The 136,452-nt window shown below is 44.3% G+C and overlaps 2 protein-coding genes across 2 annotated transcripts; one reads left to right on the top strand and one right to left on the bottom strand.

Moving 5' to 3' along the window:
- Nucleotides 1–15,574: 15,574 nt before the first annotated feature.
- DMGDH (dimethylglycine dehydrogenase) lies at nt 15,575–76,207 on the bottom strand. Its single transcript, XM_075270108.1, has 17 exons — nt 76,162–76,207; nt 75,549–75,760; nt 72,847–73,021; nt 71,828–71,926; nt 71,051–71,215; nt 66,635–66,839; nt 44,861–45,109; nt 34,260–34,458; nt 33,063–33,232; nt 32,719–32,872; nt 30,878–31,043; nt 30,177–30,307; nt 28,338–28,555; nt 27,660–27,817; nt 25,062–25,121; nt 23,009–23,143; nt 15,575–16,019 (listed from the first exon to the last, which is right to left on the bottom strand). Exons 2-17 carry the CDS (start codon nt 75,680–75,682, stop codon nt 15,804–15,806), a joined length of 2,634 nt encoding a protein of 877 aa, XP_075126209.1. The 5' UTR covers nt 75,683–75,760; nt 76,162–76,207; the 3' UTR covers nt 15,575–15,803.
- Nucleotides 76,208–76,432: 225 nt separating this feature from the next.
- On the top strand, nt 76,433–83,109 carry LOC142200022 (betaine--homocysteine S-methyltransferase 1). Its single transcript, XM_075270024.1, has 8 exons — nt 76,433–76,490; nt 78,262–78,394; nt 78,827–78,945; nt 79,315–79,506; nt 79,716–79,863; nt 80,519–80,701; nt 81,268–81,496; nt 82,252–83,109. Exons 1-8 carry the CDS (start codon nt 76,452–76,454, stop codon nt 82,433–82,435), a joined length of 1,227 nt encoding a protein of 408 aa, XP_075126125.1. The 5' UTR covers nt 76,433–76,451; the 3' UTR covers nt 82,436–83,109.
- The last annotated feature ends 53,343 nt before the right edge of the window (nt 83,110–136,452 follow it).

Raw genomic sequence — 136,452 nt, 5'->3', positions numbered from 1 at the left:
TCTTTGTCCCTCCAAACCATTCGGTGTACGAATTATGGCCAACATATGGCCTGTATATTACAGACTGAACACAACCTCTGAAGCTGACCTAAGTGTTGTAGATATAGGGCATTATGACCACACAACTCTATGACCTGGGAAAGGAGAAGTCCTCATTATGTGTTGTGATATGTAGCTAATTAACAAAGCGCGGCCATTGTGACTTCATCATCATCATCCTCACCGGTCAGAGGGACCTTGATAAGAACAAGCTGCGCAGGAAACCTCAGATAATATCAAGCGGCACAAGCAGGGTTTCATTTTCTCAACCATGAATTTTTGTTTTGTACCAAAGTAACCTTGCAAGATAAAGTTAACCCCTTCTGGACCAGAATCTATTTTTGACTGTCATAACTTTTTCAAATTTACACTAGCATTGTGATTTATTTTTTCGACAAATGACAATTTTAGGAATAAGATGTTATGAATGTTTTATTTTTACGAATTTATCACATACAGGAAATGCAACCCCAGCAGGTAACGGGTCCTATTTACTTACCGATTCCCGCTCTTGCTCACGGCCGCCTGTGCTTCCCCTTCTGTGGAAGTAGAGGCGGGTATGAGCAGAAGCAGGAAACGGTAAGTAAGGCCGCAGGCCCGCGAACCCCGCATACACTGCTATCATTATACTCTGGGGTCTTTTCAGACCCCCTCCCCCGAGTATAATGCTCAGAGGACTAGGAGAGGTGAGGGAACATAAAAAACACTATTACTTACCTATCCTGCGCTTCAGCAGTCTGCGGGCCTGTTTGGTGACATCCAGACGTCACATGAGTCAGGCTGGTGTCATTATCCATTGCGACACAGGCATGACTCACGTGACGTCTGGTCCAACATTGAAGAGGGCCGAAAGTAGCGGGGATTGCGCCAGAGCCAGGGAGAGGTAAGTAGCATTGTTTTTCAAGTTTGTATCCTCCCTTGGGTCTCCGATCATTATACTCTGAGTATAATAATTGTTCATGGGTTGTCCACAATGTGGCATAATACTGTGTTCAGGGGCTACTATGGGGCATAATAGTGAGTGCAGGGGCCACTATGGCGCAAATAGTGTGTGTAGGTGTTTATGCAGGGGGAGAGTCGGGGCTCATGTTAAATGTTCGCCTTCGTGCCCAGAGTTATGTTTTCGATGAGTGTTATACATTCATTTGGTCAAACATTCTAGAACTCCTAGAGATCTGATGAAGGGGTGGTACGTGTGAGGTACCAGAGAACCCCGAAACGCGTCATCTTAAATAAATCCTTTTTATTTTGATACATCAGCGTACCAGAACTTATCTTTACTGAAGGGAGCGCGCTTTTGGTGTTTTTTTGGGGTATATCCCTCAATCACTGTCCTGTGATTTCTTTCGACCGTTGAGTCATAAGCCATAGACGCAGCCCCACGTTTTTCGGCATACATAGCTTGATTATGTACCAAAAAGGCGTGAGACAAGTTGACCTATTTCTGGAGTCCACAAGAACTTATATGTGAATTCTCATATGTACCTAATTTTTAATTAGCTCAGCCATGCTTGCTAATTCTATATATTTCAGTTTAACTAAATTCCTATGACAGGTTGCTATTACGGTATTTACAAGGTTCTGTGGCTGAACTAGGAGAGATGAAGAAGTTAATACACTGTCATTTAATAGGATTGCGTTCCTCTTGGGTCACCTAAACTTTCAGATGACTATTCTGGATATACCGTTGTGTGTGTTAAAGGGTGGATACCAGAAATGTCATTTGGACAATGTCCTTAGAAGTAGCTCTAAGCCACGCTGGTTTGATGACACCAGATGGTTGTTATACCTTAGATGTTCCAGAAACATGTGAAGGGGACAATGAATGATTTGTGGAGCCTGATTTTACAGCCCCATAATTTTACCAAACGTTATGATCTCCCAATGATGATTGCAGAGCATTATAGGAGACCATGTAAAGATGTACAGTACATTATCTGTGTGGTTTTACATGTTCCCTTTTCTGCATAAAATACCATGCTATGTTGATTTAAGCAATCCCCTCTACCAGAAATGTGGCCCAGTCAGATAGCGCAGGACAGAGCTGGTGTAAGAAACGCTGTAACCCTTCATGACCACTTGGAATAGAAGTCTATACAGTAACTTAGAATATTATGCGCAATTTTTGGGCCCCAATACACAAGAAAGACATAAGTGAAGTTGAAAAAGTGCAAAGATGGGATACCAAAATGATTAGGGGAATGGGTGGATTGGAGTATAACGATAGATTAACAAACTTGGGGTTATTCAGTTTAGAGAAGAGAAGTCTACGGAGAGCTCTAATAACAATGTACAAATACATGAAGGGACAATACAAAGAACTTTCTAAGGATCTTTTTACTCCTAGGCCAGTGACAGTGACAAGGAGACACCCTCTACATCTGGAGGAAAGAAAGTGTCACCAGCAACGTAGAAGGGGATACTTCACAGTAAGAACAGCGAGGCCATGGAACTCTCTGCCCCAGGAAGTGGTGATGGTGGATTCATTAAACAAGTTCAAAGAGGGCCTGGATGGCTTTCTTGAAAAGAACAATATTACAGGTTATGGGTTCTAGATTTTAAGGACATGTTGATCCAGGGTTTTTATACTGACTGCCAGATTGGAGTCAGGAAGGAATTTTTTCCCTGAAATAGGGCAACTGGCATGAGCCTCATGTGTTTTGTTTTTTTCTTGCCTTCCCCTGGATCACTGTAGGGATTGTAGGGTTATAGGTTGAACTTGATGGACTGATGTCTTCATCCAACCTCATCTACTATGTAACTTCTCTTGTATGTAAGATTGTCTCACTGCTTACAATAGATATGTTCTTGTCAACTACAAAGATAAGAAAGTGAGCTTGATGCAATAAAGAAGGTGAAGATTTACACAAGAGACTTCCTTGTCAGCATCTTCTAATATTACACATCTGCAAACTTTGCTTTAAGCTGGCTGCTATCTGAGCCCTAACATTATAGGGATTGTATAAGACTATTTTGGTTATTTTTGATTATTTTCTCCCAAAGTCAGTGCCGTACCTGTCCTCAGGTTGTGTGTGGTACATGTATTGCAGCTTAGCTCCATTGGAGTGAGTGACATTGAACAGCAACTAGCACAGAGAAGCTGTAGACTGGTTTTTCTATTCCTTAAAGCCCCTTTAATATTTGGATAGAAATCAAATTCTAATGATTCTGAATATGCTTGTGTATATGAATATTGAAATCTTTGCAGTGACTTTTTTCATTTTTCTTAGGCCAGGAACACAAAAACGGTGATTTTGTTGGGTTAACCCCCAGAAAACTCTGTCTTGGAGATGACAGTGGTGTAACTAAAGTTCTGTGGGTCCTTTTTGCAAACTTTGAATTAGGCCCCTTACCCAATCCCTAAGGCAGTTGCATTGGTTATGGGTGCTGCAGCAATGCCCCATAGACTGATGGGACTCAGCTGCAGTACTCATAACTATATGGTGAGTAAGTAGCAGCCGGCATGTAAAAAATGCCAGCGTACCATAGGCATAATTAACATGCTGCATTTTCCAAAACCGCAACGGTTTTGGAAATTGCAGTGTAACTGCTGCGCGTAATTTTCTGCAAGGTGGGGATGGGATTTGCTAGACCTTGCAGTGACTGTAAAATACCATGTTTTTCTGTGGTGGTTAAACCGCAGCATTTACGCCACACAGGGCCCCAGCCCAAAGGACTATTCCAGTTACTTGTTAATGAGGACCTATCCTCGATGTGTTGCCCTGCGACTCCTTCACTACTATAAATTGAACAGATTTGCAGTGTGACCCCCCCTAGGATGTTGCAGCTATGACTTCAATCCTCTCAGCGGTTGGGGAATGACTAATAATCCGACCGCTGTCTTACTTGAAAACACAATATACAACTGGCAACAGAGGTCAGCACTCCCCTCTGGCACCTATAGAGTTCAATATAGTAACCTCTACAGAGAAGAGTGCAAAACTCTGCTACTAGTGGTGTATTGTCTTTGCAAGAGGATATTATTAGGGTGCGTTCACACGTAGTAAAGTGGAGCGCAATCTGGCACGTATACGGCGTGTCAGAGTTTGTGCGCTCAAAAAGATCCCATTGATTTCAATGGGAGTTACGAGCGTATACGCCGCGTTATTTTGTGCCCGTAATTTTGTGCAATTACAAGCGCAAAATAACGCGGCGTATATGCTCGTAACTCCCATTGAAATCAATGGGATCTTTTTGAGCGTGCAAACTTTGACACGCCATATACGTGCCCGATTGCGCTCCACTTTACTACGTGTGAACGCACCCTTGTTTATTATGTGGTATGTGGTCAGTCTTTCCCCACATGATACTGCAGCACCCTAGTTCTCTCCAGCAGGTCCCCTACCTTTCTGGGCTTGGTTTATGGTTATATCCCTTGCTATTGTGATCGACAGCACAGCAGTACCATAGTGTCATCTATTGGTATCAGTATTGGTGTCACCAATGGCCTTTTAGCCAGCATGGTGTACTACACGTAAGGCTACATGCCCATTTAAGAGTAATAAAAATACTGTAGCAAAAATAATAAGTTACAAATAAAGAAATAAAATTCTATTACTTGAGTTTTTGTATTTATTAGGTGTAAGCAGTATTTATAGTGCACATTACTCTCCTTATATGTCATATAATAGGGAATATGCCACCAGAACTCGGCATATGAACATAGCCACATTGGTACTGTAGCTAGAGTATAGTCACCTGAAATAAATGGAGTTGTCCCTTGTGAATCACTGCCTCCATTACCGAGATATTGCTGTTTTTGTCAACATGTAAACGAGCTCCTTGGAGCAATAAGGGTGTGGCCGCTTAGTTCTTTGGAGCAATAGCAACAGCCACATTTTTATAATGGCAGTGGATACACCGATTCACAAGGGGGAAACACCATTTGTTTCAATGGGGCTGGGTTGATATCCTGGGTTCTGGTGTTAGTCTAGGTTCACATCTGCGCCAGTCTCTCCGTCGTTTGGGTCCACCAATGGACCCAAACAATGGAGAGATGGACCCCTGTTTTAGCGGTTACACACGGACACCTGAGGACCTCATTTGACTATAATGGAGACCGCAAGGTGTCCGTCAGCTTTCCGCCATTTCAAATCTGAAACCAGTGGAGATAAAAGTCCCCTGTGCAAAACTTTTCTCTCTGCCAATTTTTGGTGGTTTCTGCAGCGGAATATCCAACTTTAAAGGGTGTCTGTGATGTCCAAAATACCTGGCAGACCAAAAACATACGTATGTGGCTACAAACCGATGAATCCATAGAGATATTCATCATGATATGAATATGCAAATAAGTCTACATGTGCACCAGGGTTGGGACCAAGTTGCCATATTTGCCTACAGACAATGATACAGTCACTGCCTGGAAATGTCAATCACAGCTAATGGGAGTCATTGGGAATTGATTCACAAGAGATCTGGAGCACTTGCAGCGGTCTGAAGAAATTCTGTCAAATGAAGCCCCACCCACGGTGCACATGCAGGCTGATTTGCATATCCATAAAAAGAGACTCTCACATTGCTTCATTGGTTTGTGACAAGGTATGATTCTGCTCCTATTAAAGGCCCCTACATGGCCCAATTATTGGTTTGGGCCTTAGTAGTCTTCCTTTAAAGGTTCTACTGGAAAAATGGAAAGCATATCTTAGTTCTCTTAGTAGCGGGCCTGAAGGTGGTGGTGCAGGACATCTCTTTGGTGTTCTTTTCTCCTCAGTTTCCCCATCTCTGGCACTTCCCTGTTTAGTGCATCTATTTTCCCTAGAGGGTTCCTTTACTTATTAACATTTCTTCTTAGGCATTTATGTCTAAGGCGGAGTTCACACGTAGTTTTTTGGTCACGATCGTGAGGCCGAATTCGCCTCAAAATCCTGACCAAAAAGATGGCTCCCATTGAAATCAATGGGAACTGGTCAGTTCTTTATTCCAGAAGCCGTTTGTTCAGACTCCTGGAAAAAAAGAAGCGACATGCTCATTCTTCAGGCCGTCTTGCCTCACGAATCCTACTGAAGACACTCCCTCCTCCTGACTAGGCCCATTCATTGGGCCTAATCTGGAGCGGAGTGCGCGACTGGATGCCAATGCACTGCACCGGCATCAAGTCGCAGCTACCTTTTTTTAATCTGGAAACTGAGGCGGTCCAAAAAACCCTGTGTGAGCCTGGCCTAAAGGTTCATGAATAGAGATGAGCGAACACTAAAATGTTCGAGGTTCGAAATTCGATTCGAACAGCCGCTCAATGTTCGTGTGTTCGAACGGGTTTCGAACCCCATTATAGTCTATGGGGAACAGATACTCGTTAAGGGGGAAACCCAAATCCGTGTCTGGAGGGTCACCAAGTCCACTATGACACCCCAGGAAATGATACCAACACCCTGGAATGACACTGGGACAGCAGGGGAAGCATGTCTGGGGGCATCTAACACACCAAAGACCCTCTATTACCCCAACATCACAGCCTAACAACTACACACTTTACACACTCAATACCACCTCTCTGACAGTAGGAAAACACCTTGAAACATGTGTATTTGGCACTTGCAGTGAGGAGAGCTTGTCACCAGCAGTGAATTTGGCCCTTGTAGTAAGTTGAGGTTGGCACCAACATTTGTTTTGAAAATCAGGGTGGATTGAGCCTCTAACCAGCAGAGTTTGGGCAAATTCATGGTGGAGGGAGCCTCTAAAAACCCCAGTTTGGACCAATTCATGGTGGAGGGAGCCTCTAACCAGCCCAGTTTGGGCAAATTCATGGTGGAGGGAGCCTCTAAAAAACCCAGTTTGGACCAATTCATGGTGGAGGGAGCCTCTAACCAGCCCAGTTTGGGCAAATTCATGGTGGAGGGAGCCTCTAACCAGCCCAGTTTGGACCAATTAATGGTGGAGGGAGCCTCTAACCAGCCCAGTTTGGACCAATTAATGGTGGAGGGAGCCTCTAACCACCCCAGTTTGGACCAATTCATGGTGGAGGGAGCCTCTAAACAGCCCAGTTTGGGCAAATTCATGGTGGAGGGAGCCTCTAAAAAACCCAGTTTGGACCAATTCATGGTGGAGGGAGCCTCTAACCAGCCCAGTTTGGACCAATTAATGGTGGAGGGAGCCTCTAAACAGCCAAGTTTGGACCAATTCATGGTGGAGGGAGCCTCTAAAAACCCCAGTTTGGACCAATTCATGGTGGAGGGAGCCTCTAACCAGCCCAGTTTGGGCAAATTCATGGTGGAGGGAGCCTCTAAACAGCCCAGTTTGGGCAAATTCATGGTGGAGGGAGCCTCTAACCAGCCCAGTTTGGACCAATTAATGGTGGAGGGAGCCTCTAACCAGCCCAGTTTGGACCAATTAATGGTGGAGGGAGCCTCTAACCACCCCAGTTTGGACCAATTCATGGTGGAGGGAGCCTCTAACCAGCCCAGTTTGGACCAATTCATGGTGGAGGGAGCCTCTAAAAAACCCAGTTTGGACCAATTCATGGTGGAGGGAGCCTCTAAACAGCCCAGTTTGGGCAAATTCATGGTGGAGGGAGCCTCTAAAAACCCCAGTTTGGACCAATTCATGGTGGAGGGAGCCTCTAACCAGCCCAGTTTGGGCAAATTCATGGTGGAGGGAGCCTCTAAAAAACCCAGTTTGGACCAATTCATGGTGGAGGGAGCCTCTAACCAGCCCAGTTTGGGCAAATTCATGGTGGAGGGAGCCTCTAACCAGCCCAGTTTGGACCAATTAATGGTGGAGGGAGCCTCTAACCAGCCCAGTTTGGACCAATTAATGGTGGAGGGAGCCTCTAACCACCCCAGTTTGGACCAATTCATGGTGGAGGGAGCCTCTAAACAGCCCAGTTTGGGCAAATTCATGGTGGAGGGAGCCTCTAAAAAACCCAGTTTGGACCAATTCATGGTGGAGGGAGCCTCTAACCAGCCCAGTTTGGACCAATTAATGGTGGAGGGAGCCTCTAAACAGCCAAGTTTGGACCAATTCATGGTGGAGGGAGCCTCTAAAAACCCCAGTTTGGACCAATTCATGGTGGAGGGAGCCTCTAACCAGCCCAGTTTGGGCAAATTCATGGTGGAGGGAGCCTCTAAACAGCCCAGTTTGGGCAAATTCATGGTGGAGGGAGCCTCTAACCAGCCCAGTTTGGACCAATTAATGGTGGAGGGAGCCTCTAACCAGCCCAGTTTGGACCAATTAATGGTGGAGGGAGCCTCTAACCAGCCCAGTTTGGACCAATTAATGGTGGAGGGAGCCTCTAACCACCCCAGTTTGGACCAATTCATGGTGGAGGGAGCCTCTAACCAGCCCAGTTTGGACCAATTCATGGTGGAGGGAGCCTCTAAAAAACCCAGTTTGGACCAATTCATGGTGGAGGGAGCCTCTAAACAGCCCAGTTTGGGCAAATTCATGGTGGAGGGAGCCTCTAAAAAACCCAGTTTGGACCAATTCATGGTGGAGGGAGCCTCTAACCAGCCCAGTTTGGACCAATTAATGGTGGAGGGAGCCTCTAAACAGCCCAGTTTGGACCAATTAATGGTGGAGGGAGCCTCTAACCAGCCCAGTTTGGACCAATTAATGGTGGAGGGAGCCTCTAACCAGCCCAGTTTGGACCAATTAATGGTGGAGGGAGCCTCTAACCAGCCCAGTTTGGACCAATTAATGGTGGAGGGAGCCTCTAACCACCCCAGTTTGGACCAATTCATGGTGGAGGGAGCCTCTAAACAGCCCAGTTTGGGCAAATTCATGGTGGAGGGAGCCTCTAAAAAACCCAGTTTGGACCAATTCATGGTGGAGGGAGCCTCTAACCAGCCCAGTTTGGACCAATTAATGGTGGAGGGAGCCTCTAAACAGCCAAGTTTGGACCAATTCATGGTGGAGGGAGCCTCTAAAAACCCCAGTTTGGACCAATTCATGGTGGAGGGAGCCTCTAACCAGCCCAGTTTGGACCAATTAATGGTGGAGGGAGCCTCTAACCAGCCCAGTTTGGACCAATTAATGGTGGAGGGAGCCTCTAACCACCCCAGTTTGGACCAATTCATGGTGGAGGGAGCCTCTAAACAGCCCAGTTTGGGCAAATTCATGGTGGATGGAGCCTCTAAAAAACCCAGTTTGGACCAATTCATGGTGGAGGGAGCCTCTAACCAGCCCAGTTTGGACCAATTAATGGTGGAGGGAGCCTCTAAACAGCCAAGTTTGGACCAATTCATGGTGGAGGGAGCCTCTAAAAACCCCAGTTTGGACCAATTCATGGTGGAGGGAGCCTCTAACCAGCCCAGTTTGGGCAAATTCATGGTGGAGGGAGCCTCTAAACAGCCCAGTTTGGGCAAATTCATGGTGGAGGGAGCCTCTAACCAGCCCAGTTTGGACCAATTAATGGTGGAGGGAGCCTCTAACCAGCCCAGTTTGGACCAATTCATGGTGGAGGGAGCCTCTAACCAGCCCAGTTTGGACCAATTAATGGTGGAGGGAGCCTCTAACCACCCCAGTTTGGACCAATTCATGGTGGAGGGAGCCTCTAACCAGCCCAGTTTGGACCAATTCATGGTGGAGGGAGCCTCTAAAAAACCCAGTTTGGACCAATTCATGGTGGAGGGAGCCTCTAAACAGCCCAGTTTGGGCAAATTCATGGTGGAGGGAGCCTCTAAAAAACCCAGTTTGGACCAATTCATGGTGGAGGGAGCCTCTAACCAGCCCAGTTTGGACCAATTAATGGTGGAGGGAGCCTCTAAACAGCCCAGTTTGGACCAATTAATGGTGGAGGGAGCCTCTAACCAGCCCAGTTTGGACCAATTAATGGTGGAGGGAGCCTCTAACCACCCCAGTTTGGACCAATTCATGGTGGAGGGAGCCTCTAAACAGCCAAGTTTGGACCAATTCATGGTGGAGGGAGCCTCTAAACAGCCCAGTTTTGGCAAATTCATGGTGGAAGGAGCCTCTAACCAGCAGAGTTGTGGGAAAGCAGGGTGGAGGGAGCCTCTAACCAGCAGAGTTGGTGGAAATCAGGGTGGAGGGAGCCTCTAACCAGCAGAGTTGGGGGAAATCATGTTGGAGGGAGCCTAGTATTAGCAGAATTGTGCAACGCTTATGGTGGATGAGTATGAGGATGCGGAGGAATTGGAGAGGTTGAGTACAGACATGGAGTTTCATGTTGGGGTGCTTTACACAGGTGGGCACAAAAATGAAGGCTCTATCCAGTGGTGGTTCATTTTTATCAAAGTGAGCCGGTCGGCACTCTCAGCTGACAGACGGGTGCGCTTGTCAGTGATGATGCCACCGGCTGCACTGAACACCCTCTCAGATAGGACGCTGGCGGCAGGACAGGACAGCACCTCCAAGGCATATAGGGCAAGTTCAAGCCACAGGTCCAACTTCGACACCCAATACGTGTAGGGCGCAGAGGGGTCGGAGAGGACAGGGCTGTGGTCGGAAAGGTATTCCCGCAACATGCGCCTATACTTCTCACGCCTGGTGACACTAGGACCCTCCGTGGCGGCACTTTGGCGAGGGGGTGCCATCAAGGTGTCCCAGACCTTAGACAGTGTGCCCCTCGTTTGTGTGGACCGGTGAGAACTTGGTTGCCTACTGGAGGAACTGCCCTCCCTGCCGCCAACGTCACATGCTGGAAACATCTCCATCATATTCTGCACCAATTGCCTGTGGCAAGCATTGATGCGATTGGCCCTCCCCTCTACCGGAATAAAAGACGAGATGTTGTTTTTATACCGGGGGTCAAGGATAGCAAAGATCCAGTACTGGTTGTCCTCCATGATTTTGACAATACGCTTGTCGGTTGTAAAGCACCCCAACATGAACTCAGCCATGTCTGCCACAGTGTTAGTTGGCATGACTCCTCTGGCCCCACCGGAAAGTTCAATCTCCATTTCCTCCTCATCCTCCATGTCTACCCATCCGCGCTGCAACAATGGGACGATTCGAAGTTGCCCGGAAGCCTCCTGTATCACCATCACATCATCGGACAACTCTTCTTCCTCCTCCTCCTCCTCCATTAAACGCAGTGAAGCGGACAGATGTGTGGACCTACTCTCCAGCTGTGACGGATCGGATGCTATCCCTAACTCCTCTGTGTGATCTGAGTTATCCCTGATGTCAATCAGGGATTCTCTCAGAACACACAAGAGCGGGATTGTAAGGCTCACCATCGCATCCTCAGAGCTCACCCTCCTTGTGGACTCCTCAAAGACCCGTAGGATGTCACAAAGGTCTCTCATCCATGGCCACTCATGGATGTGAAACTGAGGCAGCTGACTTTGTGGCACCCTAGGGTTTTGTAGCTGGTATTCCATCAAAGGTCTCTGCTGCTCAACCACTCTATTCAACATCTGAAACGTTGAGTTCCAGCGTGTGGGGACGTCGCACAAAAGCCGGTGTTGTGGCACATGCAGGCGTTGCTGGAGAGATTTTAAGCTAGCAGCGGCTACTGTCGACTTGCGAAAGTGGGCGCACATGCGCCGCACTTTCACCAGTAGCTCTGGAACATTGGGGTAGCTCTTTAGGAAACGTTGCACCACTAGGTTGAAGACGTGGGCCAGGCATGGAACATGTTGGAGTCCGGCAAGCTCCAGAGCTGCTACCAGGTTCCGGCCGTTATCACAAACGACCATGCCTGGGCCCAGGTGCAGCGGCTCAAACCATATTGCCGTCTCATCGAGGAGGGCATCCCTCACCTCGGAGGCAGTGTGCTGTCTGTCCCCCAAGCTGATCAGCTTCAGCACAGCCTGCTGACGTCTACCAACGCCAGTGCTGCAACGTTTCCAACTCGTAGCTGGGGTCAATCTAACAGCGGAGGAGGAGGCGGTGGCGGAGGAGGAGGCGGTGGCGGAGGAGGAGGCGGTAGAGGAGGAGGAGGAGGGGGGTGTTCTTCTCGTGTCCCTGCCAGGAATGTTAGGCGGGGAGACGAGGTACACCGGGCCAGTTTGGGAAGCAGTCCCAGCCTCAACTACATTCACCCAGTGTGCCGTCAGTGAAATGTAGCGTCCCTGTCCGCATGCACTTGTCCACGCGTCGGTGGTCAAGTGGACCTTTGTGCAAAGCGCGGAACTAAGGGCCCGCCTGATGTTGAGTGACACGTGCTGGTGCAAGGCGGGGACGGCACACCGGGAGAAGTAGTGACGGCTAGGGACGGCATAGCGAGGTGCCGCAGTTGCCATCAGGTCCAGGAAGGCGGGAGTTTCAACAAGCCGGAACGCCAACATCTCCTGGGCCAGCAGTTTAGCGATGTTGGCGTTCAAGGCTTGCGCGTGTGGGTGGTTAGCAGTGTATTTCTGCCGCCGCTCCAATGTCTGAGAGATGGTGGGTTGTTGTAAAGAAACGCCTGATGGTGCCTTTGATGGTGCAGGAGAAGGAGATAAGACAGGACCAGGGGAGGATGAGGTAGAAGTCAACAAAGTGGCGGAGGCAGATGAAGTGGTGTCCTGGCTCGTCCTCTGGAGTGCATCGCCAGCACAGTCAGCAGTGGCAGTGGCAGAGGCAGAGGCAGTGGCAGAGGCAGTGGCGTGAACGGCAGGCGGCCTTTGTCCTGCCGTTGCTGCCTGCCACTGATTCCAGTGCTTGGATTCCAAATGACGGCGCATTGAAGTGGTGGACAGGTTGCTCTTCTCAGAGCCCCTAATCAATTTCGAGAGGCAAATTGTGCAGACAACACTATATCTGTCCTCGGCGCATTCCTTGAAAAAACTCCACACCTTCGAGAAACGTGCCCTCGAGGTGGGAGTTTTTCGGGGCTGGGTACGAACTGGAACATCTTGGGAGATTCCGGGTGTGGCCTGGCTTCGCCTAAGCTGCTGACCTCTGCCTCTGCCTCTAGCTACCCTTTTTGGTGCTGCACCTGCCTCAACATCCACACTACTTTCCCCGCTTGACATCCCCCCTGTCCAGGTCGGGTCAGTGTCCTCATCATCCACCACTTCCTCTTCCAACTCCTGTCTCATCTCCTCCTCCCGCACAATGCGCCGGTCAACTGGATGCCCTGACGGCAACTGCGTCACATCATCGTCGATGAGGGTGGGTTGCTGGTCATCCACCACCAAATCGAACGGAGATGGAGGAGACTCTAGTGTTTGAGCATCTGGACACAGATGCTCCTCTGTTAGGTTCGTGGAATCGTGACGTGGAGAGGCAGGTTGAGGGACAATGAAAGGAGCGGAGAACAGCTCTGGGGAGCAGGGACAGTTTGGATTATTGTTCTGTAAAGCTTCGGAATTTTGGGAGGAAGGAAGACAAGACTGTTGGGTAATAGGAGGAGAGGAGGCAGAGTCTGACTGGCTGCTGGACAATGTGCTGTAAGCGTTCTCTGACAGCCATTGCAAGACCTGTTCCTGGTTCTCGGGCCTACTAAGGTTTGTTCCCTGCAGTTTAGTTAATGTGGCAAGCAACCCTGGCACTGTGGAGTGGCGCAATGCTTGCTGCCCCACAGGAGTAGGCACGGGACGCCCTGTGGCTTCACTGCTACCTTGCTCCCCAGAACCATTCCCCCGACCTCGCCCACGGCCTCGTCCACGTCCCTTTCCGGGAGCCTTGCGCATTTTGAATTCCTAGTTAGAAATTGGCACTGTATACCAGTAGTAAAAATTGTGGGTGCACGTAACCCCAATATATTCTTTGAATTCCCAGTCAGACACTGGCACTATATGGCAGTAGCAAGAAATGAGGGTATTTGTATTCCCAATATACTCTTTAAATTCCCAGTCAGACAATGGCACTGTATACCAGTAGTAAAAATTGTGGGTGCACGTAACCCCAATATATTCTTTGAATTCCCAGTCAGAAACTGGCACTATATGGCAGTAGCAAGAAATGAGGGTATTTGTATTCCCAATATACTCTTTGAATTCCCAGTCAGACAATGGCACTGTATACCAGTAGTAAAAATTGTGGGTGCACGTAACCCCAATATATTCTTTGAATTACCAGTCAGAAACTGGCACTATATGGCAGTAGCAAGAAATGAGGGTATTTATAACCCCAATATATTCTTTGAATTCCCAGTCAGACAATGGCACTGTATACCAGTAGTAAAAATTGTGGGTGCACGTAACCCCAATATATTCTTTGAATTACCAGTCAGAAACTGGCACTATATGGCAGTAGCAAGAAATGAGGGTATTTGTATTCCCAATATACTCTTTGAATTCCCAGTCAAACAATGGCACTGTATACCAGTAGTAAAAATTGTGGGTGCACGTAACCCCAATATATTCTTTGAATTACCAGTCAGAAACTGGCACTATATGGCAGTAGCAAGAAATGAGGGTATTTATAACCCCAATATATTCTTTGAATTCCCAGTCAGACAATGGCACTGTATACCAGTAGTAAAAATTGTGGGTGCACGTAACCCCAATATATTCTTTGAATTACCAGTCAGAAACTGGCACTATATGGCAGTAGCAAGAAATGAGGGTATTTGTATTCCCAATATACTCTTTGAATTCCCAGTCAGACAATGGCACTGTATACCAGTAGTAAAAATTGTGGGTGCACGTAACCCCAATATATTCTTTGAATTACCAGTCAGAAACTGGCACTATATGGCAGTAGCAAGAAATGAGGGTATTTATAACCCCAATATATTCTTTGAATTCCCAGTCAGACAATGGCACTGTATACCAGTAGTAAAAATTGTGGGTGCACGTAACCCCAATATATTCTTTGAATTCCCAGTCAGACACTGGCACTATATGGCAGTAGCAAGAAATGAGGGTATTTGTATTCCCAATATATTCTTTGAATTCCCAGTCAGACAATGGCACTGTATACCAGTAGTAAAAATTGTGGGTGCACGTAACCCCAATATATTCTTTGAATTCCCAGTCAGACACTGGCACTATATGGCAGTAGCAAGAAATGAGGGTATTTGTATTCCCAATATATTCTTTGAATTCCCAGTCAGACAATGGCACTGTATACCAGTAGTAAAAATTGTGGGTGTATATAGCCCCAATTCTATTGCTAGGGGACTTGCAGGGTATTTCTGGGGTGAAGGTGGGGGGGCACACCGTTGGAACGGGTATCGGGGTATATATCGGGTATACGGGAATACACTGACAGTGTATTCCATTCAGGATCCTGGGAAAGCTGGGTTGCGGCGATTGAGCCCGTCAGTGCCACGTTACACTGACAAGCTTCTCCCTGGAATTTAGCTCTTATAAGAGCTGTTGGTTGTCTTCTCCTTCCTATCCTAGCCTGTCCCTGCCTACCCAGAATCTAAGCCCTAGCTAGCTGGACGGAAACCTCTGTCCTCGGTGAATTGCAAGCTCAGAATGACGCGAACCTGGGCGGCGCTGTTCTTTTAAATTAGAGGTCACATGTTTTCGGCAGCCAATGGGTTTTGCCTACTTTTTTCAACGTCACCGGTGTCGTAGTTCCTGTCCCACCTACCCTGCGCTGTTATTGGAGCAAAAAAGGCGCCAGGGAAGGTGGGAGGGGAATCGAGTAATGGCGCACTTTACCACGCGGTGTTCGATTCGATTCGAACATGCCGAACAGCCTAATATCCGATCGAACATGAGTTCGATAGAACACTGTTCGCTCATCTCTATTCATGAATAATCCTAAAAGCTAATACAGAACAGTCCATAGCAGACATAGCTATACAATCTATATTCTTATGACCAGGGTGGCCAAAGCCTGTTGTCCCTGATCCCTTGTATCACTTCTGCATCTGTAAGGCAGACGTCCATTGTATCAGTGTGAGGTCTTCATTAAAGAAACATGGCAGGTTCAGTAGAAGCCACTTCACAGTGAGGTCTCCTCGATGGCAGAGTCACTTGTAGTTACAGTTTGGTTCCTTCCCCTTTCTTCTGCATGCGGTTCCTGGTTGGTTCAGTCAGTACCAGTGGTTCTTGTATTACTGTGGCCGGGTAGTGTTTGCCAAGAAGTTCCACCTCCAGTTTTTGTCCGGCTGCACTAAGTTGTATAGGGACGTAGGCAAAGGCCAGGCTCTTGTTGGTGGAGTAGCTGAAAGTTCCAGATGTGGTGTTACCGACAACCTAGGAGACAACATTTCAGAGGTTTCATTGCATAATCTGCATAAGAAATTGTCTTTTTAGTTCATATTTTAGGTCAGATTTACTAACATTTAGACAACGTAAACTTAGACCAGGCAGTGGTTTATGACAGTAGCTTACATACAATTTGGAGCAATTTGATAGAGCTATTAGACATGTTTGTCGAATTGTATATTGCCTGTTGGTTACGGTAGCTTGTTATATGCCAACATTTTGTCCCATTTTATTCCTTTAGTTACAGGCCTCTTTTAAGCTTTAATGACCAAACCATTTTTTTTCTATTTTTTTATCATCACATTGTCAGCCCTATAGCTTTTTTAAAAAAATATTTTTCTCACTTTTCTAATTTTTGTCAATGTAATTACCGTATATAAGTGCATGATTTTTTTGCTAGTTTTTTTTTTTCTACTGGTTAATCCCACAATTTTGGCATTGATTAACTCTTATTAGTTCTTTCTAGAAAGAGATTTAAAAAAAAAACAGCAATTTTGGCATTGTTATTCACTGTGCAGCTTAATGTGTAACTAAACTGTTGGACATGTGTCATTAATTAATTTTGTAATCTACTTTGTTAACAAACTGTGTCTCCTTTCTGTGAAATCCTGCATTTCTTTATTCTTTCCCTTGCTTCTGTATTGAGAGCTGTTCCTGCCTTTCACTGGACATTACTGTGTATGGAGTACCGGCTTGGAGTACATTTACAGAAAGGGGTAGGGGAGGGTCAATAGTTAATTCTCCGGTGTTATATAATCTAGAAATTTACTTTTGGTGTCATATAAAAGAGGAGATTCTCTTATTTTATTTGACACTATTATTTCCAGAAAGATGGAAAACACATCCGGTATTTTTGCTGCGGTCTAGCCGCGACAGGATGCCGATGCATCAGCCTTCCATCATAGCATCCCACTCCTGATTAGACTTGGATGAATGAGCCTAATCAGAAGGGAGTCTCGAGCCGCCGACCCACGGCAAGATAGAGCAGGATGCTTCTTTTTCTGCGACCTGCTGCGATCTCTGTCTCCCATTGAAAACAATGGGAGGCAGATTCTGGGAGGAATCTGCTCTGGATTTGGGGGTGGAATCCGCCCCCAATTCCATGGCAAATTCCTTCATGTGAACAGACCTTAAAGGGGTATTCCCATAACTCTTGTTCTGCAGCCTGAAGGCTATGTACTCTCTTCACTTCCTGGATTTCTCGCACATTGGTGGGCGGGGTTTCACTTGAATTTGAGTCAGCTTGCATTACATACAGAGGTAACAGACTCCTTATCTCAGCCCTTATCAGCCAAATTCAATTAAACCGGCTGATAAGTGGAAAAGCTGAAGATTGACAGCACAGTAATCCCGGAGTTCTCACCCCCCCCCCCCCTCCCCTATATGCTTGTCAGTCTCTCCCCCCCTGAGAGCAGGCAGCTACATCACTTGACAAATGAGCAGATAATCCCAAGGGCCAGTGTCAACAATGAAGTGAATAAATTAAGAAAACAGCCAAACATAGCAGTTTTGATAAAGTAATGTATTTAGGAAAAGTGTTATATCCACATAAACTAGCAGTATAGATAGGATCCTTGTTATGGGACAACCCCTTTAAAGTGATTCTTTTATGTATTATTTATTTAAATGAATACTCAATTCGTATATTCAGGCTCTGTGAACTGCAGATTCAGAATATCCAGTATGCCACAAGTCCAAGGCCTCCTTATGGCCATATCAAGGCTACAAATATTCACATGCCCTCTACAATATTAGACACGTAGGTGGAATCACCGCTGGCCTTTCTGTTTCCCTTCTATACTAAGGAATAATATGTTGCACACTCAGACTTGTTCTTTTCATCCACCACTAGTTATGTCCACAGGATCCCATGTCACTGGATGTTTTTCTCAATCAAAATTTTTTTTTTTCAAAATACTCTCAAAATAGTTGAATAAAAAAAACCACGAGGTTGAAAATTTGTGAATTTGTTGCCGCAATTTGTCTAGCACCAATGACCAGGCTTTGTTCGATATAGCTAAGACTGCTTGATTTTCCCATTCTAAAATGGGTTCACATTGAAACTGATCCATAGAAAACTTGCTCACTTGATTTTATGCTGCTCCCCGGGTGATATGTCTGATTTCCATGTAAGTAAATTGCAATCCTGACATGGCAGGTATCTGTAATAAAGTGGTTATTCAGTGTATTTGTACACTTTAATCCCTTGCCGAGTGCCGACATCCTCCATAGTATTATTACAGATGTCAGCAGTTTAAGTATGGTACCTGCTCAGAAGCAAAGATGGCACCATAACAGTGGGGTCTTCACCATTTTAATGTCCATGATCACAGCCCTCTTCAATTGGCTTTCATTTATTCTGTGCCCCAATCCCCACTACGGTGACCTCCAGTGATGGTTCTCACTTTTACAGTACCTTTATTGGTCATGGATGACTCCCAAGTGGTGAGATCGGAGGGCTGTCCACATCCAGCTGGGATGAAGGCTCTTTGGCCTGTCATAGGTACAGTATTTAGTTATGGAGGTTTACCTGCGATTCCACCACAGATAGCAATACAATTGTAATGCAGTCTATGGCACAAGTAATCTTATGAGTGCAGGTTCAAGCCCCCTGTACTGAGGTATTGTTATTTTGGCTGCACAGTGAATGCCGTAAAAGTGAAACCCAAATAAAATTGGTGCAAATGCAGTTTTTCTCTAATTCTACCCCATTCTGATTTTTTTCTAGATTCCCTGCACATAATATGGAATATTAAATGGCACCATTACGAAGTACAATTTGTCCCATGCTAAATAAGCTCTCATGCCGGTCTGTGAACAGAGAAATAAAAGTTATGGCTTTTTGGAAGTTGGGGAGTAAAATTTTTGGAAGCATTCAAACATAAAAAAAAAAAAAAAATTAAAAATGGCAGTGGGAAGGGGTTAAAGATGTGGTGAAACATTAAAAAAAAAAAAAATCTAGATTCTGCTTTACATAAAACTGGAGGTGACTTTGGAAACTTTAAACTTATTCCTTGGTCCTTGAGTGAAGAACATCACGTTGCCAGCCGGCTCTCACTTCTACATCACAAGTCAGAAAATCAGGTTTAATTACCTTATCAATGAATCCCACTATACTCGCCGCTTCGACAAAATGAAGCGCGCTAACTGAGCTAAGTAGATGTGTCACATTGATCTTAGGCTGTCTCACTATTGCATTTACTGCTACAAAGCCCTCCATCTCGTGTATAGAGGCAGGGTATAATCTCGACTTTAACCTTTATCTTGTACGCTGCTGCGCGTTCAGGTAGGTTAAATATGTTATCTAGTTACAACATGAAAATGAAGAGAAGATCAGATGGTGCTAAAAAGTGGAATGCTACACGTCTCATATAAATGTCTTCAAACATAACACATAACTGGACCACACCGAAGGAACCCAATAAAGGTACCGTATATACTCGAGTATAAGGGCTCGTTCACATCAGCGTTCATCTGTCCTTATTGCAGGTTTCCGTTTCCTGCATAAAACAGATGCAGGAGACGGAAGCCTGCAGGAGACTTTCTCACCCATTCATTTAAATGGGTGAGAAAGCTGTCCGGCCGTGAGCGTTTTGCGCTCTCCGCCGCGAAACCGGGTTTTATAATCCGGACACAGAGTTGGACATGCAGTACTCTGTGTCCGGATTAAAAAATCCGGTTTTGCAGCGGAGAGCCTAAAACACTCACCGCCGCTCACGGCCGGACCCGGTCTATGGTATGCATGGCAGAAGACGGAAACCATAGAACGGAGACATGAACGCAGGTGTGAACCTAGCGTAAGCCGACCCGAATATAAGCCGACCCCCCTAATTTTACCACAAAAAACTGGGAAAACTTATTGACTCGAGTATAAGCCTAGGGGGGAAATGCAGCAGCTACTGGAAAATTTCAAAAATTAAAATGGTCTGAGTTTTTGGGTGCAGTAGATGCTGGGGAAGGGGAGGGGCTGTTTTGGTTGTCTGTCTGCCCCTTCCCTGAGCTTGAGGACTGGGTTTTTTCTTCCCCCCCACTTGGAATTCAGTCTGGCTGAATATAGGGTATCTGCTGAGCTCCTATTAACCCCTTCCCGACAGAACAGGAGCACTGCAGATCCCCTATATTCAGTAGACCGGGCACTTTCAGACACAGGATACCTAATGTGTATGTGTTTCACAGTCATTTTCTACTTTTGTATGTATTCTAGGAAAAGGAGTGTTTTAGAACTTTTATGTTTTTAAAATCTTTTTTTTTTCTTTTGCACTATTTTATGGGAGATTCTATACATTAATATTGTGGCTGGTCATAGACCCCCCCCCCTCCTAAAAAAAAATAAATAAATTCTGACTCGAGTATAAGCCGAGGGGGGCTTTTTCAGCACAAAAAATGGGCTGAAAAATTCGGCTTATACTTGAGTATATATGGTAAGTAATAAAAATAACTAATACAATAGTAAAATATACTAAAAAGTATCTGTAAAGATCTCCATCTGTTACATAAATAAAGACATTTCCTGAACCTTTTGTCCTTTTTATTAGCTCTAGCTTACATGTAATAAAGCCATACTACCTGGCGCTATTATAACAGTAGGGGTAGGATTTGTTTGCTGGCTGGATTTCACCCCGGTTACCCTTGCTGACTCCAACACACATCATTTATTGCATATCTCTGGTCTCGTGAGCATGAGAACATTAGCAATGGTTACTACAACTGAGGACCTGCATGGCAGCATTTTTGTCGCTATTGTCGGCATGACAATATTCCTTCAGGTATTACCTATGAATACCTTACAGTGGGCACATATATATATATATATATATATATATATATATATATATATTTATATATATTACACTTACCCCCTGCTCAAAAAAATAAAGGGAACACTTAAGCAATACAATGCTGTTGAGCAAATGGAATAGACAACAGATGGAAATTATTGGCAATTATCGAGACACAATAAAGGAGGGTTCTGCAGGTGGGGACCACAGACCACATCTCAGTACCAATGGCACATTATTGCGAGCTGTGGCAAGAAGGTTTGCTGTGTCTGTCAGCGTAGTGTCCAGAGGCTGGAGGCGCTACCAGGAGTCAGGGCAGTACACCAGGAGACGTGGAGGGGGCTGTAGGAGGGCAACAACCCAGCAGCAGGACCGTTACTTCCGCCTTTGTGCAAGGAGGAACAGGAGGAGCACTGGCAGAGCCCTGCAAAATCACCTCCAGAATGCCACAAATGTGCATGTGTCTGCACAAACGGTTAGAAACAGACTCCTTGAGGATGGTATGAGGGCCCAATGTTCACAGATGGTTGTTGTGCTCACAGACCAACACCGTGCAGGACGCTTGACATATGCCACAGAACACCAGGATTGGCAACTTCGCCACTGGCACTCTGTGCTCTTCACAGATGAAAGCAAGTTCACACTGAGCACATGTGACAGAGTCTGGAGACGCCGTGGAGTGCGATCTGATGCCTGCAACATCCTTCAGCATGACTTTTTTGACAGTGTGTCAGTAATGGTGAGGGGTGGCATTTCTTTGGAGGGCTGCACAGCCCTCCATGTGCTCACCAGAGGTAGCCTGACTGCCATTAGGTACTGAGATGAGATCCTCAGACCCCTTGTGAGACCATGTGCTGGTGTGGTTGGCCCTGGGTTGCTCCTAATGTAGGACATTGCCAGACCTTATGTGGCTGGAGTGTGTCAGCAGTTCCTGCAAGATGAAGGCTTTGAAGCTATGGACTGGCCCGCCCGCCCGTTCCCCAGACCTGAACCCGATTGAGCACATCTGGGACATCATGTCTCGTTCCATCCACCAACGTCACACGTTGCACCACAGACTGTCCAGGAGTTGGCAGATGCTTTAGTCCAGGTCTGGGAGGAGATCCCTCAGGAGACCATCCGCAACCTCATCAGGAGCATGCCCAGGCGTTGTAGGGAGGTCATACAGGCACATGGAGGCCACACACACTACTGAGCCTCATTCTGACATGTATTAAGGAGATTACATCAACGTTGGATCAGCCTATAGTGTTTTTCTACTTAAATTTTTGGGGAGGACTCGAAATCCAGGCCTCCATTGGTTAATACATTTGATTTCCATTGATGATTTTTGTGCGATTTTGTTGTCATCACATTCAACTTTGAACAGAACAAAGTATTCAATGAGAATATTTCATTCATTCAGATCTAGGATGTGTTATATGAGTGTTCCCTTTATTTTTTGTGCAGTGTGTATATATATATATATATATATATATATATATATATATATATATATATATATATATATACACACACACATACATACATACACACACATATAGGCTTTTAGATCTAGCCTATAGTTATAAGGGAAGGCATTGTTGAGGCCGACAATATGCACATTTTCCCTTATAGAGCCAAATAGTGGCCTAGACATACTGTAGGAGGGCAATTACACAAAAAAGGTAACCAGTTAACCTGTGTGAGGTAATGCAGAAGAGGTCATTATATACTGAAAGGTGAATTCGGATTAACCTATTATATACTAGTAGGTTATGTGTATAAGGTATTGACATAGTATGGATGAGGGGTAAGGTCAGTTTGGTATGGCCATATATCATATATTGTAGATGAAGCATGATACCAGGCAACACATCCAGGGTGGAAAAACTGTAGTCACATAGATCGCGAGCTGCCAACATAGACGTCTATATCTACAACAAGAATCTACAAGGGGAAAACATTGATTCACTATATGTTACTCATTTCTATACTCTGAGATAGCGACATTTTCCTTTTTCCATTCAGTATCCTCTAGCTATCTGGCCCCGGTCTGAGTTCCCATGGCCTACTCTCTATAATGGGTTATGGTATAATTACTTAATGTTTTTGTCATGTGATATTACCAGATGTAATGCCCAAATCCTGTGCACAGCTCAGGTTTCTATGGGGTTGGAGAAGATTTCCAATTCACTTTCTATGATTAATTCTTCTCACCTTCCCACCGTGCCAGATGCTTTCATTTCCCTCAGGATCAACATTATCCGTTTCCAAGGTGAGATACACGAGTTTCCTCTGAAGCCCCTTTTCCTTTATTTGCCTCACGGCCTGCTTGCCAATAAAGTCAGCTTGCTGAAATCACAAGAAATTAATGATGATAAATGAGTGTTGTGGTAATGGCGGCAGGCGCATGCACTCAGATATTTACATACATGCATAGCTTCACCTTCACACGCGTATCATACACTGGCCATGTCAATACAGAGTCACCTATAGGGAGGAAGCCACAGTCACCTCCAGCGGTTTTCATTATATTGTTGCAGATTTTCTGGCCTTATTATAGCTATACGGATAGCGCCAGGTATACTTGATATGCTACGACGTTCAATAATATTAATTATACCTATGGAAATTCTGAAAGTCTGCAGGAATATCTCAAAAGCTTTTATTAATACCCGCTAAAACATTTAATATAAAATTGCTCCCCCACAAGTGAACTACCATCACCTATCACAATGTAGGATAGCTAGACTACAGATAGTCACATAGGTCTGATTGGGGGTATAGTAGCCAACACAGGTATTCCAGCTACTAGGATGTCAAGAGGAAAAAAATAAATAAACATGGATCCTCCCCCTCCTTTCCTCAGATCCCTTCAACACCCCATATCAGATACAATGTGTAAGTTGCTTTTGGGAGATACACAGGACACTCTTATATAATATTGTTATCTCACTCCTGTGTCAGTATAAATAGCAACTAAACTAGCTGTTTACAATGTTTCTAACTATTTAAAACAGCAATGTAAGATAGCAGAGTGCTTCCTCATATTCCACTAGCTCCACTCAGTTTGCCTTTAGCTGCCTGGACTCTCACACTAATGGCTCCATGGGAAGAATATGCAAATCTGCCTTCCATGATGTAATTAGGAAGACAGTTGCTGCCTCATTGTTGCAAACCAATAGAGGGCGCTCACTGGAATGTGCAAGCCTGTCTTAAGACAGTCTTCATTCCAGTGAGCGCCCTCTATTGGTTTGCAACAATGAGGCAGCAACTGTCTTCCTAATTACTTCATGGAAGGGAGATTTGCATATTCTTCCCATAGTTCCTTGCAAAGTGGAGTGCTAAAGGCTTAACAAGTCTCCACACACCTATATGGTGGTCTCTCCCTAAGGAGTGACAATATCCCCCGAACTAATGGCTCCAGGCACTGATAACTGCCTAAATTCACAGCACTATTAGCCCTGAGTTCCTGGCCCTCAGCTCTTGGCAATGCTAACTGCTTAACTTTTCAGCAATCTTAGCTTCACTGGTAACAGATTTTTTGGGAATTTTTGTAAAATTCTATTGATACAAAATATTCCTACAGAGGTTTCTGTAGAATTCACATGATAAATCTGTCTGGTCTATGTCTGTACTGTCCAAATATTACACAGTGTTATAAAATCTGCACCCCATTGTATGAAACCAACATAAAATAAGCACAGTCTTGTTAAATTATTATCAGCCACTAGGGAGCAGTGTTGTACACGACTTCTGACCAATACTGGGAAATAGGTCAGTATAGGACAGTATAAGGGCTCCTTCACATGGCGTAAGCACACCGCTCATTTAGACACGTATACACGTGTCCGAGCGCGGCACTTCAAAACAGAGCCCATTGATTTCAATGGGAAGCGCACGTATATGCCGATATGAGCTCTGTTTTGAAGTGCTGCGCTCGGACACGTGTAAAAGTGTGTAAATGAACGGCGCGCTTACACCGTGTGAAGGGGCCCTCAGACAGTATGGAATTATTAAAACATTTTTTTTCATATATATATATATATATATATATATATATATATATATGTGTGTGTGTATATATATATATATATATATATATATATATATATATATATGTGTGTGTATACATATATATATATATATATATATATATATATATATATATTTATATATATTCAATTTTCCATGAAGACATCAGTGAAAAAATCTACTGATCAATTCTACAACACTACTTGGAATATACACGATTAGATTTTCTACCGACCTTGTTCAGCTTGATAAAGTACTGTAGTCCGGCCTCCAGGGGGTTTGTATCACAATTCATCTTAAAGTAATAGAAAAAAATTTGAAATTATTTAACTGATGATAAATTACTATAAATTCACAGAGAGAACAATCACACACAGTGGCGTAACTAAAGTCTTGTGGGTCCCGATGCAATCTTTTGTCCAGGGCCCCCTACCTCATCCCTACAGCGAATTCTTGATAGTGATGGTTACGGGAGCTAAGGAGTTTAATCCACCTTAGTGTGGTTCTGGTAGTCTGTGGGTCTCCTTGGTTTATGGGCCAGATGGAAGCTGCAATCTCAATACTGATGCCAGTGCTTATAGGCCCCTTAAGGCTTCTGGGCCTCAATGTGACTGCACCCTCTGCACCCCTTCAAGTTACGCCCCTGATCACACATTGAATCCAAGTGGCAAAAAATATAGAAGGGCCCCCAACATGTCCCTTAATATAATAAATCTCCATTCAATGTATTGTATGGTATGGAATTTGCAATGAAAGTCTGTAACAAAACCCCTTGTGAACATGCTCTAATGTCAGTCATGTTAGCTGTCAGGCATTTTACCCAGAAACTTAAATATCTCTGACATACATCAGAAGAGGACAATTCAGGGGTGTAACTAAAGGCTCATCACCCTACTGCAAAAGCTCAACTTGCGGCTCCTGCAACACTTCTCCCCATGTCCATTCATTGTGCCCCATCTGTAGATTTTAGAAGCATTTACACTCACCGGCCACTTTATTAGGTACACCTGTCCAACTGCTCGTTAACACTTAATTTCTAATCAGCCAATCACATGGCGGCAACTCAGTGCATTTAGGCATGTAGACATGGTCAAGACAATCTCCTGCAGTTCAAACCGAGCATCAGTATGGGGAAGAAAGGTGATTTGAGTGCCTTTGAACGTGGCATGGTTGTTGGTGCCAGAAGGGCTGGTCTGAGTATTTCAGAAACTGCTGATCTACTGGGATTTTCACGCACAACCATCTCTAGGGTTTACAGAGAATGGTCCGAAAAAGAAAAAACATCCAGTGAGCGGCAGTTCTGTGGGCGGAAATGCGTTGTTGATGCCAGAGGTCAGAGGAGAATGGCCAGACTGGTTCAAGCTGATAGAAAGGCAACAGTGACTCGAATAGCCACCCGTTACAACCAAGGTAGCCAGAAGAGCATCTCTGAACGCACAGTACGTCCAACTTTGAGGCAGATGGGCTACAGCAGCAGAAGACCACACCGGGTGCCACTCCTTTCAGCTAAGAACAGGAAACTGAGGCTACAATTTGCACAAGCTCATCGAAATTGGACAATTGAAGATTGGAAAAACGTTGCCTGGTCTGATGAGTCTCGATTTCTGCTGCGGCATTCGGATGGTAGGGTCAGAATTTGGCATCAACAACATGAAAGCATGGATCCATCCTGCCTTGTATCAACGGTTCAGGCTGATGGTGGTGGTGTCATGGTGTGGGGAATATTTTCTTGGCACTCTTTGGGCCCCTTGGTACCAATTGAGCATCGTTGCAACGCCAAAGCCTACCTGAGTATTGTTGCTGACCATGTCCATCCCTTTATGACCACAATGTACCCAACATCTGATGGCTACTTTCAGCAGGATAATGCAATGCCATGTCATAAAGCTGGAATCATCTCAGACTGGTTTCTTGAACATGACAATGAGTTCACTGTACTCCAATGGCCTCCACAGTCACCAGATCTCAATCCAATAGAGCATCTTTGGGATGTGGTGGAACGGGAGATTCGCATCATGGATGTGCAGCCGACAAATCTGCGGCAACTGTGTGATGCCATCATGTCAATATGGACCAAAATCTCTGAGGAATGCTTCCAGCACCTTGTTGAATCTATGCCACGAAGAATTGAGGCAGTTCTGAAGGCAAAAGGGGGTCCAACCCGTTACTAGCATGGTGTACCTAATAAAGTGGCCGGTGAGTGTATATGCAGTAGCAGTAGCTACTGGAAAACTTCAAAAATTAAAATGGTCAGAGTTTTTGCGTGCAGTAGTTGCTGGGTGATGGGGAAGGGGAGGGTGTATTTTAGTTGTCTGTCTGCCCCTTCCCTGAGCTTGAGGATGGAGTTTCCCCCCCCCCCCCACTTGGAATTCAGCCTGGCTGACTATAGGGGATCTGCAGTGCTCCTATTAACCCCTTCCCGACGGAACAGGAGCACTGCAGATCCCCTATATTCAGTAGACCGGGCACTGTCAGACACAGGGATACCTAATGTGTATGGGTTTCACAGTAATTTTCTACTTTTATATGTATTCTAGGGAAAGGAGGGATTTACAGCTTTTATTTACTTTATTTTTTATTATATATTTTTTAAAGCTTCTTTTTTTTCCCCACTATTTTATGGCAGATTCTATACATTACTATTGCAGCTGGTCATAGACCCCCCCTCCCCCTCCCCCCCAAAAAAAAAATATATTTTTTTTTTTGCTTGACTCGAGTATAAGCCGAGGGGGGGCTTTTTCAGCACAAAAATTGTGCTGAAAAATTTGGTTTATACTCGAGGTCTTGATCTCAGACCTGGATATATGTAATGTATGTGCACTGTATATGTTACCTCTGCTCCCCAGCCTCGGAAGGCTTTCTCCAGTCGTAGCACATTCATGGCGTATGTACCAAAGTTATCAATTCCGTCTTCCTCCCCTGCCTGCATGATCTTGTTGTACAGCTCCGATGTGTCCTGTCTCCTGTGGTACAACTCCCAGCCCAGCTCACCTAGGGCACAAACCAATACCATTCATCCAATGAAAATGGCAAAAGATAAAACATGATAAACATTGAAATAATTCCTGCCATATTTATGTAAGAAATGTCAGAATACCTCTGTAGCTCCAAGAGAGATGGCTTGGCTTTCTAGCGGTATATAAAACCACACTTATGAGGACATAAAAGGTCCTCTTAAACAATAAATACATTTGCCCTAGTAGTTAAAGTAATTTAAGCCATCCGAATAACTATCATATAATTAACCCTCTATATACGCAATACGTTAGGCTGACATATGTTGGGGACTTTTACCTTGGTGGCCCAGGAGACAAAACCGCGATCTGAAGAAGGGGTGGAATAACCTGTTTGATTCCTATACCCCGAAACGCATCATTCAATTAAATAAATACTTACCTTTGTTGAAGCTACCAGTGTTGGCCCTGAGTGAGCGCAATCAACTTACATCGTTTTAGTATATCCAAAATCCATTCTTTGCTATACTCAATATATCTTTATATTGCTTTCTTACCTGTATAGGATATCCGTATGGCTGTTACTTGGATACCAGCAATGTTCATTCTTCTACCATGGAGAAATTTGAAAGCAGCATCGCTCAAGTCCTCAGAAGTTAATTTCTGAAGAACTTTTCTGGAGAGTGGTCCTGCTACACCAAGAACGCCCACCTCATCTGTCACATTCACTATTTCCACATTGTACTTGCCCTGTATTGAGAATTCTTCTATCCACCTGTACATACAGAACATACAAGAAAACCAAACTAAAGCACATGCCCATTCCATTGTACAGTTTACATAGGGAATTAATACACACATAAAGAGGCCAATACTGCATAGTGTGGTTACGGGACTTAACTCATATATACAAAGAAAACAACCATATCCACAAATAAATATAAAAGTATATTTTATTACTATCCAATTAAAAAGTTTTTCACATGGACATACAATAATACATTACATAAATAACATAAAGTAAACGGGCTAAACCGTAAGGTTTATAGGTGCCAGCAAGCCAAAGTGATGTGGGTGAGACAAAGACATAGGTATTTGAAGTCAGTATTTAGCCATGGGCAGGGCAACTAACGGGTTAATTGAATAGTATACATGCATACATATATACCATGATAGAAAAAAGGACAACTAGTCCATTAATATGTAAAGTTACACATGGCATAACAATCAAAGATCACAGAATTCAATTATAACCCCAATTCATTGCTTGTCTTGAAATGATCATGAGTTGCAAACTGGAGTATAGTCCAGAGCTGAAATCACAATTCTGCAGGCAGCAGAGCTGATTTCTCCCAGTAGTCCTTGTCTGCACACAACTTGTTCTGGTGATTCACATTACTATACTTATGGGGTGAGATAAGTTGTTAGGGATGTGTCTGATAACTAGTATGCTGACCAGCAAAATTGTGAATGCAGCTCTGTACTAGAACACCTGCTGTAAATCAGAACAAAACTCAATATAAATTGTATATTGCAGTTCAGACGCTGAAATATCCATTTACGGCTATGTACTTCATGTCTGGTTTTGACATGTGCACACTCCACGCTCTCTGCCCGCTCCACTGATATTCGAGAGAGGCATAGATGACGAAAGAAAGGGCCTTGCACCATATGAGATCCAAAATATTACCTATCTGATAAACACACTTATTCTACAACTAGGTCATTTTCTGTGTAAAATACTCCCACACACAGACAGGAGATGGCGCTATTATCCAGGTCTTCCAGTCACAGCAATTAAAGCTTATTCATTGTACAATATAAAGTTTCGCCTTTGCCTGCTTTGTACTGTGTGTTAAAGAGTCTTGCAAGCACAAAATCCCTCCTAATAATAGTGTGGTTGTGGTTTTCTCTAGAAGTAGAAACATACATGTGACCACAAAGTAATGAAGCAATGCAGAGATAATTATTTTCTTATGGATATGTAAATCAGCCAACAGTGCACCATTGGCAGACGACAAACCCGTGATACCGCAAGTCTGGAAGTGTCAATCACAGCTAAAGGGGAGTTAAACACTTGTATCACCATCCAAAGCCGCCCCTTTAACTGTACCGTGGTTGTATAACATCGATCTGTAGGCAAATGAATATCTGTATGGATCATATTATTCATGCTCACACAGGTGCACTGTGCATTGTGCTAGGACTGAGTTTTACCCTATAAATTATGATTACCAATGTATCACATCTGTACTAGCAGCACACGTGTGCAAATCATGGATAGATGTGGTGGTAGTACTGGAAGGAGGCAGCCATAGTTGTTACAGTTCAATCCGTCGACATAGACCGAGTACATAATGTTTCTGATACCAATAAAGTAATAATGTCGGACTAACCTGAGGTCATGCAGTTCTGATCCAGACCCAGTAATGAGTAGAAACTCTCCAGAAGATAAGTGTGAAACTGTGAGCTCAGCATAGACGCGGCCTCTTGGAGTCAGCATGTGACTTATATTCGTGAAACCCTCCTGTGTATAAAAAAGAAAAAAAAAAAGAAAATAGCATTAAAATATTCTATTACTCTAAAAGTAATGTAGAAATTGGTAATTTAATTCTAGGTTGTCTGCTCTCATATTTGGTTAAATGTCTGCCTTAGCAACTCATTTTATTACTCTAGTACATCTAAAATAATAATAATAATAATAGTAATAATAATAATAATAATAATAATAATAATAGTAATAATAATAGTAGTAGTAGTAGTAGTAGTAGTAATAATAATAATAATAATAATAATAATATAGTATTACATATATTTCTCCATGGCAACAGACAACAAACAAACCTTGTAGTCTGATTGCTTAGTTATAGACCTTCTGTCCCTTACCTCTAGATAACCTACAATATGTAGCATGACTACTTAGGATACTGTATGATATGACTACAGGAATACAGGTATAAAGGAGAACTTAATAATAGGCAAAATAATATATCAATTGCGTTACAGACTGGTAAATTGGGTGTATTATTTTGCATTTTCTTTCTTTATACCATGCCTATATAATAATATGACTATAATATCTTATTCCCCCACAAACCTTTGGAACTGTGTTGGCAAAGAGATGGTCCAATAACTTGACTGCATCCTTCCCTTTCACAGTGAACTTGCCGAATGGTGTCAGGTCGATAACTCCCACCTTTTCCATCACCTGGTTATATTCCCGCCTCACTGGCTCAAACCAGTTTGTCCTCCGAAAACTAGGTCTATAAAAAGAAAACAAAATATACAGAACACAACAATCCCCGAGGCAAACACAATATAGATACAGTATCGATTTTATTAGCACAATTCCAACATTTTGCTTAGAGTTGGAATATTTCTGGGATTGGAATAATTTAAAGGGTTTGGCCACTTTCAGACCAATATTGAGAGACAATTGTTATTGTTTGTATAATAAAAAGTTGTACAATCTTCCAATATACTTTCTGTATTAATTCTTCACGGTATCCTAGATCTCTGCTTGTTATTCATTCTGCTTACACCCAGTGGATACAAATCAGTTCATGGTCATGTGATATACAGTCATGTGATGTGATATACAGCCCATAGTTATGTGATATACAGCCCACAGTTATGTGATATACAGCCCACAGTTATGTGATATACAGCCCACAGTTATGTGATATACAGCCCACAGTTATGTAATATACAGCCCATAGTCTTGTGATGGACACACAGTTGCATTATAAGCAATATTGGTACATTGGTTCTTAGAACACTGGGACAGATTTGATTTATATGCATCAGAAATTTTGACTTAATTTGCAGAAAAAAAACCCAAACTGTCCTACAGGTTGAGCAACCCATTTATTATGTTTTTTATATACTTTTTGCCTTGTCCAGGAAAGAAGGACCTCATGTATAAAGGGATGTGGCTTGTCAGAAAGGGGCAGGCCTTAGGATGTAACAATGTGCACCGAAATTGCTCCCAAATTTTGGTGAAAATTTCTGTTTCAAACTAAACCAGCCAATATATGGTATGAGCATATACTAGACAGTCTAAAGATGCCCTGGATGTACCACCCAGCATCAGCCACTGTGATAAATCTGGGGTAGTTCAAACCAATGGCTGAATTCACATGGTTTCATTTGCAGAAGAATTTGAGGCATTTTTCTATCAGAGATTCTTCTACGAATTTTAGACTTTGTCTCACTGTTTAGCTGCAGAATCCAGGGCAAGATCGAGCCGGACGCATCTTGAAAAAACTACCATCTGCTAACTCCTCCCAATGAGAACAACGGGAAGGAGATTCCAACCAGAATTTGGAGCCAATTTTGAGGCAGAATCTGCTTCATATTAATCGACACGAACCTAGTCTATCTGATCCGAGTTTGCATTCTTCCCCACTATGATATGCTGTCCCTCTGTTATTCAATTCACAGAGGGGGTATCTACCACTAATTGGCAAAGAACTTCACAGATTGGCTGATCTTGTTGATATCTTAATATCTTAAGGGTGGTTATTGTGTATCAATCCACCTCTTTATGTGTAGTGTACATTCTGGAAATACTTACCTTTTAGCTTCTATCAGTTGGCGTATGTACACACACGTTGTTTATTGTTTTGGGGGTTGGGATGTTTTTAGCCTCATGGGCCATTAATAAAAGTTATGTTTTATTTTTCTATCGTTCTGATATCAACATGATCAGTCAATCTGTGAAATTCCTTCTGACATATAAGAATAAATTGAAACCAACGTACCCGGATGAAACCCACGCAAACGTGTGGAGAACCTATAAACTCCTTGCAGATGTTTTATTTGGCAGGATTTGTACCCAGGACTCCAGCACTTCACATGTAAATGTAATTGCACCCTCATTTCTCACTACTATCCAGATAAATGAGAAATTGTATCAGTAAAAGTAAAAGTACTTACTTGTACTGAGCATCATCTCCTGGCTTGTAGAACCAGTGAGGTTGTTCCCATCCAGCATGGAAGCCCATGGAGCATTTAGTCTTAAGTTCTTCATAAACTCCACTCACCCTTTCTGTCGGTCTTCCTGCAAACCTTTCCTCCTTAGGATAACCAACTATGTAACGAAATAAGATGTCCATGTTTTATATTTTTAGGGCTTCTGTGTACATTAGGAATGTCTTTATATTCTAGAGACCTGCCCTATTATGATTTTTTATGACCAAAAAAAAGAGGATCACATCTCAGCATCAGGGAGACACCCCCTAAGGATTAAGCGTTTCATCAAAAGAACATATGGGGCATACCAATGTTGTTGAATCCATAGGACTCTCTTGCTTTTAGTGCTGTGTATTTTGCAGTGGTCCATTTTCCGTATCGATTTGGGTCCAATTCAATGAGGTCAAAAGGAGGTTCTCCGCCAATAATCCAGTCACTCAAGAATTTGCCGATGCCACCAGCATGAATGATACCATATCTGCAAAGATACAGTTGTTACAATAGAAATGCATTTTAACTACTAATGGCAAAGTGCATGAACTACAATTTCAAAGTATACTGTATCTATTGTTTAAGGTAACTTTTCAGGTTAAGGTAGCATGTTAGTATATGAGGAATCGTACTAATTCTTGCCATTATAAAAAGTGTTTTTCACTTTGCAGTCTCTATCTGTAGTTTGCATTTCTCTCTGAGCTGGTGGTGGAGACTAGCTGTTGTACATGGTGCACAGTAAGTAGAGGAGAATCTGCTCTTAACTTACTCTCACTCAGATGTGGCCCCAGGAACATGCTGGACACATATAAAGAAGTACTGACTTTTCACAGTAGAAGTCTGTAGACTGTGTACTGTCAGGGGGTGCATTCCTAACCGCCCAGCGATGACACTGAGCCGTGAGGGCGGCCACCATCACAGTACAGTAATATTGGTAGCCGTAGCTGAAACTTATGGCATCCATATCTCTGACACTGGACACATACCTACAAAACTACCAGTGCAGTATGTATATTATATATATTTCACATCATAGAAGACATCAAAGGGCCACTTTAACATTCAGCTCTGAAGACAGGCTCAAGGAACCCCATTAACCTTTATAGTCACGGAGAGCCTGCACTGAAATGTCCTTTGTTTTGACCTTGGTGACTTTGTATGTGAGGTTTATATTATAGTTTAGTATTACATTACTTGCTTTCGCAAGTCTTTCCTTCCAACTGCGATCAGGCTGTATAATCTACATCAGACCAAGCGAAGATCACTCCGTACAGAAAACTAATGATTATGAAGTCTTCTTTCTTCTTCTGTTCCTTAGCTGCTATGGACACCTAGTATATCTTCTCTTCTCAGCATATGTGTCTACGTCTGTAATACATTACTGTCTTTCCTTCTGTATTACTATGCTGCTGTAACATGCTGAAATTTCCCCACTGTGGGACTATTAAAGGATTATCTTATCTTATCTTACATAACCATTTTTGTTGAAACCAGCATTTTTAAAACTCACTTACCCAAAACCGATGGCCACCCAGTAATTTTGGACACCTTGATGCGGTCCAACCATTGGAAGAATATCAGGAGAATATGTTATAGGTCCAGAAACAATATTGATGATATCTGCATTTTTCAGCACAGGGACCATGTCCATAGCCGCCTCCACATGCTGCATAATCCTGTCTAGATCAGACTCAAATAATTCTTTTCCAAAACCTAGAGGAATATGGTAGTTTCAGAACAGTGAGTGACAACACTTTGCGCTGACCTGGGTCAGTCAGAGCAATTACATGGGTAGAAAAAATGTTCAAGCAAACAAAAAACAAAACAGACAACTTAAAAAAAAAAAATGTCATAAAACAATAAATGATCAGTGATTGGCTCCTGTGGTCACATGTCGATCACCGCCACAGCCCGGTAAACAAACACTGGCAGGGAGTTACAGAGCGGCAACACCAGATCTGATGGGCATGTACTTAGTTTAATGTATTCTTTCATTTTTTAATGTTGTCTGTTTTTTGTTGTTTTTGGAACTCCCACAGCCCCTTTTATAGTTAAATTCTAAAACATTTCACAACACTAGTGACATCTTCTGTACCTACCAATAAGGATGTTTATCTCCAGAAAATTTTATGGGGTGGATTCATCAAGATTGATGCAGTGTTAGGAGCCAGGCCAGAACCTCCGCGACAATGCACAGAGGTTGCCGGCCCTCTCCTCTGTCGGTGCCTGGTCCAGTACTTCCGGGTCTGTCTGTGGTAGCCTGTGGGGGTTTCCGGCCTCTTCCTGGTAACAAAGCATGGACTTCTGGGGTTAGGGGGTGAGTCGGTGAGCTGGAGTCTATTTACGTTTGACTCTGGCTCCGTCTTGCCACTGGTTATTGAGTTCTTCTGGTATCAGCTCCACTCTGCGTTTGTCCTGATGTTCTGCTATCTGACTGTTTGCCTTCTGACCTTAATTCTTGCCTGTCGATTGTGTACCTCTGTTTGCCTTCTGTTATAACTCTGCTTGCCTTCCAGACCACCTTTCCGTGACCTGCGTATTTGTACTGCGCGACCTCCTATGTTTGACCAGACTTGTCTTTTGCTATCCTATCCTTTTACTCCATCCTTTTGTATCACGTGACCTCCTGTGTGTGACTCGGCTTGTCTGACTATGTCTTATCTCATCCCTGGATACGGTGAGACCTCTTGGTGCCGACCCGGCTAGTACAACAATTCTACAGTGCTTCCGCCATCTTCTGGTGAACCCCTGATACTGTGCTCACCTCTGCTGATCAGTTTCATCTGCTTCCACACCCACGCGAGGTTAGTGGTTTTTGGATTTCTGGGTCCTGCTGTGACTTGTGGTGCGCTATGCGTGAGATACCATCTGGACAGCTGTGGTTCCGGGTCCCAGAATTAACCGGTCCATCTCCATCATCAGGAGCTCTGGCGAAGACCTCTGGGGCCTGGTTCTGCTCCGGTTTGGAGGACATTGGATGCTCAGTGCTGTTTTACCTCAGTGTGCAGGGGAGTCTGGTTGTCCGGGACTATCTGATCTATACTGCTTTTGGTTCATAACACGTGGTTTAGATGATCCCACGATGGCAGAGGATTTACCAGGTTCATGATGAGATGAAGGTTTCGTCATGAATCAGGTGCATTCTCCATCTGACTATGCGACTTGGCAGAAGTCTATGCCAGCTCCACTTTGAGAGCAACAACAAACATTTCTAATGTGTTTTTCTCACAATGGACTCTAGCCGAGAAAATTGCCCATGGTGACGTAAAAACACAGTTATGATAAACATTAACAAAGTGATTTGTAACACCCCATTATTTTCCTTCTTGGAGGAAGAGCAGAACATGGAGCTCTAAGAAGACGTGCTCCAGTATTTATTACAATAGTCATATCACTAGGGCTAACAGACCCTCTTTAGGTCTTGAGTGACCAAATAACTAATTCCCACTACAGCAAACTAATGGTTAAACAGTAGAGATGAGCGAACAGTGTTCTATCGAACTCATGTTCGATCGGATATTAGGCTGTTCGGCATGTTCGAATCGAATCGAACACCGCGTGGTAAAGTGCGCCATTACTCGATTCCCCTCCCACCTTCCCTGGCGCCTTTTTTGCTCCAATAACAGCGCAGGGTAGGTGGGACAGGAACTACGACACCGGTGACGTTGAAAAAAGTAGGCAAAACCCATTGGCTGCCGAAAACATGTGACCTCTAATTTAAAAGAACAGCGACGCCCAGCTTCGCGTCATTCTGAGCTTGCAATTCACCGAGGACGGAGGTTTCCGTCCAGCTAGCTAGGGCTTAGATTCTGGGTAGGCAGGGACAGGCTAGGATAGGAAGGAGAAGACAACCAACAGCTCTTATAAGAGCTAAATTCCAGGGAGAAGCTTGTCAGTGTAACGTGGCACTGACGGGCTCAATCGCCGCAACCCAGCTTTCCCAGGATCCTGAATGGAATACACTGTCAGTGTATTCCCGTATACCCGATATATACCCCGATACCCGTTCCAACGGTGTGCCCCCCCACCTTCACCCCAGAAATACCCTGCAAGTCCCCTAGCAATAGAATTGGGGCTATATACACCCACAATTTTTACTACTGGTATACAGTGCCATTGTCTGACTGGGAATTCAAAGAATATATTGGGAATACAAATACCCTCATTTCTTGCTACTGCCATATAGTGCCAGTGTCTGACTGGGAATTCAAAGAATATATTGGGGTTACGTGCACCCACAATTTTTACTACTGGTATACAGTGCCATTGTCTGACTGGGAATTCAAAGAGTATATTGGGAATACAAATACCCTCATTTCTTGCTACTGCCATATAGTGCCAGTTTCTGACTGGGAATTCAAAGAATATATTGGGGTTACGTGCACCCACAATTTTTACTACTGGTATACAGTGCCATTGTCTGACTGGGAATTCAAAGAGTATATTGGGAATACAAATACCCTCATTTCTTGCTACTGCCATATAGTGCCAGTTTCTGACTGGGAATTCAAAGAATATATTGGGGTTACGTGCACCCACAATTTTTACTACTGGTATACAGTGCCATTGTCTGACTGGGAATTCAAAGAGTATATTGGGAATACAAATACCCTCATTTCTTGCTACTGCCATATAGTGCCAGTTTCTGACTGGGAATTCAAAGAATATATTGGGGTTACGTGCACCCACAATTTTTACTACTGGTATACAGTGCCATTGTCTGACTGGGAATTCAAAGAGTATATTGGGAATACAAATACCCTCATTTCTTGCTACTGCCATATAGTGCCAGTTTCTGACTGGGAATTCAAAGAATATATTGGGGTTACGTGCACCCACAATTTTTACTACTGGTATACAGTGCCATTGTCTGACTGGGAATTCAAAGAATATATTGGGGTTATAAATACCCTCATTTCTTGCTACTGCCATATAGTGCCAGTTTCTGACTGGTAATTCAAAGAATATATTGGGGTTACGTGCACCCACAATTTTTACTACTGGTATACAGTGCCATTGTCTGACTGGGAATTCAAAGAGTATATTGGGAATACAAATACCCTCATTTCTTGCTACTGCCATATAGTGCCAGTTTCTGACTGGGAATTCAAAGAATATATTGGGGTTACGTGCACCCACAATTTTTACTACTGGTATACAGTGCCATTGTCTGACTGGGAATTCAAAGAGTATATTGGGAATACAAATACCCTCATTTCTTGCTACTGCCATATAGTGCCAGTTTCTGACTGGGAATTCAAAGAATATATTGGGGTTACGTGCACCCACAATTTTTACTACTGGTATACAGTGCCATTGTCTGACTGGGAATTCAAAGAGTATATTGGGAATACAAATACCCTCATTTCTTGCTACTGCCATATAGTGCCAGTTTCTGACTGGGAATTCAAAGAATATATTGGGGTTACGTGCACCCACAATTTTTACTACTGGTATACAGTGCCATTGTCTGACTGGGAATTCAAAGAGTATATTGGGAATACAAATACCCTCATTTCTTGCTACTGCCATATAGTGCCAGTTTCTGACTGGGAATTCAAAGAATATATTGGGGTTACGTGCACCCACAATTTTTACTACTGGTATACAGTGCCATTGTCTGACTGGGAATTCAAAGAGTATATTGGGAATACAAATACCCTCATTTCTTGCTACTGCCATATAGTGCCAGTTTCTGACTGGGAATTCAAAGAATATATTGGGGTTACGTGCACCCACAATTTTTACTACTGGTATACAGTGCCATTGTCTGACTGGGAATTCAAAGAGTATATTGGGAATACAAATACCCTCATTTCTTGCTACTGCCATATAGTGCCAGTTTCTGACTGGGAATTCAAAGAATATATTGGGGTTACGTGCACCCACAATTTTTACTACTGGTATACAGTGCCATTGTCTGACTGGGAATTCAAAGAGTATATTGGGAATACAAATACCCTCATTTCTTGCTACTGCCATATAGTGCCAGTTTCTGACTGGGAATTCAAAGAATATATTGGGGTTACGTGCACCCACAATTTTTACTACTGGTATACAGTGCCATTGTCTGACTGGGAATTCAAAGAGTATATTGGGAATACAAATACCCTCATTTCTTGCTACTGCCATATAGTGCCAGTTTCTGACTGGGAATTCAAAGAATATATTGGGGTTACGTGCACCCACAATTTTTACTACTGGTATACAGTGCCATTGTCTGACTGGGAATTCAAAGAATATATTGGGGTTACGTGCACCCACAATTTTTACTACTGGTATACAGTGCCAATTTCTAACTAGGAATTCAAAATGCGCAAGGCTCCCGGAAAGGGACGTGGACGAGGCCGTGGGCGAGGTCGGGGGAATGGTTCTGGGGAGCAAGGTAGCAGTGAAGCCACAGGGCGTCCCGTGCCTACTCCTGTGGGGCAGCAAGCATTGCGCCACTCCACAGTGCCAGGGTTGCTTGCCACATTAACTAAACTGCAGGGTACAAACCTTAGTAGGCCCGAGAACCAGGAACAGGTCTTGCAATGGCTGTCAGAGAACGCTTACAGCACATTGTCCAGCAGCCAGTCAGACTCTGCCTCCTCTCCTCCTATTACCCAACAGTCTTGTCTTCCTTCCTCCCAAAATTCCGAAGCTTTACAGAACAATAACCCAAACTGTCCCTGCTCCCCAGAGCTGTTCTCCGCTCCTTTCATTGTCCCTCAACCTGCCTCTCCACGTCACGATTCCACGAACCTAACAGAGGAGCATCTGTGTCCAGATGCTCAAACACTAGAGTCTCCTCCATCTCCGTTCGATTTGGTGGTGGATGACCAGCAACCCACCCTCATCGACGATGATGTGACGCAGTTGCCGTCAGGGCATCCAGTTGACCGGCGCATTGTGCGGGAGGAGGAGATGAGACAGGAGTTGGAAGAGGAAGTGGTGGATGATGAGGACACTGACCCGACCTGGACAGGGGGGATGTCAAGCGGGGAAAGTAGTGTGGATGTTGAGGCAGGTGCAGCACCAAAAAGGGTAGCTAGAGGCAGAGGCAGAGGTCAGCAGCTTAGGCGAAGCCAGGCCACACCCGGAATCTCCCAAGATGTTCCAGTTCGTACCCAGCCCCGAAAAACTCCCACCTCGAGGGCACGTTTCTCGAAGGTGTGGAGTTTTTTCAAGGAATGCGCCGAGGACAGATATAGTGTTGTCTGCACAATTTGCCTCTCGAAATTGATTAGGGGCTCTGAGAAGAGCAACCTGTCCACCACTTCAATGCGCCGTCATTTGGAATCCAAGCACTGGAATCAGTGGCAGGCAGCAACGGCAGGACAAAGGCCGCCTGCCGTTCACGCCACTGCCACTGCCTCTGCCACTGCCTCTGCCTCTGCCACTGCCACTGCTGACTGTGCTGGCGATGCACTCCAGAGGACGAGCCAGGACACCACTTCATCTGCCTCCGCCACTTTGTTGACTTCTACCTCATCCTCCCCTGGTCCTGTCTTATCTCCTTCTCCTGCACCATCAAAGGCACCATCAGGCGTTTCTTTACAACAACCCACCATCTCTCAGACATTGGAGCGGCGGCAGAAATACACTGCTAACCACCCACACGCGCAAGCCTTGAACGCCAACATCGCTAAACTGCTGGCCCAGGAGATGTTGGCGTTCCGGCTTGTTGAAACTCCCGCCTTCCTGGACCTGATGGCAACTGCGGCACCTCGCTATGCCGTCCCTAGCCGTCACTACTTCTCCCGGTGTGCCGTCCCCGCCTTGCACCAGCACGTGTCACTCAACATCAGGCGGGCCCTTAGTTCCGCGCTTTGCACAAAGGTCCACTTGACCACCGACGCGTGGACAAGTGCATGCGGACAGGGACGCTACATTTCACTGACGGCACACTGGGTGAATGTAGTTGAGGCTGGGACTGCTTCCCAAACTGGCCCGGTGTACCTCGTCTCCCCGCCTAACATTCCTGGCAGGGACACGAGAAGAACACCCCCCTCCTCCTCCTCCTCTACCGCCTCCTCCTCCGCCACCGCCTCCTCCTCCGCTGTTAGATTGACCCCAGCTACGAGTTGGAAACGTTGCAGCACTGGCGTTGGTAGACGTCAGCAGGCTGTGCTGAAGCTGATCAGCTTGGGGGACAGACAGCACACTGCCTCCGAGGTGAGGGATGCCCTCCTCGATGAGACGGCAATATGGTTTGAGCCGCTGCACCTGGGCCCAGGCATGGTCGTTTGTGATAACGGCCGGAACCTGGTAGCAGCTCTGGAGCTTGCCGGACTCCAACATGTTCCATGCCTGGCCCACGTCTTCAACCTAGTGGTGCAACGTTTCCTAAAGAGCTACCCCAATGTTCCAGAGCTACTGGTGAAAGTGCGGCGCATGTGCGCCCACTTTCGCAAGTCGACAGTAGCCGCTGCTAGCTTAAAATCTCTCCAGCAACGCCTGCATGTGCCACAACACCGGCTTTTGTGCGACGTCCCCACACGCTGGAACTCAACGTTTCAGATGTTGAATAGAGTGGTTGAGCAGCAGAGACCTTTGATGGAATACCAGCTACAAAACCCTAGGGTGCCACAAAGTCAGCTGCCTCAGTTTCACATCCATGAGTGGCCATGGATGAGAGACCTTTGTGACATCCTACGGGTCTTTGAGGAGTCCACAAGGAGGGTGAGCTCTGAGGATGCGATGGTGAGCCTTACAATCCCGCTCTTGTGTGTTCTGAGAGAATCCCTGATTGACATCAGGGATAACTCAGATCACACAGAGGAGTTAGGGATAGCATCCGATCCGTCACAGCTGGAGAGTAGGTCCACACATCTGTCCGCTTCACTGCGTTTAATGGAGGAGGAGGAGGAGGAGGAGGAGGAAGAAGAGTTGTCCGATGATGTGATGGTGATACAGGAGGCTTCCGGGCAACTTCGAATCGTCCCATTGTTGCAGCGCGGATGGGTAGACATGGAGGATGAGGAGGAAATGGAGATTGAACTTTCCGGTGGGGCCAGAGGAGTCATGCCAACTAACACTGTGGCAGACATGGCTGAGTTCATGTTGGGGTGCTTTACAACCGACAAGCGTATTGTCAAAATCATGGAGGACAACCAGTACTGGATCTTTGCTATCCTTGACCCCCGGTATAAAAACAACATCTCGTCTTTTATTCCGGTAGAGGGGAGGGCCAATCGCATCAATGCTTGCCACAGGCAATTGGTGCAGAATATGATGGAGATGTTTCCAGCATGTGACGTTGGCGGCAGGGAGGGCAGTTCCTCCAGTAGGCAACCAAGTTCTCACCGGTCCACACAAACGAGGGGCACACTGTCTAAGGTCTGGGACACCTTGATGGCACCCCCTCGCCAAAGTGCCGCCACGGAGGGTCCTAGTGTCACCAGGCGTGAGAAGTATAGGCGCATGTTGCGGGAATACCTTTCCGACCACAGCCCTGTCCTCTCCGACCCCTCTGCGCCCTACACGTATTGGGTGTCGAAGTTGGACCTGTGGCTTGAACTTGCCCTATATGCCTTGGAGGTGCTGTCCTGTCCTGCCGCCAGCGTCCTATCTGAGAGGGTGTTCAGTGCAGCCGGTGGCATCATCACTGACAAGCGCACCCGTCTGTCAGCTGAGAGTGCCGACCGGCTCACTTTGATAAAAATGAACCACCACTGGATAGAGCCTTCATTTTTGTGCCCACCTGTGTAAAGCACCCCAACATGAAACTCCATGTCTGTACTCAACCTCTCCAATTCCTCCGCATCCTCATACTCATCCACCATAAGCGTTGCACAATTCTGCTAATACTAGGCTCCCTCCAACATGATTTCCCCCAACTCTGCTGGTTAGAGGCTCCCTCCACCCTGATTTCCACCAACTCTGCTGGTTAGAGGCTCCCTCCACCCTGCTTTCCCACAACTCTGCTGGTTAGAGGCTCCTTCCACCATGAATTTGCCCAAACTGGGCTGTTTAGAGGCTCCCTCCACCATGAATTGGTCCAAACTGGGTTTTTTAGAGGCTCCCTCCACCATGAATTGGTCCAAACTGGGCTGGTTAGAGGCTCCCTCCACCATGAATTTCCCAAAACTTGGCTGTTTAGAGGCTCCCTCCACCATTAATTGGTCCAAACTGGGCTGGTTAGAGGCTCCCTCCACCATGAATTTGCCCAAACTGGGGTGGTTAGAGGCTCCCTCCACCATTAATTGGTCCAAACTGGGCTGGTTAGAGGCTCCCTCCACAATTAATTGGTCCAAACTGGGCTAATTAGAGGCTCCCTCCACCATGAATTGGTCCAAACTGGGTTTTTTAGAGGCTCCCTCCACCATGAATTTGCCCAAACTGGGCTGTTTAGAGGCTCCCTCCACCATGAATTGGTCCAAACTGGGCTGGTTAGAGGCTCCCTCCACCATGAATTGGTCCAAACTGGGCTGGTTAGAGGCTCCCTCCACCATGAATTTCCCAAAACTTGGCTGTTTAGAGGCTCCCTCCACCATTAATTGGTCCAAACTGGGCTGGTTAGAGGCTCCCTCCACCATGAATTTGCCCAAACTGGGCTGTTTAGAGGCTCCCTCCACCATGAATTTGCCCAAACTGGGCTGGTTAGAGGCTCCCTCCACCATGAATTGGTCCAAACTGGGATGGTTAGAGGCTCCCTCCACCATGAATTTGCCCAAACTGGGCTGTTTAGAGGCTCCCTCCACCATGAATTTGCCCAAACTGGGCTGGTTAGAGGCTCCCTCCACCATGAATTGGTCCAAACGGGTTTTTAGAGGCTCCCTTCACCATGAATTGGTCCAAACTTGGCTGTTTAGAGGCTCCCTCCACCATGAATTTGCCCAAACTGGGCTGTTTAGAGGCTCCCTCCACCATGAATTTGCCCAAACTGGGCTGGTTAGAGGCTCCCTCCACCATGAATTGGTCCAAACTGGGCTGGTTAGAGGCTCCCTCCACCATGAATTTGCCCAAACTGGGCTGTTTAGAGGCTCCCTCCACCATGAATTTGCCCAAACTGGGCTGGTTAGAGGCTCCCTCCACCATGAATTGGTCCAAACGGGTTTTTAGAGGCTCCCTTCACCATGAATTGGTCCAAACTTGGCTGTTTAGAGGCTCCCTCCACCATGAATTGGTCCAAACTGGGGGTTTTAGAGGCTCCCTCCACCATGAATTTGCCCAAACTGGGCTGTTTAGAGGCTCCCTCCACCATGAATTGGTCCAAACTGGGTTTTTTAGAGGCTCCCTCCACCATGAATTGGTCCAAACTGGGCTGGTTAGAGGCTCCCTCCACCATGAATTGGTCCAAACTGGGGTGGTTAGAGGCTCCCTCCACCATTAATTGGTCCAAACTGGGCTGGTTAGAGGCTCCCTCCACCATTAATTGGTCCAAACTGGGCTGGTTAGAGGCTCCCTCCACCATGAATTTGCCCAAACTGGGCTGGTTAGAGGCTCCCTCCACCATGAATTGGTCCAAACTGGGGTTTTTAGAGGCTCCCTCCACCATGAATTGGTCCAAACTGGGGTTTTTAGAGTCTCCCTCCACCATGAATTGGTCCAAACTGGGGTTTTTAGAGGCTCCCTCCACCATGAATTTGCCCAAACTCTGCTGGTTAGAGGCTCAATCCACCCTGATTTTCAAAACAAATGTTGGTGCCAACCTCAACTTACTACAAGGGCCAAATTCACTGCTGGTGACAAGCTCTCCTCACTGCAAGTGCCAAATACACATGTTTCAAGGTGTTTTCCTACTGTCAGAGAGGTGGTATTGAGTGTGTAAAGTGTGTAGTTGTTAGGCTGTGATGTTGGGGTAATAGAGGGTCTTTGGTGTGTTAGATGCCCCCAGACATGCTTCCCCTGCTGTCCCAGTGTCATTCCAGAGGTGTTGGCATCATTTCCTGGGGTGTCATAGTGGACTTGGTGACCCTCCAGACACGGATTTGGGTTTCCCCCTTAACGAGTATCTGTTCCCCATAGACTATAATGGGGTTCGAAACCCGTTCGAACACACGAACATTGAGCGGCTGTTCGAATCGAATTTCGAACCTCGAACATTTTAGTGTTCGCTCATCTCTATTAAACAGCATAATAATAATAATAATAATAATAATAATAATAAAGGTTTAATATGTTTAGACACCTGGTGGGACTCCGTGTGTTACCCAGGATTCCTGTAGTTTCATCTTCTCTTGACTTTCATAAGGACCAAATAAAAGCCCATCACGTTCTTGGCGTAAGTAGTATGATCCTTCCAGGTCTCTGATAACTGGGAGCTCCTTCTTTAAGGCTTTCACTTCAGGGACTGTTCCAGTAACCACATACTGATGGTGAACAGGAATAAGAGGATGGTCAAGTCCTATCAACTTCCCAACTTCCCGAGCCCAAAATCCTAGGAGATAAAAAGCCGGTCAGATACATGGTAATAGACAGCAGAACAGTATGGTAGAAAGGAATCCAATAAGAACTGACAGACGTTGTGTTTTGTCCATTGATCCCTGGAGCAAAAATTTGAGGCACGTAGAAGTTCTATCAGAATTTTTGCTGCAAAAACAACGATACATCTGTTTTGTGGAGTGATCCTACACATGTAAATTGTCTTTACTAGGAGAGAAAGGGGCCGCTAACTATACACACAATGTGGCAGGGCGGCATTTCGTATAGATGGGAGTCCCACGTTTTGGAACAACCCTGGAACTATTTTCTGCTCAAAAGTGTTTTTCAGAACGTTTCATGACCTATCCTTAGAAATGGTCATTAACATCAGATCAGTGGGGGTCCAATGCTTAGCACCTCCACCATGATCTTATGTTGTAACTGGCAGATTTGCTGCAATACCAAGCACAGCCACATTAGAATGTACCACACTCAATAAGCAGTCTGAATGCTGCAACCGAATGTTGCTTCGAAGATCAGATACTAATGATCTAACATAATCCTGGAAATGTCTTGGCATCTACCACTGGCTGTGACATTTCATCTAGGAATGGAGATCTCCCAGCTTTCACATGTCACACGTTCTCCTCTGTATTCATTGGCTACACACTCTGCTTCACAAGCCCATTTGAGCCTGATAGGGTATATGTCATACGTAGCATGTACTAGCTCTTTGTGTGCAAAAAAACTTCAAAAGTCATAAAGTATTATCGAATACTGTCAATGGATGAACCATTTTCTTATTAAACAAGACATGCAATTTTTGATGCAAAGTCAGTAGTAGATTCAGAAGAAATGGCCAAATCTACCTTTAAAGTGAGTCCAAAACTGCATGTAAGATTTCAGCCCTGAGGCCTTGTTCACATCTGCGTCAGTAATCCGTTTGGGGAGTTCGCATGGGGACCTCCCCGAATGGAATACCGAACGTATTGGCAAGCGGTGTGCAGTGAAAGCACATGGACCCCATAGACTAAAAGCACGGTCTCCGCACGACTGATGCGGACAGGAAAGTAGATCGTGAAGTACTTTTCTGTCCGGATGTTCCGTGTGGAGACCATGTGGAAAGCACACAAACCCCATTATAGTCTATGGGGTCCGTGTGCTTTCACTGCACAACGATTGCCAATGCGTTCAGTAGTCCGTTTGGGGGTGTCCCCATGCGAACTCCCCCGGACGGATTACCGAGACAGATGTGAACGAGGCTTAAGGCTGAGGCCACTCATTGGAGAAAAGCTGTGGTTTTTGAGGCAGATTTCACTGTGTTTTTTTCTGAGCAAAAGCCAGGAGTAGATTTAGCAGAAGGGAGATGTATGAGAGCTTCCTTTATATTTTCCATTCCTTTTGAAGCCACGCAGCTTATTGCAACATGTGGCATCAGCCTAAAGGAGTTTACTCAGCAACAGTACACTATAGGATACAGAATATGTGTTGCTAACTGATCACTGGGGGACCAATCCCTGAAACACCAAGCAGTCGGGATAAGGCTGGTCTTACACAACCGTATTGATTTTACGGTCCGCAAGTTGCTGATCAGCAACATAGACACTGCAGACACCAGTGTCCTGCCGCACTCGTCCATAGAGTTCTATGGGCGAGTCCGTGCAGAGCTGTGAATTCACGGCCTTTGCAGACCTGCTCTATTCAGTGCGGAGGCCCGGCACACCACGGATAAAATATCTGGTGGTGTAAGAGGCTGCACTGAATATACTGTGTCTGCAATTGAAAACCCTCAATTGCGGAATTACATTACAGTCATGTAAGACCAGCCTAAGGGAGCATTCACACGGAGTAAAGTGGCACGCTATTTGGCACGTTTGCGCCACGTGTTTGACGGCGCGTTTGCGGTCGCGTTAACGCGACCACAAACACGCGCCGTCAAACACGCGGCGCAAACGCGGCGCAAACGCGCCAAATAGCGTGCCACTTTACTCCGTGTGAATGCTCCCTAACAGGGCCCCTGGTTCCTCTGTGTTGATGGAGTGACCATCACTCCAGTGGATAGGAAACTAGTTTTGTTAGGCTGACGCTAGATTACACTTGTCCGTCAGGGGAACCAAACAACAGAGAGGTGGACTACTATAACAGAGGTAACACTGAAAGGGCGTCAGACCCCATTGACTTTAATGGTGTCTTTTGTGTGTCCATTGTTATAAAACTGAAACTGGTGGATTAAAAAGTCCTCTGTGCAGGATTTTTTTCCTCTGCCAATTTTTAGGTGGACACTGCAGATGCAGATGTGAACCTAGCCCAAGTTTGCATGCATACATTTTACATTGCAGTATCACATGTTGCTCTGCATTTCACCTGTTTGGTAATGGTCTCTATAATGAAAGCCTGTTTTGCATTTCTTCAGCAAAAAAAATCACTATGTGAACCTATCCTGAATGGGAAATCCACCTTCAATCCTCTGCAGGTCCTGGATACCTTATTGCAGGTGTCTGATAAGAACAGGTGCCCATATGCCCTGCTAAGGAATAATATAATTCTGTTGTACTTTGGCAAGCTCAAGACTTTCATATATTACTAAGATGGACATTTATCTGAATTGTCACCCATGGAAACCGTATAGCAATCCCAAACATCCCCCTGCTTACTGCGGGTCTCCCGCTCTGATATTGAGGGGTTGTCTCTGATGATACTGCCCTATTAAGAAATTCTATTAAATATCTTGTATAACACAGAAAACTTTTTTCTGTCTAATTTCACCGTATATGATGTTGTAGCATTCATATTGTATTAGTTGTGAGACAATGCCATAATATGAATAGTGCTGGGTCTGCAAGTAATTGTACATTGGATTTTCCTAAAAAGTTGAGGAGCAGCCAGGAGGCGGCCTGAGCTAGTTCATTCTGGTTCTGCTCTTCGGACTTGGCACGGATCAGACTCTACTGAACAGTTTCGCTGTTCCAAGTGAGGAAACATGAAGCCAGCTCTACTTGGCACGGATATGACATGAACTAGAATCTGTGATGTGGAGGGAGGGGGTGTCAAGGGGTTATAGGACCATAGTTAAAGCGTTAGTAAAGCTCAGAGTCAACTAGTCCTGATACAAAACCAGGAGATTGTATACGATATTCAGCACACAGGCATTAATACTCTCTATTGCCTTTCCCAATAATGTTAAATGGGTATTAAACCTATTAATCCCGACCCACAGGACAGGGGCAAATTTGCTGATCCAACAGCTGGGCTCCGCATCAATCGCGATAACTGCGGCTTTTGCACCCCAGATTGAATAGAGCCGCAGGATGGAAATGAGCGCCACCACTTCATTGCTCTTCCATGGGTCAGACAGCTACTTACAGGCTTCCTAGTTTTCTGGAGGAGAGCTAACTTGCATGCTTTTCCTCAAGGAACATTGGGTGAGATTTATTAAGACTGCCGTTTCCTATGCCAACCTTAATTGATTCCCCCTCTGGCGCTACATGTATTACAATTATTAGGAGACTCTGGCCCCTTAATAATTCTGGCACATGCCGGAAGGTCATCAAATCTAGGCCGGTCAGTCGTCATGTAACGCACACCAGTCAGTTTTCTGGAGTAGCAGCATTAGTAAATTCCCCTATAGTTTTTTTTTCCTACTTCCCATAGGAGAACAGAATCTCCAAAAACCATTTATATATGATGTGTCCAGTTATACAACACACCTGCACATATACAGAATACCATCCTAGGTGTTTGCAGTCTACTAAAAGGTGTATTTTGTGCAAAACTCTGCTGTATATGAAACTACACCATTGATCCATACGTTCTACAATATGCTTGAAGCAACGGTCACATAGAGTCCAAATAGTCATGCCATACTGTGCTCATAAATAGTTCCATCCATACAATAAAACTTATTTCTTGAAGTCATGAACAAGAAAAAATAATGCACGGCTAGAGCTGGAAGGTAACATAGGACAACTGTAATATAGAGGAATCTCACTGGTTATTTAGTCATGGGGGTGGTCCTATGGTTAAAAGTTATCTCCATATACACTCTGTTCAGCTACTCCTGCTCTATAATATTCTGTCTGAAGATTGGACAGAATTCTCATAGTGACACATTCAAACTGAGGCCCCACAGCTTTTTTTGATGCAGATTGTGATGAATTTTTTTGAGCCAAAGTCAGGAGTGGATTAAGTAAAAAAGAGAGACATATACAGTCCTATGAAAAAGTTTGGGCACCCCTATTAATCTTAATCATTTTTAGTTCTAAATATTTTGGTGTTTGCAGCAGCCATTTCAGTTTGATATATCTAATAACTGATGGACACAGTAATATTTCAGGATTGAAATGAGATTTATTGTACTAACAGAAAATGTGCAATATGCATTAAACCAAAATTTGACCAGTGCAAAAGTCTGGGCACCTCAACAGAGAAGTGACATTAATATTTAGTAGATCCTCCTTTGGCAAAGATAACAGCCTCTAGTCGCTTCCTGTAGCTTTTAATCAGTTCCTGGATCCTGGATGAAGATATTTTGGACCATTCCTCTTTACAAAACAATTCAGGTTCAGTTAAATTTGATGGTCGCCGTGCATGGACAACCCGCTCTCAAATGATCCGAAAACAAAGATTGTTCAACATAGTTGTTCAGGGGAAGGATACAAAAAGTTGTCTGTGAGATTTAACCTGTCAGTTTCCACTGTGAGGAACATAGTAAGGAAATTGAAGACCACAGGGACAGTTCTTGTTAAGCCCAAAAGTGGCAGGCCAAGAAAATATCAGAAAGGCAGAGAAGAAGAATGGTGAGAACAGTCAAGGACAATCCACAGACCACCTCCAAAGAGCTGCAGCATCATCTTGCTGCAGATGGTGTCACTGTGCATCGGTCAACAATACAGCGCACTTTGCACAAGGAGAAGCTGTATGAGAGAGTGATGAGAAAGAAGCCGTTTCTGCAAGCATGCCACAAACAGAGTCGCCTGAGGTATGAAAAAGCACATTTGGACAAGCCAGCTTCATTTTGGAAGAAGGTCCTGTGGACTGATGAAGCAAAGATTGAGTTGTTTGGTCATGCAAAAAGGCGTTATGCATGGCGTCCAAAAAAACCAGCATTCCAAGAAAAACACTTGCTACCCACTGTAAAATTTGGTGGGGGTTCCATCATGCTTTGGGGCTGTGTGGCCAATGCCGACACCGGGAATCTTGTTAAAGTTGAGGGTCGAATGGATTCCACTCAGTATCAGCAGATTCTTGAGAATAATGTTCAAGAATCAGTGACGAAGTTGAAGTTACGCCGGGGATGGATATTTCAGCAAGACAATGATCCAAAACACTGCTCCAAATCAACTCAGGCATTCATGCAGAGGAACAATTACAATGTTCTGGAATGACCATCCCATTCCCCAGACCTGAATATCATTGAACATCTGTGGGATGATTTGAAGCGGGCTGTCCATGCTCAGCCATCATCAAACTTAACTGAACTTGAATTGTTTTGTATAGAGGAATGGTCCAAAATACCTTCATCCAGGATCCAGGAACTGATTAAAAGCTACAGGAAGCGACTAGAGGCTGTTATCTTTGCAAAAGGAGGATGTACTAAATATTAATGTCACTTTTCTGTTGAGGTGCCCATACTTTTGCACCGGTCAAATTTTGGTTTAATGCATATTGCACATTTTCTGTTAGTACAATAAACCTCATTTCAATCCTGAAATATTACTGTGTCCATCAGTTATTAGATATATCAAATTGAAATGGCTGCTGCAAATACCAAAATATTTAGAACTAAAAATGATTAAGATTAATAGGGGTGCCCAAACTTTTTCATAGGACTGTAAGTAATCCTACTAATAAAAACGGCTGAACGAATTGGATGAAATTTGGCACATAGATAGTTTGTAACCTCGATTAACGCATAGGCTACTTTTTATCCCGGTAAATGACATGCCTACATGATTGTTATGAATTTATGTTCATACTAGCATCTGCCCGCAACTTTGTGTGCGGGTTGGAGTTGGCCCTGAGCCGCTGATATTTAGGCATTCGCCGTTGGTTATAATCCGCCGTGTGCCGCCATGTCCACTCCTGCGCACCCCTGTCCCCTTTGCTCCTTACCTGTCCCCGCAGGCTCTTTACCTACCGGCTGCTCCTGGCTCCCTGCAGCCACCCACGTTCTCCACGCTCATGCCCCTTCCCGCCCCGGTGCCCTCAGCCGCCCTCTCTCTTCCATGGCCCCGGCCACACCCCCACTGCACCCTCATCCTCTCCACGGTCCCCTCCCGTGGCGCCCCTGACCCCCTCTCCCTCCCGCATCACCCTGGGTCAACCTCCCCACCCCCCTTTTCCTGCAGACCCCCCTCCTATGGCCCCCACCTGTCGGGCACCCCCTGCACACCCCCCTTCCTTTAGCAGGGCCCCCTCCGCAAAATCCCCTAACTCCCCTGCCGTCACATGCACTGTCCCGCTGACACGGCGTACTCAGCAGAGCTAAGCTGGAGGGTCGGGAAGGCACAAGACCAGTAAGTTGAGTGCGGCGTTGGGGACTGTCGCTGGTTGCCGAGGACTTCCGGCACTGCGGCCTAGGCTATAGCCGCCAAGTGGTGGCGTCCCGGAAGATGCTGTGTAAGTCGGCAATGTGTGCATGCTCCTGCAAATACAGTGTAGTTGCTGTGGCTGGCCGGGCGGTGTCGCGGATCTCGATTGCGCTGGTGTTCGGCAAAGATTCCGGGTCCGGAGCGTGGAAGAGGTAGGTCGCTAGAGTAACCTTAACGTGAGCGGGGAAGTGTGAAAGTATATGTAAATGTTATTGCCTGGGGTTAGGGGCTTGCTATGCTAAGAAGTGTGCGGGATTACAGACCTGCTGCTATGAGTTCTGGTTTTCTGCAGCTCCTGGCAAGAACGTATATCCGTGATTGTCACGAAAAGTAGCCTATCTTTCAAACCTGCCTATGAACTATGAGAAAATTTCACACAAATCGGTTGAGCGGTTTTTGGGTGATTTCCAAACACACAAACTTTCACCTTTATAATATTAGTAGGATAGGATACTATATTACACTGCTCTTCCTACCAGGAGAATCAGCTACTCTGCAGTATGCTGATAAAGTCTGGTCTGTTATCCCTCTATGTAAACACACAGATAACCCTGATTCCATTGTGTACAAGCAAACATAAGACTCTGCATAAGTAAGTCTTCTGTGTACTGTTGAGCCAGAGGGAGGAGGGGAGCCACAAATACAGAAAGTCAGAAGCAGACTCTGGAGGCAGCGTGTTCGGACACTGACTTGGGAAAACAAAGACAAACTGGCAGTTTCCCACTTTTAAACATGGCGAGGAAACGAAAATTGAATTTGTCGCAAATTTAAAAAAAAACAAAAAACAGAGCTATGAAGTTATCCAGAAGTCAACAGACTTCTGCTTAAATGGAGCTAAGGAGTATTGAGCAAGCTAGGCATCAAGTAGCTCTTAGAGCAGCCGAAACGCTGGAACAGATGGATCATCAACGCCAGCAACACACTCATTATATGGCATCCCAGCGAGCTGCTTAGATGCTGCAATAATCACAGGCACAGCACAAGGAACAAGTTCAGTAGCTGGCCAGCTTGAGAGCTGCCGAAATGCCGGAGCAGGCGGATCATCGGCAACAGCAATTTGCTGAGTATAGGCGGATCATCAACACCAACAACACACAGATGAAGTCGAGGGCTGAGGCTAGTTCCTATATATTGTGACAATTGGGGGTAAATTAGCATCAAAGGTAGCAGTTTTCCTGGACTAAAACAGAGGTGTTGGTGGCGCTGGGTGCCAAATAAACAGCAGATCAGGTGATACAATCCAAAATAAGTGGCTTTATTCAGCTTATAAACAGGAACAAAAACAACAAACAACCCACCGACACACAGGGCACTACCTCACTTTTTGAACCCTGACTAAGCTACTGAGGGCAAGATACTTTTGTGAGGTTTCAGCTCACCAGTCCGGCTCACACTGAGCTTAACCAAGTCCTTTATAGAATCCAGTCCTCTGGGACAGACCTCCTGTCTGTCTCTAACTGGTCCACCTGCTCCTGCAGGTCACTAGCAACACTCCCTCTCTGGAGTTGGACTCCTTTTGGATTCCAGTCCTCTTGGGACAGAGCTCCTGTCTGTCTCCAACTGGTCCAGACCAGCAGCACACTCCTGCTGTGTGCACTCCCCCTGGCATACAGCCCCTTTCTCTTTCGTATGGGTGTGGTCAGAGTCCTTTTCAACCCTGTTTTTGGTTGCTCTACAGCGCCCTCTAGGTTCACACCCTCACAATATTTTTTTTTTAAAAAGACTGCATTGGGGGTCCTTAGCCTTAGAAGTAGATTTAGTAGCAGGGAGAAGTATCAATACTTCCTTATATTTCCCATTCCTCTTTTAGGCTAAGGCCCGACGTTGCGGAAACGCAACTTTTTTTGTTGCATATTTTGTTGTGTTTTTTTTTAAAGTCAAAGCCAAGAATGGCTACAAAAGGAATGTTAATATATAGGAAGTTCTTATACTTCTCCCTTCTGCTCAATACACTCCTGGCTTTGGCTCCAAAAACCTCAACAAAATCTGCAACAAAAAAAGCTGTGTTTCCGCAACGTGAGGATTTAGCGGTAGACACTTCTGACTTTAGTTTTTAAAAAAATGCAGCAAAATCTGCAACACAATACGCAGTTTTTCTGCAATGTTTGGCCTTACCCTTGAGCAGACTATTCAGCTTCCAGTTACAGCAGTATATCACTAGATCCTGGAGGGATGAATTACTGTGAGCAACAGCTGTAGTAACTGTATACAGGGAGTTACTGAAACGTAAGTGTAGTTATATAGTATATGTAAGGTCAATTATACTGTCCACATAATACCAGTGATCGAGTATGGCTAGACACAGTGCCTATATATCTGCCATAGTCTATACATAGTATATGGACGCTACGGCTGGTACTATGAACCATAGCACCCACATAATACATGTATATTTTATTAATATATATATATATATATATATATATATATATATATATATATATATATATACACACACCTTAGGTTTCCACTTAATAAGTCATTACCCTGACCTAGTTTGGTGCTCTTAGTATTTGGAGGATACAAGTTTAGCATTCTTATTCCATTTTGGTTTATTATACATTTATTAGTAATAAATTTTATTTTGTTGTAGTCAGAGATAAATATCAAGTAAAAGCAGCAAGAACCTCCAAAAAAAATTGGTATAATTCGGCATAATAATGTCCCTGGCATGTTGGTTTAATAAGTAATATAAGTCAATGTCCTGCCAGGGACTGCGGTTACTTAATACTGCGCCGTGCACTTGGGGTCAATTTAGTACAAACATCATGAGAGGATCTCTGTGTCTTTCTCAGAATTGTGATCTCATAACATAAGCACTTTTCTGGAGCCCACCCACTCATAGAGCAGCTTCCAGAATAGAATAGTTCTTGGGATTTCAAATGAAATTCCTCTCACTTCTGAAAAACAGATGTTGTCTTCAGTCCAAATAAAGCGAGACTCGGTTTTAGGCCCCATTCACACCACCGAGTGTGCTGTTTGAGAGGGGCTCTGATTAGGGTTGAGCGATCATGTTCGGAAAAGATCGGATTCCGATCGGCGATCGAGAAAATTTCACGATCGCCATCGGAATTCCGAACACGATCTTTTTATGTGGGATCGAGATCGGTGATTTTTCCCACAATGCATTGCTTAGCCTTCACACTGAGTATACGATGTATATTCAGTGTGAAGGCTCCGCTGCAGTTCCATAGGAATGAATGGAAGCAGCCAGCACACAGCCTTAACCCCCTGCGCGCCGGCTGCCTTCATTCATTCGAATGGAAGGCTAAACTAAATCTCTAGCAGCTACTTACCTCTAGAGATGGCTGCTCCAGTGCCCTCCTTCTTCTTGCCTTGCTGCCCCGCCTCCCAGGTTAGTGTTTAAAGCGCTAGGTAGGCGGGGCTTGTGGCTTAGTGTGGGCGGGTACAGGGCGGGGAGACATGACGTCTCCCCTCCCAGTACCCGCCCACACTCTCCTAACCCGCCCACACTCTCCTAACCTGGCAGGGAGGGGGCAGCGAAGAGAGAAGAGCAGCGTGGAGCAGCAGCGAGGCGAAGAATGAAGGCACGGGGCACAGGACCAGCCATCTCTGGAGGTAAGTGGACACCAGGGGGTAGGATTGCTTTTAAAATCCGATCTATGATTAATAAAAAAATCCCATTGACTTACATTGGGATCGGAATTGGGATCGAGATCGGGTTCGAATGAAAAATGATCGGAAATCGGATTTTAAAATCGATCCTGAAAAGTCAAGATCGGCTCAACCCTAGCTCCGATACTCAATTCCAATCCCCTAATAATTATAGAGCAGGTCCTGTCCTGCTTCATAATACTGAATCAGTATGAGATGGGACCCCCTTAGAAATAAACGACTTATGGAAGGCACTTGGATGATACTTGGTGACCTACGTGTGATCCAAGTGTGATTGGCACCCACTCAACTCAAGCACAGAACTGTGTATTTATACATTTATACCAGTGGTTTACATAGAGCACAGAGGGCCCTATTGCCAAGATGAAACCTGGGCCCCTATTACATGGTTGCCAACTTTCTCCAATATGGCAGGACTAGAAAAAAAACACAAAGAGCACTGCGCCGTACCTAGCGCAATATCCCTCGTATACCGGAATTTTATCCATTACTAAGGTAGTAAATAATCACCTTTGTGATATATGTTTTAGATGCCAAACCAATATCACCTATACGGGTCTTAAGCAGCAAGGATCCCCACAATAGATCAATACAAATAGGACCAGTCATCCAAATGTGTATGCATAGGAAAGACAAAGAAAATCAATGGATCCGCGCTTACCCTCCCAACGACTTTTATTCAGCATATGATAGACAACACACAACGCATTTCTGTCCAAAGGACAGAAACGGACACTTGAAAAAGGGACGAGCTGCGTCCCGAAACGCGTTGTGTGTTGTCTATCATATGCTGAATAAAAGTCGTTGGGAGGGTAAGCGCGGATCCATTGATTTTCTTTGTCTTTCCTATGCATACACATTTGGATGACTGGTCCTATTTGTATTGATCCAATATGGCAGGACTGTCCTGCATCTTCAGAAACTATCCCAGAAAATGTCCTGACCCAAAAGTGGCAAAAATTAGAATAACTCTTCCCAAAAGCGTGTGGTTCTTCTCAGTTTCATGGCATCCCTTGGGTGAAGTTATAACGCCTCGCTCTATTTTACCAACCTAAATTTTGGTAAGTACTGGGTTGTAAGTGCAGTAGAGCTTGGTATTTGTCTCCCACTCTCTATTTATAACCCTTACGACAAATGCTTATCCCCTTGTTTGCTAAACATACAATTTCTCTGTAAAGCGAAATCCTAAAATAGGTTTTTCCACCCAATAGAGGAGCAGATGGGATCGACCAAGTTTGGGGTCCTTTTTTCATGGATCCCATAGTAGCCTCATGATCTGCCTCCATTGACTGTATATCATTGGCGTTTGGTCTCTCTACTGTGTACATGGAATGTATACTTCCCATTCTGACATCCACATTCAATGGTTATTCCCATCATGTATAGTTAGGTCATGTCACCGTATAATCAGTGGGGATCTGACCTCGAGGACCCTTACCAGTACTGATAATTAGAGATGAGCGAACACTAAAATGTTCGAGGTTCGAAATTCGATTCGAACAGCCGCTCAATGTTCGTGTGTTCGAACGGGTTTCGAACCCCATTATAGTCTATGGGGAACAGATACTCGTTAAGGGGGAAACCCAAATCCGTGTCTGGAGGGTCACCAAGTCCACTATGACACCCCAGGAAATGATGCCAACACCTCTGGAATGACACTGGGACAGCAGGGGAAGCATGTCTGGGGGCATCTAACACACCAAAGACCCTCTATTACCCCAACATCACTGCCTAACAACTACACACTTTCCACATTCAAAAAAACCTCTATCAAAGTGGGAAAATACCTGGAAACCTTCTTTACTCCCCAAATGGATGGACACAAACCCCAATTTAAGCTCAACAAACAGTAACAACCACCCCTTTAAATCACGTTCCCCATGACAACCACAAATGGAATAGGCAATGGGAATTCCAAAAGCCCTCACCCTTAACTGTCATTTTGAGTGTGTGTGTGTGTGTGTGATGTGGTAAGACCTTCCAAAATTCACTTTTCTAGCCCTTAACATGAGCCCTTCCAAACAAAGTTACAGGACCTTAAGCTGAGCTACCAGCAGAGATTGAGGCCCTTGGCATGAGTAGAGCCTTGCACCAGCAGTGTTTTTGGCACTTAGGGTGAGTTGAGCCTTGTACCAGTGTGTGTCCCTTAACATCAGGCGGGCCCTAAGTTCTGCGCTTTGCACAAAAGTTCCACATTAACTAGGCTGAATGGTACAAAGATTAGTAGGCCCGAGAACCAGGAACAGGTCTTGCAATGGCTGTCGGATAACGCTTAAAGTACATTGTCCACCAGCCAGGCAGCCTCTACCTCCTCTTACCCAACAGTCTTGTCCTCCTTCCACCCAAAATTCCCAATCTTCCCAGAACAATAACCCCAACTGTCCCTGCTCCCCAGAGCTGTTCTCCCTTCCTTTGACTGTACCGCAACCTGCCCCTCCATTTCGCGATTCCACGGACCTAACAGACGAGTATCTGTGTCCAGATGCTCAAACACTAGAGTCTCCTCCATTCCATCTCCGGTCGATTTGGTGGCGGATGACCAGCAACCCACCCTCATCGACGACGATGAGACGCAGTTGCTGTCAGGGCAGCCAGTTGACATGCGCATTGTGCAGGAGGAGGAGGCGAGACAGGAGTTGGAAGAGGAGGTGGTGGACGACGAGGACACCGACCCCACCTGGACAAGGCAGATGTCAAGCTGGGAAAGTAGTGTGGATGTTGAGGCAGGTGCAGCACCAAAAAGGGTAGCTAGAGGCAGAGACATGTCCAGAGGCAGAGGTCAGCTGCTTTGCCGAAGCCAGGCCAGACCCGGAATGTCCGAAGATGTTCCCTTTTGTACCCAGCCCAGAAAAACTCCCCCATCGAGGGCACGTTTCTTGAAGGTGTAGAGTTTTTTCAAGGAATGCGCCGAGGACAGATATAGTGTCGTCTACACAATTTGCCTCTCGAAATCGAGTAGGGGCCCTGAGAAGAGCAACCTGTCCACCACTTCAATGCACCGTCATTTGGAATCCAAGCAATGGAATCAGTGGCAGGCAGCAACGGCAGGACAAACGTCGCCCGCCGTTCATGCCACTGCCTCTGCTCACAGTGCTGGCGATGCACTCCAGAGGACAAGCCAGGACATCACTTCATCTGCCTCTGCCACTTTGTTGACTTCTCCCTCATCCTCCACTGTTTCTGTCTTATCTCCTTCTCCTGCACCATCAAAGGCACCATCAGGCGCTTCTTTACAACAACCCACCATCTCTCAGACATTGGAGCACCGGCAGAAATACACCGCTAACCACCCACCCACGCAAGCCTAGAACGCCAACATCGCTAAACTGCTGGCCCAGGAGAGGTTGGCGTTCCGGCTTGTTGAAACTCCCGCCTTCCCGGACCTGATGGCAACTGTGGCACCTCACTATGCCGTCCCTAGCCGTCTCAACTTCTCCCGGTGTGGCGTCCCCGCCTTGCACCAGCACGTGTCACTCAACATCAGGTGGGCCCTTAGTTCCGCGCTTTGCTGCAAGGTCCACTTGACCACCGACACTTGGACAAGCGCCTGTGGTCAGGGATGCTGCAGTGCTTATCTTTAATGACAGGCAGGGTGAATGTGGTGGAGTCTGTTCCCCGGGTGCAAACTGGGGTGGCCTATCTCCTCTCCCAGGCCAAAATTCATGGCAGGAGTAGACTGAAACCCTACGACGCTGCAACCTCCACCCCAGCTACTAGCGGCAAACGCTAAAACACTGGTGTGGGGAGACGTCAGCAGGCGGTGCTGAAGCTCATCAGCTTGGGGGACAGACAGCACAGTGCCTCCGAGGTCAGGGATGCCATCCTGGCTGAGATGGCATTTTTTTTTCCCTGCTACACCTGGGGCCTGGCATTTTTACGCCTGTGATAATGGCTGGAACCTGGTAGCGGCTCTGGAGCTTGCCAGCCTCCAACACGTTCCATGTTTGGCCCACGTCTAACCTAGTGGTGCAAAGTTTTTTAAAAACATACCCAAATGTACCGAAGCTACTGTTGAAAATGCGGCGCTTGTGCGCCCACTTTTGCAAGTGCACAGGAGTCGCTGCTAGCCTAAAAACACTCTAGCAAGGCCTACATCTGTCCAAACACAGGCTGTTGTCCGTCATTCACACACGCTGAAACCCTACAATACCATATCTTGAGCAGGGTGTGTGAGCTGCACAGACCTTTGATGGAGTTCCATCTACAAAACCCAAGGGTTCCTCAAAGTCAGCAACCAAAGTTTCTGCACCATGAGTTTCCAGGGGTGGCAGAGTTATGGCTAGGGGCAGAGGCATGGATAGGGATGATGTCTAGGGGCAAAAGCAGTGTGGATGTGGAGGCAAGCTAAGCAGGAAAAACTGGGGGTACAAGCTAAGGCATGGACTGGGGTGATGTCTAGGGGCAAAAGCAGTGTGGATGTGGAGGCAAGCTAAGCAGGGAAAAACTGGGGGTACAAGCTAAGGCATGGACTGGGGTGATGTCTAGGGGCAAAAGCAGTGTGGATGTGGAGGCAAGCTAAGCAGGAAAAACTGGGGGTACAAGCTAAGGCATGGACTGGGGTGATGTCTAGGGGCAAAAGCAGTGTGGATGTGGAGGCAAGCAAAGCAGGGAAAATGGTGGCTAGAGGCAAAGGGATGTCCATAGGCAGCAAGGGCAAAGATGCAAAACTCTCCCGTTTCAAGAATTTTCCTGACTTGTCTCCCCACAAAACATTCCTGGGAGGAGGGCTGAAACACCACCCTCCTCCTCCTCCGCTGTTAGATTGACCCCAGCTACGAGCTGAAAACGCTGCAACACTGGTGTGGGGAGACGTCAGCAGGCTGGGCTGAAGCTCATCAGCTTGGGAGACGGACAGCACACTGCCTCTGAGGTCAGGGATGCCATCCTGGATGAGATGGCAATTTGTTTATCCCCGCTGCCCCTGGGGCCAGGCTTTTTTGTCTTGTTGGAGGGCTCTGGAGCTTGCCAGCCTCCAACACGTTCCATGCCTGGCCCACGTGTTCAATGTAGTGGTGCAATGATTTTTAAAAACATACCCCAAATTAGCTGAGCTAAGGGTGAAAGTGCGGCACTTGGACACCCACTTTCCCAAGTCTACAGTACCTGGAGCTAGCCGCAATACACTCCAGCAAGGCCTACATCTGCCTGAAGCACCTACTGTTGTGCGAGGTCACCACACGCTCTAACCCTAGATACCGTATGTTCAGCAGGGTGTGTGAGCAGCAGAGACCTTTGATGGAGTACCAGCTACAAAACCCAAGGGTTCCTCAGAGTCAGCTCCCTCACTTTCTGCACATTGAGTTTCCATGGGTGGCAGACTTATGGCTAGAGGCACAGGCATGGATAGGGGTGATGTGTAGGGGCAAAAGCAGTGTGGATGTGGAGGCAAGCTAAGCAGCAAAAACTGGGGGTACAAGCAGCCGGTGGCATCATCACTGACAAGCACAGCTGTCTGTCAGCTGACAGGCTGACTTTCACCAAAATGAACAGACAATGGATAGACTCATCATATACATGTCAGTTACATGACAAATTTAGTGCAATTTGCAAGTCCAAGATAGTTTGGAGATCTGCGGAGAGGAATCTCACCACCTCTTGCGGGTGCCATCATTTGGAAGGCAAGCCCTGGGCTCAGTGGGTGAGAGCAAGCGCAGGATAATCGTCGTTTGGCCTGGCGGCCACTGCCTCTCCCACTGTTGACAGGGCTGGCGCTGCAGTCCAGACCAGCAGCCAGGACACCTCCACATCTGCCTCTGACACTTTGGGGAGTTCACCCTTATCCTCACCTTTTCCTGCCATTTCTCCTTTTGTCCGCACCATCATGCTCCTCTTCCCAGCAACTCCCCATCTCCCAAGCCTTTCATTTCATGCTAAAGTACAGCGCAACCCATCCACATGCCCAAGGCTTCAACGGCCTCATCTCAAGAAATCTGGCCCAGGAGATGTTGGAATCCCGGCTGGGGGACACTCTGCCCTTTTTGGGCAGAGTGTCTACTGCGCCACCGCACTGTGCCGTCCACACCAGCACTTTCCCCCAAACATGAGGCGGTCCCTAAATTCAGCACTTAGCCCTAAAGTTCCATGTGACCAGTTACGAATGGACAAGTGCATGCGGACAGGGACGCTACCTTTCAATTTGGGCACAGTGGTTGAATGTAGTTGAGGCGTGGACCGGGTCGCAAAATGTGGTGGCCTGACTTGTCTCCCCACACAACATTCCTGGGAGGAGGGCTGAAACACCACCCTCCTCCGCTGTTAAATTGACCCCAGCTACGAGCTGGAAACGCTGCAACACTGGTGTGGGGAGACGTCAGCGGGCCGTGCTGAAGCTCATCAGCTTGGGGGCCAGACAGCACACTGCCTACAAAGTAAGTCATGCGATCCTCGATGAGACGGCAATGTGGTTTTTGCCACTGCACCTGGGCCCAGGCATGTTGTCATGTGTGATAATGGCCGTAACCTGGGATTGGCTCTGTAGCTTGGCAGCCTGCAACATATTCCATGCCTGGGCCACGTTTTTAACTCATTGCTGCTAATCTTTTGAAAAAGGTACCCCAATGTTCCTGAGCTACTGGTGAAAGTGTGGCGCTTGTGTGGATAGTTTTTAAAGTCTATAGTTGCCGCTGCTAGCCTCTATGCACTCCTACAACGCCTGTACCTGCTGGAACAACGGCTGTTGTGCGACGTCTCCACACTGCTGGCACTAAACATATCATGTGTTGAGCAGAGTGTGTGAGCAGCACAGACCTTTGATGTAGTTCCAACTCCAAAACCCTCGGGTTCGTCAAAGTCAACTCCCTCAGTTGCTCAACCATGAGTGGCCATGGGTGGCAGACTTATGTGAAATCCCATCCCATCCATTGCACTGGACACGAAACATTAGCATGCGCTCAGCACAACTTCGGATATGGCAGCTGCGTTAAGCAGGGTGCAGGGTACAACACAGACCAGGCCCGAGCACCAGGAACAGGTGTTAGAAATACTGCAGCATCTGCCATTTCCTTCCAATTTTGGGGTTTTGGACCCGCCACCGACTTGTCTGGACCTAAGTGGGGATCATGAGACACAGTTGCCATCAAGGCAAGCTGTGGTCATGTGCGGTTTGCAGTAAGGGGGCAGTGCGCAATTGGAAGAGGAGTTGGTGGATGACGAGGCCACCGACCCCACATGGACAGGGGTGATGTCTAGGGGCTAAAGCAGTGTAGATGTAGAGGGAAGCTAAATCAACAAAAAACCTGGGTAGAAGCAAAGGCATAAACTGGGGTGATGTTTAGGGGTGAAAGCAGTGTAGATGTGGAGGGAAGCTAAGCAGCAAAAACAGTGGGTAGAAGCAAAGGCATGCAAAACTCTACCCTGTTGGAAGACTTATTCCTAGGTCTGGAACACGTTAATGGCCCCCCTGGACAAATTACTGCCACTCAGGGGCCTAGTGTCACCAGGAGGGACAAGTATAGGCGCATGTTGTGGGAATACCTGGCCGACACCAGCTCTGTCCTCTCCGATCCCTCTGTGCTCTACAGCCTACACTTATTTTCTCATCTTTTTTTCTGAACTGCACATCTCTTGCCTGCTTCCTTTGGGATCTTAGAAATGGTGGTCCACTTCCACAGATGGTAACTTCAATAGACAGTGTAACAGGAGTAGCTGAGGGATCGCTGTCTTAACCACTTTTTGGCACAAAATTAACTTCCAAAGCCAAATATGGTGCAAGTATATGATGCAAGGACACCTACACACCTATCTCTGACACATTGGGGAGTTCACCCTCATGCGCCCTTTTGGCCTGCACCATCATGCGCCTCTTCCCAGCCACTCCACATTTCCCAAGCTTTTCATTGCAGGCAGAAGTACAACACAACCCACCCCCATGCCCAAACCTTTAACAGCCTCATCGATAAACTGCTGGCCCTGGAGATGTTGGTGTTTGTTTATGCTTCTGGAGACCCAGGCCTTCCGTCAGCAGATGGCAGCTGGGGCACCTCCCTATGCTGGGCCTAGCCGTTACTACTTCTCTTGGTGTGCTGTCCCTGCCTTGCGCCTGCATGTGTCCCATAACATCAGTCGGGCCCAGAGCTCTGCGCTTTGCTGCAAGGTCCACTTGACCACCGACACATGGACAAGCGCCTGTGGTCAGGGATGCTGCAGTGCTTATCTTTAATGACAGGCAGGGTGAATGTGGTGGAGTCTGTTCCCCGGGTGCAAACTGGGGTGGCCTATCTCCTCTCCCAGGCCAAAATTCATGGCAGGAGTAGACTGAAACCCTACGAAGCTGCAACCTCCACCCCAGCTACTAGCGGAAAACATTGTAACACTGGCATGGGGAGATGTCAGCAGGCCGTGCTGAAACTGATCAGCTTGGGGGACAGACAGCACAGTGCCTCCGAGGTCAGGGATGCCATCCTGGCTGAGATGGCATTTTTTTTTCCCTGCTACACCTGGGGCCTGGCATTTTTGCGCCTGTGATAATGGCTGGAACCTGGTAGCAGATCTGGAGCTTGCCAGACTCAAACACGGTCCACGCATGGCCCACGTTTTCCAACTTGTTGGTGCCATGTTTCTTTGAAACCTACACCATTGTGCCTGATATACAGGTCAAAGTGGGGCCATTTTCTTAAGTGAGAACTAGCCTCTGCTAGGCAGAAAACATTCAGAGCACACTCCTCTCATCTTCGCACCGTTGGCTGGCGGAGGAAGACGAGGGGGTTGGAGTGGCATCTGATGTCCCTATCCCACACGAGGCTAGAGGGTGCACTTCAGTGCATCCCATTGCTTCACCACAAATGGTGTGAAGGGGAGTGGAAAATGGAGGAAATGGAGAGTGACCCTTACAGTTGGGGCCAGCAAAGGCATGCCAAGTAACACACTGGCACACATGGCTGACTTCATCTTGGGTTGCTTTTCAACACATATTTCACATCATGAAGAACAAATAATACTGGATTTTTACAAGCCTCGAACCCCGGTCTAGGTCTAATGTCTGTTCCTTTCTTATATTAGGGGAGAGGGAAAAAAAATTACTTCAGTGATACGTTTAGCGTACATAGACTGACTATTAATGTGTATCCCACTTAGTGTTGTTAGGGTTACACACCGCCACAACCTGGCTAAAGCTTCTATAGCTGTTAATAAAGTCAACATAACTTTACGGTATCCAAAAAGACAGCTGGTACCGACAGAGAGCAAGACAAATGTCAACCAAAGCTGTGAGCTCTGAACACCCACAGTGACTTTGGCGTCATCATCATTATAAGGGAGCGGGTGGTAATAAATAACTTGGCAGTGCCTAAAACCCAAAAAGCTTATACAACTATATTTACATTAAGATACACAAATGACACTTTTCAGTAGCATGTCATGAGACAAGCTGATAAGCTCTTCCTTTGTGCAGTGCTATTTGAAAGTTAAACGCTGCCTTTATTTTAATTCTGGAGAAGGTGCAGACATTAGATTTAGAACATGTTGTCTTCAATGTCCAAATCCTCTATATAGGTAACGTGTTTTTCGGGCCGAGCTGTCTGGGAACGAGCTGGTGCAGCACTGACAACCTGGGTGAATATGGCAAGAGCCTGAGATGTAGGGTGAATGAATCCCCAAATTATTTGTGGAATTCCCAGTGAGACAATGGCACTATCTACCAGTAGCAAAAATTGTGGGTGCACGTAACCCCAATATATTCTTTGAATTACCAGTCAGAAACTGGCACTATATGGCAGTAGCAAGAAATGAGGGTATTTGTAACCCCAATATATTCTTTGAATTCCCAGTGAGACAATGGCACTATATAGCAGTAGCAAAAATTGTGGGAGCACATAACCCCAATATAATCTTTGAATTCCCAGTGAGACAATGGCACTGTATAGCAGTAGCAAAAAATGGGGGTGCACGTAACCCCCATATATTCTTTGAATTCCCAGTCAGACAATGGCACTATATACCAGTAGTAAAAATTGTGGGTGCACATAACCCCAATATATTCTTTGAATTCCCAGTGAGACAATGGCACTGTATAGCAGTAGCAAAAATTGTGGGTGCACGTAACCCCCATATATTCTTTGAATTCCCAGTCAGACAATGGCACTATATACCAGTAGCAAAAATTGTGGGTGCACGTAACCCCAATATATTCTTTGAATTACCAGTCAGAAACTGGCACTATATAGCAGTAGCAAAAATTGTGGGTGCACATAACCCCAATATAATCTTTGAATTCCCAGTGAGACAATGGCACTGTATAGCAGTAGCAAAAATTGTGGGTGCACGTAACCCCCATATATTCTTTGAATTCCCAGTCAGACAATGGCACTATATACCAGTAGCAAAAATTGTGGGTGTATATAGCCCCAATTCTATTGCTAGGGGACTTGCAGGTATTTCTGAGGTGAAGGTGGGGGGGCACACCGTTGGAACGGGGATTTGGGGTGTATATATGGGGTATACGGGAATACACTGTCAGTGTGTTCCATTCAGGATCCTGGGAAAGCTGGGTTGCGGCGATTGAGCCCGTCAGTGCCACGTTACACTGACAAGCTTCTCCCTGGAATTGAAGTTATATGTAAGCCCAATATATTCTTTGAATTCCCAGTGAGACAATGGCACTATATGGCAGTAGCAAAAATAGTGGGTGTATATAGCCCCAATTCTATTGCTAGGGGACTTGCAGGGTATTTCTGGGGTGAAGGTGGGGGGGCACACCGTTGGAACGGGTATCGGGGGTATATATCGGGTATACGGGAATACACTGACAGTGTATTCCATTCAGGATCCTGGGAAAGCTGGGTTGCGGCGATTGAGCCCGTCAGTGCCACGTTACACTGACAAGCTTCTCCCTGGAATTTAGCTCTTATAAGAGCTGTTGGTTGTCTTCTCCTTCCTATCCTAGCCTGTCCCTGCCTACCCAGAATCTAAGCCCTAGCTAACTGGACGGAAACCTCCGTCCCCGGTGAATTGCAAGCTCAGAATGACGCGAAGCTGGGCGTCGCTGTTCTTTTAAATTAGAGGTCACATGTTTTCGGCAGCCAATGGGTTTTGCCTACTTTTTTCAACGTCACCGGTGTCGTAGTTCCTGTCCTACCTACCCTGCGCTGTTATTGGAGCAAAAAAGGCGCCAGGGAAGGTGGGAGGGGAATCGAGTAATGGCGCACTTTACCACGCGGTGTTCGATTCGATTCGAACATGCCGAACAGCCTAATATCCGATCGAACATGAGTTCGATAGAACACTGTTCGCTCATCTCTACTGATAATGTAAGCTGGTTGTCAAATATACATACATAGCAACCTAATAATCTAACAGATAAGGAAGATGGGAATATTTACCTGTAGCATTTATAATCCTTTTTGCATGAATGGTCCCATGAGGGGTCCCCACGTTCCAAGTCCCATCAGGTCGAGGTGTTAGGTTAGTGACTTGTGCAGGAAAGTATAACTGTGCGCCATATTTCCTGGCTCCTGATGCAAGGGCCATAGTCAGGGAATAAGGGTCAATATGACCATCTCCAGGATTGTATAATCCAGCTAGAACCTATAGTAAAAAAAAAATATATGGTGCATTTAGAATACTATATGTGAAATGTATACAATATGTAGCTACACACACAAAGTGTATACAGTAGTCAAAATTGATAATTGTAACAAAGAAGGAAAATCTTGGAATTATGGACATCACAGGATTGATAGATAAGTTATTGATACGCAGATGATAAAAAGGAAAGAAAATATTCAAAACATCTCGATTTAGTCTGTAAATGCCAAGAACTCACTTACACACCTTGGCATGATATCAGTGAGCTTATTAATGGCTGTCTGAGGAATGTTATGCCATGGTGTACGCACTTGGGCATGCAAATCATCCAGACTGGCAATGATGTTCCAGATGTGCCCGATGGGAGACAAGTCCGGAGTCGCTACAGGCCATGGTAGCACGTTTCGGTGCCACAGACAGCTCACAATAGCACAGGTGCTCCTTAGACACCTTGGAAAAATGGCCATACCAATGGTTCCGTGACCAAACCAATGTGACAATGAGCTATTAATGTACCTGAGGTGAAGACTAGAGGGGTCAGGCTAGCATACATTACGCCACCCCACCATAATTCCTGGAGTATGGTTGGTGTGACATCTCAATGTAAAAGCCTCTTAATGGGGTTGGTAATGTGTCCTCAAAACCAATATCCAGCTACCCTTGTGTCCAAGACAAAGACCAAAAGAAAAGCAGGACTCATTGCTGAAGAGGAAAGTCCTTCATTCCAGCCTTAGGGTAGAGGTTGAGGCCCAGACCTCACAACATCTACACTAGCATCACAGATACTATGACATTATCTCCTTATATTTGGCAGAGTCCTGGTACAAGACCCAATAAAACCAGGTCATTTAATAAGATTCAGATCCATCATGTAATTGAGCTGTCAAGTCTTACATCAGATTGATTTTCTCAACTCTGCGGATCCACAGCCAGAGAGCTGGAAGCACCATGTGCCGCCACAATGCTGCTATGTCTTAGCGGCATTTACCAAGCGACTTACAATTGACCGCTCAGATGGAGGAGTAAGAAAGCTGGAGGGAAGGGGAGAGTGACATCTGTAAATGAAGAAGAAAGCTTCTAAACATCCTTCCAGTGTAGACAAAGAACAGGGCAACTCCAGAAGATATGAAGTACATCGCTATCCAGATAATTGTATCACTAACAAGTCGCTGGGATTGAGGGCATTATTGCATGAAGTTTGGTGGAGACGTTATACCATCGAGACAGGACTTACGGAGGTACTGCAGATGGAAGGGCCTTCCACCATCTGATATAGGCTTGAATCTGGGAATCTGAGAGGATAATCTGTAAATCCTATTCCCAGTGCCCTGTATCATGGAGGGGGAGCTATCCAAAGGAGACCCCAGCATGGCATATATGATGGATAGATTATGTCTATGTGTAATTGTCCCTTGCCTCATACACCTACATCAACTTGAAGCTCGTAAGGGGGTGGGTAAAGGATGATGGGGGAGGAAGAGCTACCATAAAGTGTTAGAGCTGAGTGGCTTGACAAGTAGCCCAAATGACAGGGTACTGTGGCATCTGGTAATTGCTCCACTGACATCTATTCCCTCCATTACAATATGGGAAGCCCTTCTGCAAACACAAGAGAAACACCAAATCATCAATACTAGGTGGGAAAGAGGGGCGCCATAAGATCCAAAAGAGTGGTGTGATGTCCAATTTTACTTGCAGTACAGAATGGATCACCATGTATCATTCTGCCATCCATACAGAGGATCATCTCTGAACACCTTTGCTGTCATTCCATTTTGCCATTGTTCCCCAAACCACTGCGACAGACAACTTTGAACAGTCCTGACATCTCAGCCTATGTGAGTAACGCTCTGCTGGAACGGTGAACCAAAGTCCCTCAGTTCAAGGACTCTGTCTTCTAGGTTGCGAAAATTGGCACATTGTTGAACAGGAGACATTGCACAATCCTCCCGTAATATCTGATCTTATTTTTGAGGTTTTGATTTCAATCTGGCTTTTATGACTCTCACACATATTACAGATTGGATATTTGGTCATTTCCAGATCTCATCAACATGCAAAATCAGATTTGGAGAATCAAATGAGTGACAGTATATAAAAAAAAAAATTAAAAACAAAAATCAATAAAAAAAAAACTGATTATTTATTTTTGGAACCAACATGAAAATTAATTAAAATGTATGCAAATATAAATGTCCCAATATGTGACCTTAGAGTGTAGTCTCAGGCCATATAATAATCATACTAGAGATGTGCATAAGTAGGAATTTCCTCACCTACTCTTATTAATGGTGTTGGCTGTAAGGCAGTTTTGGGCAGCTGAATGGTCAGTCTAGTGCTTCACATAGTGCGGGATCTCTCTGAGACACAACCAGCTGCTTCATTCCGATCTTTGACACTTAACTATTCCCATGGCTGATCCAGAGAACACCCTGTTTAATACTTGGGGCTAGGAGCGCACATCACACTGTATTACACATTACACAGGGTTTCTATTATTCACTAAAGGATATTTTTGGGGTCTATAATACCTAATACCTGCAATAAAATGGTTGCATTTTGGAACATGAACGGGGAGAATATTTGCATCCAATTCTTCACCGATGTAGTACCATGAAGCAAACTCAACCGTTTGCACCCTGACCAGTGCATTGGTGGTAAGAATTCCAAAATCCTGTGTGCATGGGGTCCAGAGACGGCATATTAGGAGTCATTGTGACTGCCCTGAGCATTGCACAATAGTGTCTACAGGGTAAAAGGCCAGCTGAATACACAGGAACACAGAGCTCAGAGTAGATGAAGGACACTGAGCTGTGTAAACAATTAGATTCAGGCTGTTCTTCCCACGTGTCCTGATGTGACCTGCTGTGTCCTCTCTAATAGTCTGAATTTTTCGATTAAACACCTTTATGTTATGGTTTATTACTTTATTTCTTATGCGTTTGCAGGTCTGAGACAAACCTATAAGCTATTTCCAGTATTGGATGCAATGATAGGTTAGTTATAGAGGTGTAAATCATTTGGTGTAAACTTATATGTAATGTTAATGAGGTGACTCCTGCAAAGAAAACACCTACACAATTGGCAAATCTTAGCTATAATTAAGCTTATTAGCCAGAGTGAAAATTTCAGGATTTTGTAGTTTGTTTTTTTTCTTAAATAAAAATCATGCCTTTGAAAATTAAAAATAAAATAATTAAAAATTCTTAAATATTTTTTTCACTTAGAAACTTGGTTTAAAATAGGTCATTTTTTATAGGCGACACCTACCCTTTAAAGTCTTCTCATAAGTATTGGTATCTTATTGACCCCAAATTCTCAGACATCCTCCAACCTTTGGAGCTATAGGCACTGACCTGAGGGTCGATATTTATGGCAACGCACTCAACAATCAACCAGCGGAGTGTTATAAGTTTAGTACATGTAATCGACACCACGGGCAGGAGGGCTATGCTGCACTAAAGAAAGAACAGGGAAGGAGTATAGGGAGGTCAGAGGGCACATGCTTCAACATCTTGGTGACCTCGGAGGTCACACACTCAGTCCACCCTATTTCTTCTCAAGCAGTTGTTGTAATTTGTATTTTCAGCTGACAAGGTGCTTTTTTTTTTTTAAATGTAGATTGTGAACCCCGTATGGGGATCACAATGTACATTTATTTTCCTATCAGTATGTCTTTGTAGAATGGGAGGAAATCCATGCATACACAGGGAGAGCATACAAACTCCTTGCAGATGTTGTTCCTGGCAAGATTCAAACCCAGGACTCCAGCACTGCAAGGCTGCAGTGCTAACCACTGAGCCACCGTGTTGCCCCCCAAGGTGCCTTCTTTCCACATACGCCAGCATAATATATTGATATAATTGTACCCAACTACTGGCTTTTCACCCAATGTATACAGTGGAAAATCGTTGTAAACATGTCGATTTCTTCTCTCCATTGAAGTCTAAAATAGCTGCTAGATCAGGTGGCTCCATAACTCCAATGGAGACCCGACCACCTCTTCTATATGTGGTATCCATTGATATCCAGGTGGGCTCCATGCTATAGTTTGGATGGGTGCCCCCCACTTACTTGGTCCAGAGAGACGTCATATAGATGTTAAATAAAATCTACCTTCTCGGAATCAGCATTCACTTGTAGGAAGAGGTCTCTGGGTGGTGCGCAATGAATTATCGTATTAAATGGACACATAAAATGGCTTTGGTTACCTTATCCATGTTCAGTAGAGGACAGAGTTCCTGCACTTTTTCTGGTTCAATGAAATATTGAGGATTTGGATGCCATCGGCCTCTTGTCATCTGGTATTTTAGCTCATCCACACGAGTTGGAGTTGAAGCGATTCTGATACTTCCTGGTTGATGGAAACCCACTGCCTTTAAATATACAATGCACATAGAGCAGAATTATGTCCTCACTGCTGAAATCCATCACATTAGTTCAACAGATATTTCATTGGGACGCCATTCACAGCACCAAAGGCGAAACTTTTGCTGCCTCCGTTTTTGCTCATGGTTTGCCTCTACTGTTGCTGAGCACTTCTTTGGGTTTGACTATTCCTACCAAGGCACTGTTCATTGTCTTAGAAAATCTAGCTTGTATGTCACTCCCCTATCATGGACCACTGCCTACTCAAGTAGTCAAGCTGGATTTACTTCTAGGCACAGTAGGTTTGTGCCTATGAGTAGTCTTAGGGTCAGTGCACACAGAGTTTTTTTACGCTGATTTTGACGCTTAATCCGTCTCAAAATCAGCACCAAAAAACTGTGTGCACTGCCCCTTAGATGATGGCTATGTACTGAAGAGAAATATACATGTGAATACACTAAACAATTCTCATATATAAATTATAGGCACTCAAAGTACTGTAGGAATGAGGGGAGGACACTAAGCAGCGACAAGGGGGAGGCTGCCGAGGGTGCTATCAGGGGCATACCACAATGTTCTAATAGCAAAAACTGTGACTATAAGGCAATTGTTTGACATACCTGTCCAGTCTCTTCTTCAAGATCTTCATAAAGTTTGATACTGTAATAATGGATTTTCTTTAGGTTAATCCCAGGATGAAAATATGTTGTTAGCCCAGCCTGTAAATCAATGTACATGTACATTAGTGTGTCTACATATTATTGGGATTCTTGTGAATTCAATGCCCACTTTGCAGTAAAAACCGTGGTGTGGACATGCCACGATTTCCAAAACTGGCGTGGTTTTGGATTCAATTATATCTACGGAAACACTGGCGGTTTCCCCATAGATATAATCGATACAGAAAGTCCACGGAGGAAAACTCCACGAACCTTCTGTTTAAAGCGCTACAGGAAGAATCGTGATGCGTTGCTGTCACGTTTTTTCCCACAGTGCTTTATAGCTGCCGGTAGTTCCGTGGGGCCTTAGCCTAAGGCTGAGGCCCCATGTTGCGGAAACACAGCTTTTTTATGCAGATTTTGCTGCCAAAGCCAGGAATGGATTGAGCATGAGGGAGAAGTATAATTATTTCCTATATACTTCCCATTCCTTTTGTAGCCATTCTTGGCTTTGGCTCAAAAAACTGCATCAAAATCTGCAACAAAAGAAACTGCATTTCCGCACTGTGGGGCCTTAGCTAAAGATAGCTAAAGCTAAGGCCCCATGTATCAAGCCACATTGCTTTCTTTTTTCCACACCGCTTTTCACAAAAAAAGTCTTCAGAATTTTCCTCTGCGGACTTTCTGCCTCTATTATACCTATAGGGAAACCACCAACGTCACCGTGGATATAATTGACATTACTGTGATTTACAAAAATGCAACAGGTTTTTTTTTTTTTAAATCACAGAATTTTCACACTGGATATTTTTCTGCAATGTGTGGATGGGATTGGCCAGAATCCTATCTATTTTGCAGGTACTGTATACAACAAATCATGACGTTCTTGCAACGTGGGGCCCTGGCCTAATACTGCAATTACTACAGGATTCTTAAAAATTAAAAAAAAATGTCAAAAAACAAAAAACAAACACACTTACTGCATGCCATGTAGATCCAGCTGTAAGCTCTGACTTCTCCAGTAATACGACATCTTTCATGCCAGCCTTGGCAAGGTGGTACGCCAGGCTCACACCCACACATCCACCTCCAATGATAACTGTCTCTGCGGTGTCCTTCCACCTCTTTCCAAGAATAGATTTGCTTTCCACATCGCTAATATGTACAAAAAAAGATAAAAAGACACTTCTACATTAATAAAATGGGGGATTTACTAACCCATCTACGACAGTATTGTGACATTGATTGGTGTAAATGTGGTGAACGGACCCTTTTTGTGTCACATTATTCTTTCTGTGCCCCGCTTCCCCCGTTTTTTAAAAAAAGGGTGGATCAGGATGGAAACTCCTTGGCCTGACAAATTTACTGTAAGGCCCCATGTAGTGCGAGTTCTGTGGAAACACTGTAGAAAATACTGTGGTGTTTTACAGTACCATGCGGCTTGCTACATGGGGCTTTAGCCTAACTCATGCCAGAAAGCTTGGGTGAGTTATACCTTCAATTTAATTCAGTTCCTGACTAGTGTAGATTTAGAATCTGGCTCTAGAAAGTACATCTGAATTAAGAGCCCAAAACCTCTCAATAATTCAGTATCCTGCTGTGTTGGAGACCTGTTTAAGACTGGAGTACAGAACAGCAGTCTAAAAGAGGACCTTTCATGTCCTCGGGCACATGCGGTTTTATATACCACTGAATTCAGCACACTGTCGGCTTTCCCGTTATGTGCCCTAGGTCTGGAGATATTGGTGGTGTTACCGATCTCTGCCCACTGTCAGAAGGATGTTTCTGACAGTCTAGTTGGGCTGTGAGGAACCTTCCCCAGTCGGTGCTCATCCATAGCCCTGTACTGTCAGTGGGGTCGTTCCTTACTGCCCAGCGATGATACTAAGCTGTGAGGAACGCCCCCTCTGACTGTACTCCTCCAAAGATTAGTACTGGGGGGCGTTCTTTACAGCTCAGTGTGATCGCTGGCCAGTAAGGAACGACCCCACTCTGACAGTACAGGGATATGGATGAGTACTGTCTGGGGAAGGTTCCTCACAGCCCAACTAGACTGTCAGGAACGCCCTTCTCCCTTATAATGGCACTGATATCTCCAGCCTCGGGGCACATAACAGGAAAGCCAATATTGCACTGAATTCAGCATACTGTTAGCTTTCTAGCAGTATATAAAACCGCATGTGCCGGAGGACATGAAACGTCCTCTTTAGAGATGAGCGAGTAGTACTCGATCGAGTAGGTATTCGATCGAATACTACGGTATTCGAAATACTCATACTCGATCGAGTACCACTCGCTATTCGAATGTAAAAGTTCGATGCAGAACCAGCATTGATTGGCCGAATGCTATACAGTCGGCCAATCAACGCTGGTTCTTCTCCTACGTTTAGAAGTCTTCTCCGTGCAGCTTCCCCGCGGCGTCTTCCGGCTCTGAATTCACTCTGCCAGGCATCGGGCCTGGGCAGAGCCGACTGCGCATGTCCGCTTGTAGTGTGGGCATGCGCAGTCGGCTCTGCCCAGGCCCGATGCCTGGCAGAGTGAATGAAGAGCCGGAAGACGCCGCGGGGACGCTGCAAGGAGAAGACTGCATGGAGGATCCAGCCCGACCCTCACTCGTGGACTTGGGAAGTATAATTTGATCGAACGTTGCCTACCCCTGGAATGAGCATTTTCCCCCCATAGACTATAATAGGGTTCGATATTCGATTCGAGTAGTCGCATATTGAGGGGCTACTCGAAACGAATATCGAACCTCGAACATTTTACTGTTCACTCATCTCTAGTCCTCTTTAAAGAGAACCTTTCATATTCACTAACATTGGTGGAGTTATATACTTCTATATTCAGCTCACTATCAGCTTTGCTGATATGTACCTTGATAGCAGAGATATCAGTGCTGTTAGTTTCGATAACAATATCCCTTAATTGTCAGAGAGGCCGGCCTTACAGCGAAGCATCATCACTGGATGGTGAGGAACGCCCTCTAGACAGTACAAGGCTATAGAAGTGTACCGTTATGGGGGCATTTCTCACTGCCCAGCAATGACACTGAGCTGTAAGGCCAGCCCTTCTGACAGTGCAGGGATATTGGTGTCAAAGCTAATGGCACTGATATATCTGCCACTGGGACACATAGCAGCAAAGCTGACAGTACCCTGATATCAAAGGTTGGCAGCTTTGCAAATAGATAACACCGCCAATGTTAGAGAACATGAAAGGTCCTCTTTAAGCAGCACATAATAAAACAAATTGACAAAAAAGTAGGAATTAAATCAGGGACATAGCTAAAGAGTTGCACCTCTGATGGGGCCGCAAAGGTCTCTGCTGCAAAAAATATACCAATATAGTAAATGACACAGAGCAGGTAGGGGTCCCAATGGAGATTTTGTATTAAGACTCAGTATGACATATGTTGTTTAATATAAGTATTTGTCATTTGGGACATATTATTGCACTTATCAAAATAGGAGATTTGTCACAACCACAATGCGTTATCTGTAGCTGTATATAGGCAAGAAAACAGTCTATAAGATTATACAAGTGATTGAGACAGAGCTGCAATACTGGACACAGCCTATAGACAAGAGTGGCACTGTTACTGGAAGAAAGCAGTAAAATGTTAGATTCAGTTTTGCTACTTCTGTATAGTAACTCTTTCCGTACATGCATATGTGTCACCCACCTCTCTTTGTTAGGACCTGTGCTGACTGTCCTCTTGGGTTCTTGTACACAAGTGACCAGAGCGTGTCCCCTGCCCCTAGCTGATAGTAAATGATCCCTCTTCTGCAGCAGGAGCCTGACATGCTGGAGCCTCATCTTGCTGAGAGTGGTGGGAGCAGGTGGAGGAGCTCTGACACTTCACACGCTTCTTACTCCTTAACTCCAAAAGCAAACCTAAAATTAAAAAAAGCAATACAAATAGTAGGAGAGATTATAAGGATCCGCCCTCCGGCTTCACAAATCAGGACAACCCTCATCCCTGCAGGAAAACAACAACCCCAGCCATAACAGAGATGTGTTAAACATTCATCAGATCCTCAGCACGGGACCCCCACGTCCTCATGTCTGTTATACTTTGCCCGACCATACATAGTGGACATTTCAGCCCCAACAAAGAAAATATTTTGCTTTAAGGCGCAGTTCATGGTCACAAAGTTTACATGGATGACCCAATGCTATTGTAACCCTTTCCATTGCAGATTGTGATCCTGCACGACTGATGGATCAGAATTGGTAACTTTTGCAAAACTTTTTAGACTACCTTTAACAATTTAGTTTATTTCTTTGTATCTAACCTTGCGCAATGCTTTTTTTTGAGGAATTCTTTGACTGATTTGTTGCCTTTTATGTTTTGGCAAGAACAGGCTAACATTTACTAAAGGACAAATATGTTTGCACTGCAGATAACTGATCTGTGTCTACATGTAGTGGCTGCCAATATGTGGAGCTTGTTATAACGGGAGGAGGTGGGGGATAAGCCCACAAATCAGAGAGAAGAAAACAGGCTGAGGCAGCCACACCCGTCTGACCATTTATATAAGATAGATCAGCTCTTGGCACTAACAATAACTCATCCATTGCAAGGATGGCACCGGCTGGAGCGAAGACTGGCCAGGGCAAGAAGGTAAGTCACAGATTGGCTTCTGCTATTCCCAGTTACATGGATTTACAGTAGGTACTATGTTTTGTAAAATGTTTCATCTTTGGGTTAATTGTAAACCATGTCTCAAAATGTAGTAGACCTGAAGACCTTCATGGTGAAGGAGGAGGATATGACAACTAGGTTACTTTTTGTTTAAAAGCAAATTCTTTTTGTTTGGGTGAAATAGTTGTACATAAGGTTTAGATTTATTAACGCTTATCCCATCAGTGCTTACCAGGAGGCACCCTTCTAAAAACTGGTGGAGACCATGCTTAGAGTAAATGGGGACTAGAACGCAGCCGTCTGTTTACAGGTCTAGACAAAAAATTTACAGACACAAGATGTCTTGGGCTACGTTAATGCCACCTCAGGGTAACTTAGTCCTTCAAAGAATTCTTAGATATCGCTGCAGCTTCTTACTACATGGGGATCACAGATCTGTAACCCTTATCACCCTGAAGCTGGCCATAAAACATGAGACTATTCTTCCAAAATGTCTATCCCTTAAAAAAAAAAAAAAACTTGGCCATTGTTTTGCGCAGTCTTGGCATTTGTTCCCAAAACTGTGACCTTATGAGGCAGTAGTCTTGGTCGTATAGACAGTGGGTTTGGGTGTGCAAATCCTCAATCAGTCGCTTCCTAGAATCACTTCTGACTTCATGTGTATGGCCAGCTTTAGGCTAAAGTGTTACCAATATATGGTATTTGTACCAAATCCCATATGCATCAATGTAGCAAATAAAAATAAATGCCTATATAACTAATAATACTTGTCCCACTATTTGTAATAATGATACCCTGACTGTATATTTTAGTATTTGGTACTAGCCTTGTAAATGGGCTATAGTTACACTGTGTATGTATAGAATATATATGGTCAACTGCCCAGTGTATGTTCTGTGGTGCAGACATGATCAGTCTGATCTTCAGTAACCTCCATAATCGGAAGGCAGGCTGCAAGTCAATAGGAGTAGGGCTCGGAGTAATGGCCCCCTGATGCTTGTAGAGTGACCATATTAGGCCAGCACTAATAAGACTTTCATGGGCTACAGAGTCCACCAGGTGGTCAGTGCCAGAGGAGGAGGCTATTCTTCAGCTATAGCTACATCTGCCTGTCAGGAGGGATTCCTGGTGTGTTGAGCTGGCTGTGTCCTCTTCTCTGCCTGTTGGAGATACCGAGGATGTGAAATTGTAGTAACCCTGTCACTTTCATCACTTGTGCAATATTTCCTCTGACAAGCAGATAAGCCATTACAACTTCACACACAGTTGGCTTACCACACCAGAAATTCCTCTGCTTACCCAAAGTAGTAGAGATGAAGAAAAGCTGCTCAAGAAAAACAGCAGGTGGCGCTACTCTAACTTAAATCTTGGGATATAAGTATTTTTAAATGGATAGAAAAACATGTCAAAAATTCTGGGTTAGTTTTAAAGGTGTTTTCTAGGCAAAAAAATATCATTAAAAAATGTCAGTGCTACTAATGGGTTAATAAATGCACCCATATACCTATCCATGTTGTTCTCAAATACTTTGTCCCTTTCCTATCTGACTTTGATGTGTTCCTCTAACCTGTAGATTCAGGGAGTTAGAACATAGCCTCCACTTCAAAACCTCTTGGTCTCTGAAATATATTTATATATTTTCCTTACGATTGTACTATTGCTATGATGCCATGTATAGAACAGGCCTGCAAACTCCATGTATTTGCTTGGACAAGCAGACACAAGCTTCAATCTTTTTAACTCTTTCCAGGGTCTCTTGGAGCGTCTTGATGCAGGAGAAGTTGTCATTGGAGATGGCGGCTTTGTGTTTGCCTTGGAGAAAAGAGGTTATGTGAAAGCTGGACCATGGACCCCCGAGGCTGCAGTAGAACACCCTGAGGCAGGTAGGTGTCTGCTGGTGGTCATTTAACACTGTATAGCATATGGATGTCTGTGCAGAGATGAATTGTTGTTTTTTTTGCATGACCTAAAAACCCTGCCAACCCTGTACTGAAATTTCATAGCCAGGCTTATTTAGTGAAGACATTTCCTAGCAAGCCCAGTAACAGCTGACCCCATAATATGTCAGCTGGTTGTGACAATTGGGTATCTGAGCATACTGAAATACCATCATCACTGTGGCACGGTGCCCGAGTAGAGACGGTAGGGGTAGTTTATTGCTATAAATATGCAGCAATACCAGTGAGTAGTTTAGGAATGGAGTATTTAATGGCCCCTTGTAGATTGACTGGGCAACTGCTCATGAATGTTACTGACGGCCTACACTATGGGTAATGTTATCAGAATCCCATCATGCGCCTCTTCTTATTTCACAGTACGTCAGCTGCACAGGGAGTTCCTCAGAGCCGGGGCAAATGTAATGCAGACCTTCACATTCTATGCCAGTGACGATAAACTGGAGAACAGGGGGAACTACGTGGCCGCCAAAATCTCAGTAAGTGTTTAGGTGCTGGTGACCTTTGTACACTACATTTTGTAGTTATCGCTCTATGTATAGTCCTCAGCCTTTACTTTGAGATATATTATGTCCCATTAGTTTGTGCCCATCCTTTGTACATGGCCCCCATCTTATCTAGGGTACATTTATATGGCACATGGCCACTGTTAACTTTCCATTGTAACATATCAACAGTGGAGTAAGTCACTGCCAAATCTACCCAAGTTTGAGGTCTCAGACCCCACCGACTGACACTGGGTGATCTAGGTTGCTGTCTAACGTCAGTTTCCCCAATGCTCATAGTATACCATAATAAGAGCCATAGAATTCAGTTCACATTAATACTGTGAATCGTTTTATTCTCAGGGTCAAAAAGTGAATGAAGCCGCTTGTGACATTGCAAGAGAGGTCGCAAATGAAGGTGATGCATTGGTTGCAGGAGGGGTCAGTCAAACTCCTTCATATCTAAGCTGCAAGAGCGAATCTGAGGTGAAGGCTATATTCCGAAAACAGCTGGATGTATTCATAAAGAAGGATGTGGACTTTCTGATCGCTGAGGTAACCGGAGTCCATACGCTCTAACTGCCTAAACTAATAGAGGGCTCCTTTATTAGCCTCCCAATAATATAACCCTGGACTGTCCGCCATCTACAATGTGCTAGAATACAGATGTTCATGCTTTGCTATTTGTAGCATTCATTTCTATAGTATTTTCCTCTCTCTGTATTAGGGTTACTGTTATATTGAGTCTTGATGTCTATTTTTAGTACTTTGAACACGTGGAAGAAGCTGTCTGGGCAGTAGAAGTGTTAAAACAATCTGGGAAGCCGGTGGCAGCCACATTATGTATTGGCCCAGAAGGAGACCTAAATGGCGTACACCCCGGAGAGTGCGCAGTCAGGCTGGCAAAGGCTGGTAAGTAGCTCTTACACACTGGCACGTACTACGTCTCATGATTAGAGGGAGTACAATGTGGACCTGGCATGACTTGACGTGTATCATTTACTACGCCCAAAAAAAAAAAAAACACTTGTAGTGAAGGCGATCTTTTTACTGGTGGCATATTCGAGTTATCCAGTCTCTTCTGGTCCTCAGTTGTCATGTGACCAGAACTAAGAAACTCAAAGTCAACACATCAGATGCGGTTTCAGTTGAAGTTTCTCGAGTCACTCCTGAGACTCCCATCAATGAATGAAAAATGTTTCCTTTCCAGGTTAAAATTTAATTTCCTTAATTGGATCAAGGGAGGTGGCTCTGCACCCGCCCCCAAAATAATATGTGACCGCTGAGGCCAATCAGTAATCGGTGACCTCAGTGTGAGGGAACTAGGACGTCACAGCCGGCAAAGATGGCTGTATAACATGGCCAAACTGTGTCATTTATGCCACACGAGGCCCCAGCCTTAATGTCAGTTCAACTCCAGTGCTCTGCAGTTGAAACACATCTGGAGTTTTAAGCTGAACATCCAGTCACGCACTTGTATTCGATGGTGGTGGTGTGATGGCATGGCTGCAGATATTTTGTGCTAAGGCTTATTCTATTGACTGCATATTAACTATGTGATCTCCAGGCGCCTCTGTGGTTGGCGTAAACTGTCATTTTGATCCGATGACCTGTGTGGAAACCGTGAGGCTGATGAAAGAAGGGCTGACTGCTGCTAATGTCAAGGCTCATCTGATGACACAACCACTTGCATATCACACACCTGACTGCGGCAAGCAAGGCTTCATTGACCTGCCAGAGTTTCCATTTGGTAAGTACAAAGCTAATTGCAATGGTGGATAGACAAGGAATGACTTGCTTTCTGACATTCAGTATTGATGTGACAACATTTTGACTTGCAATGACAGCCAAAGAATTAAGATATCATCACTCTCAGATAGGAACCTACTCTACTGTTGGAAGACTTGTGTGGATCCTTGCGTCCACAACTCTTTTTGCACTGGCAGAGTCTAAGGGAGTAGACAGTAGGTGTAGCAGTTATCACTGTTATGTATGGATATTTTAGTTAAAGGAGTATTCTGATTCCAGCCAATTATGGCAGTGACAAAATACCTGTCTCAAGATACCTGGAAACCGATTTTGGCTTAAACAGTCAAATATGTCTGTTACACACTGTATGCAGGAGCCTATAGAAGTAAATCACAATTTATTACTTTCCTCCATACACCCTGCAGGGTTTGGTCTGAAACTACTTTTTCAGTGTGAAATATTGGTGTATATACTGTTATTACTTGGTCTATGTCTTGATTCAACGTATTTTCTATTTGTAGTAATAAAACACAGGTTTTGACTTATCATATGTGCTATATATTCCAGCTCTGGAACCACGAATTGTGTCAAGATGGGACATCCATAAGTATGCCAGAGCAGCCTATGATCTTGGCGTCAGGTACATTGGTGGCTGCTGTGGGTTTGAGCCATACCATACCAGAGCTATAGCGGAAGAACTGGCTCCAGAAAGAGGATTCTTACCACCTGGTTCAGAAAAACATGGCAGCTGGGGCAGTGGTCTGGACATGCATACTAAGCCCTGGGTTCGAGCAAGGTATTTATCCAAGATATTACATTGCACACAATATGACAAGATGAATAGCAGAGTGATAGGAAAGACTAGCCCCCACCATATACTATGCAATACAGGGGAGATTTACTGTGTGTCCTTCATGACCTGACTGTACCCTCTGTCCAGGGATTCCTCACTTTCCCTGCAGTGCTGTCCACAATGGGCCATCTGTGTAAAGGCCCGTGCACACGATGTTACACGACGATCATTCTGACACATAAACGTTCAGCGCTTCAAAACCGAATCCCATTGACTTCAATGAGTGTTGTCTTATGCGCGCTACACATTGAAATCAATGGCAGACTTTTTAACCCATTGATTTCAGTGTTGGGCGTATTATACGGAACCCGTTGAAGTCAATGGGATTCTGTTTTGAAGCGCTGACTCTGACACAAGTTTACGTGTCAGAATGAGCACCGCGTAACATCGTGTGCATGGGCCCTAATATTTGGCCAAGCAAGTTCCTCCAAACTGTTAGGGAATTTGGAATCTGCATGAAAAATGTGGCAAAGTCCTGCAAGCAATTTTTGATATTTCTAACTCTTGCTACTTGGATTGTGAACTGCACTAAAAAAAAAAAAAAAAAAAAAAAAAAAAATTTACTTCTGTAGACATCGCTGAGGCCTCTCCATAGTCTTCACTGTCATAGCTAGCAATCCAGTCCACAACCACAGAGGAGACTGTAAGGGACCATTTATTATGTAATATGTATGACATGGCTTTTTATTGTGTGGCAGGGCCAGGCGAGAGTATTGGGAGAAGTTACAACCTGCTTCAGGGAGACCATATTGTCCTTCTATGGCCAGGCCAGATGCCTGGGGAGTGACCAAAGGAGACTCTGAACTGATGCAGCAGAAAGAGGCCACAACTGAAAATCAGCTGAAGGAATTATTCTCCAAGCAATCCCTCAAAGCCAACTAGCTATTCATCTCAATAATTTTGATGCTCTTTGTACAAATCAACCAGTCCAATATGAATGGTCAATGTGAATCTTATAAATCTTGTGCCGTTTACTACAGGAGTTTGACATGATCCTATGTTATTCATCAGTTCTTCTAGGCTCTGTGGTTCTCATATTGTGACAACTTTCCTAGTTTCTTTTCGCACTGCCGACACTAGTCACTGCCTACCACAAGGCCAGCAAACTCCTCTGCTGCCATGAACATTCCAACTCCGCACAGACACAATACATGGATGTATCCTAGTCACCCACCTTAAATGGAACCTGTCAGTGAGATGAGCCCCTCTTAGATTAAAGTCAACCTGTCATATTGAACATGGTGTTTGATCTTCTGGCATCATGTTATAGAGCTGGACTAGATGAGCAGATTGCTATATAGATGTGTAATTCAAGTTTTTGCTTGTTCTGGCTTTAGCAGTCCAGTAGGTCACAGTTGCACATCCTAGATGGTGTCTCTTACGAAGCTCTAAAAATCCTAATAGAGAGGGGTCTGTCCTGATCTGTTCCTTTACAGATAGGGGTCACCATTCTCCTGCCTTGAATTTTCTAAATACAAAGGCTAATATGTGCCAATAATTCCTAATCTACATCACATGATTGTTTGCCTTGCATCAAATAAACATTTTCTAAAGAATAGTTGATCAGTTTGTTTGGTGTGGATTTTTGTTTTGTTTAGATGTCAACTACAGTGGCCAGGAACAGGGAGTCCAACCACTGCAGCTACATGGCAGAGGTGGTCTGTAACATTAATAATGAGGACACATAATGAGCAGTATCTGGCAAATGGAATTAGGGGCAGAAATAAGATAATCCTTTAATAGTCCCACAGTGGGGAAATTTCAGTATGTTACGGCAGCATAGTAATATAGATACAGGATAATATATTACAGACGTAGACACACATATGCTGAGAAGATTTACTAGGAGTCCATAGCAGCTAAGGAACAGAAGAAGGAAGACTTCATAATCATAATCGTTAGTTTTCTGTGCGGAGTGATCTCCGCTTGTTCTGATGTAGGTTATACAGCCTGGTCACGGTTGGAAGGAAGGACCTGAGATAGCGCTCCTTCTCACACTTGGGGTGAAGCAGACGGTCACTTACAGTGCTGCTAAGTGCCATCAAGGTCTCATACATGGGGTGGGATTTGTTCTCCTGCATGGAGGTCACCACGGACAGTATCCTTCTGTCACCCACCACCTGTACTGGGTCCAGGGGGCTTCCCGTGACAGAGCTGGGGAAGGGGACATGAAACTGGGGGCAGAGATGGAGGGGGGGGGGGACATGAAACTGAGGGTAGATGAAGGGGGCACTTAAACTGGAGGGGTATATTTAAACTGGGGACAACTGGAGGGGGACCTGTCTGCCTCTAGTTGCCCCCAGTTTAATTTCTCCCTGCAGCTACCCCTACAGTTTAATGTCCCCCTCTAGTTGCCCCAGTTTATTGTCCCACTTCAGCTGCCGTTAATTTATTGTCCTCCTTCCAACTACCCCCACTGTTTTAAACTGGGGCACCAGGAGAGGAACTTAAAGGGGCTCTATCTGCAAAATTATGCTAATAGAGCCACACATATGCGTGACTAGCTTTTAAAAAGGCTATTCAGGCACCGTAAATGTTATATTAAATCCCGGTCCCGTTTTTAAATAAAAGCATTAAAACATATATGCAAATCTTACTGAACGTGCACCATGGGCAGGGATGCACGATGTGACGTCAGCTTCAGAGCCCCTTTAATACTTTGGGGCAATTGGAAGGGAACATTATAATATGGGGGCATATAATTTATGGGTGACTGTAGGAGCATTACTGTGTGGGGGCACACGAAAAATGAATGAGAATGGGGGGAGCTAAATTTGCTGTGACGTGCTGCACATTTTGTCCCTCTTTCTGTCTTTCAAAAGTTAGGAGGTATGTATATACATAGTGCTATTTAATTCTATATTGCTTTTCTGGTCTTGGTATTGTGTTCAAGTTTCCTGATAGCTATGGAAGTACAGCCAAAAGAATCCAAAACACCAGCAACCCCATTCCCATGCAAAATCCTTATGTAAATCTATGTATGTTTTTACATATAGGAAAAAGTCTGCATACATACAATTTATAGACCCAAAACAAAACAAATCAGACTACAGTCCCTGCTAATAATGTGTGTAATATTTCTTGCCTTGTAATAAATGCATACCAGTACTTATAACTTTTCCCCAGCCTGAATTTTCCAATTGCTTTATATAGTAGGTCAATGCTGCCATCATGTGGATATTTGCTGTGTTACAAGCAAAGATATGTTCTGTCAATGCTTCAAAAGTAAGTGGGCAAATAGTCACTAGGCAAAAACGGATCTGTAGGGGCAAAGCTAATGCAAAGAAAAACTCAATAGCAAAAAAAAGACCAGAACACCATCAATGGGGGATGACCCCGACTTATCTAATCCGATTCTACTTAATATCAAGATGCAACAGATCCAAGTCCAGGGGGTGAGGGGACAGTAATTTCAGTGCTTCAATTTTGTAAAGACCTCTATAACGAAAACTAGACTGGGGTCACACATATCAGTTGCTGATATTTTTGTGTACCTTGTGCATTTGTCCTGGATGTATGAGTTTAAGGGCATAATACAGTAGTTCCAATATACATTTGGTATTAAAAACCCTACAGGGGGTAGATTGGGTGGAATCTTTGTTTTAGGCTACATGCACATGATGACCACAGACCCATGGACTTAGGGTCAGTTCACACGTGAACTGCCCGCGCGGGTTTTGACACGGAAAGAGACGCGGTGAGACGCGTCTCTCTCTTGTCAAAACCCGCCTGCCGCGACCATCGCGGTCGCGGCTTTCCCCTCCGCTGTCGGCTCAAATGAATGAGCCGACATAGGAGGGAGCTGCCGGGGGCGGAAGCCGCGCGACTGAGACTGCTCGGCTTCCGCCTGAAGAAAGGACATGTCCTTTCTTTTCTCCGCTCAGCCCGCTAGCGGGAAAAAAAAGCCCGGTGGTCTACATAGACCACCATTGTAAAGGGGCGGATTTTGAAGCGAAATCCGCTGTCAAAATCCGCCCCTTTGTTCACGTGTGAACTAGCCCTAACTTGCCCTGAGCTTTGCCCCAGGTTCCCAGCCCAATGGGCCTGTGATAATAAATGGTCGTGTGTATGAGGGTCAGGGTGAAAAACACAACTAGTACACTGACAATGCACATGTCTTATTTCTAATGGATCCCATACAGTCGCTATATGGTATATGTCTACGTGATCCTTATATGATCTTTATTAGAGATGAACGAATATACTCGATCGAATACCTCCGCCGCATAGATCCCGTTGCTAGGGAAGGTGGGAGGGGCAGTAAAAATTCGATGCCCCGGAAGTGTTTTTGCACCGGGAGCTATGCGGCGGAGGTATTCGATCGAATATACTCGCTCATCTCTAATCTTTATCACAAAGGGGTCACATAAATGTAGGAATAATTCAAGTTTATGTATTACAAACACATTTTATATGTAAAATCCATCTATTCAACATACAGCATGTGCCAGAGCACCGAACACTAGTATGCAGAATGCTGACTAAAGCCGGGGCCCCATGGGACGTACACGCTGCGGGAAAAATCGCGGCATTTTACAGTGCAAGCAAAGGGGATGGGATTCATGCGAATCCCATGCCCACTTTGCGGGAAAAAAAAAACGCAGTGCAGACACGTGATTTGGAAAGCCGTTGCGGCTTTTTAAATTGCAGCATGTCAATTATATCTATGGAAACACCGGCGGCTTTCCCATAGATATAATTGTAACAGAAAGTCCACGGAGGAAAACTCTGTGAACTTTCTGTTGAAAGCGCTGCGGAAATTACGCCACAAAATCTGCTGCAATATATGCAAGGATAAAAAAAAATGTTTCTTTTTACATGGCAGTAGCTAGACTTATGCAAAGAGGTGAAACTGGCATAGATGAGTGCACTGGGGTGGGCCTTCAGCCCTGGGAGCACTATGGGTGATGTCATTGCAGTGGGAGGATCAACTCCCACTGTACAGGGTGGCACGGGCAGGAGATGCTAGGGTTCTGAGTGGCTAAAGTTGTGCTCCAAGGAGCTGAAGACCCGCCCCCAGTGCACCAAACGCCTTATCTGATAAAACCTCAATGTTGTATTTCTGCAAATCTACAAAAGTGACATATATGACATGATGTTTAGGACTATATAACATGGTGACAGCTGAATGTGCTTGGTGTAGGTGGTAGAGAGGAGCGAGTACTATTCGGAACTCCAGTTTCGAATAGCACGCACTCATAGGAATGAATGGACGTAGCTGGCACGCAGGTGGTTAAAGGGGTTGTCCCATCACAAGGAACCTATCTATACTGCTAGTTTATGTGGATTTAAGACTTTTCCTAAATGCATTGATTTATCAAAACTGCTTTGTTTGGCCGCTATCTTAATTTATTCACTTCGTTGTTTACACTCCGTTTCTATGGCCCTTGGGATTATCTGCTCATTTGTCAAGTGATGTAGCTGCCTGCTCTTAGGGGAGGAGGGAGGGGCTGGGAGCAGCTCTGAGCTATTTGAGGAGCTCAGCTACTTAAATGACACAGATAGGGGAGGTGAGAGCTCTGGGATTTCTGAGCTCTTATCAGTCGGTTTAATTGAATTTGGCTGATAAGGGCTGAGATAGGGAGTCCATTACCTCTGTATGTAATGCAAACTGACTCAAATCCAGCTCTGCTACATCAGCTTCACACTGTGGTAATTCATTTACAACCAATCCCGTGCAAGTGAAACCCCGTCCACCAATGTGCCGAGAAACGCAGGAAGTGAAGAGAGCACAACAGCCTGCAGGTTAGTGAACAAGCATCATGGGAATACCCCTTAAAGCGGCCAGCCTCCGGCAAAGTCAGCGTGCTGGCCGCTTCCATTCATTCCTATGGGTGCGTGCTATTTGAAACATCTCTAGCTAGACTCCCTTTAAAGAGTAATTGTAATTTCACAGAACCCCTCTGTCTGACAAGTCATTCTGACCCCTCTGTTAAAAATTTTGATCTTTGGGGATCCAGACCTTGGAAAATAACTACAACGAAGGAGTTGACGTGCCCCTGTAATAACTGCTGCCCCTTTGGTTGTGTTTGTTCTGGGTAGCTGAAAGAGGCCTGTGCTTGCATGCAGTATATACAAATCACCACTAGGAGGCAGCATTTAGAAATGTAACATCACCAGGCTGGCAGTGCAGACAACTTATTGAGCTCAGCTCATTACAATGTACTTGATGTTACAATTTCTAAGAAATTATATTCTTGTGCTCAACAAACTTAAGGAAAAATAGTGAATAATTCAGTTAGTTTGTATGTAACGTGAGATTTTCTTGAAATGTAATTATACTGCTTGGAGGAGTAAGAGGGTATTATACTGTCTAGGGGCCACTAAGCCTTACGCTGTGTAAAATATGGAGCTGTGCAGCACAGAGAACTCGGTATTTTACTAGACAGAATAGCACAGCATGCTGCATTATTTTCTTAAGATTTTTTGACTTGTACATAAGGGACATTAGGGGTATGTCCTAAATGTTTTCTTGGCTTGCTATGCTCATTTCTGGACCTTTCCTCCCTAAAAATTTAATGTGATAGCAAACCCTACTCGCTGCAATCCATGCCCACATTCACGAAAAACCTGTTTTCAGATGTTGGCAACTCTATGAGTTACATGTCCTGATGTCACTGTCTATTCCTGACACTGTGTACTTGCATTACATCACTATGACAGACTTGTTGACATCCTCCCCTCCCTCATCCTCCACCACACCTATCCTCCCCGGTTATTTTGCACTATACTTCTCTGTGCTCTATTGTTTGTTTCTGCTGTTAGATTTATAAACCAGAAAATCTTCCTATATCTCTCAATATACATGTAAAGTGCACGACACATAAAAGTGACCTGATCTCACATTACACGAGTACATTTATACGCCCCACAGAGAGGACCTTGACCTCTTCTTTGTTTACTGCAAACGGAGACATAATACTGTATAAGGGCCACTAAGGGGGCATTATACTATATAGGGACCACTAAGGGGGCATTATACTGTAATAACACTAAGGGGGCATTATACTGTTTAGGGGCCACTAAGGGGGCATTATACTGTATAGAGGCCACTAAGGGGGCATTATACTGTGTGGTGGACACTAAGGAGTCATTTTACTGTATGGGGGCCACTAAGGGGGCATTATACTGTGTGGTAGACACTAAGGAGTCATTATACTGTTCTGAGGATACTAAGGAGGCATTATACTGTAATAACACTAAGGGGGCATTATACTGTGTGAAGGACACTTAGGGGGCATTATACTGTATGGGGGCCACTAAGGGGGCATTATACTGTTCTGAGGACACTAAGGAGGCATTATACTGTGTGGTAGACACTAAGGAGGCATTAGACTGTATGGGGGCCACTAAGGGGGCATTATACTGTTCTGAGGACACTAAGGAGGCATTATACTGTGTGGTAGACACTAAGGAGGCATTATACTGTATGGGGGCCACTAAGGGGGCATTATACTGTAATAACACTAAGGGGGCATTATACTATATGGGGGCCACTAAGGGGGCATTATACTGTTCTGAGGACACTAAGGAGGCATTATACTGTGTGGCGGACACTAAGGAGGCAATATACTCTTCTGAGGACACTAAGGGGGCATTATACTGTGTGGCGGACACTAAAGGGGCATTATAATTCGTGTGGGCCACTTAGGGGACATTATACTGTTTAGTGGAGGCATCATTTGTGTATGCTATAAATTGAAGGGAACTATTACTAGGATGGTGTACAAAGGGAAATGTTAGAAATGGTCTGAGTTAAAGGGGACATGGAAAGACTTAGGGGAACAGCTTAAAGGGTTTGTCCAGAATATACAGTTTTTGGCAATGAGGCTGGGGAAGGTTAAAAAAAGAACATACTCACCTGTTCCCGAAGCTCCGGGGTCTTCCACTGTGGTCCAGTTCTGGTGCTTATTCCAGCGGGAGTCCTCACCTCACTTGATTGGCCTCAGCGGCTTAAGGAAAGGAATCGGGACTCGCATACGTCACCTGTGATGTCCATGTTCTTTTGTGTGCAAAGAGGATTTCCACTAGAACAAGACCCTGAGAGCATCAGGACTAGACCATGGTGGGAGACACCAGGGTCAGGTGAGTATGGGTTGTTTCCCTTTCACCTTCCCCGGCCTCCTTGCCAAAATCTGTATTTCCTGGACAACCCCTTTAATACAGAGCTAGGCAGGACGTTACACTAATCCGACTTTATATCCTCTGAAGGTTGGGAGGTATATCTAAGCGGTGGTGGTGATGGGAGGGCACTTATGTACCCTATGCACGGAGCCCACCAATGTATTACAACAGCCCTGACACAGAGCCAAGCTGTCTGCTTCCTGCTCCATTCTCTGTGTCCAGTTCTGTAGGACCTTCACCAAAGCTGAGAAGACATTTTTACAGAACTGTTCTTCAGTTTTCTAACCCTCTCCCTGGCTGCAGCAATCTCCAGTTTACCAACATCATTGACTTCATGTCTGCTTAGCTTAATATTATACTGGGCAAGGAGACAAATGAAAGTTAAACTAAGCAATGTTTTTTCATTCTGGCTTGGACTCATGTCGCACCATGCTCTGCCCAGTAAGACTCCAGTAAAATAAAAAAAATAAAAAAAATCATAAACCTGTAAATAATGAAGTGGGAGACATAAGACCTGTCCTCATATAACACTTACTGTCCGAATTTCAACAATTCTGAGGATTTTTAATGATATTTGGCCAGTGGAAATGCAAATACCAATCATTATTTTGGTCATGTATAAGGTATAGCTGTCTAATTCATGGGGTCTATCCCTGTGACCCCTCTCAATCACGAAAGTGCAGGCGGACACTAAAAGAGACTTCAGGTAGACGTAAACGTAGCCTTATGCGAGTATAAAGGGCCCATGTTCTCATGATCAGATAGATTCGCTATGGTCGAACTATCTCTGATCTAGTAGGGTCATAAACTGAAAATTGATTCATAAAATTATTCTATTATTCTTGTTTATGATCTTCCTTCTACTTGTCCTTTTGTATTGTATTACATGACTGAGTAGAGGCGAAACATGCGTTGGGGTCAGTACTGGGGATCTGTCAATACATACTACCGTCATGTCCAACATGGCAATGTTGCATTAGTATTTGCATTCCTTAGTATATGTATTTGGCTCAGTGTTGGAATATAGCTAGTATTATATAGTGTGCAAATTTTTACACTATATTGCCCTTATTTTTGGCGTTTGGACAATACTGATAGTTACTATTTATTTATGTGTGAGTTCTTTTTTACATATATCATTATTTACGCTCATACATATGGGGTAATCGTTATATATCTTATTACTGGTGAATATATGTATAATATGACAGTAGTTGCATGCTCTGTGCATATATTGATCAAAGCAAGAATGCAGGGCCATTTTAGCTCTGAGAATCGCTGAATGGTAAATGCAGTTTTTAGGGTTATTGGTTTTCAATGTATTTGTTTTTCCTTGAGAAAAAAAAAAAATCTCTGGAAGCAACTCATGTGAACATAGCCTAAGGCTCCGTGTGCAGTCATATAGTACAATACGCGTCCTTGATGTTTCTGTTTTAGTACAAAGATATTCCTAATTTGTTCTAGTGATGTGTGACCTGCCCTTTACAGAGCTGAACAATGCATTTCTGACGGATCCGTGACGAGGTTGCTCGCAGGTCCGTGACACAGGAGACTTTCCCAATACAAGCTGGACAAGGTGCTCGGATTCATTTAGATCAGATTCCCTTTAAGATTCCTTCAAGGGTGGAGGATAGAAAGACTCATTTGGTCACTATGGGTCCCTTGGCTCAACTCCTCTCCTATTGTCCTTTAAGAATTTATATAGGATTTGCCTTTTCAGAGGAACATGTTCTGCTTACAAGAGGTTGGATCCCAAAGACTGTAGAAACGGGGTGAGATGGATGGAAAATGGAGAAGAAAAAGCAGATTCTTCTGCCATAGGTAGCAAAACTATAATGGGAGATCCATATTGATCTGAGGCCTGTACTCATCTTTGTGTCACCCGGTTATTGCCTTATAATACCCAAGTTGCTTATTTAACGGGGGACAGAAAACTGTTTTTAAATTGTTACAAAATAATTAGCACATAGTTCTTATTTATACTGTTTTAAGGGTCGTTCCATTCTTTTATTGCTGACCAATCCTTAGGAATTGAGCTGCAGTAACCTGGCATGGCCACTAGTGAGTGTACAAAGGCTGATCGGTTGGGGTGCTGACTGTTTTTGTATCCTCAGATGCCATATAAATCATAGTTGCCCCAGATGCTGTATCGGCAGAGGTAATATCAAAGCACTTTACTATATACAAGTAGATGGAAGATGCAATTTCCTTGGATGGGTGAAAATCTCTCTGTGTATGACAGAAGTGCCGTAAATGCATTGTCGCTTTTTGTTGTATCTGAAATGCCATAAAATAGACATAAGAATGTCATATCTGACATTTTCCTTCTGAATTATACATATGAAAATCCCCAGAACTGCTCGTGATACAGCACTTAGAAGACGTGATACTAACTGCACAATATTAAGGGACTGGTAGAGGAAGGGACGCTGCTGAACGATCCTGAGATTTTGTCCGTAATTGCTAAAAGCTTTTTGGCACAAGCCAATGGCAAATGTTTCTGCAGGGTGGAGACGCTGACAAATCACATTCACTGACAGTCGCTATTCTTTATCTCACAGTGAACTGTCAAGGACACAGAAATATCTTACAGGAAAGGTTAGCGGCGAAGACATGTGGATTTCTCTTAGTGGCACACTCGCCCTTCTATTAGTAACGCTAGTCATGTATAGACAATTGAGGTTTCTTTCTGGTAGAAAGTCTCTGCCTGCAGCATATTAATATACAGCCTAGGAATATTGTCTGTCTCACATGATATTATATATCATACTGTATGTTTACACACTTCTGACACTTTTCTGCCCTTGCAAATATTGGAAATTATTGGGTCAGAACAACATACGTTTAGTGCATTTACTACCGTAATGTCTAGTTTTTTATATACAGTACTAGAGGGAGGACCCGGCTTCGCACGGGTATATTACATTATATGTTTGTGTAATGGCCCCATAAGAATTGTCCAATTTTGCACTGGTGTATTTTGTATGCTGTTTGTGTGTATGTCCATAAGCATCATGTGATTATGTGTATCTCATTTTGAATGTCAGTGAAAAACCTGTGATCAGTTGTTATGGATACCTGGAGTAAAGCTGTATCTAATCCTTCCCTGTAGAGTACTGTGTTTAGATGCAAGTATCCAATCCTTGTTGGTGTGGTACTTTGTGCAGATGCACATATCTAATCCTCGCCGTGTTGTATTGTGTGAAGAGGCGCGTATCTAATACTCTGGTGTGTGGTACTGTGTGCAGATGCGCGTATCTAATCCTCCCCCATATGGAACTGTGTGCTGAGATGCGTATCTAATTCTCTGGCATGTGGTACTGTGTGCAGCGGCCTGTATCTAATCCTCCAAAGTGTGGTACTGTGTTCAGATGCACGTAACTAATCCTCACCTGTGTGGTATTGTGTGAAGAGGCGGGTATCTAATCCTACGGCGTGTGGAACTGTGTGTAGACGCACGTATCTAATCCTACAGCATGTGGTACTGTATGCAGACGTGTGTATCTAATCCTATGGCATGTACAACTGTGTGAAGATGCGTGTATTTATTCCTCTGGCGTGTGGATCTGTAAGCAGACGCACGTATCTAAACCTACGGCATGTGGTACTGTGTGCAGACCTGCTTATCTAATCCTCTGGTGTGTGGAACTGTGTACAGATGCACGTATCCAATCCTCTGGCATATGGTATTGTGTGCAGATGCATGTATCCAATCCCCCGGCGTATGGTACTGTGTGCAGACGTGCGTTTCTAATCCTCCGGTGTATGGAACTGTGTGCAGATGTGCATATCCAATCCTCTGGCGTGTGGTACTGTGGGCAGATGCGCATATCTAATCCTTCCCCGTGTGATACTGTGTGTAGAAATGCGTATCGAATCCTCTGGCGGTGGTACTATGTGAAGACATGCTTATCTAATCCTCCAGCGTGTTGAACTGTGTGCAGATGTGCGTATCTAATCCTCCCCCGTGTGGTACTCAGAGCAGACACACGTATCTAATCCTTCTTTGTGTGTAACTGTGTGCAGACGCGCACATCTAACCCTCAGTCCTGCGGTACTGTGTGCAGATGCACGTATCTAATCCTCCCCTGTGTGGTATTGTGTGAAGAGGTGCATATCTAATCCTACGGCATGTGGTACTGTGTGCAGATGCGCGTATCTAATCCTACGGAATTTGGTACTGTGTGCAGACGCGCTTATTTAATCCTCTGGCGTGTGGAACTGTGTGTAGACGCACGTATCTAATCCTACAGCATGTGGTACTGTGTGTAGACGCTCGTATCTAATCCTCCCCCATGTGGTACTGTGTGTAGACGCGCATATCTAATCCTCCCCGTGTGATACTGTGTGCTGAGACGCGTATCTAATTCTCTGGCTTGTGGTACTGTAAGCAGAGGCATGTATCTAATCCTCCAAAGTGTGATAAGGTGTGCACACACGTATCTAATCCTCCCCTGTGTGGTATTGTGTGTAGACGCGTGTATCTAATCCTACTGCATGTGGTACTGTGTGCAGACGTGTGTATCTAATCCTATGGCATGTACAACTGTGTGCAGATGCGCGTATCTAATCCTCTGGAGTGTGGAACTGTGTGTAGACGCGTGTATCTAATCCTACGGCATGTGGTACTCTGTGCAGACGTGTGTATCTAATCCTATGGCGTGTACAAATGTGTGCAGACGTGCGCATCTAATCCTCTGGAGTGTGGAACTGTGTGTAGACGCGCATATCTAATTCTACGGCATGTGGTACTGTGTGCAGACACGCGTATCTAATCCTACGGCATGTGGTACTGTGTGTAGATGCGCGTATCTAATCCTACGGCATGTGGTACTGTGTGCAGACGTGCGTATCTAATCTTATGGCATGTGGTACTGTGTGTAGACGCGCGTATCTAATCCTCCCCCGTGTGGTACTGTGTGCAGACGCGCATATCTAATCCTCCCCCGTGTGATACTCTGTACGGAGACACGTATCTAATTCTCTGGCTTGTGGTACTGTGTGCAGAGGCATGTATCTAATCCTCCAAAGTCTGGTACTGTGTGCAGACACGTGTATCTAATCCTATGGCATCTAAAACTGTGTGCAGACGCGCGAATCTAATCCTCTGGAGTGTGGAACTGTGTGTAGACGCGTATATCTAATCCTAAGGCATGTGGTACTGTGTGCAGACGCGTGTATCTAATCCTCCAAAGTGTGATAAGGTGTGCACACACGTATCTAATCCTCCCCTGTGTGGTATTGTGTGTAGACGCGTGTATCTAATCCTACGGCATGTGGTACTCTGTGCAGACGTGTGTATCTAATCCTATGGCGTGTACAAATGTTTGCAGACGTGCGCATCTAATCCTCTGGAGTGTGGAACTGTGTGTAGATGCGCATATCTAATTCTACGGCATGTGGTACTGTGTGCAGACACGCGTATCTAATCCTACGGCATGTGGTACTGTGTGTAGATGCGCGTATCTAATCCTACGGCATGTGGTACTGTGTGCAGACGCGCGTATCTAAGCTTATGGCATGTGGTACTGTGTGTAGACGCGCGTATCTAATCCTCCCCCGTGTGGTACTGTGTGCAGACGCGCATATCTAATCCTCCCCCGTGTGATACTCTGTACGGAGACACGTATCTAATTCTCTGGCTTGTGGTACTGTGTGCAGAGGCATGTATCTAATCCTCCAAAGTCTGGTACTGTGTGCAGACACGTGTATCTAATCCTATGGCATGTAAAACTGTGTGCAAATGCGCGAATCTAATCCTCTGGAGTGTGGAACTGTGTGTAGACGCGTATATCTAATCCTAAGGCATGTGGTACTGTGTGCAGATGCGTGTATCTAATCCTCTGCAGTGTGGAACTGTGTGTAGACGCGTGTATCTAATCTTAAGGCATGTGGTACTCTGTGCAGACGCGTGTATCTAATCCTATGGCGTGTACAAATGTGTGCAGACGCGCGTATCTAATCCTCTGGAGTGTGGAACTGTGTGTAGATGCCTGTATCTAATCCTTCGGCATGTGGAACCGTGTGCAGACGCATGTATCAAATCCTTCAGTGTGTGGAACTGTGTGCAGAAGTGCGTATTTAATCCTCTGGTGTGTGGGACTGTGTGCAGACCCGTGTATCTTATTCTACGGCATGTGGTACTGTGTGTAGATGCGCGTATCTAATCCTATGGCGTGTACAACTGTGTGAAGACACGTGCATCTAATCCTCCCCTGTGTGGTATTGTGTGAAGAGGCGCATATCTAATCCTACGGCGTGTGGAACTGTGTGTAGATGCGCATATCCAATCCCCCGGCATGTGGTTCTGTGTGCAGACACGCGTATCTAATCCTATGGCATGTGATACTGTGTGTAGACGCCCGTATCTAATCCTCCCCGTGTGGTACTGTGTGCAGACGCGCGTATCTAATCCTTCGGCGTGTGGAACTGTGTAGACGCGCGTATCTAATCCTACTGCATGTGGTACTGTGTGAAGACGCGTGTATCTAATCCTATGGCGTGTACAACTGTGTGCAGACACGCGTATCTAATCCTCTGGAGTGTGGAACTGTGCGTAGACGCGTGTATCTAATCCTACGGCATGTGGTACTCTGTGCAGATATGTGTATCTAATCCTATGGCGTGTACAAATGTGTGCAGACGCACGTATCTAATCCTCTAGAGTGTGGAACTGTGTGTAGACGCCTGTATCTAATCCTTTGGCATGTGGAACCGTGTGCAGATGCACATATCAAATCCATCAGTGTGTGGAACTGTGTGCAGAAGTGTGTATTTAATCCTCTGGTGTGTGGGACTGTGTGCAGACCCGTGTATCTAATCCTATGGCGTGTGGTACTGTGTGCTGATCTGTGTATCTAATCCTCTGATGCGTGTATCTCAGTTTGGATATCAGTGTTGTATTGTGCATGTGGAGTGACCGTGTGTATTGCAGTTGGAATATGAGTGAAAGTCTTGCAGGTTTGTATTGGCTAAGGGGGGGGGGCACTGTGTTTGGAATGCTGTATCTCAGCAACGGTACGTCCGTGCGAGTTGGAGTCTCATCTTAAACCTTCCCGGATATCTGAAGTATCTCTGTACCAAATTTGGTGAAGATCGGTGCAGTCGTTTGGTTCGCATTAGAGCACAGACAGACAGACAGACAGAAATTCATTTTTATAATATAGGGAGATAAGCAAACCTCCCAAAGGACTGACAGAGGGACAGAATGTGTGGTGTAGTGGTGAATTTGGTCTCAACCACTTCCACTTTGACTCAGCCCATTCCCATCCATTACTTCCTACCCCTGCACAGTATAACACCCCTCCAGTGTCCCTTACATGGTATGTCCCCACCTTGTAATATCCCCCTCCAGTTGCCCTCACAGTATAATGTCCCCACCAAGTTGCCCTCACAGTATAATGTCCCCATTCAGCTGCCTTCTAATAGGCAGTGACACACAATGGCACAGTTTTTCTTTTTACAAAACATATTTGCATTTATAGTAAAATCACCCAATTTCCAAACAATAAGACAAAAGACTGTGTAAATAATACTGCCACGCAGTGCCCCAGATCAGTGCAGGAAACATAAAATGAGGGCATATACACACACATTTTCTGCAAACAAGTATACACATACATATAGACACACTAGAGATGGCCAGACCTCTGAAGGTTTGTTTTGTCTTGGGTCTAGACGAGTTGTCTGTTTGTTACACAAAACGAGTTGTCTGTCCAGTTTGTTTTGTTCCAGTAGAGCCAAAAGTAAAATTATTATACTCTGGGGTCTCTTCAGATAATACATGTACAAACATGGACATGTACCTGTATGCATATACATATACAGTAAGTGAGGTACCTAGGAATGGCGAACTTTTGACATGAGTAACTCCAGCCGGTAACGGGGAAAAAAACCCTACAGGGTTAGCAGCTGTCGCCGAGCCCCTAATGTCTTGGGCCCTGTGGCAGCCGCTACCCCTGGTACGCCGGTAGTTACGCCACTGTATACAGTACATTAAAGACAATGGAGCTGAGCTGCAAAACCAATTCCCAGCTGCTATACAAGTACAAATTACTGACACTTGTATTATAGGCTGCATAGATCAACTTGCAATACATGTTTAGAGAGACAAGCCCTTCAATAGGCTCCTGGCTGCCAAGATTTCATTCCAGGTTCTGGGAATCTACACAAATATGGTGGCAGCCATGATCCTCTTGGTCAGGTTTAACCAAGGTGCCGGGGGCCTTAATGCCCATCATCATTGCTGTATTATACAGAAAAGACCTGGCAGCTATGGCGGTTTCCATATTTAAATACCCATTATCTATGATAATAGTACAGGGAGGGGTTAAATAATGAGGACCTTAGGATTCTTAGCATAGGTTATCCATATCAGATTGGTGGGTATTTGATACCCGGCACCCCCACTGATCACCTCTTTGAACAGAGCCCAGCGTTTAGTTGAACACTGTGGCCTCTTCCTGAATACAAAGTACAGCGCTATAACCTGTGTAGTGACTGTGTTTGTTATAGCAGTTCAGCCCCATTCACTTGTCAGGCCATGATATGAATGAAGGTTAAGTCACTGACCTGTGATATTTGGATGATAAAGAAACCTCATATAGTAAAAATTAAAAAATGATGCCAAAGCTTAGAGCCTCCATATGTATTACAGCTGAAATGAAGGTCTATAGATGACACAACCTCCCTAGAGACAACAGCCGACTGCTAGGCACTGCTAGATGGGGATATTCAAGGTCTTTGCAATTTAACATTGAGGAATATTTTTCTGAAATTATTCCATATAATTTCATAAACAATGGTGTGGTGAGTAATACTAAGAAATGTCTATTAAATTCACAGTTTTCAATCTAACAATTTACAGAAGAGATCCTGGAGAGACTGGATGTGTTCACAGATCAACATGAGACAAGCTAAAGCACATCTTGGTTAAGGTGCACCATGCTGGCAATCTCAGGATAACAACAACACCTGGCATGTTATAGAGTAGTCACCGACTGACAGAACTCCCTCTAATTATATGGGAAGAAATCCGAAGGTTTGTAATTACATGGTATGTGTGGGTGATATTCTCAGAGCCATCAAGTCAGGTGTTCAGCTAAATCCATTGTCAAGACATCACAAAGGAATGCTTAAGGCTACATTCACACAACCAAGGTGCAAAAAAGATAAAATAAAATTCACGCCGTCTTGCATTTGAGGGGCAGCTGTTTACACAGATCCCCCATACATTACACTATATGGAGGGATCCATGAAACAGACCAGTATAGGACGTGACCTATAGTTTGACAATCTGTTGTAATGGTCATGTGAATAGCCCCCATGCACAGACATTGAATGCAATGCTACAATGTGACGTCTGTTAAAAAAACCTGATATCCCACAGCCTTTACTCAATGTATATACATGTAGATGAGATGGAAATGTGCTAGCTATCTCCCATGTCTCCCACTATGTAATCTGTAGAGGCCAGAGATAACAAAACAGCGACACCTTTGCCCATAGGCAGTGTCAGGTGTTATTAAACTGTGCTATTCTAAGCTCTATTAAGGCCTTATGCATACAACCGTGTTTTCCATGGCTAGCACACTGACCTATTTATTTCTATGGCCCCATGCACATGACTGTGTTTTTCACGATCCAGTATATGAGGGCATGAGCAAAACTCAGGACAGGTCCTATTTTTGTCTCTTTTGCGGATCGTGCTCACTACCCCAATGAATGGAGCTAAGGAAGCATAGTCGGTTGTATGCATGTTACCTAACATAACTAGGTTGTAGATAAGAAGCTGCTGGTGCACAGAATGATGCAATAAATCAATTAACCAATGGGTAGGAGAATCCCACTCCATCCCTCCCCTCTGCACAGAGGTCTATGCATGAGGCTGAACAATATATAATGTAACCAATGCACTGAGATTGAAGATGAGGAGCAGGAGAGCAGATTAATAAGTGGATAAGGAAACAGATCTCCTTAATAAGATATATTGCATATGATACATGTGTTTCGATTTCCTGGTGGACAGGAGCTCCTTTGTGCAGGGAAAAACTGTAAAGCAGATGCTGCTTTTAACTAAAATGGTGTATATTACTATCTCTTGCCATAATCCCAAGTTATATTACTCAGTTTTAATTCCTAGGAAACTGTTGCAGCAGATAAAGCATACATGTCCGTGTGCGGAGCCATCCTCGCACTGATTTATTTCTTATTATATATGTTATATATTTTGTGTATTTTATATATTTTGTTAGTGGTAATCATGATGTCAGGGAATGCCGAGTGTGCTAGCTGATTTATATTCCAGATATTTAGGTCATGTTTGGCTTGTTCACACTCACATGACCGGGTCCTGGCTTGTTATATTGTTTAGCACACATGACGATTCTATATAAGATAAGATAATCCTTTAATATATGTAGGGCAGCTCATTGTTTAGTAATAAAACCGCAGTGTAGAATGATATGAAATTAATATCACTGCTATAAGGCCCTGATTCACTTGAACTGGGTGAATCAGGGATTATAGCAAATGTGATATAGCAAAAGGGTTAGTATACTGCATGGAGGCAAGGAGGGGTCTGTATAAAATGTGGGGACAATAAGGGAACAGTATCAGACACAACTGTGCTTGGGATCCCAAAAATCCCAAATTCACCCCTGACCCAGTGTCACTGGTATAGATGAAAACACACGGATCCCATTATAGTCTATGGGGTCCATGTGGTTTCATAGCTAACCGCTTTTTAATGCGTTCGCTTTTCCGTTCAAGGGGTCCCCAAGTGAACTCCCTAAACAGAATACTGAACGTGGATGTGAACCGGGCCTAAGAAGTCATGCAGGTAAACAACATCTACCTACTGCCTACAGATACAGGTGATCCCAGGGCAACGCCATAATAACACCCAAGCAGACTGAGTAATGTCAGCACAGAGCAACACAGCGCTCAATTGTCCCTTTTATCTACTGTTTGTCTTTTTACGCATTGCAAAAGTAGACTTAGTCGTTTCCTGTTTAACAAGTCTGTTATTGTGGCCACATCAGGAATTTATCACCCAAGTCATGTTTATATTTAGTTTTAAATGCATTTTTTATGCACTGACCTAGCATACAGTATGAAACCCTACAGTTATGTTTACCATATGCATGCATTGTCACATCGTATAGCCATTACCTTCTAGGATTATTACAAGGAGGAGTTAGCATGACCCCCAGGATGCATATGGGCCGACATATGGATGCTCTTATCTAGGATAAATGGCTTCCTCTTGTGTACTGGTTCTTGAAAGAAACATAAGGCATGACTACAAAACATGGTTGTCAGAATTACCCCCCTTGCACATGATCATTGTATCCAGGTTTTTCCCAGATATCACACTGATCCATTCATTTCCATTAAACAGTCATGCAGTGGCGTAACTAGGAATGGCGGGGCCCCGTGGCGAACTTTTGACATGACCGAAGATCTCGACCGAGTCCCTCCTACGCATTCCTGCGCGCTCTATTATGTTCCATAGTGGCCCCTGCACACAGTATTATACCCAATAGTGGCCCCTGCGCACAGTATTATCCCCCATAGTGGCCCCTGCACACAGTATTATACCCAATAGTGGCCCCTGCACACAGTATTATACCCAATAGTGGCCCCTGCACACAGTATTATACCCAATAGTGGCCACTGCACACAGTATTATGTCCCTTAGTGGCCCCTACAGGACTAAATACTGTCACGTCACCCGCTGACTGCTATACCAGGACAAATTGTGGATAAAAAATCTGGCCCTGTGCATTACAATTTAGTAACTCCATGTGCCTCATATTAATAGCAGTTAACCCCATCATCTCCCTCCCTCCCATATCAGTAACTCTTATGGTGAGGCAAACAGGGGTTAATGTGAGGGAGATGATGGGGTTAACTGCTATTAATATGAGGCACATGGAGTTACTAAAACACAAGTAATCCCCCCATATGCCTGACATTAATAAGTAACCCCAGTACGTACCTGTGTAGCTTTAGTTTCATTTTCCTTCTTCCTTTCTTCCTCCAGTGCAGACGGCAGGGATAAGCCCCGCCTCCTCCTCTCATTGGTGGGCAGAGGACAGACAGAGAAAGGGAGGGGGGAGAGAGGGGGAACGTCCTGCAGCGCTGACAGGAGACAGAGCTGCAGCTCCTGTGTCTCACCTGTGTGTTGCTGCAGCTTCGGGGCCCCCTGTTGGTGGAAAGTATTCCACCAACAGGGGGCCCCGATCATTATACTCGGGGGTCCGAAAAGACCTCCAAGAATAATGATAGCAGCGGTAGCAGCTGTCGCCGGGCCCCTAATGTCCCGGGCCCTGTGGCAGCTGCTACCGCTGCTATGGTGGTAGTTACGCCACTGCAGTCATGTGTTATTGAACATGTCTTATTCCTGTCCGATTTTGTGGCCCTGCTTCTGCGGCTCCTATTCATTGAAAGAAAAGAAACGTGGGCGGGTGACATCTATGTGTCGTCTGCGTGTCACCCATGCCTTTTATTCACTGCCGCCAGTTAGCAAACAGCTTAAGACTGACAACTATAGAAAAGGGGAACGGGGCGTCTGTGTGTAGTTACAGCTGGTCAACTGTGTCACCGCCATTGTCAATAAAATGGCACAACTTCCAGTGCACAGTTATAGCGAGAAGAGCAGCTCTGGAGTACAAACTGCTGTTCTATATAGAGAAATATCCAAGCAGTGAGGACATGACTGGTGCCATACAATGCTAGATTTTGGAATATGAGACCAGACATCCTTGTACTTTTTATGCGCTTATGTCAATATTAATCAGACGGTGTATGGCTACCCCATTTACAAGACTTTAGGTCATGGTTCTAGTGGAAAAACACAAGTACAAGTCACTTTTATATTAACTTTCCAAAGTAAAATATCTTGGTTATAACTGAGATTAAAGTGTTTGGTTATAACCTGACCTGGTCTGCTTAACCCTGAATGACAGGTATATACAGTAAATGTACTTTGGCCAGGCCGTGTGTAATAATTTACCCATTGCTTGGAGAATTTTTCTTCTATTTTACAGCATGCCTATTAGAAGTGACATAATATAACAATGTCAACTTGTTATGCAATTGGTGACAGCAAAACAACTGTATAAATGTCCTCATGCAGGGAGCTTGTAGAGAGGGACACATAAGGGGCCATTTAATGTGCAATTTTCTGGGGTACAAAAAAGGTACAAAAAAAGGCACAAAAAAGTTGCAACTTTTTCTATATGGGCAAGTTTTTGTGCAATAATTCTGACTTCTGCTCATTTTGCAACCCAATTGCCACTTTTTAAAAAAAAAACAAAAAACAAAAAAACGGGAGCAAAAGGGTAGGGATGAAAGTGGCCCTTGCTAGTGTTTGTTTGTATCCTATCAGCACATGACTAAGGCTCCATTCCCACGGAGTAACGCGCCGCTCATTCTGACACGTAAACACGTGTCAGAGTGAGCGCTATAAAATAGAATCCCATAGACTTCAATGGGTGCCGTCTTACGCGCACTACACATTGAAATCAATGGGAGGCTTTATAACCCATCAATCCATTGGGCAGCGCGGTGGCTCAGTGGTTAGCCTTGCAGCGCTGGAGTCCTGGGTTCGAATCCTGCCAAGGATGACATCTGCAAGGAGTTTGTATGTTCTCCCCGTGTTTGCGTGGGTTTCCTCGGGGTTCTCCGGTTTCCTCCCACACGCCAAAGACATACTGATAGGGAATGTAGATTGTGAGCCCTATATGGGACAGTGACTGTCAATGTCTGTAAAGTGCTGTGGAATATGATGGCGCTATATAAGTAAGCATAATAAATAAATCCATTAATACATCCAATCTGTAGCCTTAAGATATCTTCACACAGCGGAATTTGCATTCTGTGTGTGAACACGTCCGCGCGGCTAGCCACGATGGGATGCTGGTGCAGTGCATCGGCATCCAGTCCTGGCATGCCGCTCCGGATTAGGCCCGAAGAATGGGTCTAATTGGGAGGGAGCCTCGGAATCCATGGCAAGATAGGGCAGATCGCTCCTTTTTTCTTCTACTAGCGTTTCCGTTTTTGGAGCTGGACTTTGAGGCGGATTCCGTGCCAAAAAACTCTGTGTGAATATACCCTTGGCAGACATATGCTATGCTCCTGGCATATAGCACCTCTATAATGTGGCATATTTGGAACATACAAAGATGCTTAAGGACCATACATTTGTAAGGGTCCTTCATTACAGAGTCTTACACACGAATATTCATAATATAGCAGCAATAAGGTACATGTCCATAGAAGCAAGACCTCAGCGGTGACATGAGAACCATAGTAAAAGTACAAATTTCCATGACAGCAGGGAAAAAGCCATCGGAGATTTCTGCCATTATCCCATACACATGAATAGGATGTGCAGAAACAAATGTGCTTGCTGATAAAATAACCCCTGCATCACAAATGTCTGTTGTGTGTGAACAAGGACATTGTTGTGTTGCTTGTGACTACCTGTGATTTTCCTGTGACGTCCTAGCCCTATGCTCCAATGTCCTGTTAGAACATGAATGCCATGTGTTGCATACAAGGCGTGCTTACTAGTAGAAGCTTTCCTGTTGCCAATAGATCTTTCTTTCACCAGCACACAGTACTATTGTCTTTGCTTTAGCTATCCGTTCTCACATTACCACCATTTCTTGGTACACCATATGTGCGCGGCTTCACTCATTATTTATGACAATTGTCTTGTTCTTTGAAATGCCAGTTTTCCTCTTTGAGACTTTAGGACCCTCAGGGAGTCCAGTTACCACCCCTAGGGCTTCATGTGGACAAGCCATATGGCCTCACAGTAATAAGAATGAAAGACATAAAACGTTTCAAGGCTGAAATTCATTGAAATAAACGTTTAGCAATGTGTCAATTCAATTGTACAGTAGTTTCCGGCTGTTGTGGAACTACAAAGGCCAGGATGCCCCATCAGGAAAAGAGGGGTCTAGTTTTATGATAGTTCTTATGCCATGAGGCCTGTTATTTTGTTAACTGTATGATCGCCAAGTCCATTATGTAGAATGTTTCATGTGTTAAAGCATTTCCGTACATTATCGTACTATAACTTACAGGATTTTTCCTTAGGATAGACCATCAATATTCGATCTGTAGGGGTGCAATAGCGGGGACCCCTGCAGATCAGCTGGGGCAGCAGGCAGTGCTGCATTACCTTAAGCCCCTGCTGCACTTTGTACAGCGAGTGAGTAGTGAGTAGCATTGCTCCCAGCATGTAATATTACCGTACCACTCTTGGAACACCTGATCTACCGAGGATAGGCTATCAATATTACACAGTGGATAGCCCCTTTAAATATATAGATGTATATGTTCAATAAGACAATGGGGCAGGTGTATTAAGACTGGAATTTTGTACACCAGTCTTAATAAAGGCCTAAATAGCACAGGAACCAAGAAAAAATAAGTTATACTTACCTCTCAAAGTCAAAAAGGCTTTATTGGCACGACCAAGTATACATTTGGCATTGCCAAAGCAAAGAGAGTGGTTGGGGGTGGGCGTGGAGTGGGTGGTTTGGAGGTACAGTAGTCCTTGGGGGGTCTCCTCATTCTTGTTTGGGACATGTGGGTATGGGCGGGCGTAGGGTGGGTGATTAGGTGGGGTGATAAAGGGGTATAATAGTCCTTGGGGTCTCATCTTCCCCTCATTTGGTGGCAGGTGGACACACATTGGGCAGCGATCTCCACAGTCCATTTGCCTATCCTGGGTGACCTCTCCAAGCCTCTGGCTGATGCCACATAATCTGGGGGTCAGCACGGAGGTCAAATTGTCATGACGTCAGTGCACTCCCACATGACATGCTTGAGCAGTGACCCCGGGCCGCATGATGTCAGCCAGAGGCCAGAAGGAGATGTTGGGGTAGTTGTTGGGCCATATTATAGAATATATACATGTGCTTGAACTGTAAGTGAAAATCCTGAAACAAACCTCTCATTGAAGAGTAACCTAACCTCCCAGATGTTACCAAGCTTTACCAGTCTCTTGCTCTCTTTGTATCTGACCTGTAAGTAATTGCTAATGACTTGTACTCGATTATCTCAGGCATTTCTTACACCTGACTATTCATCTTCTCCAATTACTTGATGTCACAGAACAAAAAGATAAGGACTCCATGTACATTGTGTAATAAGACTTAAAGCAAAATGTATTTGCAAGAACTATTTTCAGACTATGATGTACAGCAATGATGTAAAATACAAGTTATTATTCACTAACCTAGAAAATAAGATAACCAGAGACATCAACCTGGCGGAGCCCTTCAGAGGGTCATCTGCAAATGCATTTTGCATCAAAGCTAGGAGCGGCCTTTATAAAAAGGCACATATGTACTTAGACCCCATATAATAATATTGGACCCCAGATTGTTACTGAATAAATATAATAAACATTGGTGCCTTTTTGATTTACGCTATTTAGTGATCATATTATATATTGTGTTCTTTTTATTGCATAGTTCATAACGGCTATGGCGATAACAAATGTCTATGTTTATTCCTATTTGTGTCCATTTAATACAATGTATTATGTATAATAATCATGTATTATTCTAAAAAAAAAAAAAAATAATATATTAATTAAAATAATGTATTCATATACAATAATAATGATGATAATAATAATAATAATAATAATAAAAAAAAATAAATTTATTTATATAGCGCCAACATATTCCGCAGCGCTGTACAATTTGTAGGGTTCAAGTACAGACAAAAAGATACATTACAAAGAAATAGTCACTTCACACAATGGGACTGAGGGCCCTGCTCACAAGAGCTTACAATCTATGAGGTAGAGGGGGGTGACACAAGAGGTAGCAGGGGCGGCATTGCTTATACAGAGGTCAGACACTTTTGTAATAGAGGTGACTGTCATTACACAGACATACAACTGTTATGAGCCATCACCAGTCGTGTCCTTTAACATGTGGATGGAGCTTGGACATATTAAGTTAGTCTGAAATGGCATCATATCATGTGGGGAAATGTGGGAGCGGGAACAGAGGAGGGTTAATTTTAGGGATTGTAATTACGGTATGGAAGGGTTTACATTAAGAATTGTGATGAAAAATGTCTGAAAAAATGTGTCTTTAGTTTGCGTTTAAGCTGTAGAAATTGGGAGTTAATCCAGAGAAGTGGTGCAGCTCGGGAGAAGTCTTGTATACGAGCGTGGGAGGTTCTGATAATAGAAGATGTAAGTGTTAGGTCATTGAGTGAGCAGAGAGTATGGGTTGGGCAATAGACAGAGATGAGGGAGGAAATGTAGGGAGGTGCAGCATTATGGAGAGCCTTGTGGATGAGAATAATAACTTTATATTTAATTATATTTATTTTTATATAATATAATAGAAAATAAATATATATATATATATATATATATATATATATATATATATATATATATATATATTTATTTACTTTATGTATTTTTTCATTAAGTGTTACTTAGCCATTGCTTCTATTATTCTCAGTGGGAGATTTTTTCCCTTACCAAACTTCAATAGTATGTTTTCTTCCCCTGCATATGTAAGAAAAACTGGAATAACTGAGGCTCAGCCATTAGAGTGACTGCCTTCCATACGTCATCATTGGCCGTGATGATGAGTTCAAAACCCAGTTCAAACCTATCGAAAAAAAACACATAAAATAAATATATAGTGAATATTGATTAAGTGGGGGGATAAAAATTGTGAGACCATTGGGAAATATGGGTGAGTTGGCTTATTTTAGAGTATAGGTGTGTAACAATATATTGGTTAACAGAACGATCACCCATCAGAACATTTTAGGATACGGCTGAATATTCCCATACCAATATATCCTAATGGAAATATTTAACAATGTATCCTTATTTTTGTAATTTGCCTTCATTTTCCTGATTGATTTCAGGCCTCAGGTCCCATACACATTGCAGACAGAACCTGTCACCATGAAAATGCGTCCAATTTGCAAGCATCATGGTATAGAGGAGAAGGAGCTGAGCAGATTAATATATAATTTTGTAATTTATTGATTGAAATCCTTCTTATCTATGTCCTGAGGAGTTCAGTGAGTCTTTTGAATAATGAGGACTTTTTACCCCTCTTTGCATTATTTGCTAGATCCAGCTCCACTAATTCTGGTGCAGGTGCTCCACAATTCCTAAGCAATCGGTGCTGTTAGTTTCATCATCTATTTATGTTTTATACTGTCAGGTGGGCGGTCTCTGTCTTTGTGCTCCAGGTCAAGACGGCCCACCTGACAGTAGACAGCTTAATTAGCATATTCAGTTCTGAAATTAACAGCACTCATTGCTTAGGAAAGGTAACGGCTAGTGAAAGAATTCCTATTCCAGAATCAGTGGAGCCAGGGCTATCAAATAAAGCAGAGATGGTGGAGAGGGTAAGAAGTCTGCTTGAAGTTATTGTCAGCCAACTATACAGGGGAGGATTGGCAATCATTGATCTACACCACCCACTCCACTCCTAAGCACAGAAAGAGCAGGGATTTTAATTAATAAGTTACTCATTATACTGGATCTTTTTACACAAAATAATATATCAATCTGCTCAGCTCCTCCTGCCATATAACATGGTGCTGGTAGATTGGACTGTGTTTTCATGGTTATAAGGTTTCCTTTAAATTGGAAACACATCATCTCCAGCAATTCTGGGCACATGCACATTGTGTCACTGAAACTGAGTACACTACATCTTGCTTCATGCAGATGTTGCCCTGGATCAGACTTAAACCCAGCACCCCGCGGTCATTTTAACACATTGGCCCTTACATAGTATAATGCCTCCTTAGTGGTCCCATACAATCTAATGTCCCCCTAATGGCCCCACACATTAACCTGTCCCCACCAGTGGCCCTCAGACATTATTATTGTTTATTTATATAGCACCATTAATTTCATGGTGCTTTACATTTGAGGGTTTACAGTACATACAGTACACAATATACAGGTATAATACAGATATAATACTAACAATGCCCGACTGGCACAGTGGGGTAGAGGGCCCTGCCCGTGAGGGCTTACAATCTATGGGGGAAGGGGGTAGAGACAGAAGAAGAGGGGGGAAACTGTACAGATGGAAGTGCGGTGATAGTGTTATTGGAGGATGTAGGCCTTCCTGAATAGCTGAGTCTTCAGGGCCTTCTTGAAGCCTGTGATTGTGGAGGTCAGTCCTATGTGTCTTGGTAAGGAGTTCCAGACTATGGGGGATGCACGGGAGAAATCTTGGAGACGGTTGTGTGAAGAGTGGATAGGGCAGAGCAGAGTAGGAGGTCTTTGTAGGATCTGAGGTTACGTGTGGGCAGGTAGCAGGAGATTAGTTCAGAGATATATGGAGGGGACAGGTTGTGGATGGATTTGTATGTTAGCGTTAGTAGCTTGAACTCAATTCGCTGGGCTATAGGTAGCCAGTGGAGGGACTGGCAGAGGGGAGCAGCTGATGAAGATCGGGGGGAGAGGTGAATTAATTGAGCAGCACAGTTTAGGGTGGACTGGAGGGGGGCGAGGGTGTTAGCTGGGAGTCCATGGAGAAGGGTGTTGCAGTAGTCTAGGTGGGAGATTATGAGGGCCTGGACGAGTGTCTTACTAGTTTCAGGGGTGAGGAAGGAGCGGATTCGGTGGATGTTCTTGAGTTGGAGGCGGCAGGAAGTGTTGAGGGTTTGAATGTGTGACTTGAAGGATAGGTCGGAGTCCAGGGTTGCCCCAAGGCATCGGGCCTGTGTGACAGGGGTAATTGTGGTTCCATTAAATTTGATAGATGAGTCAAATGGAGGGGCTATATGGGGTGGGGCGAAGATGATGAACTCTGTTTTCTCCATATTGAGTTTGAGAAAGTGGGAGGAGAGGAAAGAGGCTACAGCCGTTAAACAGTCTGGAACTCTGGCCAGCAGGGAGGTAATGTCCTGTCCAGAAATGTATATTTGGGTGTCGTCGGCATAGCAATGGTATTGAAAACCATGAGATTCTATGAGTTGGCCCAGGCCAACACCCCTGTGGTCCCTCGATATTAACCTGTACCCTCCCAGTGGCCCCTCAGATATTAACCTGTGCCCCCCCCAAATCCCTCTCCAGTTTCCCTCACAGTATAATGTCCCCCTCTAGTTGTCTTCATAGTATGAAGCCCCTCTCCTGGTGCACCCTCAGTATAATGTTGTACAGAAACAAACATGGCAATTCTATGTTTTTTAGTTAACTCCCATAGAAGTAGATAGGAATTAAGGAAACAGCATAGCAGAGCAAACTAAGCTGTTAATGTAACTTTGGGAGCTAAAGCATAGCTCACTGTGGAAACCTGCTTCTCTAACCCAGTGGTGAACCTAGCCTTTCTGCTGCCTGAGGCAGACCATCAAAAGACACCCCTCCTCCTCCCTGGACTGAAGACCGGGACGGAAGGGAAGGTATGGTTTGTGTTTTGATCATCCACATCAGGCAGAGCACGGGGGATGGGGGGTGCTAGCGGTAACATTAACCGGTTAAGGACCAGGCCCAGAAGTACATTAAGGACCGGGCCTCTTTTTTCAAAACTGACATGTGTCACTTTAAATGGCAATAACTTTGAGACGCTTTAACTTACACAAGTGATTTTGAAATTGTTTTTTCGTAACACATTATACTTCATGTTAGTGGTAAACACTAATCAATATTTTTGTATTTATTTATAAAAAAAACTAGCAAATTTGATGGAAATTTGGAAAAAATTGCAATTTTCAAAATGTGAAATTCTCTGCTTTTCAGGCAGATAGTCATACCATCCAAATACATGAATAAATATTATCTCCCATATCTCTGCTTTATATCGGCATCATCTTTTGATCGTCTTTTAATTCATTTTGGATGTTACAAGGCTTACAAGTGTAACAGCGATTTTCCAGATTTACAAGAAAATTCCTCAAACTAATTTTTTAGGGAACACTTCAGTTCTGAAAGGAATTATAAAGGCCTATATAATAGAAACCCCCCATAAATCACCCCATTTTCAAAACTACACCCCTCAAATTATTCAAAACAGCATTTGGGATGTTTGTTAACCCTTTAAGCATTTCATAAGAATAAAAATAATATGGAGGTCAAATTTAGACATTTCATTTTTTTTCACTAATACATTCATTTAGACCTAAAATTAACACATTCACAAAGGGTTAAAGGAGAAAATGCATCTCACATTTTGTTATGCAATTTCTCCCGTGCACAGAAATACCCCACATGTGGGTGTAAACTGATTTTTGGGCACACGGCAGTGCACGAAAGGGAAGGAGTGACACTGGGTGTTTGAACAGCATATTTTGCTGGAATAATTTTCAGGCACCATGTCACATTTGCAGAGCCCTTAGCGTACCAAAACAATGGAAACCCCCCAAAAGTGACCCCATTTTAGAATCTACACCCCTCACGGAATTCATCAAGGGGTATAGTGAGCATTTAGACCGTACAGTTGTTTCACAGATTTTACTAACATTGGAATGTGTAAAAGAAAAATTACTAAAATGTCACTTTATCCCCAAAGTTTTCATTTTCACAAGGGGTTAAAGGAGTAAAAGCCCCCCAAAGTTTGTTAAACAATTTATCCTGAACACGGCAATACCCCATATGTGGCCATATTCTGCTGTATGGGAACATGGCGGGGCTCAGAATGGAAGGAGCGCTATTTTGCTTTTGGATGGCAGATTTTGCTGGAATAATTTTTAGGTGCCATGTCGCATTTGCAGAGCCCCTAGAGAACCAATACAGTGGAAACCCCCTAAAAGTGACCCCATTTTGGAAACTACACCCCCCACAGAACATATCAAAGGGTAGAGTGAGCATTTTGACCCTACAGCTGTTTCACAGATTTTATTAACATTGGGACATGAAAATGAAAATTTACTTTTTTCCAACAAACTGTCAATTTAGCCCCAAATTTTTCATTTTCACAAGAGGATAAAGGAAAAAAAGCTCCCTAAAGTTCGTTACACAATTTCTCCTGAACACAGAAATGCCCCATATGTGGCCATAATCTACTGTATGGGAACATGGCGGGGCTCAGAATGGAAAGAGCGCTATTTGGCTTTTGAAGGGCAGATTTTGCTGGAATATTTTTCAGGTGCCATGTCGCATTTGCAGAGCCCCTAGTGTACCAATAAAGTGGAAACCCCCTAAAAGTGACCCCATTTTGGAAACTACACCCCTCATAGAATTTATCTAGGGGTTTGGTGAGCATTTTGGCCTCACAGCTGATTCACAGATTTTATTAACAATGGGACGTAAAAATGAAAAATTACTTTTTTTTCCAATTAATCGTCCATTTAGCGCCATATTTTTAATTTTGCAAGTAGCTGAAGAATTAAAAGCCCCCCAGAGTTTGTTACACAATTTCTTCTTAACACGGCAATACCCCATACGTGGCCATAATCTGCTGTATGGGTATACGGTGGGGCTCAGAATGGAAAGAGCACTATTTGGCTTTTAGAAAGCAGATGTGGCTGGAATAGTTCTCAGGTGCCATGTCGCATTAGCTGAGCCCCTAAAGTATCAATACAATGGAAACCCCCCATTGTGACCCCATTTTAGAAACTACACAGGTGACAGTAAACTGGAATTCACCAAGAAGTGACCCCATTTTATAGGGACAATTTTAGGGCCTCTGCAAATGTGACGTGGTGTCCAAAAACAAAGAATATAAATCTGCACTCCAAAAGCACATATCGCTCCTTCACATCTGCGCCCTGCTGGGTACCCAAATAGCGGTGTATGCCCACATGTATGACACTGGTGTACCCCGGATAACGGACTTAATGCCATATGTGGGTATAAATGGCTGTTTGGGCACAGCCGGGCACAGAAGGGAAGGAGCGCTATTTTGGTTTTTGGAGAACAGTTTGGTTTTAGGACACCATGCCACTTTTGCAAAGCCCCTGAATTGCCAATAAAGTGGAATCCGCAGACATGTCACCCCATTTTGGACACTAGCCCACTCATGGGATTTATCAAGTGGTGTAGCGAGCATTTTTCACCCTTGAGTGTTGCATTTATTTAGTTTCCAGAAATGAAATCACAGCTGATAATGAGAAGTTAAAAATGAAAAATTTCCAGAGATTCGCCATTTTAGTGCCCGATATGTTGTGCCCAACTTATGTCAGCAGAGACACTCCAAAAACTGGTAAGCGGGTATCCCGGGCACAACAGCTTTTAGAGCGTTCATCTCTGATACAAGGCGGGCACAACATATTACGCACTGAAATGACGTATTCCTGGAAAAATGGTCATTTTCACCTCTCACAATCAGCTTCGTATTCATTTATGGATAATAAGTTATAGCAACACTTGGGGGTTAAAAATGCTCTCTGTACCCCTGGAGAAATCCTTCAGGGGTGTAGTTTCCAAAATAAGGTCACATATCAGGGGATTCCACTTTACTGGCGTTTCAGATCTACAAAAGTGTCATGGCATCCAAAAACCAAACCGTCTGTGCTCCAAAAACCCAATAACCCTTCTTCCCTTTTGCGTCCAGCTGTGCCCTAATATCAGTTTATACCCACATATGACATTACGTCCGATATAACGGGTACACCAGTGTCATACATGTGTCATACATGTGGCATAAACTGCAGTTTGGGCGCACAGCAGGGCGCAGAAGCGAAGGAGCGCGATGCGGCTTTTGGAGTACAGATTTTGATGTTTGGTATCTGGACGCCATGTCATGTTTGTAGAGCCTGTAAGGTACCAGAAAAGTGGATTCCCCAAAGGAGTGACCCCATTTTGAAAACTGCACCCCTCAAAGAATTTATCAGGGGGTGTAGTGAGTATTAGTATCCCAGACGTGACTGCACAGCGGATGGCGAAGAGGGAATATATAAGCTGTGCGGAGAACATTGCAGACACCAAATTCCCTACTATGTCCCAGTAGCTCCTATGATTGGGGGAGTCACTCTGGGGGTCACTTTGGGGGTCACTTCTGGTGTTTTTTCGCTCATAAGCTGTAAATCTGGGGTGTCCCCTGATATTCGCTCGCACAGTTTATATATTCCCTACCTGCCGCAGCCAGTTGTGTTCTAATAATTTGGCGATTTTTGGGGTTTTTTGCCTTGACATTGCTAGATGCTATATTTTCTTTATTTTTCTGGTGACATGGCCATATAAGGGCTTGTTGTTTGCAGGATGAGATGCATTTTGTAATGACACCATCTTTGGGTGCCTACAACTTACTGATTACATTTTATTAACTCTTTCTTGCTGGATTAAAAAAAAAAAAAATCAATCCTGCATTGAGTTTTACATTTTAAATTTTTCGCCATGCAGCGTACAGCATAAGTAACATGTGTCCTTTATTCTGCGGGTCGGTACGGTTACGGCGATACCTCATTTATGTTATTTTTTTATGCGATACTAAGTCTGCAGAACAAAAACACATATGGGGACATAAATCAATGTTTTTTGCATCGCCATCTTCTGAGAGACGTAACATTTTTATTTTTCGGTTGACAGTGTTGGTTGAGGGCTTATTTTTTGCGGGAAAATGTGCGCTTTTTATTGGCACTGTTGTGGGGTGAATATGACTTTTTGATCACTTTTTATAGCATATTTTGTAGGATGAGATGGCAAAAAATCATTATTTCCGGCGAGTTTTTTCCGCTTTTTTTTTTCCGACGTTCACCGTGTACATTAAATATTATTTCAGTTTTATTGTACAGGTTGTTACGGACGTGGCGATACCAAATATGCATTGCTTTTTTTAATTTTTAGTACTTTTTTTTATATAATTCATTTTGTATAGAAAAAAGGGATTTTTGGACTTTAGAACTTTATTACTTTTTTCATACACTTTTTTTTTTTTTTTTAACTTTTTTTTTACTTTTTCATGTGTCCCTTTAGGACACTTGAATCAGTTGATGCTTTGATGAAAGCACCAACTGATTCAGCACAGTAGCAGACAGGACACGAGCAGGACATGAGCCTGCTCGTGTCCTGTAAGCTGCAGAGGAAGTGAGACACATCGCTCACTTCCTCCACCGCCTGGCAGGATCACCAGGTATGTGGGGGCTCTGGTAGTCTGGGGTCACTGGCCAGACCCCAGACTACCTTGTACTGACATCGAGTTAACCTGTCGGCGGATCCCTTTCGATCGCGCCGTGATGTTTGACGGCGCGATCGAAAGGGTTAACACGTCCAGTCGGACTCAGTTCCGACTGGACGTTATGGAGGAAGGGGTTAGGTGTTAGTAACACCTAACCCCTGTCCCCCCCGCACCCCTCCCCCCGCCAGAAAGGTACCTAAAGGCCGGACGTATTTCGGCAATAGTCCGGTCTTTAGGTACCAGCACATGAGGCCGTAAATTTACGTACGGCGGTCCTCATGTGGTTAAAGTAAATACAGTGCAGTAATATTTTGTTACTTACAGGAGATGTCTTCCCACATTTACAGGCTCTTCCCTTTGGATCGCCATGACCACTTCTTCCAACTGTGATTTGACTCTGTAAAGTTTGCAACACAGACATCTTTGACTCCTCAAAGTGGCACACAAGACTGTGGGGCATAACAGAGGTTGCAGGGGGCAGCTGTGGGGCATTATAGAGGTTGCAGGGGCCACAGTGGAACCTGCAACCTCTATTATGCTTCAAAGTTGCCCATTCATCTCTATTATGCCGCATAGTGGCCCACCCCTGAACTATTATTATACTTGGGGGTCTTTTCATACCCCTGAGTATAATAATCAGAAACCCAGGGGAGGTGAGGGAACATAATAAACACTGTTACTTACTTCTCCAGAATCCAATGTTATTCCTAGCACAGGCTTCAGGCCTTTATGGTAATGTCTCAGACATTACGTGGTCTGGGACATTACAATACAGGCCCAAAGCCTACTAGGATTAACACCGGATCCAGGTGAGGTGAGTAACAGTTTTTATTATGTTCCCTCACCTCCCCTGGGGCTCCGATTATTATACTCGGGGGTCTGAAAAGACCCCTGAGTATAATAATAGCACTAGTTGTGGATCGCGGCCTGTGCCCAGGTCTGCTCACAGCCGCCCCCCTGCCTCTTATAGCAGAAGGGGAAGCGGGGGGTGATCATGAGCAGGCCCGGGAAGGTAGGTAAATAGGCTGCTACCTGCAGCCCAGGATCAGGCCACCATTATTTTTGTTTTCAGAGCGGAATGTCCTGGGCTAGTTTAGGTTAAAAAAAAAAAAAAGTCCTGTGGCTACCGCCCCCTCCAAAAGTGCTGCCTGAGGCGACTGCCTCACCTCGTCTCATTAGAGGTGCGGCCCTGCTCTAACGTTTATAGGAGGTTAAGTAGTACAATAGTTGCATTTGTCAGCCTCTGTAAAACCTGGCCACCTCAGGCTGAGTTCACATTAGCACTCGGTTTCCAATTGGGGATGCCGTCACCCATTCCACTTGAAAAATGCAGAGAATAATGTCCTGCAAGCAGAACTTTTCTCCAGTTATAGTCTATGGAGTCCACAGGTTTCTGCGGGTAGTTGCTTTTTAAGAAGATTGAGTTTCCATTTTTTTGGGTCCCCAAGTGGACCCAAGAACGGATACTTGAATGCAGATATAATCCTTGAATCAGTGAGGCAAAGACAGGGCTACTGCTCAGCTATGAAAGGTTGAGATTGGAATAACCCAGTGGCGTAACTACCGTGGTAGCAGTGGTAGCAGCTGCCACGGGCCCTGGAACATTAGGGGACCCGGCGACAGCCTCTACCCCTGCGTTTTTTTTCTTTTTTTAATATGCCGTTACTGGCTGGAGTTAAGCCAGCCGATAACGGGCCCTATTTACTTACCGATCCTGGCAGGGGCCGGGATCGGTAAGTGGCAGCGTGGGCCCCACAAGCACTATTATACTCGGGGGTCTTTTCGGACGTCCTGGAAGATGGCCGACAGCGACGGAGAATGCAGGGGAGTCGGGAGGTAGGTAAGTAACAGTAGTTTGTTATGTTTGTATCCCTCTGGGTCTCCGATTATTATACTCTGGGGTCTGAAAAGACCCCAGAGTATAATAATTGTTCATGTGTATCCACAATAGGACATAATACTGTGTAGTGGGGCCAGTATGGGGACATAATATTGTGTACTGGGGCCAGTATGGGGACATAATACTGTGTTGTGGGGCCAGTATGGGGACATAATACTGTGTACTGGGGCCTCTATGTGAACATAATACTGTGCGCAGGGGCCAATATGGGGTATTATAGTGTGCGCAGAAATGTACGGCGGTAGGCGTCAGTTGGCTGAGATATTTAGCGTCGGTCGGGGGGGCCCATGTCAAAAGTTCGCCACGGGGCCCCGCCATTCCTAGTTACGCCACTGGAATAACCCTTTAAAACTTTGCATAAAACTGGATGGTTTTCCAAGGTTTGGGCTAGCGTTTACAGCCTATTTTATCGTTTACAGCCTAATCTAATATTATTCTTTTGCGCAAACTTGTCAAAGCTTTCTATTAAAAGGAAAATCCTAGTTGCAATGTATGTTATTTCAGAGAAAAAGTGAGGATAGTATATAGTATTTACAAACATATACAGCGTATTCTTTCTACACTACATTTAGATAATCCAGACGACTGATATGTAGATAACCTTGAACCTTGAGTACAATGTGATTTGCACAATTACCTATTTACACTTGTACAGAACACTTTGAGCGGACACAACGTTTATAAGATGATAAAACATGCATTAAAGAACACTGTGTTCTGTTCCGTTCTGCTGCTTTACCCAATATACAATGCTTTAGTAGATACTTGGAAAATTGCTGAACATGAGCATCAACTAATATGTCAGGTAGCCTTAACACCACCAGTGACACCCTCTAAATAATAGTGTAATCTAATCTGTAAATAACAGGATCACGCTAAACACAGGTAGCATAGCCCTGTAGTAAGAAATAATAGGAACAGTGTACAAATAAAAGGGCCATATTGTATGGAAAAAAAAAACATACAAAGTGCAAATAACAGCTCTGTGCAGTATCCATAAAGTACCACCGCATCATGGTCATAAAGTGTCGAAAGAGTAGTATCATACAGAATCTATTTAACAGTGGTATTCAAATAATGGAGCAAGGTGCAGATAACAAGGCAGCGCATAGTACAAGTGCACTAGTAAGCAGTTTTGTACTGATGTTCCTTCCCTAGACCACTACATCTCATGCTGTAAGGATTGCTGGGACCTATAACACACCTAAAGCCATAAATGAAGTAAGGCCACCCCCTAAACCCCAAATAACACGGACACCATTATATTTTGGTTAGTGGGATTGGCCACAGCTTTATTTAAATTAATCTTAACACAATTTAGAGTAAATATTTAACCAAATTTGACCAAACAATCAATACTGCATTTCCTCCATGTTCCTGTTGACTCTGATCTTCATCGTTATCGCAACTGTTGATCACAGCCGACATGTAGACCACTTGTGTTCCTTCCGGGGACATGGATCAGACACCCGCTTGCTGTGACAACTGCAAAAAGAAGACAAACAACAGAAAAAGGAAAAGACACATACAAAAAAACCAACATAGAAAAAACCGTAGAGGTAGGGTGGGCGGGAGTACTTTCAGCCTAAACCAAGACTAAAGGTATGAGGCCCTGGCCACGTGCCCCTAAATATATAAACTACCAATTTTGATACATTTCTTAGTAACAGGGGCGGGCTTAGGTTTTGAAAAACAACTTTACCCTGGCAACCGTGCAGCCAGACCTGGCCCAGCAGTCCTAGCCCTTTTCCCTATGCGGTGCAAGGGCGACATGACACATTCACATCTGCATTTAAAGAGGACCTTTCCTTTCATGTCCTCGGGCACCTGCGTCTTTATATATTGATAGGGCCCCTTCACACGGAGTAAACGCGTGTGTATTTTGGCAAAATACATGTGTAAAAATAAGACTCCCATTGACTTCAATGACATTTTATATGTGTATTTTGACGTGTATTTTGATTTGTATTTTGACGTGTATTTTGATGTGTTTTTTTTACACGTGTAAATACATCAAAATACACGTCAAAATACACGTATAAAATGTCATTGAAGTCAATGGGAGTCTTATTTTACATGTGTATTTTTTACATGTGTATTTTGCCAAAATACACGCGCGTTTACTCCGTGTGAAGGGGCCCTATAGAAAGCTTTCCCGTTATGTGTCCCTGGTGAAGAGCTATCGGTCCCGGTACCATAGCCCTTTACAGTCAGAAGGGCGTTCCTGACAGTCTGCCAGGAACGTCCTTCTTCACGGCAGCGCCAATAGAGCTGCACAGTGGAGCGGGGAGGAACGCCCCCTTCCTCTGCTCACAGTGCTCGTCCATAGACGAGTATTATTAGGAGGGGAGGGGCGTTCCTCCCCGCTCACACAGCACAGTGCAATAGGCGCTACTGGGCAGAAGGGCATCCCTGGCTAACTGTCAGGAACGCCCTTCTGACTGTAAAGAGCTATGGTACCAGGACCGATAGCGCTTTACCCGGGGCACAGATCGGGAAAGCCGACAGTGCGCTGAATTCAGTGCACTGTCAGCTTTCCAGCAGTATATAGAACTGCCTGTGCCCAAATTGGTGAAAGGTCCTCTTTAAAAAGATTGGACACCCGATGGATCCCATGATAGTTTATAGGGTCCTTTGATCTCCATATGTTGTGGCTGCATTTTTCTGCTGTGATTTCTGCACTGTGTGACTATACTCATGTTGTCCCAGGTATTCGGCCCAGCAGAAGATCCTTTAGCACTTCGGTAGGCCAGCCTAACACTGATAACAAGATCATAAAGAGAGCAGTTTCCAGAGAGTGTGTCTTTGTCGTGCTTTTGACAGGTAACCATCTGGAATATATTTTTGCATAAGATAACATAGACTATTCAATAGCACATAAAAGTATACAAAAGCTATACAAACAGTAAATTCAATGGTATTTTTTTTTTTCTTACAATGATGTCATTGGCAGTTGGGGCTAAAAAAATATTCTTAACTGAAAGCAAAAAATAATATGTAATTGTAGGGCACATGAGATTTGCATACAGTTGTATAAAATAGGAGGCAGTGAATGGGTCTACAGAAGGTTACGGGCGCTGTATAATAGAGGTGCACAAAACACATCTGTAATATGTCAGATTTATATCGTGTACAGACTGTGTTACTTTTCTGGGCACGGCAATCCAGCTATATTTACCAGACTAAATGCTGGTTTCCTTCCAGTAATAGCAGTGTTCTATAGTATTCACTTTCTGACACAATCTTGCACTCCTACAGTAGAGTTCAGGGAGATTGCTTCATTTTATGTGAGTATATGAAGTGACTTGAGGTTTTTGGTTTTCCTGACCAAGATAATTGTGCGGCCAGCAGCTTATTCTACATTTCCTTCCTGATAGATACGTATTGTCTAGTGCAATGCTTTGTACAGACTAATGTGTCTTATATTGACACAACACAGGCTGTGTTCCGAACATTTATAGGCTGTGCATTGGGATAAGCACTTTCTATGTAAATATTGTTCAGAGGAGCTGACCATGTAAAACTTTAGGTTTTATGAAAGGAAACACGTGAGCTTGACAAATGCTCTGGGGAAAAAACCCAATGCGTTTCTGCCGAATCTTTCACGGAAAGTCTGTAGAGTTTCTGCCCCTATTATACCTATACAGAGAGTGCCAGTGTTTCTGCAGATATAATTGACATGCTGCAATTTTCAGAAACGTGGGCATTTTTGAAAACACAGTTTTTGGTTGCTGTTGTTTTCTGCAATGTGTAGAATGGATTAACCAGAATTGAGGAATATAGCTGCAACGCCCGTCATAGCACATGCATATTGTGGATCCTGCAGAATGCTTTGATGCATATACAAGGGTGGATGGGTTCATCAGATAGATCTCTGCTTGCGCCAAGGTTCTGGTAAAATAATAGGTGCCAGCTATATTAGAGTCTATGAAGTCCAGCACAGAGCAAACTAAATTTATACATAATGCAGATATATTTTAATATCTATGTTAGCAGTGAAAATCTAGCAGTCCAACGGAAATGTATTTAGGTCATAGAGAGTTCTGTGGTAATCTGTAGTTCAATTGAACCTGGGGAGGCCCAAGTATTATAACTGTAACAAACACTAAAATGTACAAAATGCAAAAACGAAAACTGAATTGAGCAACCTGACAGCTTTGACAGTACATGCCTGGGTGCCGGAGATATTGGTGCTGTTAGTTTCGGCACTGATATCCCTTCACCAGCAGAAAGGTGGGCCTTAATGCTCAACGTTCTCTGATGCTGACCCTTCTGACAGTGGAGAGTTATCAATGCTGAAACTAACAGCACCTATATCTCCTGCACCCGGGCACACATTTGGAAAGCTGACAGGGCACTGAATTCAATGCACTGTCAGCTTTCTAGCAGAATATAATACTGCCAGAGGATGAGGAGGGAAGAGTGATATACAATAAAATTGAGTACTGAGTAAGCGTACTACCTGGGTCTTATGAACAAGTAAGGGATGGGTTATTTCAAGTTGGAGTTTTTGGACTACAGGTTCTTTTAAACAGGCAGATAAATTGTCTGGAATGGGCGAATATGGAGGATATAGTAAGTTGATAGTTTTTATGTTGTTATTAAAGGGAATTTGTCACCAGAACGCAGCATATAACCCCAGCCCTACAGATAGATAGGTTAGGGTCATCTGAATTCACCTTGTGAATCGCTACCTCTATTGCCTCCATATTTTTACAAATATGCAAATGTTCTCTTTGTAGTAATAAAGCATTATCACACTTTTTTGGAGCAATGGTAATGCCCTAATTTCTCAAAACAGCTAATTTGCATATACAGAAAAACAGCAATATCTCAGAGGCAGAGATTTACAAGGGGAAAACACTGTTTGATTCAGATGACCCTAACCTATAAAATAACTTATATAATCACTTTAGATTGACATAATACAAGGAATTACATGCAGCTACTTTGGAGTAAGTTTCTATACGCTACCCAGTAGTGTAACTAGGAATGGCGGGGTCCCGTGGCGAACTTTTGACATGGGGCCCCCTCCAAGAGGGGTACATGGGCGTGCAGGCTGTTTGTGAATAAGAGGGTGACGTGGGGTGCAGGGTGTGTATAAGCAATGACGTCATGTCTCAAGTCCTTCAATCTACTAGTATAGATGACGGCCAGGGCCTGGGGACAACGGGCAGGAGATAGAAGTTTCTCTTGCCCGCTGTCACTATGCAAGTGCTGGGAGGCAGGGGTCCGGACAGCAGGCGGCCCCTGCTTGGTACAGTAGTAAAGGCAGCAAATGCTGACTTTACTACAGATAAAAGATGGACTGTGGAGGAGGCAGCTCCTCTCCATCTTCAAGCAGCCCCCGGCACTGCAGTAAATAGGGCCTGTTACGTCCTGGAGTTACACAAGCAGGTAACGGCCTATTTAAAAAAAATAAAATAAAATCTGCAGCGGTAGCAGCTGTCACCGGGCCCCATAGTGTCCCGGGCCCTGTGGCAGCTGCCTCCGCTGCTACCACGGTAGTTACTCCCCTGACAGTACCTACTACTCCGGCATAGAGTTAATAAGTACATATATTTCATTGTGTAGTTGCTGTATGGATTGACACTCTGGAAAATAACCATTTGGAGGATTGTTTAAGAGGATAGTTTTGTTTTTGTATTATTGCTTATTACAATGTAAAAACGCTAATAAAACAACTAATGATAGAAAGTGTTAATCTCCCAAAGACTAGCACTTCATAGAAGAAGGATCAAGCCAGCCAGGCACCAAGACACCAAACTCAGAGGTGCCCATGTCCACTACATAAAAGTCAGCCAAATCCACCAACTGGCCAATTCTCTAAACTGATAAAAGTTCTGGCGTTTTTGATTTCCCAATCCTTTGCTTCTGCATGAGATAATCTTCTGATAGGGGATTGAGATAGCGTTTTATACTCCTGTCCCTATTGAATATGTATAGTCAGGCATACCGGTATATATGGGCATGTAACCTCTACATGTTGTGTGTGTAATTCTACAGGCCTAACAATTTTTATATATACAGTATAGCATTCCAGCTTTGTAATAACCACACTAATAGGCTTGTTGGAATATTTGTAGATTTCACCGCTGAGGACTTATATCTCCAGGCATTTAAGTCTGTAATATTAGGGATATACAGTCCTATGAAAAAGTTTGGGCACCCCTATTAATCTTAATCATTTTTAGTTCTAAATATTTTGGTGTTTGCAGCAGCCATTTCAGTTTGATATATCTAATAACTGATGGACACCGTAATATTTCAGGATTGAAATGAGGTTTATTGTACTAACAGAAAATGTGCAATATGCATTAAACCGAAATTTGACCAGTGCAAAAGTATGGGCACCTCAACAGAAAAGTGACATTAATATTTAGTAGATCCTCCTTTTGCAAAGATAACAGTCTCTAGTTGCTTCCTGTAGCTTTTAATCAGTTCCTGGATGAAGGTATTTTGGACCATTCCTCTTTACAAAACAATTCAAGTTCAGTTAAGTTTGATGGTCGCCGAGCATGGACAGCCCGCTTCAAATCATCCCACAGATGTTCAATGATATCCAGGTCTGGGGACTGGGATGACCATTCCAGAACATTGTAATTGTTTCTCTGCATGAATGCCTGAGTCGATTTGGAGCGGTGTTTTGGATCATTGTCTTGCTGAAATATCCATCCCTGGCGTAACTTCAACTTTGTCACTGATTCTTGAACATTATTCTCAAGAATCTGCTGATACTGAGTGGAATCCATGTGACCCTCAACTTTAACAAGATTCCTGGTGCCGGCATTGGCCACACAGCCCCAAAGCATGATGGAACCTCCACCAAATTTTACAGTGGGTAGCAAGTGTTTTTCTTGGAATGCTGTTTTTTTGGACGCCATGCATAACGCCTTTTTGTATGACCAAACAACTCAATCTTTGTTTCATCAGTCCACAGGACCTTCTTCCAAAATGAAGCTGCCTTGTCCAAATGTGCTTTTGCATACCTCAGACGACTCTGTGGCGTGCTTGCAGAAATGGCTTCTTTCTCATCACTCTCCCATACAGCTTCTCCTTGTGCAAAGTGCGCTGTATTGTTGACCGATGCACAGTGACACCATCTGCAGCAAGATGATGCTGCAGCTCTTTGGAGGTGGTCTGTGGATTGTCCTTGACTGTTCTCACCATTCTTCTTCTCTGCCTTTCTGATATTTTTCTTGGCCTGCCACTTCTGGGCTTAACAAGAACTGTCCCTGTGGTCTTCCATTATCTTACTATGTTCCTCACAGTGGAAACTGACAGGTTAAATCTCTGAGACAACTTTTTGTATCCTTCCCCTGAACAACTATGTTGAACAATCTTTGTTTTCAGATCATTTGAGAGCGGGCTGTCCATGCTCGGCGACCATCAAACTTAACTGAACTTGAATTGTTTTGTAAAGAGGAATGGACCAAAATACCTTCATCCAGGATCCAGGAACTGATTAAAAGCTACAGGAAGTGACTAGAGGCTGTTATCTTTGCAAAAGGAGGATCTACTAAATATTAATGTCACTTTTCTGTTGAGGTGCCCATACTTTTGCACCAGTCAAATTTCGGTTTAATGCATATTGCACATTTTCTGTTAGTACAATAAACCTCATTTCAATCCTGAAATATTACTGTGTACATCAGTTATTAGATATATCAAACTGAAATGGCTGCTGCAAACACCAAAATATTTAGAACTAAAAATGATTAAGATTAATAGGGGTGCCCAAACTTTTTCATAGGACTGTACTCTTCAGCTGCTGAGCTCATGTATTTTAGACTCCCCTCTTTGGAGCTGACTGCTGCTTTCATCACAATATGTCTCAGACACCCACAAGGCGTTGGAATGCTTGGCAGCCAGAACAATATATATGAATCACACAGGAAATTTTGCGTAGACTTGGACTCTTTACAAAGGGCGTGATTGTGACCCGGCCATAAACCTCTGCGCCACTGACACCCAATTATTTTCAAATACCAGATGGTTATCCATCCTATCAAAAGTAATAAGAATAACACTGGCCTGTTTTACCAAATGCAAATAATAATTAGGATGCATCATTAGATGATGACAAGCTCCTCACCATCAGCCGCATGGTAGATTATTATCAGTGCAATATTTTTTTGTGTGTATTTTTAAGCTAAAAGGAACTTTGTCAAACATCGCTCTTCAGGGGGGAAGGGGGGAGTCTGTCACCCAGATAAAGCCTAATTAATGTAGTAAATACTTTAATAGGTCAGGCTCAAGGAATGTAATGCATTTTTTACAAATACGCAAATGAGCAATCTGTAGCATCAAGGGCGGCTGCGTTGCTTCAAACTGCTATGATGCACACTAAACTGCTATGATGCACACTTATCTATTATTACATCTCTTTCCCCCTCCCTTTGTTGAGTGACAGGGCCTTGGAGCTTACAAGGCCCTGTACTCCCACGTTTGAATCACCTGTTGGATAATCCGCGCACGTGTATAAGCGCCCTCAAGTTCCCAAGCTGGAGCAACACAGTGCGGTGCACTGATCAGTATGCCCAGATCCTATGGGGCTGTGGTCTCTCGCAGATGAACAGGGACAAGCTAGATAAGCTTGGGAAATTCAGAATGATTCTGCGCATGCGCCAATTATCCAATGGACATCATGAACATACAAATACAGGGCCAGTTGTGAGTTCAACATAGCCCTGGCCCTGTTACTGAAAGGAAGGGGAAAGGAGAGTATCATAGCAGTTTGGGGCAACAGCGTTGCTCTTGGTGCGCCAGACTGCTCATTGGCATATTGTGAAATAAATGAATATCTCAGCAATGAGGTACAAATTCTAATGGAAAAAAAGCATTACGATCAGGTGAGTCTGACCTATCTAAGGGCAGGTTCAAACTGCAACTGGTTTGCAATGGGTCATTTTGCAAACCCATTCAAGTGAATGAGTATGAAAAATGACTGCCGGGTTTCCATCTCCTGTCCAGTTTCTCGGGCAGAAGATGGAAACCTGCAAAGTGGAGACCAGGCGCTGGTGTGAACCTGCCCTAACTGTGTTACCAGTTTAATATGCTGATTTAAGAGGGAGCCCCATTCTCATGATCTGTGGGACACCTGAGTGATCAAACACTTACCCCTATCTTGTATATAGAGGATAAATATTCCTCATAAGGAATCGAGCCATCTTGTCAAGACAACTCCTTTTCTGGTAAGATAACGTGGGTTGACTTGAGAAATTCTATACATTTTCCCAATAGCTCCTGTTTTAGGAGAAAATTAGTATCAGATAGCAACCCTTAAATGGCTAGTTACTGTATGCAATAAATGGGTAGGCAAAGTTGGCCGGAACAGAACTTGCTACATAGGTACGGGGTTCCACACTCTGGCTTACAGAGGGGAGGTTCTTAGCAGGGGACCCCCATTTATGATGTCCATATAATCCAATAGGCCTCATGAAAAGGAGCTCACATGGCGAAAAGGACAATTAAAGGTAAACCTTACAGATATCCCCCATATAATACTGGTGGTCTAGCATATGGATAGAACACCATTTTAAAAGGCTGTACAATCCCTTTAATTTCTAAGAAACAATTGAAATCACGAACAAAAACTCTTGTATAACAAACTTTCAATTTCCAAAATTGCTAAGAGTACTTTTTATAGATGTCTCTAGAGATTCTACGTACTGTAAAGCTTTCGATATATCTATCTATATATTTTTTTTCCCAGTAAAACTAAAGTAACAATGACAGAACTAGCTACAATTCCCTTTTGAAGTCCAATAGACTGGAGCAGTTGCCCCTCATTACATTGAGCCCTCTCGTGTTCCAGTCTTTCTTCATAGAGATGCAGCAATTATCTGTCTCGTCTATTTTTCATCACACACGAGCATGCATCACTCATGTGCCTTTCTTACTCAGCTGTTAAATAATGCACTGCATATTCCCTTTAAAGTCCTTACAATCCCATATCAGCAAAATGTTTAAGGCTAGCGTACATAAGGGTGACCTTTAAACACATCCGTTGACATCAATGTCTTTACTCATTGAATTCAGAACATGAAAGATAATGACCGGCAATGGTTAATTAAATGTTAAAGGAATGCTTTGTAATATAGGATTAGCTTCAAGTACTCACACGCAGGGATGAAGACGCTGGAGATCAACTCTACAGACGAAATGGAGAACAAAAATATCAGTAATATTATTCCTTATTATTTTCTACATTTTAGCATCACTCCTTGGAGATGTGGTTTTCCAACGCACCAATCGACACTGGAGTCTAAAGAATCTCCCTTTAACACATGCATCAATATAGAGACTTTCCCAGTTGGCGTCTCCAGGATAGCAAAAAGTCATGCCAGGCCAAAAATGATACGAGAACGGAGACAGGAAACAGCAGGGGTCAAAATCAGTAGTAGAACAAGTACCAAACAAATGATTCAAAGGGGAGGCAGGAGCAATATCCAGAAACAAGACCGAGGTCTAGGTCAGGGTCAAAGTGGTGGTAAAACATCAAAATTCACAGGAACAGGAGCCAGGAATAAGTGATTAGCTTAAAGGGATCCTATCATTCAAAGTCATTTTTTCTCACTAAGGGCTTGTTCACATCTGCGTTGTCCTCTCCGTAATGCAGGTTTCCGTTTCCTGAATAAAACAGAGCAGGAGACGGAAACCTGCAGGAGTCTTATTCACCCATTCATTTGAATGGGTGAGAAAGATGTCCGGCCGTGAGCGGCGGTGAGCGTTTTGCGCTCTCTGCCGCGAAACCGGGTTTTTTAATCCAGACACAGAGACGGACATGCAGTACTCTGTGTCCGGATTAAAAAATCCGGTTTCGCGGCGGAGAGCATAAAACGCTCACCGCCGCACCCGGTCTGTGCTTTCCGTCTTCTGGCATGCAGAAGACGGAAAGCACAGAACGGAGAGTAGAACGCAGGTGTGAACCTAGCGTCACACATCGGAATAGCCTTAAGAAAGGCTATTCTTCTCCTACCTTTCGAGGTCTTCTCCGCGCCGCCGTTTGCTTGAAATCCCGTTTTTATCGGTATGCCTAATGAGTTCTCTTATAGCACTGGGGGGGGGGGGGGGCAGCGCTCAAACAGCACTGGGGGCGTCCACAATGCTGCGAGAGAACTCTCTCCAGCAACACCTCCATCTTCTTCAGCAACGGCCTCTTTACGCGTCTTCTTCCTTTTGATGTCTTCTCCGTCCCGCTGTTCACTTGAAATCCCGGTTCTTGTCGGTATGCAAATGAGTTCTCTCGCAGCACTGAGGGCGGGCCCCAGCGCTCAAGCAGCAATGAGGGCGTCCCCAATGCTGTGAGAGAACTCTCTCCTGCGCCGCCTCCATCTTCTTCAGTAACGGCTTCATGCGTCTTCTTCCGGCACGTGGGGGGGGGGTCAAACTTCAACGCATGCACAAGTCGGCTCTGTCAGCGGTCCTCGGCAGAGCCGACTTCACATGCGGGTAGCCATTTTTTTGTAGCCACTTATGCGAGTATGCGCACTATGCTCCTGTAGTTCTATGGGCACCGGCATGTGAAGCCGGCTCTGCCCGAGGCTTGCTGGCAGAGCTGACTTGCACATGTGTTGAAGTTTGAACCCCCCATTTTCAGACCCCAGAGTATAATAATCGGAGACCCGGGGGAATAAAAACATAAAAAACTACTGTTTCTTACCTGTCCCCCCGCTCCTACGCTGCCTTCTGCGCTGCTGTGCTTGTTCAATGACGTCGAACGTCACATGACACGGGACGCAGGCCGGGTTCATGTGACGTCAGGAAGGAGGCCTGGCAGGATTGTGGAGAGGTAAGTAACATGTTTTTTATGTTTCTTACCTCTCCCGGTCCGCCAATCATTATATTCGGGGGTCCGAAAAGACCCCTGAGTATAATGATAGCAGCGGTAGCAGCTGTCACCGGGCCCTGTGGCAGCTGCCTCCGCTGCTATGGCAGTAGTTACGCCACTGGATACGACTCAACTGATTCCAGGGCTGGTATGCTACCTAGGCTTTCTACTGTCAGGTGGGCAGTGTAAGGTAGGCGTAAGCAAGGGGGTGTGACTCCGAGCTCCAAGCAGTGGTGGCAGTGTCGAGCCCAAATCACTCTACATTGCCTATTCCTACCAGACACCTTCTCAGGATGGGTGAGGGGGTCTTAGTTGACCACTGACCAGTGGATAATTACTTGTGGTATAACCCCTTGCCCTTGGTATGGATAACTCTCATCGCCACAATAGTACGGAACTCTCATTCTGAAGACACAGGAGCCGTGTTTGTGGCATGTCTTCCATGTCGTGGCTATAATACACAGCCGAAACCTGGGAGTATACGACTCTGTCAACTTAACCCCTCAGATGTTGTGATCACAGCGATCAATAGCCTCCCGGGTCCCCGTGATGAGATCACAGGTTCCAAGGGATTGCCATGGTAGCCAGGTGGCAAATCAATGTCCTCTTGGATGCCTTTCCCTACTGCATATAGGGATACTATGTGCAATGTACTGCAAAAATAGAAGTATTGTACTATGTTGCACTGGGGATCAATAGATCAGTTTCCAGTCTTCTTGAGGGACAGGAAAAAAAACGTATAAGGGTGCATGCACACTACGTAACGCCGGGCGTGTATGAGAGCCGTACACGCCGGCGTTACAGCAGGGCTGCCGAGCACTTCCCATTCACTTCAATGGGAGCGCTCGTAACAGCGGCGTTTACGAGCGCTCCCATTGAAGTGAATGGGAAGTGCTCGGCAGCCCTGCTGTAACGCCGGCGTGTACGGCTCTCATACACGCCCGGCGTTACGTAGTGTGCATGCACCCTAAAATTGTAAAAAAAAACCAGCTTTATCATTTAAAAAAAAATGCATGATGTAAGCTAAATAAGTTAACAAACACGTTAGGCCCATATGTGTATAAAGTCCGCACTATGCAATAATAGTATTATTCATCCTGTACAGTAAACGCTGCAAAAAAAAAATTTCTGCAATTTGCAAATTGAAGTGTTTTAGTCACCTTGCAACCCATAAAAATAGCAATAAAAAGTGATTGAAAATCACACATACCACAAACTGGTACAAATAAAAACTACAGATAAATAGCCCTCACATGACATATTAAATATGGTATCACTGCAACTGTAACCACCCGCCAGAAAAAGTTGCCAAAGTATTTTTAATGCAAAGCCATAAAATCATAACGCAAAAAAATTATGAAAGAATTGTAAAAGTTTTTTTTCACAAGGATCCCCCAAAATATTAATAAAGGCTAATCAAAAAACCTGAAGATGATGGCAAATAAAAATACATATTGTTGTAAAAAGAATAAGCCCTTACATAGGTACGTCGACAGAAAAATAAAAAAATCTTATGAATGGAAAATATGAAAAAAGTTCCTGAGCAATAAAGGAATAGAGGAATATAGAGGAATATCACTGGTGTCATATCGAGACAGTATGCCACCAATGTCAGATCAGTGGGGGCTCGAATGATCTGAAGCCTGCCGACTACTAGAACAAAATGGCATTGGCGATAGAGAAGTAGCAAGTAATTCATCTCCTGCAGGCTCAGCTGGAATTTTCAAGGAAAACCTGAGTGTAGCCATTGTCAATTTGTTCTAGTGATGGGTGAGGATCTGAGGAGTGACAACTGTACTATTCACCTATGGCAGCCATGTCTGTATGTATCAACTCCTTTATAGGGAGCCTACCACCTCCCCAAGCATACTGATCTGCTAGCACCACCTTACAGAGCTATCTATGTATTTGTAGATTCGTTGAGAAACCACTTTGAAGTTTGATGCAGCTGGTGCACTGAGGATGTGGCTACAACCCTGGGAGCACCGCTTCTGTATGTTGGGTGATGTCATAGCAGTGGGAAGATCAACTTCCACTACATGGGGTTACACAGGCAGGAGACAGTAGAGTTCTAATTGGCTAAAGCAGTGCTCCAGGAGCTGAAGGCCCGCTCTCAGTGCACCAACTGCCTTATTTGCAGAAGACCCCAAAGTTGTTTTTCTCCAAATCTACAAAAATAACATGGTGACAGCTGACCATGTCTGGGGGAGTTGGTAGACTCTTTTTAATGCGGCTCTAGCCCTAGAATAGTAGTACTGTATAAATGTTGTATAGAAAACTTCTTTCACCAGGGGCAACACGGTGGCTCAGTGGTTATCCTTGCAGCGCTGGAGTCCTGGGTTCAAATCCCACCAGGAGCAACATCTACAAGGAGTTTGTATGTTCTCCTCGTTTTTGCATGGATTTCCTCCCATTCTACAAAGACATACTTAAATGGAAAAAAAAAAAAAAAGTACATTGTGATCCCTATATGGGGCTCACAATCCACATTAAGAAAAAAAAAAAAAAACTTCTTTCACCCTAATAATACCCTTATTATTGTTAGGATCACATCTTCCATCTTGTATTCTGTCAGCCATCTTGTAACCTTTTTCTTATATAAACTTTATGAAAATGTCTGTTTAGAGTCTAAGAGACCCCTTTAGGGGATAAGGCATGTGGAATGTTGATGGTTGGGTTATAACTCCTTATCTGTTTGTGGTAAGAATATTCATCTTTGAGGGTGGGTGTAGAAACTGGTTCAATAACCTGTTGATCGTTAGCCCCAAGGCCGGAGTGGACCAGCATGTGATCATTATCTCTCTTGCTGTGATATACATCTAGAATTAGTGTAAGATGTTGGTTTACACATAAATATTTTAGATTCTTCTTTATTCCATGAGAAAGGTCATCCCAGGTTGGAGTGTAATAATGAGATGCAGATTACATCAGACCATATCCAATAGTCATGTGCCACAGCTTATGTTATAACCAATCATGTCAAGTCCAACCTGCTTTTGTCTGTATAAATGCTACTCTCTGTAACAATAAATCAGAACTCTTTTGATACACCACCATCTTGTGTCTTAATCAGTTCTCCAGGCCTAAAGAAGATGGCTGCAGTCCATCTAGGCCTGTTAATTAAGTATTTAATTTGGAGCCCTGCAACATACTCTTATGAGGACCATTTGATGTCCCCAACATTATTATATGTATCATCTCCTCATAAACAGATCTATGACTCACATATACTGTACTTCATCTTTCATTCAATTTCTTCTCTTTCCTTCAAGTATACTTGTTCCTTCAGTCAGTTATACTAGACTTTCACTCTATAAAGTTATATTGTCACCTTCTACTTCTTCATCCTTCTTTCATTAGGGTTTGTCATCTTTTGCTTACCCTTCATGCCACTCATTTACACCTCTGTGGATAGGGGATTAGTGTCTGTAATGGTAAAACCCTTTTAAAACTGTCTTGGCATGGGCCATGGCTATTCACCTCACTGTACATGTGCCAAATCTCCTTCAGTCTTGTGGCACCCTGAGCATACATAGGAACCCAAACTCAACAGATTTCAGCATGGCTTCTAATGACATAAGATAAGATAATCCTTTAATAGTCCCACCATGGGGAAATTCAGTGTGTTACAGCAGCATGGATAATACAGTAATATATTACTAGAGAGAACACATACAAGCTCATAGCAGATAGAAAAGATACTAGGAGTCATAGCACCTAGAAAGAAAAGAAAGACTTCAGGATCATTTAGTTCTCTGTGCAGAGTGATCTCCATTTAGCCTGATGTAGATTATACAGGCTGACCGCGGTTGGGAGGAAGGATCTTCGATATTGAACTCTCAGTCAATTTTCTAACAATAAAGCTCTTATTCTTCATGAATGATAAGGCTACATTTAGAGTAGGACTTTGTATAAAACTGTTTTTTGGAAGACATACTCAAAAACTTTGCCATATGCTATCTGCGACTCTCCACGCCCAGATTCCAGATAAGGCAAAAGAACAAACTTCTAAGGACACTTTATGAGCTCGATAACTTGGTCTTTGCACCTTTATACGTAGAATAACTTACTCTGTGTCTCTCACTTGTACTATGTCATGTGTGTCACTTCTGAGACCCTTTCGACATGCCCGTCAGTGAAACAGTATAAGTGCAACCTGATACACAAGACCAAGGACGGTGGCGGATAATGAACGCCAAAGCTACATATTAGGAAATCCGTAGTGTCAGATATGCAGCAACTATTCAGGTATATCGCCCAAGGCCAGCACTGTTTAACACAACAGGCCACAAACAGTAGAAGACGTCTGGTTTGAGAATGCACAGTAATATCCTAGCAATGGAAAACGAGCCAGGAGTGAAAATCTTGGATGAGGGCCTAGGACAACAATGGCATAGCTCTGGATAGGATCCCATTGTGGAGAAGCCATTATAAAGCCCCAGATCAATAAAACTGTGAATTCTGCATTAATGGAATAAATAATAGACATGCAATGTTACTAAATCTAAGCCCCAAGTATCATCCCATCCATCAGCTATTCCTTATTCAAGTCACTTCCATATTGGGTTCCATATTTTAGGGTTTGTATTATATTTCACAATATCCATCTAGTTTTTTTTTTTTTTTTACTAAAACCTTTGTTACAGACCGCACTTGTTTTAAGAGACAGATAGACATATAGTAGACAAACCTATAACTAATGCTTTTTTCTTGAAGGTGACTTTCAGGATCACAGAAAAAATGTTGTACATTTAATGCTGTATACCTGTTGTCCTGGTAGTCTGAAACACTATTCCCTGCTCTCAGCTGATCCATCCACGAATATATGGGGGTGACTCAGACTACCAAATCATGGATGTGCACCTTCACTAATCCTGTTTTATTTAGACAGTCCGAAAAAGTGCCAGATTTATCACAGTGGCATATATTGGATGATATATCTGGTGCATCTCTAGACTAAGTCTACGTTCATATCTCCTATTCATTAGCCAGAATTTTGCACTAAAATTGTAGCGTGATTTTGGCATGTAATGTCATATCTAAAAACCCCAACCTGGCACATTAAAGAAAACCCGTTACCAGGTTTGAGAAGCCCAGTGTCGTCCATCATCTGAACATTTTGGTGTTTTGTTTATCCAAATCTGTTCAGCCATTCCAAAGATAAAAGCCCTTTCGGTATTGATGTAGATTAGGGTGTCAGAAATACTGCATGACGTACATCACACACAGACCCCATACCGAGAGAAACCTCAGTGTTACCGCCCACTTGGCTAGTATACCCTAATCTGTATCAATACTAAAAGGGCCTATATCTTTGGAATGGCTGATTTGGATAAATATTACACTGAAATGATCAGGATGACAGCGCCTATCAGATGACGTATATCATTGGGCTTTTCAGAGTTGGTGACATTTCCTCTGTAAAGAGGACCTCTCATGTCCAATCACAATGTGGGTGTTATATACTGCTGGACAGCTGATGCTGTGCTGAATTCAGCTTTGCATTACTGCACTATAGGACTATATATATAGGACTATAGCACTATATTGCAAATAGGCCATGAGTGAAGAACGTGGTGTTACATAGTCTGTGAAGCGGAAACAGCACTCACTTTAAGACTGCTACTGCTTAGGGCAGCTGATCAGCGGGGGATATCAGGTTTCTGACTTCTACGGATCTGATATTGATGACCTATCAATATTTCAGCTCTGGATAAGCCAAGTGATTTCTTAAAATAAACCTGTCAGTAGCTTTCAAGAAAATGTGATCAGGGAAGGCTCCAATCCTCATCATCATTGTGTTACTTCTTGGGATGGACATGTGTAATGTGAAGATTAACAAGCACAAATCTGTCATTTCCCTGATACCTGCCATAGTAATGCTAATGACTACAATTAGCATGCTTCCTATTACATTAATTACTGATTTTAATCATCTTAATATAGTGACATAAATATTAATGTGGGAAGGTAATAAGGAATAATGAACAGTCAGCAGCACCAATACACACATTGTGAAAGGCTTCACTTTTTACAGTAGCGAGACCCACAACATTGCAGTGGTTGACTCCTGTAAAGATGAATGACAGCGTTGCTTGTGCAAGCAGTATAACCATTTGTACAACCTTCCTTCCCTATCCCATGCAGCAGGAAAAAAAGTGAATGTGCCAAAATTTAATCCGAAACTAAGCCAGACAGTATTAGTTTATCTGCCCCGTAGTGTTCTGCACTGTGAGCATGGAACCCATAGCATGTCAGGTATTGTAGCGGTGGTGGAAACCTTTGCAATGCAAAGATAGGAAATGGCTCTAGCCATAGGGGTTAGACCGGCAGCAAAGACATGCTGTTTTTTGCCGTTGGAGGGTCTGCTCTCGTACAGTGGATATCAAACAGCAGACTGCCACATGTGGCCCTAGGCTCAAGGGCTTTTATACTGATGGCCTATCCATAATCCTATATTAAACCTATCCATTATCTTTGCTCCTATTCAAGTAGTTGTCAGTGAGCTGCAGTAACCTAGCAACGCTGCTATAGAGGGGACGTGCCTGCAGGTCTGCTACTATTCAGTGTCTGGGTGCATAGAGCCCACATTCTGGTGCCCACTATACGGCAACATACTAATATTACCTGACACGCATGTAAAAACTCCTACAATATCACCAACATAAATAGTTTTTTCAGTAGTAGCTCTCTACTTAACCCCTGCCTCTAATTGTATCTGTCCCTGGGGCCTGTTAGTAGCTCTGGCTCCTGCATGAGCTAGGGGCGTCAGCTCTGTGAGCCTGCAGTACGTGCCCACACAGCAGCAGACCCCGGGTGGCTGCAATATGACTGGATATGGGGCCCCTGGGAGGAAACATATTGGTTGGTGCTGACTTGGCACCTAGAAGTAATGTCAGCCATGTGTCTATAATATATATATAGTATATATAATTAATTGGGAAGACAAAATATATATATGACCGCACCAGTATAGGCATAGCGTGCTTACCAATGGAAAAAGGATTTGTCCCGTTCAATATAACTCCAAAAAAGCAGGTGGCACACTAAAAATTGTGGAAAAAAGTGAAGGTTTATTGCCTCATACTGCGTCGTTTCGGCTCCAAGAGCCGGTTTCAATCATGCTTGAAATGTCGCAGTATGAGGCAATAAACCTCCTTCACTTTTTTTTCGCAATTTTTGGTGTGCCGCCTGCTTTTTTGATGTTATAATTAATTGGGTAGTTTATTAACCCCTTCCTGACATCTGCCGTACTAGTACGGCAGATGCTGGGTGTTTAACTATGGCAGCCACCTGGGAGCCGGGCAGCTGCCATAGCCTCCTGGTGTCTGCTGTATCATACAGCAGACACCAGGCGCTAATGCCCACGGTCGGTGCCCAAACTGATCGTGGGCATTAACCCTTCTGGTGCCTCGGTCAAGGCTGACTGAGGCGCCATTTTCCTGGTGGCACATGGGCGTTGCCATTTTGCAAGCTCCAGGGCCGACGACACGTAGGCACGACAGCCGGAGCCTTTACAAGGCTCCTCGGCCTGTCTGCAGTTATTAAGAAATGATGATTTATTGCAATGGAATTGGGATTGGAAGATCCCTTTAAGTCACCCATAAAGAATTGTAGCACACAGTATTCCCTATGAAAGTGCAGTGTGTATAGCATTGTGTACATGATAACCAATCACAGCGCAGCTTTCATTTGGCAGGAGCAGAAATGGAAATAAAAGCTGCACTCTGATTGGTTGCTGAGCAGTATTCCCTTTATATAGTATTCAGATGACCGGGTTTATCAGCCGTATGGCGGCATGTTTTATTTTTTCATGGACTGGACTATAGGAGCCATTATTGCAGACCCCATACACCCATTGAGGTAAAGGGATCTGGAAAGAAATGGGTGCCACACAGCTCGGCTCATGTGACTACAACCATAGACAGATCCATAGCAGTCTCTATATTTGTCTAA

This window comes from Leptodactylus fuscus, chromosome 1, assembly GCF_031893055.1.
Source record: "Leptodactylus fuscus isolate aLepFus1 chromosome 1, aLepFus1.hap2, whole genome shotgun sequence".
NCBI classification, from domain to species: Eukaryota; Metazoa; Chordata; class Amphibia; order Anura; family Leptodactylidae; genus Leptodactylus; species Leptodactylus fuscus.
The sequence above is the reverse complement of the archived record's forward strand: the minus strand, read 5'-3'. Positions and strand labels throughout refer to the sequence as shown.

Bases quoted from the DNA above. Each gene is read 5' to 3' on its own strand.
- DMGDH (XM_075270108.1), bottom strand. From the start codon at position 75,682: ATGAGGCTCCAGCATGTCAGGCTCCTGCTGCAGAAGAGGGATCATTTA. The intron at 27,818-28,337 runs GTAAGAAAGCAA...TTTGTGCCCTAG, and splicing joins CATACGGATATCCTATACAG to GTGAGCTGGGCTGGGAGTTG. The intron at 25,122-27,659 runs GTAACATATACA...TATTACTTTAAG, and splicing joins TCCGAGGCTGGGGAGCAGAG to ATGAATTGTGATACAAACCC.
- LOC142200022 (XM_075270024.1), top strand. From the start codon at position 76,452: ATGGCACCGGCTGGAGCGAAGACTGGCCAGGGCAAGAAG. The intron at 78,395-78,826 runs GTAGGTGTCTGC...CTTATTTCACAG, and splicing joins AGTAGAACACCCTGAGGCAG to TACGTCAGCTGCACAGGGAG. The intron at 81,497-82,251 runs GTATTTATCCAA...ATTGTGTGGCAG, and splicing joins AAGCCCTGGGTTCGAGCAAG to GGCCAGGCGAGAGTATTGGG.